The 130,133-nt window shown below is 41.2% G+C and overlaps 8 protein-coding genes across 10 annotated transcripts; 5 read left to right on the top strand and 3 right to left on the bottom strand.

Moving 5' to 3' along the window:
- The first annotated feature begins 3,801 nt into the window (after positions 1 to 3,801).
- On the top strand, positions 3,802 to 11,312 carry zfand5a (zinc finger, AN1-type domain 5a). Its single transcript, XM_022202665.2, has 6 exons — positions 3,802 to 4,059; positions 7,454 to 7,615; positions 8,291 to 8,393; positions 8,502 to 8,587; positions 9,057 to 9,185; positions 9,313 to 11,312. Exons 2-6 carry the CDS (start codon positions 7,456 to 7,458, stop codon positions 9,459 to 9,461), a joined length of 627 nt encoding a protein of 208 aa, XP_022058357.1. The 5' UTR covers positions 3,802 to 4,059; positions 7,454 to 7,455; the 3' UTR covers positions 9,462 to 11,312.
- Positions 11,313 to 17,468: 6,156 nt separating this feature from the next.
- Positions 17,469 to 34,334, top strand: snrnp200 (small nuclear ribonucleoprotein 200 (U5)). Its single transcript, XM_022202663.2, has 44 exons — positions 17,469 to 17,767; positions 17,981 to 18,144; positions 19,513 to 19,684; positions 19,793 to 19,985; positions 20,091 to 20,146; positions 20,288 to 20,386; positions 20,503 to 20,655; positions 20,739 to 20,838; positions 20,931 to 21,067; positions 21,162 to 21,239; positions 21,393 to 21,566; positions 21,684 to 21,821; positions 21,904 to 22,059; positions 22,147 to 22,317; positions 22,413 to 22,606; positions 22,709 to 22,832; positions 22,962 to 23,111; positions 23,204 to 23,446; positions 23,540 to 23,728; positions 23,815 to 24,012; positions 25,021 to 25,173; positions 25,277 to 25,357; positions 25,545 to 25,628; positions 26,194 to 26,300; positions 26,386 to 26,504; positions 26,581 to 26,735; positions 26,817 to 27,006; positions 27,099 to 27,272; positions 27,402 to 27,562; positions 27,690 to 27,917; positions 28,039 to 28,230; positions 28,370 to 28,548; positions 28,655 to 28,806; positions 28,896 to 29,004; positions 29,096 to 29,204; positions 29,317 to 29,506; positions 29,603 to 29,767; positions 29,878 to 29,999; positions 30,114 to 30,257; positions 31,252 to 31,428; positions 31,514 to 31,674; positions 33,298 to 33,379; positions 33,481 to 33,573; positions 33,668 to 34,334. Exons 1-44 carry the CDS (start codon positions 17,723 to 17,725, stop codon positions 33,815 to 33,817), a joined length of 6,411 nt encoding a protein of 2,136 aa, XP_022058355.1. The 5' UTR covers positions 17,469 to 17,722; the 3' UTR covers positions 33,818 to 34,334.
- ciao1 (cytosolic iron-sulfur assembly component 1) lies at positions 34,328 to 38,078 on the bottom strand. Its single transcript, XM_022202664.2, has 7 exons — positions 37,629 to 38,078; positions 36,552 to 36,700; positions 36,345 to 36,456; positions 36,163 to 36,251; positions 35,883 to 36,084; positions 35,725 to 35,794; positions 34,328 to 34,781 (listed from the first exon to the last, which is right to left on the bottom strand). The coding sequence occupies exons 1-7, from the start codon at positions 37,765 to 37,767 to the stop codon at positions 34,547 to 34,549; spliced, it is 996 nt and encodes a 331-aa protein (XP_022058356.1). The 5' UTR covers positions 37,768 to 38,078; the 3' UTR covers positions 34,328 to 34,546.
- Positions 38,079 to 49,304: 11,226 nt separating this feature from the next.
- tmem127 (transmembrane protein 127) lies at positions 49,305 to 52,315 on the top strand. Of its 2 annotated transcripts, XM_051950944.1 has the most exons (4): positions 49,305 to 49,385; positions 49,648 to 50,102; positions 50,194 to 50,358; positions 50,873 to 52,315. In XM_051950944.1, the coding sequence occupies exons 2-4, from the start codon at positions 49,865 to 49,867 to the stop codon at positions 51,181 to 51,183; spliced, it is 714 nt and encodes a 237-aa protein (XP_051806904.1). In that variant the 5' UTR covers positions 49,305 to 49,385; positions 49,648 to 49,864; the 3' UTR covers positions 51,184 to 52,315. The 2 variants fall into 2 exon arrangements, with proteins under 2 accessions (XP_051806904.1, XP_051806903.1); XM_051950943.1 differs by having other exon boundaries at positions 49,338 to 50,102.
- Positions 52,316 to 52,764: 449 nt separating this feature from the next.
- Positions 52,765 to 59,400, top strand: gatd3l (glutamine amidotransferase class 1 domain containing 3, like). The gene is made up of 7 exons (XM_022202668.2): positions 52,765 to 53,165; positions 53,253 to 53,305; positions 53,402 to 53,515; positions 53,594 to 53,725; positions 53,824 to 53,916; positions 58,869 to 59,034; positions 59,126 to 59,400. Exons 1-7 carry the CDS (start codon positions 53,049 to 53,051, stop codon positions 59,258 to 59,260), a joined length of 810 nt encoding a protein of 269 aa, XP_022058360.1. The 5' UTR covers positions 52,765 to 53,048; the 3' UTR covers positions 59,261 to 59,400.
- Positions 59,401 to 66,260: 6,860 nt separating this feature from the next.
- On the bottom strand, positions 66,261 to 94,233 carry igsf9b (immunoglobulin superfamily, member 9b). Of its 2 annotated transcripts, XM_022204237.2 has the most exons (22): positions 93,616 to 94,233; positions 87,292 to 87,387; positions 85,291 to 85,497; positions 78,286 to 78,432; positions 76,943 to 77,094; positions 76,626 to 76,743; positions 76,097 to 76,238; positions 75,601 to 75,746; positions 75,341 to 75,483; positions 75,089 to 75,229; positions 74,898 to 75,014; positions 74,654 to 74,804; positions 74,426 to 74,537; positions 74,144 to 74,319; positions 73,815 to 74,053; positions 73,565 to 73,649; positions 73,292 to 73,462; positions 72,460 to 72,496; positions 68,698 to 72,054; positions 68,392 to 68,561; positions 68,000 to 68,202; positions 66,261 to 67,793 (listed from the first exon to the last, which is right to left on the bottom strand). In XM_022204237.2, the coding sequence occupies exons 2-21, from the start codon at positions 87,350 to 87,352 to the stop codon at positions 68,012 to 68,014; spliced, it is 6,063 nt and encodes a 2,020-aa protein (XP_022059929.2). In that variant the 5' UTR covers positions 87,353 to 87,387; positions 93,616 to 94,233; the 3' UTR covers positions 66,261 to 67,793; positions 68,000 to 68,011. The 2 variants fall into 2 exon arrangements, with proteins under 2 accessions (XP_022059929.2, XP_022059930.2); XM_022204238.2 differs by lacking the exon at positions 68,000 to 68,202 and having other exon boundaries at positions 93,616 to 94,232.
- Positions 94,234 to 100,817: 6,584 nt separating this feature from the next.
- tmem230b (transmembrane protein 230b) lies at positions 100,818 to 104,838 on the bottom strand. Its single transcript, XM_051951159.1, has 3 exons — positions 104,489 to 104,838; positions 102,952 to 103,074; positions 100,818 to 101,215 (listed from the first exon to the last, which is right to left on the bottom strand). Exons 1-3 carry the CDS (start codon positions 104,582 to 104,584, stop codon positions 101,075 to 101,077), a joined length of 360 nt encoding a protein of 119 aa, XP_051807119.1. The 5' UTR covers positions 104,585 to 104,838; the 3' UTR covers positions 100,818 to 101,074.
- Positions 104,839 to 113,709: 8,871 nt separating this feature from the next.
- adra1aa (adrenoceptor alpha 1Aa) lies at positions 113,710 to 129,695 on the top strand. Its single transcript, XM_022204234.2, has 3 exons — positions 113,710 to 115,217; positions 120,749 to 122,221; positions 128,529 to 129,695. Exons 2-3 carry the CDS (start codon positions 121,324 to 121,326, stop codon positions 129,080 to 129,082), a joined length of 1,452 nt encoding a protein of 483 aa, XP_022059926.1. The 5' UTR covers positions 113,710 to 115,217; positions 120,749 to 121,323; the 3' UTR covers positions 129,083 to 129,695.
- The last annotated feature ends 438 nt before the right edge of the window (positions 129,696 to 130,133 follow it).

The raw sequence follows: 130,133 nt of genomic DNA, 5'->3' as shown, positions 1-130,133 counted from the left end.
GTGTGTGTGTGTGTGTGTGTGTGTGTGTGTGTGTGTAGGGTGGGCCAGTATCTGCCTAGTAACTACAGACAGGGTGCTCTAGATTCACATAAGTAATCCTCACAGCCTCCACACACACCAACACACACACACCCACGAACATACTGAAACACAGCAGACAAAAAAAAGATGGCTGTAAATTGTAGGCATCTGTTGTCATGACAACATTACCTCTTCCAGCCTCTCACGTGTATCCATCATGGTTGTGGAAAACAGAAATTGACATACACCTACAACCTACAAATACACAGAAACGGAGCTCTGACAGTGAGGGGGATGGGTAACGATACTCAATACTCAACACCTCCCACTCTCTCCTCAGCTGGCCCCCTCCTCTCACTGAAACCCATGAACCTTCACATACTAAACAGATATACATTTCACACACACATGCTCCTTCTTTTCTGCTCGGGACAGGGCTGCGTTTAGCACAACACACATACAAAGACCTTAGTGTAAAGCACAGACGAGGTTTCCTTGCCTTCTCCCCTCCTCCCTCCCTGTGTTTTCTTTACTCACATATGAAAAGCTTTTGAGCTCATGTCAGTACAATAGAGGAACCGTACTAGCGCTGTGTATAATACAACAAAGACGATCTGCGTAAAAATGCAACATGATTTAGTTTCTACAATTTACATTTGGTCTTGTATATAAAGATCTCCATTATGACTCTTAGGCGTTCAGTCAGTATTCACACATCTGCTGTCATTTGATAACTTTCCCTGGTTTTACAGACTCTGCTCTTCTGCACTTGGTGTAAACCGTAAAGGAAATCAGTATCATCAAAGCTTGACTTGCTGAAATCCCTGAAAGAAAAGATAACATCAGCATCAGGTGACACTGACTAGCATGAAAATAACAAGACAGACAAGTATTGGCATGAATTTTTTCAGGTGTTTATGGTGATTGTAATTCTCTTCTAAATGACTTTTTGTCCAGAAAATAATCCCTGACTCATGCTTTTGATCAATGATCAGTTCTGGGTCAAGCTTTGCAAGTGAAGAGAAAAAATATTTCAGTTTTCTTTTCCCCTGAAAATACACCATACAACACCATAAAATAAAAATAATTTAATGAATTCAGCACAATATGCTAGGGCTAAAAGAAGACATGTTAGTCAGAAAACAAAAGAAGCCACTGTGTAATTCAAACCGTACTTTCAGGCTGTTAACATAAATAGACCCACATCAACAAGTTTGTTCATTTGTGTATATGTTCAACTAACGATGACACCAATGTTGTCAGTGTAAGTAAACCACTGCGTGTGTGTGTGTGTGTGTGTGTGTGTGTGTGTGTGTGTGTGTGTGTGTGTGTGTGTGTGTGCACGAGAGAGAGAGAGAGAGAGAGAGAGAGAGAGAGAGAGAGAAAGAGAGAGAGAGAGAGAGAGAGAGAGGTTTCCCCTCGAAAACTTAGGTGAAGACCCGCAGCAGCAGCACCCACTTTTACTTTCACTTAGCTACACCTATTTCCAGTTTCCCCTGAATTCCGGTTTGAACTGGATCAAACAGACTGAGCAAAACTCGCCTGTGACTTCCAGACTGTCCTGGCCTTCTAGGTTTCCATGAATCCCCTCACTGATACTTGACAACATGTTCCTTCATACGCACGCTCTACTTCGAGTGTTTGTTTTCTGCTCAGCGTGGCCTGTTGGGCCTGTTGATGTGTTACAAGACTCTGACAAAGAGGAGGATTTTATTGAGACTTGTTGAACTTCAGGGCAAACTATACAGTGCACATGACACACTGAAAGCCAGTGCAAAGCACACGTTTTTAAATTTCACAACAATAGAGCCAGTAGATATCTTTTGAAGCTAAACTTCCTAAAGAAAAAAGCTTTGTATCGTGATCTGGGTTTCACAGTAAATATTTTTAACATTAGAGCCATTGTAAAGACTGACTAAATACTGATTTAAATGCTACAAATAAGAATTTTGACTCCGTCTTTTGTCGTTTGTAACCAAAACTGTTATTTAAAACCTCTGATTGTTCAAGATGTTGAAACAATGCTGAGGACTCAACCTAACTGCCCTCAGGAGTGGCTACAACCCTGTTTACCAGCTGAAAATAGTCACAGCGTTGACCAATTTCACAACCATTTTCGAACAGATGTGTTTTCTGAAAATATCTTGATCTCTCGGGGCTACTCAGCTCTTATCTTTTTGTGACCTCCCACAAGACATGTTTGCACTCCCTACATCGGCACAAGCATGTTGATGTGTGTTTGCTCTTGTACATCTATCTTTCTGAGGACCATACTGAACTATAGACCCTTGGATTGAGGGCATTTTTCCAGTGTGAAGACATTCTGGCCTCATTTTGATCAGATCTTAAAAGAGCCATAGGAGGATTAAGTTTTTGATTTGGGATTAGAGTCAGAATTATGTTTAGGTTGAGTTTAGGGGAAGGGCTACGTTTTGGACTTGTAGTTATGATGATTAAGGCCTATTATGCAAACAAGGGTCCTCAGTAGAGGCTGGTAGACACACCTAAAGTATTGATACTAACAAATGTAGATTTCAGGATTGATGCAAGCAACACTCCTCTCTTAAAATTTGGAACATTCATTTTGAAAAACTGCTGTAGAAAATACTCATTGTGTCTGAATCTTGTGTTTTCCTTTATATAAATGAAAATATTTTCAAGATAAATTGAAAATGCACAAATTGATACGTGAAATTTTACCAGATAATTAAATGTTTGACCCCTGCTTAATGTGTGTGTCTGATGTTTCTGGGTAGGTAAACAAAAAACAATCACAGAACATCGAGTACTCTACAAAAAACAATACAGCATGTAAAAATCCATTAGTGTGAGATAGTAAACTGAATCAGGAAATGCGATAAATAAAAGGCAGTAACTGATGTTGATACTTTTGTGCTGATTTCAACCAAAGCGCCAGACTGGTTTTGAAAACTACAAAGTCTCTAATGTTTGTGAGGATGGAATTTCAGTTTGTCACAGCTTTAAAATGAGAAAGGAGAGCAAAACCTGTCTTTTTAAGCTGCAGTACCCAAACACCTCTAGGCTCATACAGCAAAACCAAGGTTTGATATATTATTATTATTATTATATGTATCTACAAAACTACGACTGCTGCTATCTGTGATTCTGACTCTGGAATTAGTTGGTGTGACTTTGGAACCAAATTTCGTGGTACCACTTGTTACCTCCTGCAAAACATGTTTACACTCTCTTGTGTCTACTTGTGTGTGTGTGTGTGTGTGTGTGTGTGTGTGTGTGTGTGTGTGTGTGTGAGAGAGAGAGAGAGAGAGAGAGAGAGAGAGATAGAAAGAGAGTGAGTGAGGGTGGGCAGCCTACTGTCACCCAGAGCTCTCCATAACAAACAACCTCTATATTTTTCAAGTTGTAAATCTGCTCTGGTGTTGTTCCCCTGACAGAACTAATCATATGGGTGGCAGGAGGGGCGAGGCTGCTTTATCAACAGAATAGTGCTCTTTCTCTCTCACAAAAGGGGGGCATTTCCTGTTAATCATATGTTTCTCTCTTTTTAAAAAAAATTACTTCAGTCATGTCAGCACCATTATTCATTCATCCTTTCATTTCGCTGGATTACTCAATAAAAAAAGATTCGTGTCCTTGTAGGAGGATGACGAATAGATGTGTAATAACGCAATCCTAACTCAGCGCATGCGCAGCCCCCCCGCCTGCCTGGACTGAGACTGTACACAGCGCTCGGGGGCTCCGCGCGCAGCCAATGGCGACACGTTGTAGAACCCGTGACATCATCCGCCACTCCTCTTACTAAAGAAGGAAACAAACATCCATCCAGAAGGACCGAGAGACGGCGAGAGAGAGGAAGGAAGGCTCGAGGCCGAAGGAAGGGAGCATTAAACCCGTCTAAACCTGTCTGACACGGAGGACGACGACACCCAGGCGCAGGTAGACCGAAAGCAGGACCCCCGGCAGCACCTCGAGCCGCGACATTTTCCTTCAGCCCGCACCAACGGCCACTTTTACCTCCGTCGTCGTCTCGCGAGAAACTTCATCGATTTTTAGCAGGTGATAATCTCGGATTATTGCTTCTTTTTTCTTGTTAACAACGCGGATGAATTTTGAAGTGAGCTCAGCTTGTCGAGGTAAACAACGAAAAGGTGTAAGTGAGGTGATGGTCGGTCATGGCGACCTTTGTCGGTGGACTGAAAGGTCAGGTGGTGTGTGCGTGATGGGTTTGTGTGGTAAACAAGCTGTTTTTCCTTCTCCTTTCGCTGGTTGAAGTTGTCACCAACATGTCCTCCTCCTGACTGGAAATATCACAAGTGCTCGAACGTGACTCTCGCCTGATTCAGGGAAAAAACAAGGGAGGGAGCTAGCTAGTGCTGCTGCTGTTTTTCTGTTTGTCCCGAGCTGGGGGATGGGGAAGTAAAGCCAGCTAATTCGTGTCTAGAAATGGAAAATTCATAAGCCGAATAGGCAAGTAGAGCGAGAGAGTTACTCCTGAATTACTACAGAGCTTTTGCTTAAATATTAAATGAAGTGCCAGCACTGCTTTGCCTGGTAGTTTCTGCTTCGGATAAGCCGAGGTTTGGTCGATGTGGAGAACTATGTGGCACCACCAAGTCGTTTCTAAGTACTTAAGTGTGATTATATAATCGTGGTTGTTCACATTGCTTCGTTGAAAACACGTAGAAAATGGTTATTAGTACAAATGCAGCGATGAAGGCGAGCTACAAACGATGTCTAATCAGGAAGCAGGGAGATTGCAGACAAAGGAAGAAAGAAGAAACAAAGGGAGCAGAGACCACACTGTCTAGACTGTGGGTTATTTCAGAAAACATCACTGCTGTTGCCTTCCTGTCTGCTCCTGGTGCTTATTTCAACACGGTGTCCGCTTTTAAAGGAAATAATTCACTGCTTGTAACAAAACAACAGTGTTTTTTTTTCTCTCTGTTCTGCCCTTCAGTGTGACTCAGGAGTTTTCAGCCAAGCAGGGCCTGAAATATGAGCTAAGCTTGCGGCTGATACAGAAGCACAGTCTTCCCCTTTTGTTTGCCAGAGATTATCTCACATATGTCTATCTATAGAGGCTCAGCTGGCCATAGCATGGAGATCAAGGGGCACTGTTTCATATAAGGTCACATTTTATTGCTGTGAGGGGTAGGATGTTCGTGAAAACAAGTTGTGGTGAATGATCGTGACTGATAAGCTTGCCTATGCTGGAAACCCCCTGACTTGCCCTGTCAGATGTAGCTTACGATGCATAACACGCTTTATAGATGTCATATTTAGGACATTTCAGCTTTGTAGCAATGCCAGGAATAAGATTCAGGCATTTTCTTTTGTTAGTTATTGATTAGTCAAAGAGGTTAGATAATGATGACCTCCAGCTGGTGATATAAACAATTTATCTTTCATAAGAAGCAAGCTTTCTTTTTGTCCTCTTTAAGACCTCCTTTGATTGTAAACATTTAAAATGTGCCAAATGTGCAGTGTAATTATTGCATGTTGCAGTCTGGCCAGGTTAAATGTTTGTAACCTGAGTGTTTTTTACCTTATCTGTGTTAGTAATAGAGCTTGGTAAATATTAGTGAAGCATGCCTGCTGTTTGTATGGCAGCAGGGCCCAAATGTGACAGCTGAACCACACTGTCCATTGTTCCTTTGTGTCACAAAGTTAACAGTCATGGTTGATGTGTTGGCCTCGAGCCTTGCCATGTTCTTTATTCATGTTGCTTTTGTTGTCAGGTGTGATTTAGATCAATGTCCTCCCTGTGAGGACCTCTGTCTAATGCTCAATGCGTACCTCAAATTCTGCAATCCGTGCTGCCTACATGTTAAAATGGTCATGTTGGATTTAAAGAGGATGATACTGATGATCACATGTTAAGAAAAATTCCTTTTGTGCTACACAGTAGTTGCCAGCGGTTTGCTCGGTGTACTTGTCTGGTATTTTTCAGCAGTCAGCAGCTGAACACGTGACACAAACGGGGAGAGAAGGTCTTTGTGGGCTTTTCCAAGGAAACCCTTTGTTGACACAGCGGTGATAGCATGCAGGGGTAGAGAAATGGAGGAAGGAGGGGTGGGAGGTTAGCTCGAGATTTAATGGCACTTGGTTCGTACACCTCAAGCGAACTGACAGGACGTTCTGAAACAACTGCCAGCCTCTCCTAGAACATTAAGCTCGTCTCTCCTGTTTGTGTCCGTGACCAGAATACAGACGAGCTTCACGCCAACGCTAGCAAGCAGCTGCCATGTTGCAGCAGAGAAGGGCCAAAGGTTGTTTACGGGGGAAATATGATGCTGTTACCGTCTACAACGGTAGTCCTGGTGTGGGGGTGTCGGAGGTGATCAGATGATTTGTAAAACGGCCAGGGCAGGACTGACAGGCGGGACGCTTCTTACCTGACTAATCTAGGCCTTCCTGTGTGCCTGTTTGTTCATTCATCGACGTGTTTTTGATCTGCTGCCTCAAAGTCAGTGTCTCAAATTACACAACTTCCTGCTGTATTGTATCACAGCAGAGGCAGCCGACAACGTCATAGGCAGTGTGTTTTGCCAAGTTACGCACATACACACTTGTTTTCTGGGCGTTTGTGTGATGAGAAATGACTCTGGAAGTTTTGAAATGCCTTGTGTGGCAAGATCGACAAGGTGGGAGAATACTTACTGAAAGTGCTGACCTACTTTGTTGATCTTTGTTTATTATCTTGTTTCTGTTAAGTATTGTTTTTCCTGATGAGTTATGTGTGTTCCATTGTGGCTAACATACTGTTAGTGAGTCAGAGCTTTGTTTTTTGTCTTGATGGAAGTGGTGCATTATCATATGAGAGAATATTAATTTTTTGTGAATAGTCACATTGTTCACATTCATTCACACAACACAACTGCATTTTAGTTATGATAAAATGATTAGGAGGAACAGCTGATGAGAAAAATGGAGTGTTTTTTCATACTGATATGAAACTAAAAGACGTGTTAAATGTTGGGAATGGCTAAATCAGCTGTTCTTTGAGATGCCACAAGGGGTGAAGGGATGAAAGAGATGGAGGGTGGGAAGGGGGTTCACAACAGCGCACAAAGCTGTGGGACAGAAAAGAGCCCAGCTTCTGCCAAAGGTACTGAACAGAGCACTGTGAGTGTTGTTTGTTCTCTGTACTTATTGTGGAGCAGCATTCATTACTGTATTCAGGCTAAAGGGCAAGTCAAAGCAGCCTGACGTGTTGTTCTCTGATTTTCATAATATGACTCTCATCTGTCGGCTTTGTTGTTGATACTGCGACCAGTTTCTCTGGAACCAGAGTGGCGGGAGAGCAGCCATCAACTTAAACGTATAGTGGAAAAAACATTTCGGTTCATTTCATGTATGTTTCGCATTGTTCATGCAGAAAAATGTTTTCTTTCTCTGCATGTCTGTCGGTCTAATAAGCATTCTCACTCTCTCTCTCTCATTCTGTTAGCAATGGCTCAAGAGACGAACCAGAGCCCGGTGCCCATGCTTTGTGCCACGGGCTGCGGTTTCTATGGCAACCCAAGAACCAATGGTATGTGCTCTGTATGCTATAAGGAACACCTGACACGGCAGCAGAGCAGCGACCGCATGAGCCCCCTCAGCCCAATGGGTAAGACGGCACACAAAAATTAGATTTCTGCCTGCTTCTTGTAGACGTTAATGCAATTCAGACTGATTACAGCAGCCCTGAGTTTTTGGTGTAAACAAATAAAGTGTACCTCAGCCTATAGAATTACAGCTAATATGATAATAAGGTAAGGAGTGACTCTGGGAATTTTAGGCATTATTTTTGAAATGGAGCCAGTTCTAGGCCAATTGGTATTTAGCCTGTATTTTCCCAGCCCCACCACCCCTCATTTTTTTCCACTCTGGGTAATGAAAGGCAGCTGCTTTCTTCATCACAGTGTTCAAGGTTGGGGGCTGTTCACTCCTTTTAGGCGTTTCTAAGATCTAACATCGAGGTTTCTCTCAGTTCGATATGTTAGAACTTGTTTCTCAAAGAAAAATACATTATAAAAGAGAGGGAACTTTGTCTTGAGTACTTTTGAGAAGCCCTGATTCTTCTACATTTTCAGGAGATTGTAAATTTTTCTTCTGGTGTAGATGGCATAAATTTGTAATTTTTTTAAATTAAGCATTGATATAGTGCAGTGATTGCAAAAATATTTTTTGAATGCATGTTTTTCTCAGAATTCACCTAAAATTGTTTATACATTTCAATTTTTTTAAATTGATCTCAGATGTTTTCTATTTGTCTAATTATATTATCTCTGTTCTTAACCAGGCTCAACTTCTAGTCCTACCTCAGAGGCCTCAGCCATCCAGAGACTAGAAGCCAGTCTAGCAAAGGTTGAAGCCTCCCCTGCCTCTTCACCAGACATGTCTAGGTCAGTATTGGCTGTGATTGACTGTTTTAGATAGCTGGTGAGCTTTCCTTAAATTGGAAAATGTGTGGAACCGTTGACTGACTGCTGTCCCCCAAATTCAATCTGCAGAACCGTTCAAGGATCCCTTCCTGTGACTCAACAAATGACAGAGATGAGCATCTCGAGAGAGGATAAGCCTGAACCCCTAGAGCCTGGTAAAACATACAGAAATAGCTTTTTCGTAGCAGACAGCCTGGTAGACACTTCTCCACACACACAGCTGACGGCTCAAGCACTGACACTTTAAGACAAACATGGCTTTGTAGGAACAGTTTATTTTTGATGCTTAGCTGCATATCTTAAGCTCAACTGTTGGTTTTACTTACGCTCTCCAAGAAAGACAGTGCCTAAAAATAAACCTGTTTAAAAATACTTCTACACCAAAGGGCATTCTGAGATTTGACGCAGCCTGCCAGAGGCTTTCTCAGAGTAGTGCACTATTTTCTGCACAGAACAAGAGAAGCAATTTTGAGATAAGGAACCTACTAATTACTATCATTGAGGACAAAAATACACCATTTTGGAAACCGCTGTGTTGAACAAAGATCATCATTTGCTGCTCTTGTAGATTACAGGGATGATTAAAAGTCATTTTTTTCTCCTGTTTTCTTTCTTTGCATATAGTTGTAAACCAGCCTGCTGCTTCTAGCCCTACTCCTGTAGCTTCTTCCAGCAGTGAAGAAGGCAAAGGTGACACCCCCAAACCCAAGAAGAATAGGTGCTTCATGTGCCGCAAAAGGGTGGGCCTTACAGGTGAGCAGGGGGGCATTAAGGGTCATCTGATGCAACACTTATGTTCTTTTAAGTCATTCAGATTGTCACAATTGTTTTGCTGATCACGGATGTTCAAGCTTTGACCGTTTGACTTTTGTGCTTCCAGGGTTTGACTGTCGCTGTGGCAACCTGTTCTGCGGCATCCACCGGTACTCTGACAAGCACAACTGTCCCTATGATTACAAGGCCGAGGCTGCCGCCAAGATCCGTAAAGAAAACCCCGTGGTGGTGGCTGACAAGATCCAGAGAATATAAATTTGACGGAACAGCAGCAGCAGCAGCAGCGGCAAAAATGAAACACCTTCAACAAAGACTGGAGTATGAGTGTGAACCTTTGAGATGAGCACTGGCATGAGTGGCTAAGTGAGGATCGAAAGGACTTGATTTACAAAATTACAACCTCAAGAAAATAATGGGGAAAAAAGAAGAAAAAAATGTTAAAGATCCTGTCTGAGGGCGATGCATGAATGATCACTTTTCTCCTTTTATTTTTATTTTTGATTAATTCGTTAGTTTGTTTGATCCTATTTTCTGTGGTGTGACTTTGCCACTGTTCAGTCCTTTCTTTTTCTAAGAGTATGTACCGTCTTGTTAAGAGCAGGCCAGGCTAAATGTCCAGGATATGCTGTGCTCCTCTCACCCATACCAGGCGCCATTTTGTGCCAAACAGTAGACCGCCATTTCTATTGGATCCTGTCAAGTGTCAGACACTGGCAGATCCCTCAAAGCATTCGGACTACACAGAAACAGTCCATACAACCTTCCACCTTTGAACTTGTTGTTCTGTGCTCCGTTGGTACTGGAGTCAGCCAGCGTCTCCCACCGTGCACAAGGGGATTTGTTACTTTGTCTTTCCTAGCTTTACCTACCTCACAGCTGCTGTGTTAAGCTACATTGTCTTACCTTTTCCTTTGTTTATCATCAGCTTTGACCCCAGCAGAACAGTGGATCATCATGATAGTCGGCCTCAGTGACCCTCCGATCAGCATGCCAGTGTTGACTTTGATCAGTCCGATTGCGATGAGGCAGTTTCCGTTGTACCTGGAGGTATCTCGCTAGACAGGGACAAACAAATTACTCCACGTTTCACTGAATCTAACCCCTTTCAATGGACATGACGAGTACAGGAGTTCCCCCAACTGGTTCGAGTTCAGATTGTAATCACAGACGCCTGGTGCAGGGCTTTGTGTACCATTGTGTGGCCTGAGAGGAAGGATGGCACCCTTTCCTGGCGGGCCTGCTGGGTGAATTTAGGCTACCATATTGTAGGGGCATGAATGAATGGGATAAATGCATGAGTTACTTTTCATCTGCATTAGTGTTTCAGAAATATCACTCAACTTAGGGTTTCAAACATTTTATTTTGCTGAGAGACAATTATCTGTTATGTTTTATTAGCTTTTTTTTTTTTCTTTTCCGTTGTACTGATGTTAGCGCATGTATTCAGTGCATTTGTGGAATTAGGGTATGTGAATCATGATGTTTTTTGTTTTTCTTTTCTTTTTATGCGCTAACAGAAGATTTATGTGAGCACAGCGTGTGTGTATGTTGGTGTGTGGGTGTGTTATTTCCCCCCCTCAACCCTTTTGACTGTGGAGCTACCCGGTTTATCAGCACATGTTTACAAAACTACAGTAGCATGCCAGAGCTAGATTTATGAAAAATAATAGATACCAAGATTAGATGTAACTTCTCATCTGTCTAACAGCTATCGGTCTGTGTGTCTGCTATAGAGCACCGTAGAGAAGTGTGTGCGTGCGTGTGTGTGTGTGTGTGTGTGTGTGTATATTTGTGTGCGTGCATGAGCACATACCTGTGCAACAGTGTGTTTTCATGGCTGCCTGACACATTGAAACTCATGTATGTTTGTGACTTGTGTTACTCCCCCGCCCTTTTTTCTCCCCCGTAAGGATGTGTTTTTCATTTAAGAGATAACTGTATGTATCCGTTTGAGTTTTTCCTTTCTGATTCTTAGTTATATGCAAATTTGTACAAAAAATGAAAAAACAACAAACTGTGTTGATATTTATGTATTACATATAATCTTGCTATCCAGCATTACGACAGAATAGTATCATGTAAATAAAACTGTACAGAGAGACATTACCAAGTCTTTTTGTGTGTTACTTTGCACAGTTCACTGTTTCAGAGTTTCATTGTGTTTGTTTTCAGTGTTAACATTGTTTTAAGGTTTCTTGTGTGGAAGAAATTGACAGAGAGGCTTAAAAAGGATTCAACTTTCATTTTTTTTTCTACCTGTAAATACAAGCTGGTTATGAGTGAACATGGTCAGACGAATTTCAGTCAGGACAGGAATAGCACAGATGGAAGAAGCTCTTGTAATACCTTACCTCGGCTAACCTGACCTCAGACTGCAGACCTCACTGAAGAGACACTTATTCAAACCTTGTCTGGGTCACACAGGAAGCATTAATCCCTGCACTCTGGAAGAAAGTGATTCCGTTCCACTCTATCTAGGCTAACGCCGTACATGCAGGACGCTCCTCAGACAATGTGTTGTCTTGCGCTCCTGTTGTGGAGCTGTGTGTGCCCGCAGATGCCGTCATGGCAACAACTGCTCGGACAGCTGAGGTGTGCTCATGTGGTGTTCCTGTGACAGAAAGCTACAAAGACTGCATTGTCCGGACGCAAGTGTGAAGTACAATGGACAGATTTCCATTGAGGCACACTGACTAAAAAAGATCCGTTGAGTGTGCAAACTCAGGGTGCTTCCTGAGCTGTCCAAATCAAAATGATACAGCAAATTAATCACCGACCACACCGTCCTCCTTACTGCTGACCACATGTCTGCACGTCCTTTGATCTGGAGGGGACAGAAGAGCACAGTGGCAGATGAGAAGAGGACTCCAAATATGACCTGGAACAACTGCAGGCCTCCTAAATCACTGTTTTAATCAGTGTGCCACATGTGCAAAAGATTTGAGCGCACAGACACTCCAGCGTCAGTAATCTCTCTCTGCCCCCCCATGAACGTTAACCTATAATTTGTTCCACTGATGTGTGCAGCTCATTTATCTGTGTCACCCTCTCCCTGTCTGCCTGTCATTGGGCGTGACCGAGGTTAAAAAGCTGGCTCAGTAGTTTAGTTTGCAAGACATCCGAGGTTCTGACGTGCGGAAAACGACAGATGTTTATGCCAGATGTGCAAAGGGCTTGGAAGTTAGATGAGGCCACAGAGAGTAAATACTAAACACAGACTTCTCTCACAAGAAGACAGTCACACCCACATTAACTGCAGCTTCCTATTCTTGTTTTGATGTGCTCCTGTCTCAGTGTCATGACTTTGTACATTTCATGCTCAGTCAGAAAGAGCTACAGTTGAAACAGTTCTTTCACTTTCACACACAGAATGCACACTTATGTGGAATACTTTTCACATCCATACATGGTGAATATTGACATCCACAGTGAGCAGCATGTCCGTGACTCAGGAGTGATAAGGGGTGTTCAGCTGAACACAGAGTTGATGGTTTGATGGTTACCAGCATATCTATGGTTACCAGCTCCTTCACTCCATGAAGGCCCTGAGTCAGACACTAAACTCTCAATGCTGCCATCTGGGTGTGAAACTGTGAAAGTGCAGCCATTTATATTTACAAAGCAACCATCCATCCATCCATTCTCTATACACAGCGTTATCCTCACTAGGGTCTGGGGGGTGCTGGAGCCTATCTCAGCTGACTCGGGCGAAGGCAGGGGACACCCTGGACAGGTCGCCAGTCTGTCACAGGGCTACAACCAACCATGTCCAAGTGAATCATGGAGCCTTTTGCACATCATACTACGATCATGTATGTACATATTCAGCACAGATGCATACATTAATGGGGAGGGAGGTGTCTATCACTTTCCCTTTTTTTACTGTGAATATATTTTACATCAGATAGTAGGTAGGTCAGATATGCCAGAGAGAACTGCAGAGTGTGAAAAAAAGTGTATTAAGACACAAAGAGAAGCTCCACAAACATGTAGATTCAAATGTATGTAAAATGTGTTTTACAGTATATTTGTTTCTATTTTTTTGAAGAAATTTTAATCAGAATTTGGAAGGTTGCTAACAAAATGTTATGTCATGTGATTTGTTGGGGTTTGTATTTGAAAAGGTGATGTGTTTTGTGTTACTTTTACTTAGTAAAGCATTGTTTTTTGCTTATTTACTTGGCATGGAAAGTAATTTATTACACTGTTTATTCTGCCAAGGAACATGACAGAGTTATGTTGTACACGGAGTGATCAGCTTATGTTTGTCTGGCCGTCTGTTTTTTTGTCTGTGCGAAATGTTACTCAAAAACAGACTAACGGATTAGGATGAAATTTTCAGGGAGGGTCAGAAATGACACTAGAACTAAGTGATTAGATTTTGACAGTGATGCGGCTTATAGTTTGGATACATGGATTTGTTTAAGATTTCTGTATCATTGCGAGATAGCAGCATGGTGTCAGTGTAACCATGACAACAAGCAAACACTACGTCAGCTGCCTGCTGACGATCACATGATTGCGATTGTACTACAAATGGACTGTTGTGAACTTACTGGGACTTATCTGTTGGAAATGATACAAGGACCAACCATAGACTGTATATAAAGATGGACGTAGCATCTGGCTCCAAAAATGAAGCCCACCCGGAAGTGTCAAACACTTGCAATATCACGTCGTCCGCTAGGGTTGGCTCCAAAAAGCTTTTGCTCCATAGACCCCAATTCATCACCCGAAAAAATAAAATTTGATAGACTGATTTTCTACAGCTCAGGATTTTTTCCCGTTAGTTTTCATGGTCAAAATAAGAGATCAGGTGGTCGATCTTAAAATAAATCAATACTGAATTTTAAATAAATCGTTAAAGTTGGCAGAGCCAGGGGGCGTGGCTATACTTGATAGACAGTCTTGTCTGGAATGATTGACTGATCCTTTAGGGCGAGGCTTTCAGCAGTCTGGCTTCAGTCTGGCCCGCCCATAGACTGGTCCTGCCCCAAGTTGCTGTCCGGTCCAGCCTGTTTGATGACGCTTTTTATGTCACTGCCTCCAAAAAATCCAAAATGGCGACCAGGAAATAGCAAAATCCGGGCTTCATTTTCTCAGCGTTGAAACCAACGGGTGACGTCACGGTTAGTTCACGCCTGGGACCAACTGATTAAATTGTGGAGGTGTTTCCGAGTCCCATCAATTCCTGCTTCCCACTACATATTTAGGTCACGCAATTCCATACATAACGTACACATGCATAACACACGCCTGTGCTCAGCGCAAGGTCATTTTGTTTGTGGGTACATCTATATCAAATGGCCACATTCTATGGTGCCGTGATTTCTGATCATCAATAACTAATAAACAAATGCTGCATTTCTGACAATGCCATATGGGGGAATGAACCGCCTTGACGGAGTACTGTGCTCTCTCAGTGCTTTTCTTGTTTTACTTTTGCCTTACTCCACAACATTGCCTGAGATGCATGTCACATAATTCCTAGATAGCACTATAACATTAAACCTTGCCTATGCCCACATATTAGTACAAATCCCTAGCTTAATAATCAGGACATACACAAGATTCTTCTTTTTATGTTCTTGAATGAAGTATTTCTTCAGAACCAACAGCAAAGTCGGTGAAAAGCAGCCCAAAGAATCACAGAAGCGAAGTCACACTGATGATAGGCTAGCCTGCTTCAAAATAAAAGTCAAAGTGATTTGTGACTGCAATGTTATTACTGAATTGAGAAACTGTAAGGCAATGTGTTACAGGTGTGTGTAATGTGATCACAATGTATGCAATGTGTTTCCTCCAACACTGGTTATGTGGGATGATAGTACACTCAGAAGAACCTGTGAGTCAAACCTAAAAAACTGGAAGAACTGAGTATAAAATCATATTTTGTTTTGAGGGGATATGTCATCACAAAGACTGTGGTTGGGATAATCAAACAAACATTCACAGTACAGCTAAATTTAGCTCAATCATTTCCTATCTCAGTCAATCAATCAATCAATCAATCAATCAATCAATCAAGTGCCATGTGACTCAGCGCAGGTGATCATTTCTCTCCATCTAATCTGATCTTTTGCTCTCTGAATTGTGGCTGTTGCTCGTTCCATGTGAGGCCATGATGTCAGTCCATCTATCATTTTCATTCTCTGTCTGCCTTGGCCTCTCTTCATATCAATTTTTCCAGTAGTGACAATATATTCCAGGGTGTCTTTCCAGGATGTGTCAAAAAAAAAATGTTGCTTGCCATTGCCTAATTTTGTTCGGTAGTGTATAATTTGTGTTCAGTTATTAAAAAACATCTTCATTACTTATTCTGTCCATATATGAATCAACTAGAAAGCTGGATTTAGCCAGAAGCATTATATCATCACCAATGGATTAATCATTTACATGTCTTGTACATGCTTTTCCCAACATTGAACTCAAACTCAAACTTTATTTATTTGTGTAGCACTATTCATGCAAGAACATCACAAAGTGCTCCACAAGCAATTAAAAACAAAGAAGACAATAAATAAATACAATTAAAAATAGAAATAAAAATAAAAAATCCTAACTCTCCCACCCTCCCTACATATAGACAGTCATTCACATGCACACACTCACGCAAGCACACACACACACATGCACAGACTCACACACCCACACACGTCCACACCCAAAAAGTATCAACATGACATCATCATGACATTGTCGGGGCTTGTTGACACCCTGGGGTCTCCAAGTGGGTCAAAGTTCCAGGCAAGCCTGCGAAAATCTTCACTCTCCAGAGTGAAGTTACCCTGAAGATGTCAAACTTTATTCCTGAGACCATGTTGTGTTTTGTGCTGGTTTGCATCCTTTGCTGTGCCAAACAAAGAAATCCATAATTGTGACTGGTGCCTCACTGTCCCTGAATAATTCCACCGACTCAAGAAAACATGTGAAGCTTCTGCTGATTTTTGGTATGTAGAGTGCGGTGCCCAAACATGCAGCTCACTGTAAGTATCCAGCATGTCACCTGGCGATGTGAAGTAAAAGGATCTATGTGTTTTTATCCTTCTGTTTTGCACCTTGAAGCTATCTATGATTATCTGTCTTTCTCTCTTTCAGTGAACTTAAAGCTGCTTCCTCAGAAAAGACAAATGCAGAAACCAAGACTTGGCTCTGCAGGCACAAGACGCCCAATTTGGCCAAAATCATTAAGAGAGAAAAAAACTGTGAAAGACACTTTAAAGAGGTGTTTAGTTGGATTTAAACAAGAAATTCAGTTTACATGTAATGAGGAACATTACCAAGTCTGTACAAAATTGTGGTTAAGCAGAAAATATATTAAGAAATGCTTGAAGTTTAAAAGCGGGAACTTTTTACCATGCAAGGATGATATAGAAATGCTGTGCTTTTCAAATATTTTTCAAATACTGAGCTTTCTTTCTTTCATGCAATCATATTTGTTCTTTGTTTAGACAAGTCAGTTTTTAAGGCCAAGCCATTGTTTTTGGCATATGTATTTTTTAAAATACATTTTTCTGCTATATTTTTAATTTTAAGTTATAAAAGGACTCTCTGCATTTTACTTTGTATTCTATATTTACATTGCTATACACTATATAAAATACCTAATCTATGAAATCATCAGGGCTTCGGCAAGTGCCATAATAATAATAACAATAACAACAATAATAACAAATACCAAGTAATATAAATAAAATACAAAATGCCATAGCACGTTAAGGGAAAAAACAAATAGGGATTAAGATAAGAGCAAAAAAAATCGTTAACAGAATAAAATAGAACAAAAGTGTAAAAACAAAGGTAAGATGACAAACAGTAAAAGAGAATAACATGATAAGAATTACGTCATATTGCAAATCTAAAAAATAAATGTTAGTTTTAAGAAGTGACTGAAAAAAATACTCTGCGAGTCTTATCTCCTCAGGTGAATCAGAACAGATTTGAGGTATTTTGATGGCAAGATCACTTAGACTTAAACCTCAATTGTGGAACAATCAGAAAGATCTAAAGCTGCAAACTGACTCATTTTTCTTTCATATAGCTTGGACCCAGACCCTGATGAATCTTAAATATGAGCAGTAAAATCTTAAAATAAATTATATTATGAGCACATAGCCTGTGGAAGGAATTCCCATTCCAACTAAAACTGATAAAATACCCAAAATAAAAAATAAAAACAAGCTACACCAGAAAAATGTGCTGAAACAGCCACAGCCACAGGGGGCGCTGCTTGCTGCTCTTCGGTGTTGCTGTGACCTCTGACACCGGAAGAGGAAGAGTGCGGCAGCAGCGGTTGTTGTGCGCTCGTGCTCGCGGCGCTGTTGTAACGTATGAGAGACGCATTTTATTGAATGAAGCTGGGACATTTTGAGAACTTTCTCATGCTACAAATCTAAACATTGCTCCCATGTTCACAGCGTTTCCGTAAAAAGACAGAGTGTATTGAACTCTGTGGACGTTTTGAGTCCGCAAGCTGCTTCACAAAGTCCGCTGAAACCTGAAAGAAAAGTAGCACCATGGCGGATGTTACTGCCCGTAGCTTGCAGTATGAGTACAAAGCGGTGAGTACGAAGTTTGTTTGGAGACAAACTCACTAAAAGTAGCTTACTAAATGTGATAGTGATTAATATGTTGCAGCGCTATCGAGCTAACTGCTTTTATGATTTTGAGTGATGTTACTCCATGTGTAACTAGCCGTCATGCTAACTAGCCGTTAGCCTAGCTGGAGGAGCTCAGACTGACAGTGACTGATCTCTCCGTCTTTGAATTGTTAGAACTCGAACTTGGTGTTGCAAGCTGATCGCTCTCTGATCGACCGCACACGGAGAGATGAGCCCACCGGAGAGGTGCTGTCCCTGGTGGGGAAGCTGGAGGGGACCAAGATGGGGGACAAGGCTCAGAGGACCAAACCTCAGAAGCTGGAGGAGAGACGAGACAAGTCAGTGCAACAATACACTTTGTTTTCGTTAAGTTATAACAGCATGCTTCATTTTGCACAGTTTGTCGTCTATTTACCACATATGCTATAGTTTGTAGATTAAAAAGTGTTAGTAAGTTTTGTACTTTGCTTCCAATTTATGTCTGTCCAGTGTCAAAATCAACTTTCAGAAATCAGGCATCTTTAGAAATAATCCTCCACAGTTGACTGTTAGTTGTTTGGAGTTATTTATTTTTATTATGTTCATGCAGTGGGAAGTTATGATTAAGCATCTCTGTGTCTTGAGTGTTCAAAACAGACCCTTGTAATTTTAACTTGATTGGTAAACACTTTGCTTGTTGCCCAATCAAACCCAGAAGACAAATATTAGGTAGATTTAATGTTTGCTTTAAAAAGTTTAAGTATAAACAATTACCCCCTTGCTAAACAATGATTTGTCAGCCATATATTAAGTAGTGATTTTGTACTTAGAAAATTTTTAGGATTTCATGATTATGTAAAAGTAATTATATAGGTTTATTTAGATTACTGTTGACCAAAAAAGCTTCAAAAACTGAATATGAAGAAGTTGAAAAACATTAATTATGATGGATTATTTCTCATAAGCATGTTTTTCGTCGATGTAGATTTATTTATACTCTGTATTGATATTAACGACTAGCTGAAAGCAGGTAATGAAGTGCATTGTTTCTACATTGACATCAGAATATGGTTAAATGTCACAATGCAAGATTTTTGCAGGATTGTTTGAGACACAGTTTGTTTACATCGAGGCAGCACACCTAATTTGCTTTCCTATTTAACTCAGCACCAAAAAGCTCTTTATGATGAGGGCAAAGTCAGATCTGAACAGCATCCAAAACTCATTCATGACTCTTGAACTTGTTTTATGGCTCTTATCCAGGTTGTTTTCTCCTGGCACGATCCTTGCTTGTGTTATATCCACTCTCAGGCTAAATGGAATTGTAGAATAGTAAAACAAAAAAAGGTTTTTGGATGTCTCTGCCAGTGTTATGTTATGAGAAAGATACTAAACAATTTGCACTCCAAAAATATCTTCACATCCTTTTTTTTAAAAAAAAAAAAAATTTTCATTGCAGACATATTGTCCTACAAAATCACCCTAATACTTCTAGAATGAAAAATTCTTTTTAAATACAGTTATTTGCATACTTTGAGGAAGATATCAGTATTTTTTTACATCGCAGGAAAACAAAATGTGGCAATGTCAGTTTTGCTTTTTTTTGGCATTTAGGTAGTGAATCCATTCAGTGTATGATTCTTCTTGTCTTACCTTTTAAATTATGTTGTTCCTCTAGTGACACTACCAATAATATTTTTCTATTTTCTCCTATTCTGTTTATACAGGAGGCGAAAGAGAGATGAGGACAGACATGACATCAACAAAATGAAAGGCTTTACCCTTCTGTCTGAAGGCATTGATGAAATGGTGGGCATCGTGTACAAGCCGAAAACCAAAGAAACCAGAGAGACCTATGAGGTGTTGCTTAGCTTCATCCATGCTGCTCTGGGAGATCAGGTCAGTGAACACTGGAGCTACTGCTTTCCTGAAAATGTCAGCTTGTGTTGTTGATGGGTGACCAATAACTAACATGTCATTTTTTCTTGGTTATCGTTGTATCTGCAGCCGCGTGACATTCTCTGTGGAGCAGCTGATGAGGTATTAGCCGTCCTGAAAAATGACAAAATGAGGGACAAAGAAAGGCGCCGTGAAGTCGAGCAGCTTCTTGGACCTGCTGATGACACACGCTACCATGTGTTGGTCAATCTGGGCAAGAAGATCACTGACTATGGAGGAGACAAGGACTTACAGAACATGGGTAAGCACATGCAAAGTAAATACTGAATAATGTATGTTAATGAAAACATACTGTACTGTTTTTGCATCTTATTATATTCGATTTTATTATATTTTTTCTCTGCAGATGACAACATTGATGAAACCTATGGTGTCAATGTCCAGTTTGAATCTGATGAGGAGGTGAGGATTTTTTCTTTTTTTAATTGGGAATTGCAGCACTTAGGTTATCCCAGATTTGTAGCTTAAAAATTTCTAGCTTTAAAAAATTCATAGATTGCAGTGTTTGAGCTATGTAGTCAAAGATTTTTTTTGTCATGATAGGAAGGGGATGAAGACCAGTTTGGTGAGGTGCGAGATGAACACTCTGATGAAGACAGTGAAGGAGAGGAGGCAGCTTTGGGATGCACTCTTTCAGCCAATGTAAGTGCAGCATCTGTGTCAATATCAGTATGGTATATGGCCATTTTTTTAATAGAATCTGTGTAAATTTTTGTATGCTATATTGCATGAACACTAATAGATTGCTTTCCGTTTAGCTTGGTGCCACAGGTGATGTGATGACAGTGAAGAAAAAAGACTTACATCCTCGCGACATCGATGCCTTTTGGCTCCAGCGTCAGCTCAGCCGTTTCTATGACGATGCCATTGTCTCACAAAAGAAAGCTGATGAAGTATTAGAAATCCTCAAGGTATGTTTGTCACCTTGTTTGGAGCGCCTACACGTGTGTTTTTCAGCTCATCTGACATTGCTTGTGTCTCTTTTATCCCACAGACTGCCAGCGATGACAGAGAGTGTGAGAACCAGCTGGTGTTACTGCTGGGCTTCAACACTTTTGATTTCATTAAAATCCTCCGTCAGCATCGTCGCATGAGTAAGTCTGTTTTGTAAAATGACATGACGCCAGATTTTTGTATCACAGGCCGTTTTGAAGTTGCTAATATTATTCTCCCCTCCAACACACAGTTCAGTATTGTACCATGCTGGCAAGTGCTCAGAGTGAAGCAGAAAAGGAACGAATCATCGGAAAGATGGAGTCTGATCAAGAGCTGTCAAAGATCCTATACCAGCTGCAAGAGACTGAGAAGGAGGATATTATTCGTGTAAGAGCTCTTTTTTGTGAAATTAGATGAAGACTTTGCATAAATTGATTTTCCAATGTAGTCCATCACATCTGTTGTTCTTGGGTTTCTTTAGGAGGAGCGATCTCGCAGGGAGAGGGTGAGGAAATCTCGAGTTGATGACTTGGAAGCAATGGACATTGACCATGGAGAGGTAAATAACGTAGCAGTGTTTTTATACATTATTAGCTACACAAGGTGCTTTCAGGTTTATTACCTCGAGTATTATTCACTATTAGATAACGACATTAAGTAGTTATGTATATATGCACTAATGTCGACTTTGTTGATCCTTTTCGTCCTACAGTCAATGGCACCTCGACAGCTTCTAGACCTTGATGACCTGGCCTTCACTCAGGGAAGTCATTTCATGGCCAACAAACGTTGCCAGCTGCCTGACGGCTCTTTCCGTAAACAGCGCAAAGGTTATGAAGAAGTCCATGTCCCTGCTCTGAAACCCAAACCCTTTGCTGAAGATGAGGTTTGTCGGTTTTATGTCTCATTGTGATCATCTTGTCAGTACACAACTTTTCTGCAACTAATGCAAAACTTGCAATAATAAGCAGCATATGAATTCAACTTGTTATTGTTGTATCAGGTGCTTGTTGCCATTGAGAAGCTGCCCAAGTATGCCCAGGCTGGATTTGAAGGATTCAAAACCCTCAATCGCATCCAGAGCAAGCTCTTCAAGACAACCATGGAGACGGATGAGAACCTGCTAGTGTGTGCACCTACGGTAAGCAAACTTTTAAAAAAACAGTCACAGTGTTCTTCAAGGGAATTTTCTCCTATAATATAGTTATTTGTTGCACGTACAGGGAGCTGGTAAAACCAATGTGGCCCTGATGGCAATGCTGAGAGAAATTGGAAAGCACATAAACCTGGATGGAACGATCAATGTGGACGATTTTAAAATCATCTACATCGCACCCATGCGCTCACTAGTACAGGAGATGGTGGGAAGTTTCAGTAAGGTGAGTGTTTTCTCCCTCCTCTAAAGCTTCGTTTGCAACATAAGGTGCACAGATCTACAACTAACAGTTTTCCTTTTCTGATCGCAGCGTTTGGCAAGTTATGGCATCACAGTGTCTGAGCTGACAGGAGACCACCAGCTCTGTAAGGAGGAGATCAACGCCACTCAGATCATCGTCTGCACCCCAGAGAAATGGGACATCATCACTCGTAAAGGTGGAGAGCGTACCTACACCCAGCTAGTGCGCCTCATTATCATTGTAAGTGCTATGGAATTGGTAAAGAAGCATGAAGCAGAATAGAAAATATATTTGACATAGAACTGTCATGTTAACTGCGGGAATTTTTTCTGCAGGATGAAATTCACCTGCTGCACGATGACCGTGGACCTGTGTTGGAATCTCTGGTGGCAAGGACCATCCGCAATGTGGAGCTGACCCAGGAGGATGTGCGTCTGCTGGGCCTCAGCGCCACACTGCCGAACTACGAAGATGTGGCTACCTGCCTGCGTGTCGATCCTGCCAAGGGACTCTTCTACTTCGACAACAGGTGTGTTATTTGTCTAAAAAGTGTCTAAAACGCTAACGCTTATCTAATACTAAGGGTCTCTTCCGTAACGGTCATTTCTTGTTACTGTTGTGTTTTCTGTAGTTTCCGCCCTGTGCCCCTGGAGCAGACTTACGTTGGCATTACAGAGAAAAAGGCCATCAAACGTTTCCAGATCATGAATGAAATTGTCTATGAAAAAATAATGGAGCACGCTGGAAAGAACCAGGTTAGTCACAGTTGACTTATTTTCCAAATGACTTCAACTCTGATTTAATACTTTGCAGCATTGGTCTGTAACAGTGTGTCACATAGCCAATTTTTTCCAAAATTCCTGATTTTCTCTTGTCTCCAATAGGTGCTAGTGTTTGTCCACTCCAGGAAGGAGACAGGAAAGACTGCCAGGGCAATAAGGGACATGTGCTTAGAGAAGGACACTCTGGGTCTTTTCCTTAGAGAGGGTTCTGCATCCACTGAAGTGTTGAGAACGGAGGCAGAGCAGTGCAAGGTGAGCTAACTTTATTAACCTGACACATTCAAAACAAACTGGATAAGTGTTGAACCCTGAACCTGAATGCTCGATTGAACTTTCTCGTCTAGAACCTTGAGCTGAAGGATTTGCTCCCTTACGGCTTCGCTATCCACCACGCTGGTATGACCAGAGTGGACCGTACGCTGGTGGAGGATTTGTTTGCTGACCGACACATCCAGGTTCTGGTGTCTACTGCCACTCTGGCTTGGGGTGTCAACTTGCCAGCACATACTGTCATCATCAAAGGAACCCAAGTGTACAGTCCAGAGAAAGGCAGATGGACTGAACTGGGAGCGCTGGATATTCTCCAGGTCTGTGTGTGCCTGCCTATGAATGAGCTACAGTAAAGTCGGTTTAGTTTGTACTTCCTCTAACAGTAGTGCCTCAAATTTGTTTAATTTCAGATGCTTGGTCGAGCCGGCCGTCCTCAGTACGACACCAAAGGAGAGGGAATCCTGATCACATCCCATGGAGAGCTGCAGTATTATCTGTCCCTGCTCAACCAGCAGCTGCCCATAGAGAGTCAGATGGTGGGCAAGCTGCCTGACATGCTCAATGCAGAGATCGTACTGGGCAATGTGCAGAACGTAAAGGTCAGTGACGGTACATACGTTTATCTAAAGGTATCAGTAGCTGGTGACATTTCAGTTTCTGTAACTTTTCACATTTGTTGTGCTAGGATGCTGTGAACTGGCTCGGCTACACCTACTTGTACGTACGCATGCTCCGCAACCCCACCCTGTATGGTGTTTCTCATGACGACCGGAGCTCAGACCCTCTGCTGGAGCGGCGCAGGATGGACCTGATTCACACAGCAGCCAACGTCCTGGACAAGAACAGCCTCATCAAATATGACAAGAGGACCGGCAGCTTCCAGGTATGCACATCTCTGCAGAGCGTGTTTTCATAATTATTGTGGTTCTAGTGTTGTTAAATTAGTGAAAATGGTACCTGATGCACTGGAAAAAAATGCCCCTCTCAAAACAAGAAAAACAAACTTATGTCAAGGTACAAGTTCCTTGAAATAAGTGAAAAAATTTGCCAATAAAACAAGTTAAAAACTGCTTGGTAAGATTTCTTAAAATAAGATGTGACATTTAGAATATTGAGATCTTAAAATTAGCTGGGAAAACTTATTTTAAGCTATATTTTACCAGGATTGCCAAGTTTAGGTTTCTTAACTCTCCTGTTTTCATTTACGGGCACCAAAAAAATATTGTTTCCTTGTCTGAAAAAATCTGCAAAAAATTCCCTAAATTTATAAAAATTTGCAAAACCTTCAGGAAGAAAATTCCTTACAAGTTTTTTTTACTCTCCAAATTTAGCAAGAAATAAAAATTTTAAAAATGAAAAATTGTAAATATTTAAAAAAAGAACAAAAATCTTTCAAAAAAATCCAAAAAATATCTAAAGTCATTACATATATATATCAGTCAAACTTCTGATATTTTCTTTAAGAACATTCACATAAAAATCAACCGGTTGATTTTTATTTGAATATTCTTAAAGAAAGAACATTTTTAACATTTCTGTTTTTCCACAAGAAAATGTTCAAAATTTTCCCAAAAAATGTTGAAAATGTGGACATCAGAAGTTTTATTGTGAAAAGGTATTTTTCACTTTTTTAAACTTTAAAATGGGTCATTTTGACCTGCAGGATGACACAGAGGTTAAAACAAGGTCATTTCAAGATTGTTTGACTTAGCAAGATATTTAAGATGCATAGTCTTAAAACAAGTCTCTCCATCTTGTTGAAATGTCTCTTGTTAAATGAATTTATCTTCAATCTAGTGGGATGAGACATGACTAAAAATATGGCAAATAAACGTAGTAAGATTTAGAGTTTTTGCAGTGTGATGTTGAACTTCTGCCTTTTAACCTGCAGGTTACAGACCTGGGACGCATTGCCAGTCACTTCTACATCACTCATGACTCGATTCAAACCTACAACCAGCTGCTGAAACCCACTCTCAGTGAGATTGAACTCTTCCGAGTCTTTTCACTTTCCTCAGAGTTCAGGAACATCACCGTTAGAGAGGTATGAGAGCTCCAGACAGACATCATGGTCTGAATATAATGCTCAGCAAAACTTCCTCAAACTCTCTAAATGGATTTAGTAACATGAAGCTTTTGTTTTTTAGGAAGAGAAACTGGAGCTTCAGAAGCTGCTGGAAAGAGTTCCTATTCCTGTGAAGGAAAGCATTGAGGAGCCAAGTGCTAAGGTAACACACATAACTACGTTTATAAGACATTGTTAGTGCAGATGACATAACAGAATGTGACTTACTTCAGATTCTAGATAGACCATTTTTCTTAAAAAGAAAAAATGAGTGAAGCTAATTGTTTTTTAATTGAAATTATTTGTCAAACTGTCACGAATAATAACTAGATTTTGTTTTCTCATTTCAGATCAATGTGCTGCTCCAGGCCTACATCTCTCAGCTCAAACTCGAAGGCTTTGCCCTCATGGCCGACATGGTGTATGTTACACAGGTACAGCAACTTCTGCTTCCATTATTATTTTTGGTGATGTTCCCCCAAGCACTTTCTCTCATTGTTTTGCACAAGGATGTAGTCTCCAGGTCAACTAGTTAATTAGTTGGTCGATGCGCTTCCAGCTGCCATTTGTGTGACAATTGCCGATGTTATTTTCATTAGGAGAAAAGTTCTACATCAACAGCCTTTCAGAATTTTTCTATCATTTTTGGTAATGGGACGAACAGAATACATGTGAACTCCCCCTCCTATTCAATACTTTTAACTCGTCTAATCTAATAAAGACTGAAGATGTAACTTACTTTCTTTAATTCAATACTAATTGACACTATATCAAAGAAGTTGTCGGTGTGGCTGCATTTTTAACATAAATAGCCAAAAAGTGACAGTTCTATTTGTAGAAAACTTAAATATGAGAAGGTGCATGCTGGTCTGCTTTTATTTTGTCATTGTCATATGTACTATATACAAATCCCCTTGTATTTGAGTTTTCTGAAAACGTATAGCAAAGTCGTATTGAATTTTTATTTTTTTTTATTTTAAATGATCTTTCTTTCTTCAGAGTGCTGGACGGTTAATGCGAGCCATCTTTGAGATTGTGCTGAACAGAGGCTGGGCTCAACTCACAGACAAGACCATGAATCTCTGCAAGATGATTGACAAGAGGATGTAAGTTAATGTTCTCTTCAAAGCTCATATATTCTTAGCTGTGTCCAGGCAGGCTGCTGATGTTCTGTATCCTGTTTCTCCACAGGTGGCAGTCGATGTCTCCTCTGCGGCAGTTCAAGAAGCTGCCAGAAGAAGTCATCAAGAAGATCGAGAAGAAAAACTTCCCCTTTGAGCGTCTCTATGACCTGAACCACAATGAGATTGGTGAGTTTTCTTCCTCCATGACATGTTCTTGGATTCAGCACGGAGAGTAATTAGAGGCATGTTTTGTGTTTTTCAGGTGAGCTGATACGAATGCCAAAGATGGGGAAGACCATTCACAAATATGTCCACCAGTTCCCTAAGCTGGACTTGGCTGTCCATCTGCAGCCCATCACTCGTTCTACGCTCAAAGTGGAGCTCACCATCACACCCGACTTCCAGTGGGATGACAAGGTTAGTAGTTAGACCTGTAATGTAGCACATAAACTGTTCCTGTGTCTTAGCCTCATGACTTAGTTTAATTTCTCATCTTAGATTCATGGATCATCTGAGGCTTTCTGGATCCTTGTTGAGGATGTGGACAGTGAGGTCATCCTCCACCATGAGTACTTCCTCCTCAAATCCAAGTACGCTCAGGACGAACACCTGGTGACGTTCTTTGTCCCAGTGTTTGAGCCTCTCCCACCACAGTACTTCATCCGTGTGGTCTCAGACCGATGGCTCTGTAAGTAGCTCGATCAAAACATGTTTAAGAATTCATGTGATGTTTATCTAAGCATTTGAAATAACTGCTTTGTTTCTTCTGTTTTCTCTCAGCCTGTGAGACTCAGCTTCCGGTTTCTTTCCGTCACCTTATCCTGCCAGAGAAGTACCCTCCACCCACTGAGCTGCTGGACCTGCAGCCGCTGCCGGTCACTGCTCTCAGGAACTCTGCCTTTGAGGCTCTCTACCAGAACAAGTTCCCCTTCTTCAACCCCATTCAGACACAAGGTAGAGACAGAGAAAATCTTCAGACTGTACTGCATAATGCATTTCCATCATCATTTAAAAGATAGTTTTCTGTTGGGTGTCTTGGATATAAAGTGTATGTTCTACATTGATATATTTCTGTCCCCCCAGTCTTCAATGCTGTGTACAACAGTGATGATAATGTGTTTGTGGGAGCTCCCACCGGCAGTGGAAAGACCATCTGTGCTGAGTTTGCCATTCTGAGAATGCTGCTCCACAATGCAGAAGGTCGCTGTGTCTACATCACCCCGATGGAAGCGTTGGCTGAACAGGTATGAAGTCATATGCAAGTGCACTGATCAAAAATAGCCTTTCTTATGGTTTTCTTTTAACATACTCAAGTTGCATTGAAAAATTACACAAGCATCTGACAGAAGTATATTAATCCTTGTCCCTCAGGTGTTTGTCGACTGGCACCAGAAGTTCCAGGACATCCTGAACAAGAAGGTGGTGCTGCTGACAGGAGAGACTAGCACAGATCTGAAACTCCTGGGAAAAGGTGACATTATTGTCAGTACCCCTGACAAATGGGACATCCTGTCACGTCGCTGGAAGCAAAGGAAGAATGTCCAGAACGTCAGCCTTTTTGTTGTGGATGAGGCACACCTTATCGGAGGAGAAAACGGAGTAAGAACAACATACAGTCAATAGAACAATGTTGCTTTGGGCTGCGTTTCAGAGAACTTCATGTGATAGAATGAGGTATACTCGTGTGGATGTGTTAATGTGCCTTGTTTCTCTTCAATAGCCTGTGTTGGAGGTCATCTGCTCCAGGATGAGGTACATCTCCTCTCAAATTGAACGTCCCATCCGCATCGTGGCCCTCAGCTCGTCTTTGTCCAACGCCAAAGACGTGGCCCACTGGCTGGGCTGCAGCACCACAGCTACGTTCAACTTCCACCCCAACGTCAGACCTGTGCCTCTGGAGCTCCACATCCAGGTCTGAAAGCAGTCCAAAAATAACAAATTTTTCATTCCTAAAATGCAAGTCCATTGCATGCACAAAGTGGCCAACAGCCAAGAAGGTGTAAATGACTGTTAGGTTTCTGATTTGCTCTTGATTTTTCGTCTTTCTGTAGGGTTTCAATGTGAGCCACACTCAGACTCGCCTGCTGTCCATGGCTAAGCCGGTATATCACGCCATCATGAAGCACTCTCCCTCCAAACCGGCCGTGGTGTTTGTTCCTTCCCGTAGACAGACTCGCCTCACAGCCATCGACATCCTCACTTTCTGTGCTGCTGATGTGGTTCCTCAGAGGTCAGTCGCTACAGTGGGATTCGTGTGTGGATAAGGAGTAGACTGGTTGTGATGTTGGCGTTACATCTGACCCTCTGGTCTAAGAATAAACTTTGTCTTTTTGTAGGTTCTTGCATTGCACTGAGAAAGACCTAGGTCCATTCCTGGATAAAATAAATGACCCAACTCTGAAAGAAACTCTGGCCAACGGTGTGGGATATCTACACGAGGGCCTGTCTGCAACTGAACGCAAAATAGTGGAGCAGCTCTTCAACTCAGGTATGACTCGCTCCAGCTCACACTTTGAGCTCGGTAGTTCGGTAGGTTTAGTTCTAAACTGAGTGCTTTGGATTTTTGTCCTTTTACAGGTGCTGTTCAGGTGGTGGTATCTTCTCGCTCACTCTGCTGGGGCATCAACATCTCCGCTCATCTCGTCATTGTCATGGACACCCAGTACTACAACGGCAAAATCCATGCGTAAGTCTCCCACTAATTTGAGGCTGTCATAGGTTTGAAAAGGTGTGTGCTATAATTAATATTCTGCCTCTGTTTTCTCTCTTGCTCTCAGATATGTGGACTACCCCATATACGATGTCCTCCAGATGGTGGGCAAGGCCAACAGACCGATGCTTGATGACGAGGGACGCTGTGTCATCATGTGTCAGGGCTCGAAGAAGGTAGGAAGTCAACTGTTTATGTCTAGTCCCGTTTTTAATACACTGACCAGAATAAAGCAGCAACTGTACAAAAATAGAAAAGAAGCAAACCGTTTTTGTCTTTTCTTGGTAGGACTTCTTCAAGAAGTTCCTGTACGAGCCGCTGCCAGTGGAGTCTCACTTGGATCACTGCATGCACGACCACTTCAATGCTGAGATCGTCACCAAGACGGTGGAGAACAAGCAGGACGCTGTGGACTATCTGACATGGACGTTCCTCTACCGCCGCATGACACAGAACCCCAACTACTACAACCTGCAAGGTGAGTCGCATCGTTTGAAGGAAGCAACAGACTGTGCTTATTGAGCGACATCCAACAGTTAAATTTTATGTTCTGTGATGTCTCTCCTCCTGTCAGGAATGTCTCATCGTCACTTGTCCGACCACTTGTCTGAGCTGGTGGAGAACACATTACACGACCTGGAGCAGTCCAAATGCATCAGCATAGAGGATGAAATGGATGTAGCGCCGCTCAACTTGGGCATGATTGCTGCCTACTACTACATCAACTACACCACCATCGGTTTGTGCCAGCAGCTGCCTGACTGTCATTTCTGTCGTAGGTCTTTCACATATAGAACTCTGTGTTGAATTCAAACTCATCTGGTATTGTTTTGCTGTTGTGTTGGACAGAGTTGTTCAGCATGTCCCTGAATGCCAAGACGAAGGTGCGCGGGTTGATTGAGATCATCTCTAACGCTGCTGAGTATAAGAACATTCCCATCAGACACCATGAGGATGCACTTCTTCGACAGGTAAACAAACCACACCGACCACTCAAAGTTTACTCACCTTCTTTCAGCAGCAGTAAATCTCAAACAGACCAGTAAGACAAAATAACATTGAGAATACGTGTGTTTGCATTTCAGCTGGCACAGAAAGTGCCCCACAAACTGAACAACCCTAAGTTCAACGACCCCCATGTAAAGACGAACCTGCTTCTCCAAGCTCATCTCTCCAGGATGCAGCTGAGTGCTGAACTGCAGTCAGACACCGAGGAGATCCTCAGCAAGGTTTGAACTTCTCGTGATTTTAACAAAAAACACAAACACAGCCATGTTTCTGGATTTGATTCCAGGATGTTCAGTGTTTCCTCCAGGATTCTCTTCAGCAGCGGCAGCAGCAGGCTTTGTGTGAGCCTTGGGGGCGTAAACAAATTACATTTGACAGCAGATTTTACTTGTACAACCTATTTATTAAATGGCCAGTTGAAAATAGCTTTTTACATCATGTGGATATTAGCTTAATGCTATCAGTTAGTTTACTGATGTTAGCGACACTGAGTTGGTACCGGGTTCAATTAACTGAAGCTACTAGGGGTGTAACGAAATGGTCAACTCACGAAACGATACGAAATATGAAACAGGGCTCACGATACGAAATACTCACGATATGAAATAAAGATTAAAGAAAGTCCCCAACAGTAGGAAGTTATGCAAGAATCTCATTTTCTTTATTTTCTTCCTTATGCAGACAAAAAATAATGCTGCATCAGTACAAAATAAATGCTCTTTGGAAAAAAAAAAAAATTCCTCAACCTCGTCTTCCTCCATTGTGAAGCAAGTGTTTTGCTACGGTAGACGAGGAGGGTCAAAAATCATCAGTGTCAGTGGTGCGTGGCGCCCCGTCGTGTTTTTTATTTCATGCGTCTTTGAATTTTATTTCGTCATTTTTTTTTATTTCGCAAAATTTCGTGGCACAAAATTTCGTTACACCCCTAGAAGCTACCGATATGTTATGTGACGTCAGCTGGCCATCAATATTTTGTGAATCAAAGAGATACTGAGCAATATAGTTATCTGTAGCTTGCCTTAGTACTCGTGAGTACCCGACACAGTGCAGGACTCTGCTGTGAAGGTGGAGACATGCAGCGGAGGTGTATTTGTGACAATAAAAAAAGAAAGAAGTTTGAAGGAGTGGCGTCTAGGATTTAGGAATAGCGGGTTGCTGATGAATGTAGAAGAAACACTGATGTATACCTATTGAGTGTGTTTGTCGTGTTTGTAGGCGATCCGTCTGATTCAGGCCTGTGTCGACGTGCTGTCCAGTAACGGCTGGCTGAGTCCTGCACTGGCTGCTATGGAGCTGGCTCAGATGGTCACCCAGGCCATGTGGTCCAAGGACTCATACCTCAAACAGCTGCCCTTCTTCACATCAGAACACATCAAGCGCTGCACAGACAAGGTACGTGTGCTTCATCAAGTCTGCTTGCAGTACTAGTGAGCATGGATCATGTGCAGATTGAAAGTGACCGTGCTGTTTTCATCAGGGTGTGGAGAGCATCTTTGACATCATGGAAATGGAGGATGAAGACAGAACCGCTCTGCTGCAGCTCTCAGACGGTCAGATGGCCGATGTGGCTCGCTTCTGCAACCGCTACCCCAACATCGAGCTGTCGTATGAAGTGGCAGAAAAAGACAACATCAAGAGGTACGCATGCACCAAGTGGAAACATAAGAATTCTGAAAAGGAAGAAATTATCTTATGTTGAGTATCCTGGTTATGATGGATTTTTTTGTAAGGATCCTGTATTAGTTATTTCCACATTCAACTATTATATGGCAGTTTTAGAAACCTGGATAAGCCCTGTTTATGGTTTTGAGAGATCTCATTATGCTAGCCGTGAGTACTTCAAGAGAATCCGTCAAACTGTAGCATGGTTACACATCATCTTGGTTTCTGGTCTTTGCTGATTACCTGTGCAGCCGTGGCTTCAGTCAAGTGATGTAACTGTCTGGCTGGCTTTTTCTTGGCTTAGCGTTTAAATGAAGGGACATGAAGCTTTGTCCATCATACAGCGACAAGAGATTCATACAAAATTTTTGACTCTACAATTGTGAACCTCAGACTAGTTAGCAACCTAGTGATATTACCTTCTACTACACAGGTGGTACAACACTAAGGCCACTGTCTCCTGTGGTCTCATGAATGGTTCAGCTGTGTCACACAGGAAGTAAATGGATGAACCAGTTTGTTTTATTTTCTCTGCTCTGGGTCATAGAACTCCCATTATAACTTATCCCTCCAGTCAGAGTTGTACATTCTCATTCACTGAGCCTTTGTTCTGCGCTGTGACAGAGGACAGCCTGACACTGGTCACAGTGAAGGACACTCTCACTCCATCTTGTCAACAGTTCGATGGAGAAGCCAAATGCACTATGTGGTGTAGCCCGCTATAATCCAAAGTGGCCACTTTTCAGTAAATGCAGTCAAATTAATTTAGGCGAGACCAAGAGTTACAAGAAATAACCAGCTTGTGTTTTCAACATCACAGGGACCTGCACTATCGGCATATTATACAGGGGATCCTCCACTTATGTCAGAGTTCTGTACCGCCAGCGAAAATGTAAACAAAGCTGTTACATGCATCACAGTGGTGATCAGTTCTTCGGAAAAGTCATGAATACCAAGACATTTACCAAGAAGATAACAGAATATGTAGCACTGTTATTATATTGTAGCAACTGTCTGTTATAAATGAGTGACACTTTATCTTGTTCTCTGGTTGTTTATTAAACCTTCGCACAGGCTACTGTGGGCCGTAGCTAACGCCAAAATAACTACAAAAAATATATAACTTAGCTCCAGAAATAGCCGCCGTTCTCAGCTCTCTCTCACTCGACACACACACTACTGCTGACTCTCAGCCAATCAGAGGTGAGCTAACTAAATATGGCACGTTCACTGACATGAGGTAAATCTCAAACTGAACAATAAACATTGAAACATCAACAACAATATCGGTCCGTTACAATATCTGTTTTCACTTCCATGGAGATGGCTTTCCTTTTCTTTTTTGACAGTGGGAGCCATAATGAAGGGCAAAAAGTTAGCAAATGTAGCACAATCCAAGGTACAACTGGAGAATGTAAACAAAGTCATGTTATGGCACCATGTGACGGCGTATTTGTCCGCCCCGCTCAGCAACTTCCACATAACCAGTTTCGACGTAACGACAAAACGCCATAGGTCGAGGACGTCATAAACTGAGGACTTTCTGTATACAGGAATATGAAACAAGTTTCACATAATCACTTCCATGTTTGTTCACAGTGGCAGTCCGGTTCTGGTTCAGGTTCAGCTGGAGAGAGAGGAGGAGGTTACTGGGCCTGTCATTGCTCCACTCTTCCCCCAGGTAAGATCGACTGTATTTTGCATCTACCAGAGTGTCCGTAAGATTTTTAGTCCTTGGCTTATACTGACTGACTCATGTGTAAATATTCTTCATTTTTGCAGAAACGTGAGGAGGGCTGGTGGGTGGTGATCGGTGACCCCAAGTCTAACAGCCTCATCTCTATCAAGAGGCTCACTCTCCAGCAGAAAGCAAAGGTCAGTCAGTCATTTACTGCAAATATTCTGAGGCCAGAATCGCTCTTTAAACCTCCACAGGCCTCACTGTATTGATTGTCTCCATCCTCTGCAGGTCAAGCTGGACTTTGTTGCACCAGCGATGGGCATTCACAACTACACCCTGTACTTCATGAGCGACGCGTACATGGGTTGTGACCAGGAATACAAGTTCAGCGTGGACGTGAAAGAGGCCGACAGCGATGGAGACAGCGACTCAGACTAACCAGCAGCTTGATTACTGCAACCTCCAGCATTTGTTTGATAAAGAGGGATCAGCAGGTTTTTTTTTCTGTAGATATTCAATATGATTTATGTTCCTTGACTTTAACTATACATGTCAGTGTCATCTCTGCTCTTGTGGAATTAGAAAAATAGTTGTTTCTCAGTGTAAATCACCTGAATGATGAACATCAGTCCAGAATTAGTGTACAGGATCTGTTTAACATTCATTTATTCACACATACATGGCAAACTCAGCTCATTGTTGGATTTAACAACAGCTACCAAAGCTCCAATCTGGGATTTAAGTGGACTTAATGTGATCTAATGTCAGTTTTGAGGTCTGACCTGAATTTGTTAAACTAATGGGGTTAAAAAATGCTTCTGAAGCTGGTCATCTTATTCCAGGTTGGGTGTTAAATGCTAAAGACTGTCCAGTTATATTTTGGATTTAAATTGTTTTTAGTATGATGTACTGTCTGAAATGTGTTTTGCAATAAAGAGAAGCCACATGTTTTTAATTTTCTTTCATATTTATTTGTATAAACTTATATGTAATATCCAGAAATTCTCAATTGAGCTGTTACAAAGGGAAATGAACTGAAGCATTAACATGAGCACAGAAACATGTAACATTAGGCAGGATCCTTCTGAGCTATCAAATAAGCTGTAAAATTGCCAGTGTGACTTGCAATAAGGAAAATGGGCTCAACAGGAGAGCAGTCCTGCTGATTCAGTTCTCTTCTTGGAACCTCCATATGGCGATCTCTCCATCGTCGCTGCAGGAGGCCAGGAGTCCTGCCTCCTTTGGGTTCCAGGCGACACAGTTAACATCCTGGCTGTGAGCTTTGGTCACCTGAGCAGCCAGCGAGAACACCGGCTCATCTGGACTGGCCGTCTCATCCTCTTTAAACACTCGCACTCCGTCGTCACCGCAGGCAGTTACCAGAGCACCGGTCAGACGACACCTAAACAAAGAGAGATGTGAGTTAGTGATCATTTCACATGAATTAAGTTGTCACATAATTATTGTTTGCACACTGAGAGCAACAGAAAACTCCATTAAAATGAGGGATCAAAGGATATGATTTTTTCCCAGGGTTGATAACTAATTTAAGAAAATAAGGACACTGATGTGATCACAGTTACACGTTTGCAGTTAAAACTAAAATCGCCAAATTCAGCATAATACAAACTCTGGCATAAAACTTGATTGAAATGCCATTTGTTACTTATGTTTAATTAAAAGAGAACTTTAAAATGTTTCTCCTTCAGTGTTAAGAGGCTATCACTTCAGTCAGATAGTCCTGTGGGTGATAACTACAGATAGACAGAAGCAGGGCCTAAACAGTGCATTTTTTAGATAAGACTAGAGAAGGAAAACGAATCTTGGGCTCGAAGCCACTGCATCACACAGCAACATCATAATGTAACCAAAAATCTCAATTCTACAACAACTCATTCAAAAAAGGACCTAATTTCAAGTGGCCCTAGAACTGATGAGCTCAAAAGAGAGTAGCTGTAAATAATAATAAAAACAACTATCAGTCATTTTGTAGAAGTAATGAATACATTTTTTATTTGGAAATTAGTTTTTAAAATTAGTCAGAAAAATGCTGAACACTGAATCCAATAATCAGCCTCCTATAAAACAGTTCAGTAAGTTTTGACCTGAGTCAGTTTAACCCTCGCACCGACACTAAGAGCAACTGTTTACATTATACTTTTTTAAAACAGATTCAGTCTAATCTAATGGAAACACAAAATGGGATTTTCATGACATGCAGATGACTTCAGAAACAGTTACAATATATAACCCTTACTGATCCACAAATGTCACCAAATCAAGAGTACAAACAGAAGGAACAAAGCACTGAACCACAGCTGATATGGAAATGAGATGGTTCTTACCAGGCAATGTCATACACTGTTCGTCCATGGAAGCCAGACAGAGTGCAAACACACTTCCACGATAAGTCTCCTATAAACAAGCAGAGCAGAAAAAGAAAACATTCTGTTAACTAACTTGACTTGGAACACACTAAACCCGCCTCCTGCTAAAAACTCACCCTGTCCACTTTCGTTCGGATACTCTTTCCAAATCTTCACGGTGCGATCATCGCTGCAGGAGGCCAGCCTCTGCCCCGTCGCATCGAAACACAAACTCCAGACCGTGGATGTGTGTCCGTGCAAAGTGGCGCGGCACTCCCAGTCATCATCCTCTTCCTTGTAGATACAGATGTTGTTGTCGTAGCTGGCTGAAGCCAAGAGCTGCGAAAAAACCACAGCAAGATAAGAGTACAGCAGACTGAGAAATCCTTGAGGTGCACAGACCAAAGTGTGACCTACCTCCTGGTTTGGGTGCCACACAACATGCTTGACATCTTGTGTGTGAGAGTTCACCACTGTAACACATTCATACTCGTCTTCTTCGTCCACTGTGACACAAAGTGACAGAGATCATGTTCATGCACAAACTGAGAGGCACAGTTCAATGCATTTAGTGATTTGCAACACTAAATTAAATGTACCTTCCCAGACCCAGACACTCTTGTCTCGGCTACATGTGGCTAACAGATTCCCTGAGGGGGCCCATGCCACACATTTGACCTCATTTTCATGTCCTTCCAACACAGTCAAGCTCTAGAAAACAAGAAGAGAGCCTGTATAAAATCTACAAAAGTAGCATTTCCAAAGTGCGCTAAGTCACAGATGAAATATGAAACATGTCATCTGACCTCAAAGTCGTCGTTCTTCTTTTTCCAGATGCATGTGGTTGCATCAAAGCTGGCAGAGGCCAGGTAGTTCCCACAGGGAGACCACGCCACTTTCCTCACGGTGCGCTGGTGTCCATCCTGAAGCACATTCTTACAGATCCAGGAGTCACCTGAAAAAAGATGGTCAGGAAGGCTGTCAACCATCAGGGATTTTCCAGAACTATTTACACTGAGATAATATTAAATTCATTCATCAACTTTTACTTTAGCTTAATAAACACTGAGGGTTTTACAAATCGTTGCAAAAGCCTGCGTTAGTATGGCAACATGGACTTGAACAGGAGTGAAATAACAGGTGGAGCCATGCCGTTCATTCCCAAAGAGAAGTCATTTTGCGTCTTGGAATATGCTCATACAGTTACCCAAGAATGTGCAGTGTGCCTTCAATGCAAAATTTGGAAAAACTTCACCAACTGCCAAACAAATTTGGACTTGGTAATAAAAAATTAAAGAGGAAAGCTGCTGATGCAGGGATAAAGGATCTGGTAGACCATCATCAACATCAGTATATTCCAAGACACAAAATGACTTCTCTTTGGGAGAGAACGGCATGGCTCAACCTGAAAACAGAACAAAACAAACGTTACATATAAAATCTTGATCTGTTCCTATACATTCTGTGAAAATTTGAGGTTATTTCAACAAGAATTGCCAAAATTATTGGCCTGCAAAATGATGCCAAATTTTTTGGGACACCCTGTATATTTGTCAGTACACACAGTCGACCCCAATCAAACACGATTACATTTGTGCTTTTTCCTTCTCACACCACGTCCTGATCAGGACCGAACTGCATCTCAATAATATGCATAATTACAGAACAGAAAACAATGATATAAACCCATCCATGAGTGAGAGAAAACAGCACCGATGAGATATGATATAAAGTACAGCTATGGGGTGTGTGGTTCGGGTGAAACTCTGACAGTTTTGCGCTATATTATAATGTTATTGTGATATTAGTTCACATAGAAGCCGCTCTAACTATCATCTCAGTGTCTCATTAGTTGTACTTCAGTTCATTTTTTGACAGCTCACCTTCTCTCCCCCATATCCGGACGGCCTTGTCGCCCCCACATGAAGCCAGCAGCGTCCCGTTTGGGCTCCAGCTGACGAACCAGCACCGAGAGTCCGGATGAGCGCTGAGCCTCTGGACCAGCGACAGAGACTCCTTCATATCGGAACCAGAGGAATATCTAGCGTCTCCGATCCTCCGTCAGTTGAGCCTCCTCTCCGTTACCGCAGATAGCTAGCTGACAGGAAACACTGCGGTGAACAACGACAGCCAACGACACGAACAAGCAAGACGAGCTGCTGTTCTAAGTTGCAGACGTCTGTCAACACGAAGGCACGTTTAAAGGAGCAGGAATGTGTTTGCGCCAAAAGAACAAAGTACAAAAGTTCAGGAAAATAGTCGTGTGAAGAGCGCCGCCATCTTTGCCTGTCAGGTGCTGCTGGGCGCGCTGCATTGTGGGTGTTCTCCCTGTTTTTGTTTTGTGTTTGTTTTTCTTTTGTTTGTTTGTTTTTATTTTTCACAGATATGACTATAAGTGTAACATTACGCACACGATAGACATTTTCAGTTTTTTTTGTTTTGTCTTACATTTAAAAATTAAGGTTATCAGAAATGTTACAGGAAATCGAGCACAATACAGGGGTCCAGCGCAAAACTACATTCTTGTCTCAAATATGGTTTATTAATTTCTTATAAATGTTTGAGCTGCATAGTTACATAGTTACATAATTTTTCTAAGTCTGCAGTGTTTTTCCGTTATAGTTTGTAGCAACTTAGCCTACACTTCTTTTTTGTTTGTTTTTTTGTTTTTCCTTTTGCCCGAGACAACAGTCAAATCTGTAAATAAATAAATAAATAAATAACTACACAATACACACATTCCAAATAGCATCTGCATTTCTTTCCTTGGACTATTTAAATGGCTGGCCACCCAAATTAGGCGACTATTAAAACAATTGTTATTAAAAATTGAAATGAGCATTAATTAAAATTAATGTCAGATATACCAATGCCATTCCAGACGGTTGTTAAACGTTGGCATTCTTGGTCTAGCTTAGTTCTAAAATATTTTGTCATAAGACACACCTTTACATATGATTATAGCTGTGCAAGGAATCATAAATAAGACCAAATCCAAAGCACAAAACTAAATTAACTACTGATGTATGCATCAGGGGCGGAGCTAGACCATTTTCAGGGGTGCTTGAGCACCCCTTAATTTTTTTAAGCACCCCTAGAATTATTGGGCGTTATTTATTTATGTTTATAATAAATGCTGAAATAATTATTAACAGTGTTATTTATTTTACCGTTTCAAACCAAATGTAAAATCTGGCAAAGTTCTCCCTAATTTGCCCCCCCCTTTGAATAATGGTTTGATCCATTAAGAGAGCGCAAGTTCCCCTCTACTCTGCCGCTGCCCTGAATGCAAGTGATTCTCAAAGGAGCCATTGAAAAAGAACCAGAGCCTCTGACAAAGAGTCAGAAATTCGAAGACTAAAAATTTGCATAATTTTGTAAAAACTTGCAAAGAAAAGCTGCTGGGCTTCTGGCGGGCTTCAGAGATATCAGCACAGTGTCAGATGATCTTTAAGTTTTTGCTGCTTGTGTTTAAAGCTTTTAATGGGCTGTCTGCATCTTGGTTTTTGAACTCCAAGGTCCTCTGAAATAGACCTCCTAGCTGTTCAGGTCTGTTGCTATAGGGAGATCTGGTGTTTAAGGTCACAGCTTCTAGATTATAGAACATCCTCTCACAGCATATCAGGTCTGCTTGTCTGTTTTTTGATTTGTCCATATTGTTTTATTTTTGCCATTTATTATTTTAGTATGCAGTTGTTTGAATCTCAAAATGAAGGATGTAAATGAGCTCTTAGCGATTAGCATTAACCACTTCAGTACACAGCATTTCTATATTTAGTGAATGCACTATCCTTTGTATTCATTCTCTTGTATATTCAAATACTGTACAGTTTCAGGCTGGGGTCACAGACATTTTTGTTAGTATCCAGTGATTTTATTGTGCTCCTATGTTTTGACTTTGTAGCAAAAAATAATTTGTGGCCATAAAACATGGTTCTTAAACGTATAAGATCAAAGGAAGGGGTCATAACATAAAACTTTAAAAGAAACACAGACTTTTTATTTTAAGTTCTCTCTTTTTGGTATAGTTTCATCAGAACCCAACAAATCCACAGTTTTCTTTGGATTCCCTTTGAGCAAGCACTAGGCGACAGCGGGGAGGAAAAAAACTCCCTTATAGCAGGGAGGGAAAAACCTCCGGCAGAACCAGGCTCAGAGAGGGCGGCCATCTGCCTCGACCGGTTGGGGTGAAGGAAGCACAACAGAGATCCTGCTGTTTTGTGCTGAGCTGAAACACAAAAGCAAATTAACACATAAACACAGAAATGGTGCCGCAGAGTGTTTAAATTCATCTTTTCATTCCAAGGAATATAACTCAAGGTATCAGGATGTCACTGAGTTTACAGCTGTAACAGTGTCTGTAGAGACATATTCATTTAGAATGGTTACCTATGGAGTTAACCAGAGCTGCTGTTCTTTCTTTTCCTGGGTCTCACTCTTCTGTTTGGGGCTTTACGTCAACTCATCTCGGACTGATCCTTCCACGTTTGATCATCCTGGGGCTTCTCTCACTGGTTCTTTGTCCTACAAAAGTTTGAAATCGTTCCTCTTCCTTATCGTCTCTGGGTCTCGGGGTTCACTTATGGTGGCTTCTGTCCCTCGTCGTCACACTGGGGCCCTCTTTCCAGTCCTGGAGTCATTCAACATCCCTCCTGAAAGAAAACAAAGAAAACAACACGGCAGAATCTCCATCCATCCATTCTCTATACACCTCTTTATCCTCACGAGGGTCGTGGGGGGTGCTGGAGCCTATCCCAGCTGACTCGGGCGAAGGCAGGGGACACCCTGGACAGGTCGCCAGTCTGTCGCAGGGCTACATATACAGACAAACAATCACATACACATTCATACCTACGGGCAATTTAGAGTTATCAGTTAACCTCAGCATATTTTTGGACTGTGGGAGGAAGCCGGAGAACCCGGAGAAAACCCGCGCATGCACAGAGAGAACATGCAAACTCCATGCAGAAAGATCCCAGGCCTGGATTTGAACCAGGGATCTTCTTGCTGCAAGGCAAAAGTGCTAACCACTACACCACTGTGCAGCCCACGGCAGAATTTGATCTAGTTTTTTTTTTAAAGACAATATTTTTGGGAGCTTGTTTGACTGCTGACATCTTAAAAATATCAATCAGACAGCCAACAGCACGAAGAGTGTTAAATCAGCATGAAACTCACCTTTTTGAGAAGCAGCAAGCTGGGAATCTATGTGGCATACAACTCCTCTGGCAGTGAGGATACCACAACACCAATACTTACCTCTCTCCAGCCACCAGTTTTAGCCCCCCAGAAATCTTGCCCAAGTCCCCGGAGCTTGGAGGGCAGCTAAAAGCAGCTAGAAGCGCAGAGGTGGAGGACTCATGGGTAGCAGTGACACAGGACAGTGTGTAGCTGCAAGTCTGTGAGCTGACAACCACTGAACTGTGACATACCGATATGCATCCAGGCGGGCCTGGGCCAGTCTGGGTACAAACCAGTGAGCAGTCACCCTCCGAGCCTCCACCTCAGAGCTTCCACCCACCAAGCCTGCGAGCCGGCGAGCTAAGCGTCTCCGAAGAGTTCGCTCAGTGTCGACAAGCAGCAGAGCCGCAAACCTACGAGCTGCCAACCAGACGAGTCTGATCCAGCGAGCCGCAAGCTGGGGATCCGCATTCCGGGGAGGTTGGCGCAAGAGAGTCACGACGCTGTAAGCTGCAGCCCGGAGAGCTGCAACCCTACGAGCGCGGCGACTGCGGACTGGGGGCCTGGTAGCTGGAGCCCGGCGAGCCGGGGGGGCCTCAGGCGGGCGGCGCGGACGGCTCTGATAACAGAAACAAGACAACATTTCAACATTTGCTTCATGAACTCACATCAAATCATCATGAATTTACTGGTCATCAAATAATTAACTTTATATGAGAACAACTCATCAAAACGGTGTTCAAAGCCAGAGGATGGAACTATGGGCTATCACATGCACAGTGTGTTGTTGGAGCTGACATGGACACTGTGCTTCTGTTAACTTCACCACACACCTCAAATGAAAGAGCACCACAGATAAAGACTGAATGAAAACAATGTAGCAAAAAATACACACATCTGTGCCATGAGGCTATGTGAAGCAAAACTGATTAAAAGCAACTGAGATTTCAACCATTGATTTGTACTGACAGCTCTATGAAATTAACGGGTAAAGTTCATGACTGCTGCCAGCATCTGTATCACCACTGAGATGGAGAAGGAGCAGTCAGGTTAGAAAAAAGTCAACAAATATAAACTTTTTCTCATATTCAATTCATTTTCAGTGGATCGGAAAGCAACATATGACTGAAGTGAGTCGTATTTGTATGTTTTGAAAGGTTTTGTAGTTCTCAGTCACTGAAAAATCACACGAATTGTCTCCTGCAAAGTCTGCCTCACATTAATATTACATCTGATGGTGACAGACATCATTACTGTTAGCCTGAACACACCCCAAACTCTGATGTAACATCAGAGCATCAGTAAATTCTCAGACCTCTCAAACTCTCAAATGCACAATTCAACAACATTACATTTTCCATCCTCCATGGTGAAAAAGCTTTAATCGATGATAGTCCCTCTGTCATTTTGACCAAAATTTATTTGGGGGATTAAAAAAAGAAAATTTGTAGTTTTCTGTTTATATCACTAATTACTGAAGTCTGTAAAATTACACATACATCCGATTTGACTTTTTAGGTCTGTCAGATTTTTTTGAAGCATTTGATCTCGAATTTTCCAGAAAAAAACAGCAAAATAACAGTAGTTATTCACAAACTTTAGAATTCATTCTCATACTCACTGCAATAAAACAGCGATAGTCAACCAGATGCAGCACACACAACCACATGCGTAATTACGCACGTTGAACCCTATTCAGTCATGCTTAACTAACAACAGCCCGTCTCCGAAATAAACACACAAATGTGTTCAGTGTCTTATTATTCTACAGGTTACAAACAGGGAAATCAGTAGAACGGCTCTATGTTTGACTCGGACCTAAAACACATGGTGATAAAATAGCAACGTGGAGTTTCAGGTTCCTCGATGACAAATGACAGATTCAACACAACAGCTGTTTTTCCGCTATCGGACACTGAATTGAGTTCAGCTCTGAGCTCAGAACAACACAAATCTGACTGTGTTTTAAACAGCATCTCAACATAAGTTCGCGTACAGGATCCTCACAACTTGATGCACTTGTTTATATTTGCACGTTCTGACGCCCTGACGTTTCCCCCTCACGGTTCTCCTAGCAGTTCCTTCTCCATGGTTACCAAATCTGTATTTTTGAAAAATGGCCCAGTCACCATCTTGTTTCACTAATTTCTAACCCAAATTTCAACAAAATTATTCACCTTAAACAATCAAAATAAGTTATTTTTGTACCCCTCAAGCCTCTGCAACTTTGTTAATACATCCCTCACATCTCCAGGACTTTTCATAAAAGAAAACTCAGAATTAACAATTTTACACCACGTGAATGTCAGTATTACTCAAATTAGGTTATTTCAAAGAGTCAACAAATACTCCATTTCATCATTCATGATCAAAATCATCAAACATTCACTTAACAAATTCTATATTTATCTCATTATTTTTTTTATTTTGTTAACTGGAGTAAATAAGTGAATTAGGCCCCTGAACCCTAACCCTAACCCATGAAAAGGAGGAATGAAATTTCCTTACCGGCATGCTGATTCTTGGGTCTGCTGGCCTCCAAATAGCAGGTGATCCTCTCTGACTGTCAGGTGATCTCTCCTAAAGGATGGGTCCCTTCTTCTTCTTTTTCTTTTGTTCTTCTTGTCTTCTTCTTCTTTTCTCCTTAAAGGTTGGTTGTTCAGATGCTTTCCAGCGTTAGCTCTCCAAAGATCGCAGCTTTCCAGCGGTCAGGTTATTTTGCAAAAGTCCTCAGAGTCCAAGTGCAAAAAGAGACAGAACTAAGGTCTGCAGGCCTTTTATAGGCTTCTGATGACTTTCAAACAATGAACATAGAAGTGTTGCTATGGAGCTGAATGGATGATCTATACTGATCATTTATCTGTTCCATAGCTGATTTTTTTCTCCCCCATGTACGTTTCTATTGATCACACTGATCTCTGCTTGGAAGAACTGGCATTTTTTTTCATTTATTTTTATCTTTTAGGTCGAGTGTGCGTTTTCCTTGCTAGTCATTGATATTTTCCAAACTGGCATAATGTAAGGCAATTTTAAAACGATTTTAGGCATTTTTGAACTCTGTTCCCCCAGTAGTTCTGTAAACTAAAATGTAGCTTGCCTTCACTTTGAGAGACCTACATTTTTCTGGGTAATTTTCTCAAGTATTGTTTTACAGTTTAATATCTTTCATCATTTGCATCTACCTTTCATATTACCTCACTCACCATTTTCTGCATTTGTCATTCTGAAAAATAGAGTGTCTCCAGGGTTTACTTTCCCTTGTAGGACAAATGCACATCCCATACAGTAGTTCCTATCAGAAATCAAAACCTGTAATTTGAAAGTTAAATAATGATTACTTTGTGCGCAATGGAGCTCCTAAAAAAGAAAAGAGAGAAGAAGCAGGCATATTGCCATAAAATGAGTTCATGAAACTCTGCGGTCTAACAACTTTTACTTCTTTAATTTCTCCTTTCAGTTACTACAGAGATGCAACCCAGTGAATATCTCACAATATTGGGTATATTGTTTGGAAAAAAAACACCATTATCTGAACATATGAAATAACACAACACACTGTTGAGGAAACCTCTGTTGTAACCTTTTGATTACAGGCAGACTCTAATTAAATATAACTACCAGGTTATATCAACATATATCACACTAATTCAGGTTAGACATTGTGATGTTCTGGACCCTTGCTTTAATACATTTTCTCTGACTGGACCTCTCTGAATTTTAGCTGAATGCCCCTGGCTTAGAAGAAGAGTCAATAACCTCTAATGATCCAACACCAGTCAGTGGAGAAAAAATAAGAAAAAGAAAGCAAAGCCAAATGAAAATATTTCAGTGTTTTAATAAGCCTGTTGCTTGTCCTGTGAATACTGCCGCTTTAGGAAACACTAAAGCTGGAGCTAAGGTTAACGTTTGGAAAGGGAGCCTGATGAAGAGAGAACATCATCTCTACCTGATGAAGAGGAAACATCAGCTCTACCTGATGGCAGGAGGAGGAGCTGCTGACGCTATAATGTTTATAAGTATCTAATTGGTAGTTTGAAATAAAGGAGCTTCTGCTGCTGTGTGTGTGAGTGTGTGTGAGCGCGTGTGCACGTGCACATATATGAGAACCTTATGAGGCTGGAGTATACCCACTAGAAAAAACTAGACTACACCACTGGATATTTGTATTGTTATATGTTTGTGATTTTGAATGAGATTTTCCTCCTGAACAGAACTCAGAAGTTCTGGTTTCACTTCATATTCCTGCACTGACACGCACAGAACCATAACAGCTACACTACTTAAAGCAACACTGTTTAACTTTTGCCAAGCAGAAACGACACTGTCCTCTGTGGGAGCAAGTACCATAGTAATTACAATAATTAAGTGTCGGACAATTACCACTTTTCGCGTCTTTACTACTGCCACCATAGTCTGTTTCATCAGATGTAGACTGTGGCTATTAGCTTGCCATTGGCCATGCATTTCATGCAGCTTTCTCCTCATCTTGTGTTAATTCCCTTTGCTATGAGAAATGGCTACTACATCCCAAACTAAAAATTTAAACTTTTGCTGAGGATTTTGATTGTGCAGGAAGACAGCTCTGCATTCGTAACGCCCCTGTTGTGGCTGCTCTACAGTGGGACAGACCTTTAAAACCGGATGTAGTTGCAAGTCATGCAGGAACAGGAGCTGTCCTGTTCAACAAACATCACCTTAATCACTCTGTAATTTAAAAGGAAACACTAGCTTTGCTTATGGCTTTCCAGCACTTCATTTAGCACAGGACCTATGGTGGTCTGTACAGAGCTTAACCACTTAACCTTTCCCAGTTTCTTGCAGTCTCCCAACCAGAAATTGGTCTCTGGTCCTTATTTCTCCAGTCTTGCTGCCTGGACATCCCACACATCAACGGGCAAGACAAAGTTCTGGCTGATGCAATGTCTCTGTCTTGTTAATTAGGTATGTATGTGTTTTTTAACTGGGACCAGCCGTCTATAGTCATCAGTATTCCCTCGCACTGTTTTATGCGCTTGAAGACACATCCTGAGCAAAACATCATCGGTCAGGCTGAGCATTTCCTCTTTTAAACCACAGCGTACCAATGACACAGACTCAGACCTCCAGCATTTCATACAAAACAAACCTAAGGAACCATCCTGCCAGCTTGCAGGTTTAGATTTGTATCATTACATGGTTGACTTTGTTTCAGTATTACAACTTTCCAACAGCTTTTTGTGTCCCTTAGAGTAGCTTTATAGTGTTTGGCAGGAGTCAAAAGTGAGCTGGTGTGCTTAAGCTGCAGTGAGTGTGGAGGGGTAGAGAGAAACAATTCTAAGGGGTTATTTTTCATGGACAAAACTCGTAAATCTGTACCTTTAACAGATAGAGATGAGCTTTTCAGGGTTAAACCAAGAGCTGGAGAATAGTTTAATACATTTTCATCAAATTGGACCCAAAAAATCCTTTAATTGAGCTAATATTGTTTTTCCTCTTGTAATACAATCGTAATACTCTATGTGGTGTCTTTTTAAAGTATGTTCTCTTCGCACATGGTCTTTTTTTTTGTCTTTGTTGTGCCATTTGAAGTGTGTAAAATTTGTCCGTCTTTGGCTGCAGTTCACTTTGAGACCAGTATGAAAAGCCACATTAATTTCCAGCAAAAAGTGTAAAGATCTTTCCTCTACATGTGGTTTAGTCAACGTCTGCCAGACAACTTTGTGTGCTTTATTAACCAGCCTAGAGACAGAAGAGCAGACTTTCCTCTCCGGGACTCACAGATAAGGTCAGTCAGGAGGGTCATGTCACTGGCAAAGAGGATTGCACAGGGTCAGCAAAGTTTCCAGAGAACAGAACAGAGAACAGCTGAACTTAAATGCATCAATCGCAAAAAAAATAAAATAAAAATGGAGGTACACGTCACAGAACTGATGACTGTGTTCCCCTTGTGTTTCTGCTGAGGAAATAAAAGAAAAACTGATTAGAAAACCCTCTTGGAATGTATTAATGCATCATATTCTGACAGCGACTTTGACTGATCATCGTTACACACAGAGAGGTTTTCCCTCAGAGGTAAATATTGCTGCTCACCACAGTTTTCTTTGTCTCATCAGAAATAAGTACCAAAAGGATCAATCAGTCAAAGACAAATGATCCTGTCCAGTTTGTGAAGAACAGACAGAGCACAGAAAAGCAGGAATATGTTTCTGGGCCTAATTTTCGCTCCTCCCATTGTGGTTTCCTCAAACTCCTGAAAATGCTGGTTTAGGTAAACAGGATTCGGTGTACAGAAGAGTTATAAGACAAAACTGTTGTTTTTTAAGGATCTGGAAATTAGTTGTATTGCTAGAAAAATGTTAAGAGTGAATTATTGTAAATACAGATTTCAGCTCCTTCCGCTTTAAGTGTTTTGCTGGCACCTTGAAGTGAAAGATCTGTCTGTCTGTCAGCAGGACATCTGCTCTGCTCTGGTTTGAAATCATTTGAATTGTATTTCTAACAAATCAATGAGAAAGTCAAGTTTATATGTAGATCAGATCTTAGAAGTGAGACAACCTTGAGAATAGATAAAATACAAAGTTAAGACTTGAATTCAATGAGACAAAATTCATGATGTTGTTGAGAGTTACTCTCGTTACTGTTACCTCAAGAGAAGATTATTTCAGACACATAAAGGTCAGAGCAGTGAGAGAAAAGAGGACAATTTTCAGGACTTAAATTACGATCGGACTGACACTTGCGGCAAGCTGTTTTGCAGGAGCTGGATTTGAGAGGTGAGATAAAACAGTTAAAATCTCATATTGATGTTAAATTGAGCTCAGTTACATCTGGGTAATGAAAGGCAAGTTCATTTGTGTAGCATGTGTGACACACAGAGGAAGCAGAAATAATATTTATAAAGTATGAAATATTAAGAAAAGAAAAACATGTTTAAAATGAAAGAAAATGACAAAAAACATTTGTCTTAAAATAATTCAAAGTTTTAAGAAAAATGAAAAAGATTATAGATATAGCATAAAATAAATACAAGTACAGCAGAGGCACAGACCAGTTTCAGTCAGTATTTCTGACATAAGTAAAAGCAGCACCTAATTTAAAAGCAAATATGAACAGTCTTAAACTTTGAGATGGCTACAGTTGGAGCATGTTCTCAGGGTCGGTGAGCCCAGCAGAGGGCAGCCTAATGGCTAAAATCATTTCACCACGGTTTGTTAGAAGTCTGGGCATGACTAACTGAACAGACCTGAGAGACCTGCCCAGGAGCATTGAACAAAGTTCTCTAAGTTACTGATGAGGACAAAGTTGTGCTAGTTTGGGGTCACCCAGGCTATTTCATGTTTTCTGTGAAGACTCACACTTTTATTCATGTTCTAACATAATTGCTCAAGGGTTTTCTAATCATCAGTTAGCCTTTCAACACCATTAGCTAACACAATGTAGCATTAGAACACAGGAGTGATGGTTGCTGGAAATGTTCCTCTGTACCCCTGTGGAGATATTCCATTAAAATCAGCCATTTCCAGCTAGAATAGTCATTTACCACACTAACAATATCTAGAGTGTATTTCTGATTAATTTAATGTCATCTTCATTGAAAAAAACTGCTTTTCTTTCAAAAATAAGGACATTTCTAAGTGACCCCAAACTTTTCAATGATGGATGCTTGGGCTCAACAACAACAAAAAAGAAAAACTGAGCCCAAATGTTTACAATTTGAATGTACGTCACTGCTGTAAGACTTTTGTATGTCTCAGCTCAACAGGAGAGGAGTGTCTCCATGTTTGTTCACAGCTGAAACAGAGAGCAGAGCCCTGTGTTTCAAGTCTCTGCATTTAAAAAATGATCAGGGTTCAAAGACGTTTGGAAAGGTAGCTGCATGTTCATTGAAACTGACAGCCACAAAATGCTTCTACAGCTAATGAGTCTTATCTTAAATGCAGAAATATTTTCTTGTCAATAACATCTTCCATCAACACTAAATACTGTGATAATGCATTTTTGTGATTTGCAGAATGCAAACTTTACTTTTCTACAGAGGTTAGGACAGAGAAACTTGTGCCTATACAAGAGCTGCATCTAGTCTATGAGGAGCTGTTCAAGAACCACGATGAGAGATTATCAGGACTGTATTTCTCATGTACATGGTAAACCAGGTATGCCCAGATCAAAACTAGCATCAGGTAATCAGCATTAAAAGATTGTTTTGCCCATAAAATGTTGAAAATGGGCAGAAGCAAAACTAAGTTAACCCCCTCCACCTTTATTTATGTGGTTTAAAAACTAGCAATATAGCTATTGTATAATGGTATCACATAATAATAATAACGTCATGGTGTTAACGTATTTTAACATTTCTCCTCGTCTGTGGTTTAAGTGTGTCTGATGAGTCTCCACTAGGTGGCGTGCTGCTCACCGCTCCAACAGAAGCCACGAAGAAGAATGATGTGAACGAGGAAGTCAATGTTTTAGGGGAAGCCAGCGTAAGCTGTCTTTTGTTTTGTTTTGTCTTTGTTTTTCTGTACCAAATTGATAGTAATTTATATTACTCTGGCAAAATAGATTAGTTAATAAGTTAATGTTATCTAATTTATTTCTATTAAGTTTATTTTTTTCGAAGATTCGGCGACATTTGACGTTTAGTTTCACTTAGCTTCTCCCGCTAACAACAGAGCTAGCAGGCCTGAAGGCCATCTGTCTATTGTGTTCCCGTCAGTCATTGCTCATCCTGTTTTTATCAAGCAGCTACTTTTAAGGCCGGACGGCGTTGGGAAACATTGGATACCACTGTGAACAAAGCGTCAGGACCGCTGTCATCCGTTCACCACCCAGGTAACGTCCGCTGTACCGGCTAAAGATTGTTATTTTGGTCAGTCAGCTGGCTGATCTTATTACCGGAGTGCTGTCCGACAGACTGACAATAAAGCAACACTGCAACACACAATAAGGACATCGGGTGACCATGTATGCCCCGCCGGGTTCTACTGTTCCTGGAGGCCGGAGGAGGAGAGGGGGCACCTCCCTGCCCAAACAGCCGGAGCGCAGCCTGGTGTCGGCTCTGCCCGGAGCTCTGTCCATCACAGCGCTGTGTACGGCTCTGGCTGAACCCGCCTGGCTCCGTGTCCATGGAGGCACCTGTCCGAGGCAAGAGCTGGGGGTGGCACACGTCCTGGGGTACATTGACCCTAAGCTTCTGGATGGTGAGGACCAGCACAAATCCATTAAAACCCCCAGCAGAGATTACTCCAGTAGCTGACTTGTAATACTTTGTGATGTCTCTGTCTCCACCAGATTACTGTGTGAACCCGCAGACCATCTTGCTGCTGAGGGTAATCGCTGCCTTCTGTTTCCTGGGCATCCTCTGCAGTCTGACTGCTTTCCTCTTGGATGTGTTTGGACCCAAGCACCCAGCCCTCAAGATCACACGCAGATATGCTTTTGCACATATTCTTACAGGTATTAGCCTTTTTTCAAATGCTTTTTGTGGCGAAAATTCCATTGTTTACTAGTTTTCTGCTTTCTCTGTTGTTCTTTGTCATATTTCATGCATTCACTGTGTGCTCAGTGATGTGGAGGTTTGTCTCTCATCAATTCTTGTTTGCACCAGGAGGCCAACACGACCTTTAGGCCTTATCTTGTCACTTCAAGGCTCATGCAGATAATCTTTGGAAGCCTTGGAGCACCTAGTGAGTGGGACAGTTAGACAAAACATTTTAGAAAAGGCTGAACCGTACCTCTATCCCTTTTGCTGAGATGGGTATTATAGGCAAACTTTTACTCTAAGGTTTAGTGAGACTGTATACCTTTGGCTCTTGCCTTTGGAAGGCATTTGTCACATAAGCATGCCTACATAAGGCTTATATAAAATAGCTGTAGTGGACACTTGCTTTATGTGAATTTAATTTTTGTATAATTTCCATAAGACTTTTGTTTTTGCCTACTAACCGTTCTGATCTCTGTCTTCCATCAGTGTTGCAGTGTGCCACAGTCATAGGGTTTTGCTACTGGGCCTCGGAGCTGATCCTGTCTCTACAGCAGCAACACAAAAAGTACCATGGGTCCCTCATATATGTCACGTTTGCCATCAGCTTCTACCTGGTGGCTGGCGCGGGCGGAGCGTCTATCCTCGCCACGGCTGCAAACCTCTTGCGCCATTACCCCACTGAGGAGGAGGAGCAGGCCCTAGAGCTGCTCTCGGAGATGGAGGACAGCAGTGAAACTTTTCCTGCCGATTATGACATTGCAAATCAGTTTCAGCCACCGCCTGCCTACACGCCCTAATGCCGCCAGACTGGCCTTGCTAACACGTTTCTCTCTCTCTCAGCACAGCTATTAGCTTGATGAGCAAAACCCCTCTCTTTATCAAACGGATATCTTTGCAAATACTCTTCGCGACGAACACGGCGCGTGCACAGTTCGTGCGCAGATTCCTTGAATGACAGTGCTTGGGTGCATGAAAGCTTTCTTTGGTGGTGACAGAAATTTAGGAGATAATTCTTACTTTCGCCACTGAAGTGGTTAGTGATTTGCATGTAAATGGCTTTTAGGATTTGGTCCTTACATGTAAAGAAAACTAAACTGCAAGGAGTGCTCAACACGGCTCATCACAAGCAGTTTGTGAGGCAGCCACAGCCTGATCGATGCCCATTATTGAAGCAGGGCTGTCAGCAATTGTGTTGCGCTTGATTGGACGTGGATGTAGCTTTGTTAAGCAGCGATTCGATTTAATTTGACGTGCTTGCCATGTGTATGATTTTCTTTTACTGATACACCATAGATGCAGAAATACACTGACAAGATTGTTTTAGACATTTATTTTATATATACAAAGCATCAAATGGACCTTATTTATTGTCTTTGCTGTTCTTTTTGTGTTCCTTTTGCTTCGTTACCCATCTATCACTGGTATAGTCTTTGTTCACTTGAAATAACAAGAGAATTGTCGTAAGCGTGGCACAGGTCTTTGTGGTTTTAAAAGGATTGTGGCATTTGTTGTGAGTTGAGTGCGAGCGCCCGGGTTGTCGATGGAGAAACACGTTTGTATGTTTCACAGTAAGAGTGACATTTAATAACGGACTTCACGTTTCTTGTATTTGAGTTCCTAAAGAAGCATTATTTGTACTTTGAGATTCCCATTGTGTGACGGTTTCAGTATGTTTTTCCCTATGCATGAGTTCTTTTGTGTGCAGATGTTAAACCTTGAGTCAGGCTCTTATGAGAACATTTCACATAAGGCGCCATCCGAGGCTTGAAATTGTGACTGATGTGATTTCTAGTCGGCTGTATATTGTTCTGTTCTGTTGTTCCATTTTTTTCTGCAATTTGTTCCTCGAGCTGTCACTTTCATCACCAGTATGTAAATATTGATCGTTTATACATAAAAAAAAGTGGTCATAATAAAGTAAATGCCATATTTTGCCTGCTGTTTGTCATCTCTAACTTGACGTTGAATCGCAGATTTTTCACCAATCCTGAAATAACTGTTAGAGCTGTGATTCTGATTCTGCAGTACATTGAGTTTGACGTTTCCTTCGTGGGCTGGGTATTTGAGGGTTTTACTGTCTGGAGATCGTAGACACAACATGGCATTACAGACAGTAAGAGCCTTACAACCTAATGGACTTTAAAGGGCGTACAGTATACCTTGCGCTGAGTAAATGTGTTGCATATACTGCTACCTGATTAAAAAAATAAAGTAAGAAGCATTACTTAAAGCTGTGCGCAGATGCAGAATGTTGTGCAAAAGTAACAAATCAATCAACCGCCGTTGTAACATATAAAACTATTATTTCTGCAAGTTTTCTTCATCTCTGCACCACACAAAGGGTTAAGTTCTAAAAAGGTTAGGATATTCTATGGGTCAGAGCACTACTTGTTTAGATTCCTCTCCAAAGCTGTGGTCTCCCTCTTCAGCCAACTGACTTAAGTTAATCAGATGAATAAACAAGGTATTAATAGGGAAGAGTGTTCAAGAGGGGAATAGGTTAGTCAATCTTCTCAGAAAGCACAGTTTACGCTGCAACGTCACTTGGCTGCACTCTGGCCGTATAAATAGGGACAGCCTCAGAGAGATCACCACCTGAAGTCATTACAGGCTCTGCTGCTCACATATTTTACTCCTGAAACAGTGAGATTGAAGCTAAATCATGCTGGCTACCAGGACTCTGCTGTCAAAACAAACGCTGGCCGTTCTGTTTCGCCCGCCCGCCTGCTTTGTTCACCACGGTGACCATGGCAACTGGGGGAACACCAATGTTGCAGTGGTAAGTGAGACACATCAATACGGGATGGGGGATAGTGGTACAAATGAGCGTGGGGATGACTGGGATTTGTGAATCGATGCATTCCAGGTTTTCTCAGGATGCGGATGGTGGGACGGCACTGATGTCCACGAGGGGGTTTAGTGAGTATCAGTAGACCTGCTGAGGTCAGGAATTTCACATCACTGCACTGACGTATCACCATGAGCTTGTGAGGTAATTCACGACTCTGCCCTCAGCACCATGTACCACCTGAGCCGCAACGGCGCTCGCTTCCAGATGTTTGCTCCCAACCAGCAACAGATGCATGTGATGGAGCACATGAGAAAGCAACCTGCCACCGGGGAGAACAGGTGGGCTTGTTAGGAAACACTGTACCACGAGCAGTATCCGCAAGCTGGTATTTGTGATGATTTCTGACCGCTTCACAGGAACATGATGATGGAGGCGGCTCGCTTCAGTCACGGCCAGGGAATGACACAAATGCAGGACCTGTCCAAGCTGGACGTCAACACCTTTGATGCCGTCATCTTCCCTGGAGGTCACGGAGTCACCAAGAACCTGTGAGGAATAATGAAGCATGAAGTGACAGCTGAGGTGAATTTCAGTTCAGGCTGCTGTGGCAAAAATGGAGCAGTAATATGAGCTTATAACTCCGCAGGTCCTCGTTTTTGAAGGATGGCAAAGACTGCAAGCTGCACAATGACGTGGAGAGGGTGCTTAAGGACTTCCATCGTTCACGCAAACCTATTGGGTATGTATGATTTATTCAACTTTCATTCTGTTAATATAAAAGTACTCTATAATTATGTACAACTGAACAATCACTTCAAATCCACTTTTTAAATCCGCACATGAGGCCAAATTGCAGATTTTCGCTGCTTTTTACTGCACTTATTACATTGATTAAACTAGATAAAGACACAATTATTAATCAACATTGTAGTAGCTGTAAAAATTCAGGTATTTTAAAATATTTTGCTGTTTTTTGATGCAGCTAAATAGAAATGAAATATTTCTTTGTCTATTGATTGATATGTTGCAGACATCGTTAGTATTTAGTTAGCTGTGGTGGAGGACGTATTCCGATTCTTTGCTTAAATAAAAGTAGTAATGCCACAATGTAAAAATACTCTGCTACAAGTAAAAGTCCTACATTTACAATGTTACTTAAGTAAAAGTATATATGCATAATCAGTGAAATGTATTTAAAGTGTTAAAAGTCTTCAATGCAGAAAAATGACCCGTCTTACATCAAGTAGATTATTGTTGCTTTTGACTTTACTGATGTAGATGGTTGAGGTGGAGCTAATTTTCAGCTGTTTTTTCATAATGTATTGTTCTGTTGATTGTTTTGCCCGTTAATCAGTCAGTGTTTTTTTTAAAATAGATAGATAAATGTCAAAATTATTTTAAAAATACATTAAAATCATTAAAAGAAATAACAGCAAATCTTTACATTTGAAGATGAAGCCATGAGATGTTTTCACGGGTAAACTTTTTAAAGAGTTGGGAAATGGTTTTCTGAATAACTGATTAAGATACTAATTGTTTCATTTAGACTTGTTTAAACAGTTTGACAGTCTAATTTATAACAAAACATCATATTTGACAAGTTCTTTATGTTTTGTGTGCATAAATACTTGAAGTAACAGCAGCAGTCAAATGAATGTAGTGAGACAGTACAATATTTGACCTCAGATGTCATAGAGAAGAGGTGAAAAATGTGTCATGACAAAAATAGAGCCTCAAGTAAAGTTTGGGTCATTCAAATTTGAACTTTAGTGCAATATTTGAATAAATGTACTTAGTTACATTCCAGCACTGGTAGTTAGTAGCAGTATGATATCATTTTTATTTGCTTCCATATAGTTAGCATAGTGTTGAATGTTTTCAACCTGTAGTTTATTCCTGTGAACAAAGTCTAAATTTTCTCAGCATCCTTTTGGTAACATGTGGGAATTTGATTTATATTCTACAACAACAGCATTATATGAAACAGGCAGTCACATATGTTAAAACGTCATACTACACTTCAGTCTGTTCACAGAAATATTCAAAAAGTCGAATTAAATAAAGTTAAAGTGCTTTATGAGCGGTTTGAGAAAAAAAAACCCTTTCTTGATTTAAGACGCTGTCTGGTGAAAGTCTCCACACTGGCTCTGACTGATCACAGCAGACAGCAGGTGCAGCAAAAACAGTGTTAAGCTTTCAAGTGGCAGCTTGAAGCCGTCCAGGACATTTAAATCCTGAAGCAAAAGGACAGAATGAACGCTTTAACACGGAGGCTGATAGGAGGTTTCTGAACCTCTGGTTACTATAGCAGTCTGTGTTTGCACAGGCTGAGGTGCTGAACAGCAGCTGTGCCGACAGATGTTGGGGTCAGGTGAGGACACCTGGTGGACAGGTGCAGGATGGCAGGATTGAGGTGACACAGGTGCAGGATTTCAGGAATTAAAGAGTGGACTTGGAAAGTGAGTAGGAGGAGGAAGAGGATGAAGCATGTCACCGTGGCAACGCAGCGTTTTACGCATGTTGACTTTTGGCTTCAATCCAAGAGAGAGTAATCCTCTCCTTTTGTCACTAATTCCTGTTTATACTTTAAGTCATTGAATCTGTTTTTATTTGAAAAATGAAAACAGTTTTATTTTGAATTCAAAGGCTTTTGTGTGCAGGACAAGGCAATTAGAAGGGATGGCTTTAACAAACGTTGAATACTTCTGTTGTGCAGCTAATATTCATACTATATTATTTTGAAAAACCCAGTAATATAAACAAAAAACATTCTGTCTGAATCCTGAAGACCCGTCTTATAAAATGTCTTCTCTACCTGCTCTCCTGACATGTCCGCTACCTGTGGAACTATCTTCATATAATATTAACCCAATACTTGAAAATTCCCTCAGAATCTGGAAACACTTTAGGAAAGAAACTCAATGAACAGCGTTAACTCAAAACCATTCTTTCCCTCTGTCACTGCAGCGCTTTAAAATCTGGGAGACAAAAGGTGTTAAATCTGCTAAACATCTATGGAACTTTCACTTCTGTCACCCAGTTGAAACAGAAATATAATGTCACAACCTTTCTTGATTTATTTTTTTGATCTTCGTAGGTTAGAAGCTTTACATGAACTAATTTGGCCCGTTTCCCTCATCTACCAAGTACAACAATGTTAGACAACATCCTGGCCGTAAATCCACTTGGAAAGGATGTGGTTACTCACATTTTCTCGTCTGAAATGCCTGTCTTTATCTGTAATTAAAGGCTTCTGGGAAGAGGATCTTAGCTTGAAACTGCATGAGGAAACATGGGATTCAGATCTAAATAGGATCCAAACCTCATTTATTTCCCTTGACGTGGATTCCTAAAGCTTCATTATACTAAAGACAACTATCCAAGAGTTATTCTAATGTGAATCTCATGTGTAGTTCATGCAAAAAGAATCAAACAGAGACTCTTATACACACATTGTGGACTTGATACTTGCTTACTGTCTAAGTTCTGGGGAGACGCATCCCAAACCCTATCAAAGGTTTTTGAGATCCCTTCAATCACTCACTTGTTACAGCAGTATGTAGAGCTGCTGCTGATGAAGACAACATCGCAAAACATAAATCAAATTCTGTTTCCTGTGTATCTCTGATTGTTAGAAAAATTAATTCTCCTTAAGTGAAAGGATGAAACACTGCCCTCTTGTACTCACTGGATTAGTGATCAAAAGCAGTGTTTGGAACTAGAGAAAGTTAGATCCACGCTGAGTGGATCTACTCATACATTTCATGAGGTCTGTCAACACACACATCAAGAATTTCAAACTGGATTTAGCATCCTGAGGATATTTGTTTCAAATGCTGCTGAAGTGAGCAGCAAGTTTGATAGTTTTGCAGTTGACACTGGCAGAAAGTATACTGTGTGTCTCAAACATTTATTCCCTTCTTTTTTTCCCAGTTGTTTATATTTGATCAAATTACTCACTTGTTGTCTGTTTTGGGAGGAACAATAATTAAAATTCTTGTTTTGCTAGCCTAGTTGACATGTTCACACCAAAACATGGTGTCAAAACTTTTTATGAAAAAAACACTTCACAATCAAGTGTTCAAAAAAAAAAATAAAGCTATAAAAATGGTTAGAATCTTACCTGCTACCAGTAATAACAAAGGGCATAATAAAGATGAGTAAACTGGGCTTTTCTGTGTGATTTAGAAGTCTCAGTGATCACATGTTACTGTTGCAGACTGAAGCCTCGCTGTGTTCAGATACACCCTCTTCATTGTGTTGTGTTGTCGGAGCTGCAATTGATGTCTTGAAATTTGAAATTGATCTGCCTAAAAATGATTAATGTATAAATTTAGAATCAGCCCCTGATGGCAAGATGATCACTTCACTTCTCTGCATCTCCTCAACAGTTCAAACCTTCCAGCTGCAGCTGAGTGTAAAAGACAAAATGCAAATCAACTGGATGCACCTTAACCTCAAAATAAAAGCTTCTAAAATTTGATTCTTTAATGTTTTTATCTACTGGCTTCACATTGTTGACTTTTCCTGAAATCATTTTTATGGAGTTGAAAAGGCCTAATTTAAGATCCACTGCAACATCAAGGTGTGTTGGCTAACAGACGGGATCACTGTGTGTCTGTGTGATGTTGGAAAGGTGTTGGTGAAAACAGAAATAGGATTTTTTTTCTGAAACATGCTCAGTGAAGAGACTTGATTTGAAATGCAGCACATTTTTTTCATGAGAAGTCATTGAACTGAGCTTACTACATGTCTGCATGTTTTGGACACAGATCTACTGTCTAGCATTAGTGGACTGTTTCGTGTGAAATATAAGGGAGACTTGTTACTGGAATATGAACTGCAGTAGAGTGTTTAATGGGCAATATTTACCACCCAGATTTGTTGCATTTATAGAACACACAGCTGACTGTTTGGTGATGATTTTTTATCCACTGGGTTTGATTCCTGATAATTTTCTGCATGTCATTCCTCTGCTCTCTCTCCCACATTTCCTGTTATTAAAGTAATCTGTATTATCCCTGTGGGGCAATTTGTCCTAAAGTCATCAGTACACCACAGTGGTACACAATTACACCACACTATAAAACCACACAACAGACAACAAAACAAAAAAGACTATAGAATGGACGTCAATGCGCAGTGAGCTATGGAATGAAGTATTTCTTTCTCTTAATCTTGAAGTTATGAGCAGCGCAATTGAAAATTCTCCATAAATTAATATCTGTTTTCTGTCTCTGGTTTGTTTTGAAGCGTTTGTTGCATCACGTTCACTTTGCCAACTCCTTGACTATGTTGTCCTGCAGAAACAGAAGTCACGTCATGTTTTCAGGAACTTGCGTGTTACTAAGGAGTTATCCGATTCCAGTTCACCACAGATGGAGTCAGAGCTCCCACTAGAATCCCCTTGAGGTATATTGTTAGCAGGAATTTACATTTTATCCTCTTCCAGGAAGCTGTCTGAACCTGCTATGTTCAAGAGATTTTTGAATACTGATGTACTGTTTCTCAGAATGAAAGAGATCTTGTCCTACCAAAGAACCGATGGCATGCTCCTCTGGGGGTTTACTGTGATGACAAATCATCATAGACACTTGTCAGTCAGTATGGAACCACTGCTGGATGCTGGGAGATCAGTCTCTCAGTCTTAGTCTAATAAAAGCTTCCCCTGACTGCCTGCTCCTGTTTCAGATTGGCTAGCATGGCTCCCCTGTTGGCCTGCCGTGTGCTGCCCAACATCGAGGTGACTATGGGCTATGAGCGGGACGAAAGCACTCGCTGGGGCAACTGGCCACACACAAGCCTGGTCCAGGCTGTGAAGAGCATGGGTGCTCGCCACCATGGCCGCGAGCCATATATATCCTTTCAGAGGCTTCTGTTCACGATATCTGTGTATTTTGTCATTATTCAGAAATAACTCCTGTTTTGTACTTAACTCTGTTTTTTACGAAGCCTATGTGGACGAGAAGAACAAAGTGGTGAGCACTCCGTCCTTCATGTGGGAGACAGACTATCACTACCACTATATATTTGATGGCATTGGAAACATGGTCAAACATGTCATGCGCATGTCGACCAAGTGAGAGGAAACTTTAAGGATGGAAAAGTAAGACAGAAAGTTGGTACTGTTATACAACATACACCTCTGTATTAAGATAAATACCTGTTAAAAGTAATAAGTATATGCTAATAAATAAAATATATGGTTTAGTTAAACAGCAAACGGCTTCTTGTGTGAATTTGATCGTTCATGGTGACATGACAGTGGCGTGCACAGATAGACACCAGGTGGTGCTAGAGCACCTGTCCATTGCCCTCAGGATCGAGCAGGTGCCCTCTGCATCTCAACATTTTTTTTTAAATTAAACGTTAAACTCACACACAGATGCACACACACACGACCCGTGCCATGCCCCATCTCGTAACGTGAACAGGAGGAGCAGACACACGTGGAAGCAGCTGCACAGTCCACAAGCATCTCCACACTGACTATAGACACCAACCAGGTAACAGGTAAATTAATCAAGTGTAAATTAATCAAGTGTATTGTTCATAAGCCTCAGTTGCCACACGATGCATTTATTTGTCTCTGTTTTGAAGTAGCCTGTCATGCAGCACTTAACAACCGTGCCTAAATTAGCCAACTGCCCGTGTTAGAAAGCCCTCATATTTCGGCTGGAATATTGTCTGGGTTGTGTTATATATGTGCATATAGTTCAATATATCATCCAAAATGTGGGGGGAAAAAATCATAGTTTAGCATAAATCAAATAACCACTTGTTTTTTGTTTTTTTTCCAATACCCCTTTCTGAACGGAAAAGTCTTGATGTTGTCGATCTCTTTTAATTTACCAATGGCAGCATTTCCAGAAGGGGAAGGATCAAGAGAGACAAAGAAAGGGAGCTACATGTCATTTACAATGTTACGGTACAATGTTTTATTGACCGATGTTAAAATAAATGTCATTACAGAAAACATGTTCCTGATTTTTTTTTCAAATCTTACACTGTTATATTAAGGCAGCCAGTGGTTTTACATGCTGCACAAGGTGCCCTTTTTTCCCCACTGAGCACCTGCCCCTCCAGAATGTCTGTGCACACCACTGGTGACATGTATAGTAGATGAGTCATATAAACAGTAAGTCCAGTGAGTAGATCTGCACATCTCAGAAGCTGATGGATCTTTTCTTGGCTACATTTACTTTTCAACAGAAGATATATTTTCCTAAACATGACAAGCAGCAAAATATTCATGATGCTTCCTTAAAGTGACCAGAACATTGATGAAAACCCAACAACTGATGGCAACTGCGGCAGATTTTTTGCTACAGTTTTGCTGATGTTCTTCCGCTTAGGCTTCACAAAAAACAATCCAAAGAAACAGTTAATTGCACCGACATCATCTGCTAATGAAAGAGGACGAATCAGTTCGGCTCTACATCTTCTATGTAGACATGATGTTTCATTCTGTGACTCACATTTCTTAGGGAAATATCGGGATTGGAAAATCGTTCAAATAAACCAACATGCTCCACTGGAGATGCTGTGCAACACCTACTGATGCCTGATGTAAGACTGTGACTCACCTTTTTCCATGGAGACAGACTAACTCACGATATACAGTATGTTCTAGGACAGGGGTCGGCAATTAAGTTTGGCCTCGGGCCAGATTTTTTGCAAGCCATTACATGGCGAGCCACAACCAAAACAATGGTTAATTTATTGAATTAATAGGGGAGGATGAAAATGATAGGTGCTCGTGAAATGACACAACAGACATACTGAGACATTCAAGCAGGCTGATGTAGGTTAAATTTGCTGACTGGCCATTGGGGGCACTATTAATTATCTGCACGTTTGTTAAAAAACAACAACAACCACCCCACACACACATTTCCACATGTTGCTATTAGCTTTGGAAAAAATGGCACTATCAAGAAATCTAAAGAGAAAAGTTAGCAGTGAAAACAGGATCTTCTATGACGAATGGACAGAGAACTATGCATTTATCCTGGCCAGTTTTATTAAGGCAAAGTCCACCTGCCTGATCTGTAACAAAGTTGTCTCGGTATGCAAAGTATACAATATTAGACGGCACCACGAAACGAAGCATGCTAACTTCAAGGTTGCGTTCCCTCAGAAGACAGAGGCACGAAAGCGCAAGATCCAAGCCCTGAAAAGTGCTTATGGACACAGCAACAGGATCTTGGTGCTCACATCCCAACAGAAGGTAATTAGCTCATCTCTAAAAGCGTCCTGGGTGCTCGCAAAGCACAACAAGCCATTCACTGACGCAGGGGTCTTCAAGGAGATGATGGTGACAGTTTTGGAGGAACGTGATGCCAACAAGTCCATGGATGGTGTGATCCAGTCAGTGAAACCGATGTCGCTCTCTGCCAGGTCAGCTGCCCGCCGCATAGAAGCGCTGTCTGATGCGGTGCAGGGTGTAATTATTGACGGTGTCAGTCACGCAAACTACTTTTCCTTAGCCATTGATGAGAGCACTGACAACTCGGATGTAGCCCAGTTGTGCATCTATTTGAGATATTTTGATGGGAAGGATTTCAAGTTCCCTTCCACCTACATGTGCGAGTCGTCCTTCTCAGCAATGAATGCAATAAAGACGCACCAGAGAAATAGACTGACTAACCAAAACCTCGAGAACTGCCTGAAGATTAAAGTGACGTCTATTTCACCAGATATCCAGAAAATAGTGACCAGCGGGAAATGCCACTTTTCACACTAGATGAGTAGTTATTGTGTCTGAAATCTGAACTGTATTTTTTTTTGTCCATTATGTTTATTGGATTTTCTTACAGAAAAAGAAACAAACAAACAAACAAACAAAAAACAACAACAAACAGAAATGACTTAATAAGTCAACAGGTTTACACAGCAACAAATAAATCACAACAGAAAACAGAAACAAAACAGAACAAGCAGCTCAGGTGAAATCAATTAGCTACACAGGTCCAGGCAGCAACAATTATACACTCATACCTGGTCGAGATACAGATTCAAGGGACTCCTTTAACAATAATGGCAGACAGGTCAGGTCCAACGTAATCCAAATAAGGCCGCCAGACTTTATAAAACTGGTCTTTCTTTGCATGTAATACACTTGTAAGGTATTCAAGGGGAACAAGTTCAAAGACAAGTTTGCTCCACCCCTTAACATGAACTGTATTTTCAATGAATGTGGCTGGACATAATTCAGGGCAACTGTAAGCATGTCTGCTCTGTCGTTTCCGGGCCGAGCCCGGCAGCCCACGGTCGAGTGGATTCAGCCTTTTTGCAGCCATGTTGCCTTTTTGCTCTGATTTGCTTGCGACAGTGCAATGCATTGTTATCGGTTTATATTTGTTGTGCCATCACAGTCATATAAAGGCCTAAATAACACGCACGTTATGTTTGAAACTCGTGCTAATTTCTGTTCCTACACCTATGTTTGATGTCTGGCCTGTTTGAAAGAAGTGTTTTAATTTTCATAATAATATGACGCCTATGTCCATTGTTTGAGTGACAACTTGTGTTCTAGAGACTATTGGAATTTCAGCACCATGCGCTGCCCGCTGACATTTTGTTTTTGCATGTTGAGCGTCCACGCACCTCGCTGATGCACTTATTCACCCTCGTATCACAAATAAGAATTTAGATAGATTGAAATGTTTCTGTTCTGAAAAATGAAGTTTCCAAATAAAGAGCTTTTTGAGACTGTCAGTCCGATTTTTAAAAAGTATAATTTATTTAGTTATTTTCATTCTCTAGTTCAAACAATCTCACGGGCCAGATGTTTTTGCTTGCGGGCCACATGTGGCCGCTAATTGCCGACCTATGCTCTACCATAGACTGTATATATAGTGGACGTAGCATCTGGCTCCAGAATTGAAGCCAACCCGGAAGTGTCAAAAACTTGCAATATCACGCCGTCCGCTAGGGTTGGCTCCAAAAAGCTTTTTCTCCATAGATCCCAATTCATTTTTGGAAAAAATTAAATTTGATAGACTGATTTTCTACAGCTCAGGATTTTTTTCCCGTTAGTTTTTATGGTCAAAAGGAGAGATCAGGTGGCCGATCTTAAACTAAATCAATACTGAATTTTAAATAAATCGTTAAAGTTGGCGGAGCAAGGGGGCGTGGCTATACTTGATAGACAGCAACAGAAGCCTCTGTGGTAAATTGTGGGCGGGATAAGAGAGTCCTCAGCCAATCCTGCCCCTAGTTGCTCTCCGGTCCAGTCTGTTTGATGACGCTTTTTACGTCACTGGCTCCAAAAAATCCAAAACAGCGACCAGGTAGTAGCAAAATCCGGGCTTCATTTTTTTTTTTTTTTAAGCTTCGAGTTTTTCTCTTTGATTACTTTTTTTTTTTAATTGTTATTACCTCAAATACAGAGCATATATACAGTATATATACATACAGAGAAACAAACATCCACAATCACCCCCTCCCCCCCAAAAAAACAAAACAAAACAAAACAAACAAACAAACAGAAAAAAGCTGAACAAATCAAAAAAGAAAACCACCAATGTAGGAGCAGAATATTATAACAATTAGTACTACTACCAGGGTTTACCGGTGAGAGTGAAGATATTCAGCTGGGATAAATATTGAAATTTTGAAGCACACGGTTTGTTCTGACAGCTTACTTATTTTTACAGTCTTTAATTGTAGCAACGTATTGCAGCAGTTCCAAAACAAAGAGATCAGCATTTGGTTTGGCATCTGTCCATTTTTTCTTATGAATGTGAAATTTCCCAAGCATCAGGATTAGTTGTACCAAAAAGACTGTATCCTTATCTAAGTTTTCTTCAAAATAAATAACAATGTCCCTTTCTTGCAGAAGAATTACTTGTCCTGTTATTGTCCTTATATAATGCTCTACATCGGTCCAGAATGCTTTTGAAAATTCACATTGATAAAACAAATGATGAATTGTTTCCTCTTCATTCCCACAAAATTTGCATAACACATCAATATCAATATTGAATCTTGCCAGTATTTTTTGTGTTGGATAAATCTTATGTAGTATCTTGAATGAAACTTCTTTGACTTTATTATTTAAACAAAACTTCTCGCCAACCATCCTACGCTTCTAATAAGCTGCAGCACACCCCCTGGTACAGCATCAAACACTACTGCGTATTCTTTTGGTGGGACTGGTAACTGAAATTTATTCAAAAATTCTTGGTATGAAAGTAATTGTCTTTCATCATTAACAAGCTGTTTAACATATAAGATCATAAGATCAAACCACTTCCTGTAAAATAACGACTTATTTTTATAGAGAATATTTTCATTGTTCCAAATGTAGAGATTAGTTGGAGAGAAGCTGTGCTTATAAATCATTTTCCAGGCAAGTAAAGCTTGTTTATGAAAATTTGACAATTTAACCGGTAGTTTTTCTATTTTGTAGTTACATTTCAATAAAAAATGGATTCCACCAACATCATTAAATACAGATTTAGGAAAAATATTCCAAATACTGTCTCTCTCTTTGATCATGTTTGCTAACCACTGCACTTTGAAGGTGTTGTTCAACATTTCAAAACTTAGAACCTCCATGCCTCCTTTACTTTTAGAGTAAATCCGGGCTTCATTTTCTCGGCGTTGAAACCAACGGGTGATGTCACGGTTAGTTTACGCCTGTGCTCTACTGGCTTGTATACAGTGCTTTTTAAAAGGGTGTGGAGACTGTATAGACCGGGACTGCATTGTGCCATTTTTTTTCCCAGTCCACACTTGATATCACTCATGAAATAAAATATATATTTCTAAGTATAAAATAACATATAATATCAACATGTTGCATTAAGGAACAAATGTTTATTACACATCTGACCGACAGTATCATTTTATTTCTATTAAAATCCACAACAATTTGTAAAAATTTTATATATACAGTCTGTTACAAATCTGTGTTTTGAGTTTAACTATGTTACCCATAAATCATTGATCACTTGTGATTGGCTGGGACGTGATGATGGAGTAGGACGTAATCTGGAGGCGCGCGAAACTAGTGTGTGTATCCATATGTATCTAGCTGTTTTGCTCCTTTTGCACTTAACTTTTACCTGCAATAGATAACTTGTCGTTTCATTCGGTGCAGATGGATTTTTAAAAAACCGAACATTTAAAAAATATTCAAAGTTTTGCATTTTATTTTAAGATTTACAGTTACATAAAAAGTTATTTATGAAAAAAAAAGTTGCCAAAATGTTTTTTGAACCGTACTGAATTTATTTGGTTCTGATAGTCAGTTATCGGTTACATTCAGACGCTAATAAAACTAGTAGGTTGATACCCCTGGTATCAGATTCGCATAATTGATGGCTGTGATATTGTTTTACTACTCTAGAGCTAACCACACGTCCTTTGAGGGGCGTCACGACTGACGAAATCTAACCACGAAACCAGAATAAGTCAGAATAAGTTAAATATGTCCTCTATAGATCTATTTTTCCAGTTTGCTTCTTCACGTTTATCTTCAGAAATAACTGAACTTTTTTGTTTACGCTCCTATCGTCTTCATTTACAGGCACCAAAAAATCTTGTTTCCTTGTCTGAAAAAAATCCAAAAATTCAGCAAAACAATTCCCCAAATTTCTGAAAATTTGTAAAACCTTCAGGAAGAAAATCCCAATAATTCCTCAAAAGTTTCCCTTTAAAGTTTTATTTTACAAAAAATCCCCCAAATTTGGCCAGAAAATTTTTGTAAATGTTTTAAAAAAATGAGTAAAAATCTTCCAAAAAAATTCCTAAAAATATCTAATTACATATATACCAGTAAAACGGTCGTTTTTTTGGTGAATGTTCTTAAGAAACATTTTAAAGATTTTTTTCCACAAAAAAATGTTGAAAATGTGGTTTCACTGTAAAAATAATTTAAAAAAATTTTTTTTCAAACTTTAAAATGGGTCAATTTTGACCTGCAAGATGACACGAGGGTTAAGTCGAGCCTGTCACTACATACAAAATCAAATTTTCAGTGTTTTAATTTTGTTACAGGACCTCAGATGTAGATAATTATCTGACTCGATGAAACATGAATTTCCTCATGGATTAGAAAACACTAAACACTCCTTCTCTCAGAATAAAACAATTTATTCATTACAAACATATAAAAATGACATAAACAACCAGGTGGCAAGATATAAAATTTCCAGTTTGTACAAAGCTTCCAAAGCCATTGTCAGAAATGCATACTCACTCCACACGAGGGTTTTCATCTGGGTTATTTAAGTAAGTATAATACAAATGTTGACTCTTTCCAAAGTATAGCTACAAAGATAGTCTTTAAATCTCTGTTTGTCAGGTGACGTACAAAAACAGCTTCTGTCATATTTCAGTAAAAAACAAAACATGTAGGCTAATGGGCACAAAATTCATAACAACAGACTCGTAATTCAAATACAGAATCAGAAGTCGATGAAATATTCACAGTGTTGCCTTCACATCAGCGATGTGAATTGTAAACATTGTTGCATATTGTAACTCGTCTCAATAAATATACAAAAAAAACCTCATCGTGTGAGTAAAGAAAAAGGTACGAGCGTTCAGTCATATTTAATCTTCTGGTCAGTTTTGTTGAATTACAGCTCGTCAGTCGACCCCTCCATTCGTCCTCATGACATTTATAAAAATAAGGCAAAAATAATTTTCCCTGTGTGTCTTATCAAGTTTTACAGTATTTAGTCACAGAGGTAAAGTTTGACAGATTCAGGTGGAGTAAAGTAGCATTTTCTCATCTGATGAAACGATGAAGAGATGATGAATATACAACAGCAGGATTCATTCACATTAAACTATATATAAACATTTGTACACTTTGAACAAATACTGGGAGGCTGATTAATAAAGTCTCAACAGGGGGGTGTTACTGGGACAGACAATATGTGGGAAACGATTTCAGGCAAGCAGCAGGTAAATCACAGCAGCAGGTGAACATGTTGTAAATATGAACATTTGGGTAACATGAACTGCAGGGAGATTTACCGTCGGCTCATCGGAGCTGTGATCTTTAAGTACTGTTATTATTGGAGTATTTCTTTCATTTTGAAAGTCAGATGGTGGTGAAAATGCTTCGGCAGTTTGATTGGCATCACAGGCAACATTACTTGGACTTCCACAGGCAGATGTTGTCTTAAAACAGAACTACATAATTGTCATTAGCGTCTTGGATGTACTACACCTTAATCTGTAACACGACCTTTACTATGTAGCACGCTGCCGCTTTTATAAAGCACATCTTTCTCAAATTTCATACTGTAAATCTTTCTTAGTCTCCATCAACACTTCATAGCTTTGTGCCTGATTGTCAAGGTTTTAAAAAAATCCCAAAATACAGCTGCACGACCTTCTTGGAAAAATAAATAAGTCCTTCTCAGCTTCAATATGCAAAGCACCGTGGAACAAGTACAAGAAAAAGAATAAAACTACAGAGTTTCAGTCACATTTGATGGCATGCAGTAGTGCTGTCTTTTTAACTTTAGTTTGCTGCAACAAACGATGAAAACTTTCGACAATGAATTCTCCAGTCAGATGTGACAGAGTCCAGGACCACAGTGCTGTTTTCTGTTCACTAAAACTGCTATTTGGTTTTGGTCTGAGATGCACCTGTAGAGACAAAGAGCAGCACAGCATTAGAGAACACTCTTACAGAAACAGAGCATTTTGATTTAGATTTAAGGAGCATAGGCTTGGCATGCAGATTTACTCTATATCTACGATATAGTAGCAGGCGAGGAAAGGATGCAAGCAGGCGGGCAATGAGAGGGGGAAAAAGGAGGAAAGAGGTGACAGGGCAGGCAAAATAAACGGACCGATTTAAGCTGCTAGAGCAGCGCTGAGTTGGAGTCAGAGTCTGATTCGTGGCCAGGGCTGAGGCAGGGCTCACGGGACTCCTGAGCCCGCCTGTACTCCTGGTACTCCAGGCGGAGAGCATTGAAACGCGCCTCACTTAGGGAGCGACTGTTCTGGCAGCGAGGCGGGTTGAAAACTGGTGGGCTGACTGAGGGAGACGGGCCTGAGAGGGGCATCAGGGACAGGAAAGGCATGGATGGGCACGTCATGGGACAAGCTCACAATAATCACAGCACAAGTGCACAGGATGAACACATGCTAGAACCATCACATCAAGCATTACACTCACAATGACACATGCAACGTTACAAAAAAGATCTGAACACACTGAGGGTGTAAAAGAAACGCTCACCTTTGTGTCGCTGATCCTGAAGGCCACCAGCTTGATCATATTTCAGTTCCCCCATGCCTCTCCGCAAACCTGCTTGCGACTGATCAAACTTTGTGGCCTCCAGGACCTCCGAGTCCACACAGGCATCAGCAGAGTCCCACTCATAACTTTCATCTACTGATGTGTTCCTTCTAATGAGATACACAAAACGAGTGGTCAAACATCAGCAATCACAAACGAGAAACAAAAACAACCAGATGAATGTTATTTTGGCAAAATAAATTAACCCCTCTCTCATGAGGACTCTCCAGTGTGGCGATGTTTCACCTTTTCGCTCTCCTCTCAGGCAGCTCCATCTCAGCTCTGCGCTGCTCGTTTTCCTCTGTGGTTTCTGGGGAGCTGAGCAGTGTGGGAGTGATGGACAGCGACTGTCGGAAGAGACCAGCGCTGCCTCTACCGCTGCTCTGACTGGCATAACTGGCCCTCCCCCCATCCCTGACCTCTCTGACCTCTCGGACCTCAGTCTCCCCTCCCCTCCCCATCATCCTGTCTGGCTGTCTGTAGCTCTCTCCCTCTCTGGGCGGAAAAGGGGGATAGTAAGGCGAGGGCCAGCTAATGCCCCTGGGCAGGTAGGACCTCGGAGGGCCTCTCCTGTAGTCCATGGGTCTTTCCACTCTGTGTCCTGGCCAGTGCTGGTACTGAGGGACGGGGATGGAGGTGGGCATGGGGACATACTTATGCTGGGCAGACCTCAGAGTGTCTTGATATGAGGGAGACCACCTGGCAGACTCTGGGAAAACAGTGGCTTGTCGTCGTGGATCGCAGGGTTCCAGCATCGGGGAGACCGAGGTTGGTCTGGGTGGGTACATAGAAGGAGTGAGGTAGGAAGGACTCGCTAAAGATCTTTGTGCGTGATGAGGCCTCTCTAAGCTCTCCATGCTGGGGCGCCTGAATGGGACATACTCCCTCCAGGAAGGGCCTGGTCTAGGGAGGGAAGACGGCATGCGACCTAAACTGTAGGACTTCACTCTGACATCGGGGTGTGGGAACTCGTCCCAGTAGCATTTCTCAGAAATATATGCTCTGGGGCTCTCGAAGTGCTCCCACCTCTGCGAGCCTAAGCTAATGGATTTCTTTAGGAAAGGACGAGGCTGACCCATGCCAGAGAGAGTCCTGCAGGGGCCTATGCTGACGGATTTCTTTAAAAATGGCACAGGAGCTTGAGATATTCGGGATGCAATGTTATTAGTCCTGCTGCCCTGAGAAGCTTGTCTTTGGGATAGCTTGGATGAAAACTCAGTATTGTCTACAAAACTGTGTGTGTGTTTTGACACTATGTCTGCCATGCCTTTAGCTGCACTCATCAAGGTGTGAGCTGACCTGGATGCAAGCCGGGACTCAGGTCTGTCTGTGCATATATTACCAGCTCGAATTTTTGTTTTCTCATCATATAGCTGCTTGCTAGTTTTTTCCGGACCGGGTGAAGGTGATCTAATGTCATCAGGAAATCGTACTCTAGGCTCCGTATAGAGGAGACGTCTGTAGCCTTGTTTCTTACTACCATTAAAGGTAGCTTCTGAAGCACCCGCTGAATGAGTTTGTTCAAGGCAAACCTCCTCTTGGTTCGAGTCATTTTCTCGGTTTTCTTGAAAATGAACCTCCCAGTTTTTAGGAACGACGTCTGGCTTAGCTACCATTGGTATTTCTGGCTGTAGTTGTGAACGTTGACCATTAGTGTCTGAGACTTCAGCTTCTTCCACGGGCTCATCCACGCTCATTTCAATGAAACCAGGAAGGCTCAGATATTCAAGAATTGCACTTGTCTGGAGTGGGGACATTTTGGGAGACGGGGCTGCTGGCTTGGCCTTCAAGGAGTCTGATATTCTAGGGACAGAAAACTGAGACTGGTCACTCTCGACTTCTTCTACAAGAGTTAAGGTTGTTATAGGGCTAGGACTATCAGTGAAAAGACATCTGTCGCTTCTCCTGGAGCGTGCTCGGACACCTTCTCTTTCTAAATCAGAGTGAAACCCTGAACTATGTCGGTCATCATGGCCCTGAGTCTCTCTGTCTTTGGCCTTTGCCCCTACTCTATGATGCTCATAGGGTAAAGTAGCATAACTAGAAGGACTGGGATCCCTTGTGGATGTCCAGTCTACTTCTGCAGTTCTCTCAGGTTGATTATACGCTGCAGAAGCTGAACTTTCAGGCCTCTCGCTGATGACTGACGGGCTTTTGGCAGCTGAGTCCCAGGGCTGTGTGCCTGCATAAGCATACGAATGTCTGGACCTTGGAGCGATACCTCCGTTTGGTGTCTTCTCCTTGGACTTCAAGCAGATCTCTGAGTCTCTCGGAGGACTCAGTGATCTGGCTCTGTCTGGTGTTTCTAGACATAGAACAGGAGTTTCAGATGTGACATCAGGGGAGAACATCGGGAGAGAGGTGTTCTGGGTGATGGGAGAACGCGATGAATCAACAGCAAGAGAATCCTCTGTGGTTTCCCTACATGTGCGAGGATGCTGTGACCTGGAATCGCGGGGGGTTTGTACAGGAATGAGGCTGGTGACAGATGTAACGGGGCTAATGTCCCACTGGATGCGAGAAGTAGGGAGCCGATCCATGGGACTGCTGGTGCTGCCAAAGTAGCACGCCCTCCTATAGTCAGAAACACGACTTGTCTGACCTGAAGGCCTGTGTTTATGTCTGATATTAACATCTTGTGGTTTCCAAATATCATCCTCTGGCTTGGGCTCATCCCTCTGAGGGCTTTCTGTCTGGTCTCCTCTAACACGGCTGCGACTTCGTTGTTCGGCTGTGTAGCTCTTAAGCTCCCTCTCCATTTCTTCCCTCTCTTTTGCCAGTTGGACACACTTGTTGATGCTATCCCTCTCCAGATCACAGTCAAGTTGTGAGATCTGGGTGCTGTTGTTGGTCAACTGACTCTCGATAGGCTGGTAGCCTGAATGGAGTGGTCTGTCTCTGTCTCTATCCAGAAGCTTTGTCTTCCTCCCCAAACTGGGGAACAGATCGTCAGCGTGGCCTGGCATGCGATACCTCCTCAGAGAATCACTGGGTTTTTTCTCGCTGTTGTCTGAATAAAAGCTGGCTCTTTCCAAGAGAACCTCCGACCCCTGTTCGTCATCAGAATAAAAACAGCCGTGGCGGGAGAAGTTCCTGGCCATGGCCCGTACTCTTCCAGGGGAGGAAGGAGGCCTGCACAACTCTGGCACATCTACAGTGAGAGGAGCATCCTTCCTCTCATCCTTCTCTGAGCTCAAAATGCTTGACTTTGGAGAGTCTCTGAATGATGTCCTGTTGCTCCCTGAGCCACTTGCCTCACCGTTAATTTGCAGGACTTCTATTTTTCCATTTTTCTTATTGGAGGGACTGGAGCCCTCTGGCAGTGGCTGGACAATGAAGCGTCCATCTGGGCCTCTGGAAATGGACTCCAGAGCAGTTGGTGAGGGCACCTGGGAGCCCAGGTGACTCTCAAAAAGCGTGTAATGAGGTGGTGGAGACGAGTTGGACAAGAGCTGTTTCCGCTGGTCATGATATTCTCCACGGCTGCCTTTATCAAAGGACGACCGATCGGACTGTGATGAGGAAGAGTTTGGAAAAAAGGGAAGCGGTGGACACAGTTTCAGCTTCAGGACACTGTCTGGGCTGCGAGGAGGTGAACGACCTCTGAGAAAGACACAGACAGGAAAAAAACTGCTTAAAACAGGGGCAATTGATCACTTCATTCACGTTATTACTACTTTAAAGATGAAGAATGTTGTAATACCATGTTTACGAAGTAATTTCAATTTATTCTAAGTATGGTGTCAAAATGTCATCAAGGGATTATAGAACGTAAATAACTCCTTGAGTGAAGTTATGTAGTTAGACTCTGGTGGCAGAGCATGAAGAAAGGTCACTTTTAGTGTTTTACGATAGTCTAGTGGTGACAAAAATGATCATACAATAGTAAAAATTTACATTAGAGCCATAATTGAGTAACACTGGTGATACATGGGATGTTACAACTGCAATATAAATGAAGTAACATGTTTAGTAAAAATGTACAGGTGTAAAAGTAAGTGCACTTACTCATGTGATGGGCTTTTCTGGAAGGCAGTTGGCAGATCTAAAAAAATACGCAAAAAGAGTACAAAGTTTCAATAACAGCACAGATGAAATTGTCCATTACCCAATGCCCAACTCAGCTACCAATGATGGCATTTTGCTTACACCGACAAAACATAACCTTCTGAACCCCACGCAGCTTCTTGTACTCACTGTCGGCTCAATGTAATATACATTCCTGCACCTCTATGGAAATAGCACAACCAAGGCTAGAAGTAGAGAGAACTCAAACATGTCTTTACTCTAGTATGATACAGTTGTACTAACACAAATCATATGAAAGAAAAATAGGTATTTTCTTCTATTGGTTACATTTACAAAGTGAAATCAACATATACAATATTTTTCCCAAGTGTACACATGTGATCTATACTGGAAACAACAGTGGCTTTACATGCTGTAGATGTTTCACAGCTTACATTTTTTATTTTGTTCTCATACTTGTCTCTTTGCTCTGTATAAACACAGTTCAGCCGAATACTGTAGCCCCTGATTTTGTCACAGACTGACTGTTAGAATGTGGTTCAGCACACACTGCTTAATTTTGGCAGATTATTAAATGAGAACGTGGAACAAGGTGACTTTAATGAAATATCACAATTTTATAGTTTGAGCAACTTTCCTGATGAAACCCACACACTATTAGTTTAGGGACTGTCAGAAATATTCAATTTATCTTTTATACATTATGTGATTTAGGCAGTTTTTAAAATATAACGTCTTTCAAACCCCATTTAGAGGTTTAAACAATTACATTTTATTGAAAAAAAGTGTCTTTATATCATGTCTTCTTTACCTTGTCTTCTCTTCCTGCGTCTGCGTTGTCTCCTGTGACTCATATAGCACGCTGTCACCAATGAGAGGACGATGGCCACAAACAGAAAGCAAACTCCTCCTACAACACCAGCCAACAGTGGCTCAGGGATGACCTCCAAGAAACTTGGGCGCAGGGGGTACATCTCCATCCCTGAAAAAGACCCGGAGTCAATAATGGATGTTGCTACTTTTGCAAATATCCAGGAAATATCTATTTGATGACGGTAATGGTAATTCATGCAAACCCCCTTACCTGTGGTGGATATGTTGACAGACTCACTCGGTTCACTGAGAATTTTGTCACTGCGAGACATGAGCCTCAGATCGTAAGCAGAGTCCTGAGAGAAACACAGATCAGGTTGTTTGTCAAACATTTCCTTTGCATATCAGTTAGGCCGTGACACAGTAGCTAAATAGCATAATACTGTACACGTAACCAAGCGTGAAAACAAGATAGACGTGGAAAGTGCTGGTGCTTGTAGCGAAATAAAAAATATTCTTACCCTCAGCAGTCCTTGAACAACTAGTTCAGTCTGATTGGCACTGATGATGCTGCTGAGGATGACCCACTGGCCCTGATTCCTGCGAACCTGCAGCACAAAACCTGTCAGTGGAGAGGATGGATCCTCAGGGGGCAACCACTGGAGGAGAACACCTTGCTCTGTCCGGTTGACTGACAGGAATATGGGAGGATCCAGAATTGGAAGAGTGGTGACAGCTGTAGGCGGGTCTGTTGGCACAGCTGGCAAGAAGATCAAATCCAAGTTCATACTGATACATAGTGAAAGCAAAACAGAGAGACTGATCAAAAAATAAGTTTACTTGTACAAACCTAGAGTTCGCACGGTTACAATTTCACTAAAAGGTCCAGAGCCGAGTTTATTCTGAGGTAGGACACTGAACTGATAGCCGGTGCCAGCCAGCAGCCCAGTCACCAGCAGGTAGCTTTTGGATGTTGGCACAGGCAAAGACGCCCATTCGTGCTTCCCCCTGGATGCCTGCTTGTACCTGAGAAAACAGTCCAAACAGCCAAAATAAAGGCAGGGTATAATCGTTGTGATTGTTGTTGGTAGCTGAGAACTGTGTCATACTATATGTATCGCATGATACTGACCATACAGTGAACTTCTGGGTGAATCCACCATCAAAGCCGGGCACCCAGGACACATTGGCCTGGTTCATCTCTGTGGTGACAGACACCGAGGACACAACATGTGGACTGGTGCCTGAGAAACAGAAAAATATTTGTAAATTTGAACTGCTGACAACATATCTGAATGCATTTGACTGAAGAGTCACATGTCGACATCTTTGACTGCAGAAATAAGGACGACCCGCTCACCTAGCACCATGACCACAGTGCCTGCACCAACAGTGGCCACACGATTAGTGGCCAAACACTCCCAGCCCCCATGGTGATCTTTACTGAGAGGCTGCAGCAGGAGGGAGCCGTTCGCCAACACAGTGTACGGGGAGCGAGGAGAAGGGCCAATCTGTGAGGAAGGACAGTAACAAATTTAAATAAGGGATTAAAAAGACATGATTGTGCAGAGTCCTTATCAACCAGAATGGAAAATCTCCTGTACCTTGCTCCATGTTATATTTGGAGCAGGGTCTCCGCTAGCTTCACAGGGGATGATCAACTCTCGGCCCACTTCCTGAAGATACTCAGGCCGTGGAGGTAATCGGAATGATGGCGGGTCCTGAAATAGAAAGAGAGTCTTTGCACATCTGTCCATGTCTGACAGCAGCTAAACCTAAGAGTCAAGAGCCTCACCTGTAAAATGACTTTGGTGGGCTCAGACTGGCCCATGGTGCCGTAACTGTTATAGGCCGTACAGGTGTACATGCCCACAGCATTGTCATTTGCTGTTGTTATAAAAACTGAACCCTCGGAGTTCACCATCCAACCTGGAAACTGGACAGGTGAAAGCAGAAGAAAATATGTAATTAAATTCCAAGCTCCCTGTGCAGTTTTGTGAAAATCTACACTTCAAAACACTTATTATTTCCATGACACATAACTTACATTATCAAGATTCAAATCGTTCCCGTCTTTGGTCCAGTTGACGTACAGCACAGGTGGATCAGCCTGAACAGGGCAGACTATGATGCCCTCCATGCCTGCAGGCAAATATGTTTCCCGGGGCATTCGAGCTACACGTGCAGGATCTAAGTCGAGGGGAAAAAGAACAATTAATCGCAAATTACGGCCTGCTGATAAATGCAGGCACCCTCAGCAAATGGAGATCAGCAGAGTTACAGGAAGTTCACGGATAATAGACTAACGTTTCACTTTCAGATGTGCAGAAGCGGAGGGTGGGGTTAGTATTCCATTAGTTGGGATGCAGGTGTAGTTGCCAGCATCTTCTGGGATGAGATTAGGGATCAGAAGTGTTCCATCCACCAAAATCTTCACTCTGGACTTAAGGGACCTAAAAGGTACAAAAGATGGAGCATTAAAGGATTTAATAAAAATTGACTATGACATAAAAACTCTCTGTTAGAGCAAGGAAAAAAAACATCTTTATAAGGGATATTTGTCTGAGCATATTCTTGGAAGACAGCACCTTAATCTGGGCAACAATCCCCGTTATCTCAGGTTTACAGTGCGCTCATGGTCAAAGGATATAATTGTCTTAAAAATAATCCTACTAGAATTGATTGCATTAGCAAGTTGCTTTGGAAAAATGCCCAACTGATTCCAGTGAATACAGTTATTAGTATTCCATCAAAGTACACGTTTTCAGCATTCGTGGCTATCTTTATCAAGATGTGGACTCACTCAATATGGTAAACATTCTGTCCTTGTTTCAGCCATTCATAGGTGAGGTTTGAAGGGTAGGCATCAGCCTGACACTGCAGAACTGCATCCTGGGACATGTTGAGAGTGGTGTCCTCCGGGGAAATGATGATAATAGGAGGACCTTTTTGGGAAAGTAGGAAAAACATAAGATTCGCTTATGAACATATTAAAGCTGCCTGTGGTGCTGCAGTCAGTAATGACCCGGGCTAGTAGATCAGTGTTGAGTTTAAGTCTTAAGTCACTGCAAAGCACAGAATGGACTGTAGGTGGCAGTATAGACTACAGTATGTAACCATGATCCTCAAACTGTACCGTACTCAATCAAGTGTGTGTTACAGTATCATAGCAAGATTTAATACAAAGAAACTGACAGCGACAGTTTCATGTATCTGAGAAAAATTTGCGTGGTTCATGCTACTTTTCAAAAACAGCAGGGCTGTGTGCTGTTGCCTAACATGAGATAAGCAGAGATTCTGTCCGTGCCTGATGATGGACAGTTTACACTGACCTTTGACCTGGAGCTGTGTGGAGTGGGTCAGGTTCCCCTCTGTGTTGGACACGTGGCATTTGTACACTCCTGAAATATTTCTAGTAACGGAGGCTAGAGACAAGGTACCATTGAGCACCTGAAATAGGGCGAAAGTAAACGAGGGAGACGATCAAAGACAAAGAGAAAAGGTGGAGGAAGATGATGAGGCAGTCACGGCGAGGATAACAAAGCAGTCTGCTTCAAAGAAACATCAAAGCTACGACTCCTGCAGAAAAATGCTAATTATAAAGTATTTAATTAGAATACTGCAAATGCCATCTGTTAATCCTCCTCACTTTTATTTTTTCATGTTTCTCAACTGGGCTCTCATCTTTATGCCACACAACAGTTGGTCGAGGGTTGCCATGGGCGCCACAGCTGAGCGTCAGTGAGTCTCCGAGCAGAACTTCCACAAAAGTTGGTGGTGTCTTGATAAACACAGGTGGAGCTACAACAGATGGAACAATTTTCTTTATTTACATACTCAAATGGGGAAGCAGAACACAAACGAAGCCTCTGTAAAGGGACAACACTGAAGAACTTCACAAAACATCTAAAGGTTTGGTGTTATTTGGCCTGCATTGAAAGCACGTCCTGCAGCACAGACACATTAGCGATCAGTGGCAACTGGTTTGATGAATCGACAATTCAGTTTATCTGTACTGCTAAAAATATTTAAGGGAACACTTCATTCTCATGTCATTTTGTGCTCAATAAATTACACAGTCTACATCAATGATTGAACAGTGGAAAATAGAATTATTAACCCACTGAAGGGGAGTTTCAGAATCACTTACACTTCCTACCTGGACAGATCGATATCCCAGAAGCTTAGTTAAATTAATGATGGTTAAGTTTTCCCTTAAATGTTTTGAGCAGTACAGATAATCCTAACATCTTGTTGTGTATCTCTCTGTGGAGTTGTCACTGAAACGCAATCAGATTTAGAGATTTTCATAAGTAACTGTCAATATGATTAAAAACTGAAACCGTAAATGGAGCACAATGAATGTAAAACCACCAAACCAACGCAGCTCTGACTGAAATTACATTTGGCACTGCCGGGGTTTGTACTGAGACCATCACTGCAAAAAGGATAAGCAATTGCTGAACTGCAGAGAGCTTTGGATAAAATGTGTCACCATTGTCTGCATACAATGCTCTGTATCAAGCTTGGTTTTGGGATTAGTGAACAGATTCTTAAATAACATGTATTCATATGATACATGAATGATGTAATACTGTTATTTACGAGAAAGGTGTCATCTGCAACCTGATGCAGTACATGTAGGACTTTCATTCACTGCAGTACAATCATAACAAATCCCAACTTCACACTCTGGATTGAACTCCTCTAGTGTAACATCACTTATTGAGTGAGAAGTGGGCGGGTTTTGCTTTAGGCATCTAACCATAGGTCACTGCAAGCTAGGACACACAGAGAGAAGATGTGATCACTGTGTGCACAGTACGTCACACAGAACCTCCTAGCACACTGCAATAACACTAAGGAAATTCAGCCAGGACCTTCCGAGTCCCAGCCAAACCCCATGCTGTAGCTGTTCTAAATAAGGACAGTGCCAGTGATGAGAAACCAAAGGAACAGCTCCCAAGTCCCCAAAACCCTGCGGTGCTGCACCTGTGATGGAGAGGAAGGTCCATGTGCCGTTTCGGAAGTCGTCGGTTTTGCTGTCTAGGAGTAGGATGCGACATTCGAACCAGCCCTCGTCCTCCAGGGTCAGCCGCTCTACCAGCAGAGAGGCACCCCGGGTCAGAGACACACGGCCTGTGGGAGGAGGGGTGAGGGTGGGATGGCAAAGAGAGAGGGGTCAGCACACACACAGGCAGACAGGCAGAGTCAGCATATGCAGGAAGAGGGCTTATCATGCAGAGGACACAGGCATCCAGTGTCACAAAGGCCACAGTCAAAGTCATAGACTTTTTGCTAACAGACAAATCCACGCACAGTGTGAAGATCAACTGCAGCTCTACTGTCTGTCGCAAATAACAAACAACATAATTAACATTTATGGAAACAGTGGAGGTGGCAGACAGAATATGAAGCTCAGAGAATGAGAAGTGAGTGGCTCTGAGTTGGAGTGCAAACACATGAATCACCGAAGTGATGATTATAATGATATGCAGGATGACAGATGAAAATGGTGTCCTGTCATTTAGGGTTTGGTTGTTGGAGTGCAGCGCTAAGATGAGCATGCCAGGAATACTTGAATGCAGCTTCATTAAATCACTGAAACAGAGAAGTGTTTGAGATCGTCTTTTTTACTCTATTGATTTAATTTTTCAGCTTTAAAAGGGAAATCTACAGCAATGTGTATGGACATGAGTCATCTGTTTTTCTTCAGTGAAGACGATGGACAGAGGTAAACCACGTGAAACACACTGTGAACTTGTGTGTGAACACCTTCAAACACAGTGGATCCGTGCACGAACACACACACACACACACACACACACACACACACACACACACACATACACACCTCCCTATCACACGCACCCAATGCCCCGCTCCCTCGCCTCCTCTCTGTACTTCTTACAACTCCTTGTCAGGCTTTGAAACTTGATCTGCTGGTTGCCTGGTGACTGCAGCCTGTTTTTCAGGGTACACCCCCTCCTTTTATTCAGTCTCTCAATGAACTCTTTTTTTGCCCTTCAATCTCAGGGCTTTAAACGACAGGAGGATGCGTGCAGGGGGGAAACACACACGTTGCTCATACCAGGCCCTGCCAAAGCAGTTTGAAAGTAAACAGGGAAATGTGGAGATGTTCGAGCATCTCGTCATTCTTGTTAGCTGCGAGTGAGTTGCTGAGATGAAGTGTGCAACATTCTGTGCTCTGTAAAGTATCAAAATTACAACATACTGCAAGAAAGTTCATCCTGTTAGTTTAGTCTTTACAGTAAGCACAGACAGACACATTGTCTCTTACAGCATAGGTGTTGCACATAGCATGAAAGAATTTCTGAATGTCTTTCAACCTTCAAGTAACAATATCACAAGAAACACAATATCCTCACTATTCACACTGCTTTCCCCTCCAGACAGCAGTGTCTGGAGCACAGCCTGAAAGCTATGAGATTCATTTAACTCTGTATATGGCCTGAAGACAGGGTAAAACACACACTGAGTAAAGACAGACAGCAATGGCTAACAATTAACCCTGCATTCCTGACTGGGGCTGTTGCTGTGCTTAATAGTTAGGTTTAATGATTGACTGACCTAAAAGACAGGCAAGCATTTGATGGGCGGTGTGCACTTAGAGGCTCCATAAAATGAATGCTTCTGATTTCAGGTCAGCATGTTTCAAACTACCGGGCAGGGCTCTGAGAGGGGAAATGTGCAGGCAGATGATAACAGGTATGGGGATAATTTTAGGCATTTTCCTCTTATCTCTCCATGAGGGCTCCTCCCTGAGCTGCCCATTTCCTATGCAACCTTTTCTAATCAGACACAGAATTAATCGCCCACTGCAGGCTAAGAGGGAAAACACTACCACGTGCAACATCACACCCTTTAAAATACACCTAATCCTCCAGTGGGTAAATATTATAGATCACTGTGCGGTTAAATGCACCTCCAAAGCGCAGCTGAAGGAAATCCCACTGACTGATCATGTGCGCTGATCTCGTGGGTTCAGAAGCACGTGGGTGTGTATACATGTTGATTTTCAAAATTTAGAGAGTGCCCTGCCCCCTGGGTCTACACAAGGGAGCTCTGGTTTCGCTATCGAACGCTTAACCCTTTCCCGTAGCCTCCCTCTTGTCCATCACTACAAAGAGACGGCAGCCCCCCATTCCTCATTCTCTCGGGTTGCCATAGTGATGAGACCAAGAAAAGCCCGGGCTGTAGGCTTAGATTTGAATTCAGTTGCTGTAGAAACACGGCACAGCCAAACATGGGTAAGGGTGGGTCGATGGTGCAGGGGGTGGGTTTCTACTGTCACAGATTTGAAAAATTACAAGCAGGGGGAAACATGTTTAGATTTTTAAAAAAAACACTCTGGTGTCACATCCAAGAGCAATGACGGGAAAGACGAACAAAATTAATGAGAGGAAAGAAAAGAGCGGACCTTTCTTTTCAGCCTGTGGACAAACAGCGTGGCTGTGTGACAAATGTTGCTTTATTTAAATTTGAATGCTGCATCTTGAGACTTGAACTGAAATCTCAGATGGCACTCGGCAGGTGCTCTGCCTCAAGGATGTCAACCAAAAAAAGGCTGCTTTTCTCTCTGACGGCCTGATGCACAGATAAAATGTAAATATGCTTCAATAACTGAGCACAAGAGTTGAAAATGATAAAGCTCTTGGTGAAAACACACCCTGTTTTAAAATACAAGAGAAGCTGGACGAGGTTACAGAGAGGTTACTCAAATTACGGGCATTGATAATCCACTGACAACCAATAAGAGGTTGACCTTTGTGACCTCCGTGCTGCAGCAGACACATTCATCACTCCCCCTGATCTTACATTAGCACAATGTCCACGAGTCCTCCTCAAGAGACAAACATGATTAGACTCTATGGAAGACAGAAGCACTGCTGAAACAATAGCTGCTGCTCCATCTTTGTCCAGAATCCTCCTCCTCACTGTTTTTCTCCAGCAGCTATCACATGACAGCTCCAGTCTATCTTAAAATGGGCCCTTGTTTCCAACAGGTTGGGCTGCAGTGCAGCCAAGGGTAGAAAATGGAAACGCTAATCCAGCAGTGCTGTTTGAACCTCTAAGACGCACCCTCTTCATATTAGTGAGAGTCAGGTTTTCACCCAGTGGGTGGCAGGTTGGGAACGACTCAGCTTTCAGAGCCTTGCCGCTGGCCAGTAGCTGGCCTTGCCTCACTGATCTCATCTCCTATTTCTTTTTTTTCGACACAAGATTGATGTGGCTTTCTCTGCAAGTGAAACCACTACAATGTACCTGAGGTGGGAATAGCGTACAGCACATATTTTGTACTCTCATGAATCTTATTGATTTTTGGTGGCACTTAAGATATACAACATTTTCTTTACATACATATCATATATTCTCAGTTTTGTGACAAGTACAGCTCTAAGACAAGCCTCCTATTGTCCAAAGAAATAGAATCAACACGTGCTTTGTGCACTGGGGATTCCCAATGACACTTACTGACCAAGTAATACATGGAGTATTGTGAATTTTATGTGATACAATAGCAGGGGTAACTATGGAGGAAGACAGATTATTCTGTTTGGAGAAGCATCAGCACTGCTTTTCTTTGTCCATCCGTATGTGCATAAGGGAGCCGGGCAGAGGTGCATTGTGGGATGTGTTTTGATTTGAATACAATCATAAGTCTGGGACCGGCCCCCTGCCTCTGACAGCTCACCCCTCCCATTCCCCCAAATTTCTCTCTTCAATCCTCCTGTCCCCCTAATCAGTTTAACCCTCTTATGAATAGCTCTTTGTCGTGAGATAGATTACAGTTAACTCTGTCCCTCTCGCTCTGTCCAGCTCTGTTAACCCCCTGAACTAGCAAGCACACACGGCTCACGTGCTGAATTTCACTACAGCGGCAACTCAACTTACTGGTGGCATTAGCTCTTGTACATGATCACAGAGTATTAGTTTTAATATTAAGATCTGTGAAATGAAAATTCAGAGATTACATGAGGTATTTGAACTGTTTTCTAGTGCAGAACATGAGCTTTGTTTTCAGGTCAGGAGGCGATAACACTGATGTGTCACATAATAAGTGTCAGTGGACTGCTTTAGTTGCTGAGTTGTTCATTGTTAGTAAAATAAACTTTTTAAATGTATTAAACTAATATTTCAGCAGCAGATTGCTTGAGCAACTCCTCCAACTGCTCACAGAGGCTAAACATGGTGCTTGGACTATGCATCTACAGCAAAGCAGGATTTAATATGAATCCAGCCAGGGACACACCTAAGGCATGAGGTAACAGAACCTTAGTAATGGTCTGCTGCTCTAAGCTGGTCAACGTGAAATTCCCAAGTTGTAGCCAGCATCTATTCTTCTTTCATTGTGGCATTGTTTACTTCACATCACCCTGGTCCTGTTGTGGCAGAAAAACTGGTTGGAACTGACAAAGTGATCAGTTTCACATTTCAGCCGGGCTAATTTTCTGCTTCTGGAGTTGTCAAACAGACTGATGTTTGCAAAAGCTGAGTTGTTCAATACTAAATTCCACCTAGGTTTACCAAGGGAAAGGTTACAGAGTTCAGGGTTTGTGTGTGTGCACTGGTAAGTATATGAATGTGTACGTGGCTCATGCATGTGTGTGACGAATGCAGGCTTTAACTTCTCCAGTGTTCAGAGGTCACACTGCGAGTGTGATGGAGGCCTGCTGAGATCTGGGGGTTTGCCTATTGTCGTTCTAACCTGAGGTCAGAGTCCTCTGCTCATAGTCTCTACTGATTTGCTTCAGCACACAGGAGACATTTGATCTAACCCTGCAACAGTAAACCATCCTGACACTGCGAGACTCAAACATATTGTTGCAACAAATACAACCCGAACAGACTATAATAGTGTGTCAGTCAGAGTTTATCTGGCCGTTTCCTCTTTGTTGTGAGTTGACTAATGTTCAGCCCTCCAGGCCATGCTTAGCGTGAAACTGAGAGGAAGAGGGAAGAGAGGTATATCTTCCTGATTCCCTTGAAGCAGATGAGAAACTGTCTCAGAGGCTTTCACAGGCTGGTGTCTAACAGGGTCAACAGAAGGACGCTACTGTGTACCGTGACATTCCTCAAATACAGTACAATCTCAAGTACACCTGATATCATATCAAAAAATTGCAACTTTAATGGACTGAAACAGAAATCCAAGATATCACTTGCTCCAATTCTTTCATCTCAGTTGCTAAAAATTGCCAATAGCATCAGTGAGTCTGAGACAAAGCAGCAGACCGGAGATATTACACTGGGGAATGCTTTTTATGGTTTATTTTAACCTACTTCACTGAGTGGCATTTGTAGTGCAATGAATCCACCAAAGGCAAAAGTGTTACACTTTAACACTAAAATACTGATTTAGTATTTACATAGTCTGTCTGACACCTTACGTAGCTTTATTGGAAGCAGCCACTATGCTGTAAATCCTGCTAGCCCCCTAGCATAGGTCTCTGCAATGCCTATAATTCATTTTCTTGATCTTTTAACGGTTTCTTGATCTTAGAAGTCAAAATGAAAATCGTTCCTTTTCCTGTTCTGTTCCTGTTCTTGACAAGCCAAGACAAAGATCAGGAAATGGTTGTTGAATTGAGTGTGTTGTGCTTAAATCTGAAATCCCACAACATTTTAATTTGAGGGTAGAATACATTAGAGCCACAGCACTGACACGCTTCACATGCTACCATCTGCCTCCAGTGGGAGGGGAGATATGAGGATCCGAATGGAGACAGGGGCAAAGCCCACACCAGACAAGTACACACAAGGGATGAATACGCCAAAACATGGTGGCACCCCAAACATTCTTCTACTCTGAGCTACATCTCTGCAGGGTTATTTGCTTCACTGTGGTTGTGTGTGCATCAGATGACTGCTCCTAAACAATGACACGGTTAACGGCCTGCTAGTGGGATAACATGCCAAACACATGTTGTCCAATTGCCTACTGGAGGGAGCCTGGTTGTGGCTTGGCTTTTGTATACCTTCAGAGAGCTTCCTGAGGTGTTGTAGGGCTGAAAACTTGTTTCTCCTCTGTTCCACCTCCTATATGTTTTCCTATATCCAGGGGGATTTTAATAAGAGGTTCCCTGTATATTTCAGTGACCCAGTTGGGACAGTATGGGATTTGGGGTGTCCTAGAAGTCCTGTTGGCTTTGGCAAACCAATAGGAGGTTGTGATACCCCTCTTTGTCTTTTGTACTCTGCTAGACAATGGCAGGATTATAGGGCTCCAGCAAGAAAACTCCCATTATTCCCAATGCTTCATCCATCCTCCTTCTAGCACAACAATCTCCCCTTACTGGGTCACCCCTCAGCATACTAATAAAACACTGTCATCAGACCACCAGGCCCCCACCTACACTCCTAATCCCCCCGTGAGCAGCGTTGCTGGTATCCCCCTTCTTCTTGCTCAGCTACCCCACCCCCCTTAACTGCCTCCATTAAAACACATCCATTCTCGCCCTTCCCCTTTTGCCTGCCACACAAACTGCAGCCTTGAAGCACAGACTGAACACTAGCCATAATTACAGGGACTGTGCTTTGGATGGATTATCTATTTGGGGTACTGTTTCATCCAAACTTCCCCTCCCCAAGTCTTCATAAATACCAGTGTAACCTCTTTATGTCTACCTTTGCCAACACAGGACAGATGAGCTGAGAAAGTTTAGTTGGACACCTCCCATCGGTTTCCAAAAAACTACTGAAGCATGACTAGAGAAATCTGTCAACTGGTGGTCAGAGACTGTCATGATGGTAGCTCCAAGTTCAGCTCTTCCTTTTCTCTACTTAAAGATACTTTTAAAGCTCATTTTGTGGTCTTTGTGTGCAGTCAAATCACATAAAGCCTGGGAAAAACGATTCACTTGATGTGAGGTCTTACAGATCTACTTCAACAGAATGTACAGGCAGCCAAGAAGCAAGTCTTTCATCACTTTTCTGAAAGGACTGCGTGACTGAACACATCTGAATAATGCTTACCTTTATAGTTTGGGTGAACACGAGGAGCGTACACTCCAAATTTGATGAGGATGGGAACGTTGTAACCGAGCCGTACCCACTCCACGACATGTAGTGGAAAGAGGTTTGGGGTGGCGGCTTCTTTGGATGTAGGAGTGAGACTACAGCTTAGCTCTGCAGAGCCCCCCTCTCTGGCACGAACCAAGGTTGCCACACCTTGAGACACACCTGCACAGACAACAACAATACGCAAGTTAAAGCACTGGATTTGGGCATGTGCTTATAGCAATAAACAAAAAGCAATAAACAGAAAAAAAATGTGAATAAACACACAAATCATGTTTTGTTGGGTCGTTTAAAGAGAGCTATGGCTGCCAGATTAATTTCGCTGGAATTCTTTGGTCATGAAAGTTATTTTCATGAGTAAGAGGAGGGTGCATGACCACACAGGCAGCACAAGGTCAAGACACAGGAAAGTTGTCGGGAAACATTTACAAGATTCATAACTGATCCATAAATGCCTTGCTGAACTGGAGTCTGGATCAGCCACTGCATATGACATGCTCACAGTGCTGAAAGCTTGGCCATCAGAGAGCATGTAAAACAATCTTGAGCCATTTGGTGATAAGATCAAATGGCCGCAAAGCCCGCAAACACACAGCAATCCCATTAGTGACACCTGGAGCAGTCTCCCCTGTGTCTCCATCAGTGCCATGTGCTCACGTGGGTGTGTGCGCAACTGGGTGCCAGTGTTTACTCTGCTACTCATCTGGCCCGGCGATTACTCTAATCTCTGAGGGTTGGGGGGGGGGTTGGCGGTGATACTCTGATGCAGGGCAGCAGGACCCTTTCTGCTTGCCCCAGCCTACATCCCACCACCCCCTGGGGTCCACACATGGTCTGCAGACCAGTACAATCAATCCCACCACCAACCCCCCCCTTACAAACCCATGCACGCACACAGAAGCGTGCCTGGGGTTGGGGGTAGTATAAATCCAGGATTGATCTAAATCCACACCCAGAGATATTATTTAAGTTGGATTTTGGCCCCATTCTCTCTCGTCCACTCATGTCTGCGCTGCAACCCCTCCTCTTCACTCTCTCCGACGTACAGTGGTGGGAGCTGTGCCAGATTTATCATCAAACTCTATGTAGGCAGCCAAACGGCAACATATGCCAACTGTTTTGCGATGCTTTATCATAACAAGGGGCGCAGGTCTTGTTGATGTTGCTGAACGATGTAAACTTTGGGTGGAACAACAAACAAATGGCAGAAACAAATGGGGCAAAGCAGCTGGTTGTGTTACAAACTAATGACTAAGGAGTCCCAATGGAAAGTCTTATGAAAAACAAATTTTTTTAAATATATGACATGACATCACAGCACAAAGCAATTTCTATTATTTGAATGTTTTCACTTTCTAAGTTCTCCTATTGTGTCTTCTTTAAGGACCAGCTGTAAGTGTTTATTGTCAAATGTGCAAAAAAACCCAAAAAAATTAACCAGAATATAATTGAAATTAAAAAAGAAACACTCATTCATTGAAAATCCTTCAAACCGAAGGTGACAGGTAATATCATAATGTGGTAAAAGTGATCTTAGTCTTCAAAGATTAAAGACAAACAGTAAACACAGGATCATGTAAATGTGACCCAACAAGGCAGACTTTTATCACTGTTAATCTCTACAAGTCCTATTTACATACGTTTAGCGAATTTTCTGTATCAGTGTTGCATAATTTAACAATTTTCCTCTTCTGCTTTTTATGCTATTAATTTGTTAATCAGTTAACAAAATAAAAGAGTTGTTAGTTTTGTGTCACATTACAATCCTGAACTCGCATGGTCAGTTTTGCAAAATGTCTTCATAGTGTGGATGCATTTTGTGAATTAACAGTTTGAAAAAAAGAAATCCATAATAAATTCATTCAATCTGAGCGTAGCACAACGAGGCAAGAGATGAAACATGGAAATGCATCGCTAATGTATGCGATGGATCCATATTTGCATTAGCATACTCACTTAGCAGACAGATGGCTACAGCAGTGGTGACAGCCTGAAGCCACCGTCTCTCCAGTCCCATGGCCGTCCGTCACACTCCTTCACACATCTCCCGACCTGAAAAGGAAGACCACACATCCCGTTTACACTTGGGCAGAATACTGGTCGACTATTCAGATTCACCGCTGCACAAGGACATCCCTCACATCCCCCCTCAGACAAACGTAATCCCTCGAGTTAACATCAACTCATTATCCAACAACTACACCACATTCCAGATGCTTCTTGGTCAATAAATAACTGTATTCTTTGAAAACACATAATCCTCAGGAAAATTGCATGTCTGTGCTGTGGCTGGATTAAGGTAAATAAGCTACTTCAAGAAGTGCTACAAATACACAGAGATTGCTTGGAGTATGTATCCTGTGGAAGTTTCCCTGCACAGGCCAAAGTGTTTGTGTTTGTGTTTGTGTGTGGCCACAGAGAAGACCTGGACAGGGCTTTAAGTGTACATACAGATTAACCTGGTGCTTGTGATTGGTCCAGCTCATCCAGGAGGTCTTGTCTCACACTAAATAAGCCAACAGCAATTGACAGGTGACACAAGTAATATTGAAAGGTGAGTCTCACAATTCCAGATGTTCTCTTGTTTAAAAAAAAAAGGAACTTAAGTAGCATAAACAGCCTGCCACTAACAATGTGGCTTAACTTGGATTTAATCAATACTATGCTATAGCAGCCAGCAGTATCAGGTGTGACTACTAAATGCACAAACAGTCCATGCAAGTGCACCAACAAAACCCACTGATTTTTATGTCCTAATAAGCCAAAACTGCAGGACTCCACTTGCACAAATTGTGCGACTAATTTACCGTCTGAACCATGAGAACAGCTGCTGCAGCTCATGAGACCCTCCGCCTCAAATTGGATTGGAGAGACAGTTCTAAGTTCTTGTCCTTCAAACATAATAGAAGTCCTCACACCCTGCCCTTAAGTCACCCCATCCAGCACCCCTAATACCAGCCTATTACTTTAAGTTCATTGAGGAAATATAAGAAGGAGGCTATTCTTAGAGAGGAGGTAGGTGTTAGATATTAACTGCTGATACAACCAGAGATGTGCTGCAGACATGCAGGACAAGTGAATCACTTGATGGAGGCTCTTAGCACTGCTTGTGCAAACAAACAGCCCAGAATAGAAGAGCAGAAAGATGCATTTATCTCCTTACACTTGGCCAACACCGGGAATGTTTCTGTTGGGGCTGGCAGAGAGGCACTGTAATAACTTTTGTGTTGCACTTTTCCAAAACAAATACAAAGACAAGACCAAGTGCAGAAGAGAATTAGGATAAAAACACATTAGAGTGGGGTCGGCTGTACAGTAAAAGCTGATAAAAACGAGGGTGGTGATGCACAATTAACAGCTGTGGTCAGAAATGTTTGTATGGCAGAATCAATTCAGTGCAATGTTTGAAATGAGGAGAGGATTAATCCTACTGAGCGAATAATGTTTGCTCAGTAGGGGAGTTGGCATTAAAAGCACTCTTATAATGGATTCAGAAAATAAAGAAATAAATCTGCTCAGTCTAATCATTTGTGTGTCACCTCCAGCAGTCCAAAAAAACGATAGAAGTGATTGCACATCACTGCATCATCCTGCCTGGCATCTTCACATTTTCACAGTCACTGTAGCAACATGACAGCAAAAGTAATGGGCAAATCGTAACACATATCTATAATTCTGGTTCATATTTAGTTCTAAAGGGACTTTGACTACCGCAAGACATAACACATTTTGGCTTTGCCTGCACCTGCTTTGCTGTGCTTCAAAACTGGAGTATATGACTGCTTTGTGGAAAGACACAGACAGGGGAAGCCTGGAGGGGGGTTTGTCTGCAGGTGCAAGAGTAGACGGAGGACAACCAGGTTATTTCCTCAGGCAGCAGAGCACAGCCAGGCTATTTAATTGGCATGTGCACAGAGAGGGCCTCAGCAGGAGCCCAGATGTTAACATCAGAACACTTATTCTGTAGCAAGCCCACAAACACTCAACAGCAGCCTGAAATATGACAACTTACCCTGATGATGTTTGAGCAGTTACGATTTACATATAATGAACTTAAACTGTGGATGACGGCTCCTGTTCAACAGAGAGTCTGCACCACACATACTAGTGCATGTCAGACATTTTAACTCATAGACTCTAATAATCTCCTCACAAGGTTATCTGAGGGAAAGTGGTCATGTGACTTTCAAAGGTAAAAGGTGATGACACCATCAAGCTCACCTTTCAAGTGCTAACTACATGAAAACCCAACATGAAGCCTTCCTGAGTTTAGAAAAGGTTATCCCAGGTAAGTAGTGAAAGAACTAGACTAAAACAGCGAGTCCAGCTTCAGCACAAGACAGTTCACTCTGTAACGTGAATATCGTTCAGTGATTCACTGTTTCACTGGATTTCACTGACACAAATTGCTTTGGATCTGGTCATGACTTAACCTTCTGGACAGTACATTTGTGACACCCACCCTAATCCTGCCCTGCTGCTCTGAGTGTTAATAGTGTAATTGAATTAGAGATCAAATTGGTGAGACAAATCAAGGACACGCTGTCATCTGGATGTGCAGTGATCAATCACCGGTAAATCAAGTCACAGAAGTCTGTCCACTGGGATTCTACAATTTCTGCTGGTGGAGACAACATGAAGGCTTTACTTGATGGAAGGTCAGCAGGTCGTGTTTTCCACATTTTATGGAGGATGCATGTGACACTCCAAAACAGAGTAAATTGGGTCTTTTCTTGGTGTCAGCTACTGGTCTCCATCTGTCTCTGCTATAGAGGTTGGTTTTATCATCTCCACTGTGGCATATATTATTTCATAGCTTTACTAACAATTTTGGTTACAGTATTTGACTGAAAATAAAACCACAGAGACTCATACTTCATGAAATGCACATGTAATAAAACTAGCAAGATATAGGTTCCTAGAATCAGAGTCTTGATTCTGGGCAGATGGATGGATGAACCAACATGTCTTGCATTTAATGCTACCAAGAAGCTGATTCCAACCTGTCAGCTGTAACAGCTGGTAGGCATGACCTCTCCATATGCATTGCCTCTGTGTCACATTATTATATTATTCAGGCTGGTGTAAACTGAATAATTCAAAAGTTAAAATACATTTTGTAATGGGTTGATTTCTAATTCAAAGTCCTTGTAGGCCCATCCCAGCATTCGGCAGCCATTGTGGTAACACTGCATGGCGGTTACTTGAGGCTAACAAGACCAGGCCCCAATCTAAATGAATAGGGAGAGAGCCTTAACTGTAATATCCACAGTCTGACAGGAAACCGCACATATAGAATGACCTGTCAAATCTGATAAAAAGTGTTTAGAAATTTTGGTGATGTTTCCCCAAACCAGGGTTGAGAAAGGGGTTTTCCCCAACAGATTATAAGCACAGTTTGGCAATATTGTGCTTGCATCAATGCAACAAGAAGACTGGCTGGATAATTCCACAGTTCAGCTCTTAAAGAGCAGACCACAACTGTCAGATTTCTAATCAGCGTTCTCAAGTGGCAAGTTGAAGTGTACGAGGGTTACCATAAGTAGTGCTTTAGTCTGTTCATCAGTCTTATACAATTAATGAAGTGACATTTAAATGATCCAATTCTCCACGGTCTTCCCTGACTTTCCAAGAAAACTCAACACAAAAAGTGAACTTTTGACCTAATCTGTGTGAGAGTGTGTGTTATCCCTCAGTACCTAAGCAGATCCGTCAGTGATGCTAGTGACAGACACAGGCCTGATAAGCAGTAGAATTACTCTCTTAGTAATCCCTGTTAATCCTGACAGGCCTCGGTGCAAACCAGCCAATAGCAGGAACTACAAGTGTTACTCAGGGAGAAACTTTGACAGGTGCACAGAAGAAACATCACATAGTCAGCCAGAACAAAGACAACAGATCTGCACAAATACTGCATGAGAACACAGGAATTGGTTGAAAACCATCAATCCGGGGTCGACTGGTTGGACCAGCCTTCACAGTAAAGCAATCAATTCATGGATTACGTCCCTGGCACAGCAACCCAGTTTAGAAACTGTATTGACATTTACTTTAACTAAAGGAAATGAGCTGGGCACACACAGGGCACGGGACCGGAGTCCTAGTCTCTTGGGAAAGCCTACTTAACACGGATTAACACAGTGATCGTTGGTACACTAACACATAGCACAAAAAGGTATAGGAATATTTAATATTTAGCAACTGTTAAACATTTTCATATTAGTCGCACATGCAAACTTCAACAGTATTAACTTTACTGCACATTTTTGCAGAACAATGCTGTAAATTCTGCAAATAAACACTGATTTAATGTTTTTTCCCCCCCAGGATGAGCCACGTTCATGTAGCTCAAACATGCCTAATGAAAGCAGAATTACAAGCATCCAGTGAATGCAAAGCAGACAACATCATTCTTGTAGGCCCTAAGTCTTTGTCCTCCCCTACCCCCAACTCTCGGGAACAGGTCAGCCCCATAAAGCTACTTTCAAGACGAGACAGAGAGAGGAACCCGGGGTCTAAAGCTAAAGGTCACGAACTCAAGAGTCCAGTGTTGAAGCACAGCACTGGATTTATTTGAAAACCAAGACATCAACGACACACAAAGGAGCTCCACAGAATGCAGCTCTAAAGCATTTTATTATCATGGTTCTAATTGCTTTGCTTAGATACCGCCATTAGTGCCCTGATCTAAAGATTTTTGAAACAAAAACCAGTGAGACGCAAAATGAATACAATAGTGTTCATTTATGGTGCACTGCATGGCCCTTAAACTTTATTCAAACCTTTCTCTAATCAACCCCAGCTATTTTTCTCATTTATTTGTGCATTTTCTGTACAGTTTTCAGTATCCAGTGAGCTTCAGTACTTCAGTATCACTCACCATGGAGGACTGCAAACGTGATCTAAACCACTAATAACCCAGTGAAATGGAGTAACCACTGTCAGCTCATGAATAATTTGTTTCTCAGTACAATCAATTTCCTTCAGCCTGTCGATCTGCCTACGGGGGACAGTTGGCCGCACACACCAGCGAAATGTCAAGGTTTTCTGCATGCCGATTAATGTGGAATATTACTTTTTAAAATGACACCTGAGCTGGTATCTGAAGCTGCAGGGCCGGGGTGATACTGCTGAACATTAACTTCAAGGATTTGGGGACAAAAAAAAAAGCAAAACTGCTTCTTAAAATGGCTGTCTCCTAGTAAATAATGCAGAAGCAATCAAAGCTTTTGCCAAGACAACCAGACTGTAATCAAACATTTTTTTTTTACTGGTGTACTATTTTAAGGGAATAACATGTTAAAAAGCAACTAAAACCTTTGACAATCTGCAAGCTGAGTAAGCATAAAGAACACTAGAGTAAAAACAGTGTTATAGTGTACAGTCCTCCTAACACAAGGGACTAAAGGCATCAGCAGTGATGTTTCCCTCGATGCACCTCCCTTCTCACGGATCAGTATTAGCAAGCACAACAAAAACAAAGGATGGGGATCAGGGAGGAGGCACTACATATTATGCAAAAAGCACAACATCACTGCTCTCCTCGGTACACAACACTTAAAAATAGGTTTATTCCAGCACGTCGCACCAAGCAAGAGCAGCAGGCTGATCAAGTGTCTGGTCCATACAGAGCAAAACACCGAGCAACAAGCCCTTTATCTCTGCACCCCTACAGTGAATTTTGATGCACATCCCTTTATGTCACCACCCAGATCTCCTATTAAAAAGAAAACAGGTGTCTCTTTTGTCTGTTTGTTTGAGTCAGGGAGTCTGATGACAGTTGAGCTTGGAGCCCTGAATAAATAATTTAAAAAACACTGACTGATTGGTTTTTCCCTATATATTTAGAGAGAGAGAACAGTGTTGATTTAAGGGCAACATGTTAAGCCCGTTCACAATGGCTTAGCATCACAAAAACACGTTCATTCTTAGATGTCAAGTGGTGGCAGTGATGCCCAAAGGTTGTGCAAAGATAACCAAGTGTGTCAAGCGTTTAATTGCACCATATCTTATCTGTGGAACCAACATTGTTGGCACAGCAAATTATAGGTCGTTGAGATAATATTGTAATTATAAAACAGGACACAAAAGACAGGCATGTAAGCAGCACTCAGAGGGCTCACAGTAAGTAGGTGTAAAAAACACTACAGATAAGTTACAGATTTCAACTCAAGCAGCAGAAATAGTGCTGCTGGTCTATTTCAGACTATACACAAACTACTACAAGGTGTTTTCTGTGCTCAGTGGACGGGCCTGCAGAGGGATGATGGGGCTCCTTACCTTGCTTGAGGCACTTTTCACTTGAAGCTCAAAGTACAATCTCTCAATCCATTGATGCTTCTTTTTTTAGACTCGTCTTGCAGCAGACCGAATTTAACCGTCCACTCCTCTGTCTCTTCGGGGAGATTGAAAAACACGACTTTTGAAAAGAAAAATAAAAAGAAGAAGGAGAAGAAGGCGTTGAAGCAAACGCAGGTGGTCACATTTTTTTGCCAGTCCGGTGCGTGGATCAAAAGAAAATCAAATTAATCCTGGACATCCATGGTTATCAGGCTGATCAAAAAACTTCTCTGCAGCTTCAGGAAAATCCATTAACCCGGGACAATCTCATGAGTCCAACATCAGCCCATTTAAAGTCCACTTAAACTTTCCAACGCACTGGCTTTTTTTATGTGCGCAGTCTTCTTAGTCCAAACTTGCAGAAAGTGGTTTCAACCGGGAGTGAGAGTTTATAGTCGCCTTCATAAATATGCAGAAATGTCTCTCTATCGACGTAGTGCGCATTTGTCATGAAACGGGCGCTGGATTGATCAGAAAGAGAGCCCACTACACGTTTAGTTGGGAGTCCTGCTGTTGATACTCTCCCCGTGCTGTCCCTCCTCCCACCTTCACCACTCCCTCCTCCTCCTCCTACTCACACCGCAGCCGCGTCAATACCCACAGCAAGACCAAAACATTTCCGGTCAGCCCGCTCAAAATAAAACCGAAAAACAATACAAGTACACGGGGAACTACAGGCTGATCGTTACTGGTGTCAGTCTGAATTTCTATCATCAAATAGGTGGAGAATAAGTTGACTACAATTGCTAATCCATGTATAAGTTTTGCCATTTGGGAAGCAATAATACCAGTGAGGTTTTTCCATAGACTGTATATAAAGATGGACGTAGCATCTGGCTCCAAAAATGTAGCCCACCTGGAAGTGTCAAAAACTTGCAATATCACGCCGTCCGCTAAGGTTGGCTCCAAAAAGCTTTTGCTCCACAGACCCCAATTCATCACCGGAAAAAATAAAATCTGATATACTGATTTTCTACAGCTCAGGATTTTTTTCCCGTTAGTTTTCATAGTCAAAATGAGAGATCAGGTGGCGGATCTTAAAATAAATCAATACTGAATTTTAAATAAATCGTAAAAGTTGGCGGAGCCAGGGGGCATGGCTATACTTGATAGACAGTCTTGTCAGGAATGATTGACAGCAACAGAAGCCTCTGCGATAAAATGTGGGCGGGATAAGAGAGTCTTCAGCTCTCAGTCTGGCCCGCCCATAGACTGGTCCTGCCCCGAGTTGCTCTCCGGTCCAGCCTGTTTGACGACGCTTTTAACGTCACTGGCTCCAAAAAATCCAAAATGGCGACCAGGAAGTAGCAAAATCCGGGCTTCATTTTCTCGGCGTTGAAACCAATGGGTGACGTCACGGTTAGTTCATGCCTGGGTTTTTCTCAGTTTTTTTAATGCTTGGATGGACATTTACACTGTTTTTCAATGTGAAAATTTACAAGTTATTTGTAATGTTGTTCACAGAGGACATTTAGAAATGTAAAGTCACAGTTATTTATATGGTACAATTAAAATAATGAACGTGAAGACCCTACAGTGTTATTAACTCTGTAAATATTATTGTTAAGACAACACAGTATTAAATTAACCTTACTAACTTAAATGTTAAAGTGAAGAACATTCAATGTTATACACTCTACCTGACAAACTACCTGCCTACGGTGTAAATAGGTGTAAATACTGAATGACTCCAGGGTCCAGGTATCATGCATACTGTTTCATTGTCACATGGGGCCACCTAAACATAAATTCTGGGGTAGAATTCTCCAGATTTTCTAGGTTTGAGTTTTAAAGTAACAGTTTCTGTGTCTCAAGAGCATATAATACCGTGACTACGGTAAGTAGAACCCAAAATGAAGTGCCATAAATAACGATGAAAGGATTAATTAAATAATGAACGCAGTGCTGCAAAATAAAATAAAAAAAATAAATAAATAAAAAAAAGCACAACCTAACAAGAAATATATACCAGTATGGTAAAGCTTCAAAATTCTAAATAACAGTGGTAATTATCTTAAGTTGCAGTGTTACTTTTTACATTTTTTGTTTTGTCCAAGATTATCCAAAGTAACTCCTCTGACAAAGTAGTAGTAGTACTACTGACTCTTAGTAGTACTGGGATCTGTAGCCTAAAATTGATTAAAAAAAATACTGTATGTGCCAATTATGGAATGGCATTTGTCAAAAAATTAAATGCATAAATAAATACCTAAATCAATTAATACTCATATGAAGTAAATTACTATGGTTTTGAGAATAAATCCCAATGGCCTCATTCATTTGTTTAAGAATTTGCTCAATTAGAATTTTTTTTGGTTTATTCCTAATTCAATATGTGCTCTTCACGTTTTAATTCCAGATCCACAGAGGCATTTTCAAAACCAGATGAAACGCATAAGAGAGAATAAAAAATGTCGGAATTACTAAAAAGTAAACAAAGTGAAATACCTCACTTGAGGGTGTACGTCAGGACACAGCTGCTTTTACTTTGAAGCGTCACTACCGGATGTCCATCAGTGCTGCAGCTGTCTGTGTGTACCTTGACGCTGCTGGTACTTTAGCGCCTCAGACAAAAGCGCCTTTCGGTGGGAAACACTGGTGGTCGTAACAAAAGGCAAACACGCATAAAGCGCACATTTAGCTCGTTTAGTAAAGCCCCATGCAAATATGCAACAAAAAATACGTTCCTTGGAGAACCCTCATATCGTGTGTGAATTTTATTGCTGAATGTAAAATGAAAAATGAAAGATATTCAAAATAATTTGTCAAATTCACTGAGTTTGGTCTTACTAAGCACCACACATACACTGCTAACACCTTCAAATAAAAGCATTTTACAAAAGGATGAACTAATTAAGAATGTCAGTTTAGTGAGAATATCATAGTTGATGTAACGTGTTTATTTCTACATTAATACCATGTTGATTCGTGACTTGACTTTTGTGTCAAGTGTAGAAAAAAGCCTTCTTGAAAACAAAGGTTATTTTTAACCTTAAAATATGTGACATTTTAACAGCCTTCATGCCCGTGAAATGTGTATGTTGGACAGTAAGATGACCCTAAACTGAAAAAAAGAAAAAAGAAAATAGCATCAGAACCGCTCTTAGACACACTGTTGTTCAAGCTATTAGCTAGTTACCGTTAGCTTTCCGTTAGCCAACAAAGCTAGCAATAGCCAGTTATTATTAACTTCTCTAACCAAAAATGTATTATTCAGAAAGGCAATACGTATAAAAATAAATTGTGTAAACATAAATGTGTGAAAATGTTCCACCCTGTGTCTTTTTTATATTTTTTTCACTTAAATTAGAAAACCAGCTAATATGTTAGCATTAGCTATATTGTTTTGCTGACAAATTTAATTTCACCCAATACTGAGCCTGGCCAACTTCTAGGAACTTTACAGTGAAAGATAATCATTGTCTTACCTCTAAACCACTTTTTGTGATGTCCTGGCAAAATGAGCAGGAAGATATTTAAAGATGAGTAAATTTACTATCATATATGAGTGGAGGGGATGTGGTCAGCCTGTTTGTTGGGTCTTATTTACTTTTTAGTTTAAATGAGCCAATCCAGTGCCAGGCATCCTGTGTGTCACCACCATAGACTCTATAATACATTTTTACATATTTATTGTACAGTCTATTGTCACCACAGGGCCTCTTTACAACTAAGAAGGACGAACAGTGCATATTTGCTTTAATAAGGCAGCATAGGCAACATTTAATGGCAGGAAATAACCATTATAATTTGGTTGACAATATCTAGCTTACTTACTGTAAAGAGTTACTGACATGGTGAGCTTTAATATGATCTCAGCTGTGCACATACACAGCAAAATTGAAGATATCTCTCCAAAATACACTTATTTTGTGTTTTGTTAAATGTCAGCTCAAACAGTTTAAACGGTTCTAAACTAGTGCCGCTACATTAAGTTTCAAGGGTTTTTTTAATGTAAAAACAGTAATTTTCCATGGACAGAAGTGCTTGTCTTGAAGTTGTTTTATGTTCCCATGAAAGTAATCCCTTTGTGAATTAAAATGGCTTAGCTGTAACTCTTCACAGAGATGTTTCTTCTAAACTGTGCAGATTTATGAAGTCCCTGCTTCTTCCCCCCCCCCACCCTTTCGTCACTCGCTGTAACTCAGGCACACCAGCTTACCTCTAAAACACTGTGAACCTACTGTACCCTGCACAATCGCACGTTGTAATATTGGAGTATTTCAGTCATACATGTAGAAATCGTAACGTGATTCTAAGGAATGCAACTGCAATGCTCAGCAATTCTTTTACTGCTTATTTCACTCATGATGTGTGTTTCAGCATATAAGAACACCATATGAACACGTTAACAATGTAAAAAATAAATCATTTTCACCTCACGGAAGTTTTAAAAGCACCGAGGTTTATTAGAGAGCACACATCAAAGTAGGAGATAAAGTACAAATAAAGCACAATTACCAGGAACAATGCAGCAAATCTCTATTTTCTCTAAGAGGTTTTATGCGCGACTGCTTTTTGAAAAGATAGGCCGCATTTACAGGGAAAAAAAGTTTCTGAGCTGATTTAAAGTGCATTATCTAATCAGACTAATACCATTTTGTAGTTGCTCGCTGATTGAGTGGACACATTTAGGCAATGAAAGAGAAACAAAGACAGGACAAGGAACTATCTCTTAAATTGTCCACTTAGCAAACAGCAGGTTGCCAGACATCTGAACGGATTATGGAAGTCCAACCTTTACCAGCAGTGTGTTCTAGTACATATGACATTATCCTGCTGAAAATTGGAGTGGCAGCCTTACCTTTAACCAGTACACTTTCAAATTATGCTGAAACTGATTAGAGAGGTAAAGGTTTGTTGGTGCAGATTAACAGAATGTCAGGTCCTAATTGCTTGTGTATTCCTGTTTGGCTGTGTTTACTCTCACAGACCAGGTGCACCATATGGAGATCAAAGGATTGTATTTAATCACACGGAATCCTTCAAGAAAGACCAGCTAGGAAGAGTAAGGAGGCACCGACTGAAGGGTAAGGCAAGCCGTGCCTTACAGTGTATTCATCATATTGTAGAAAACAAACAGCACCTAAAAGACAGACCTCTTGCACCTTCTGAACCACCCTGAAAAAGGTCTTAGCCTTAGATGGAGTTTATTTAGCCTTAGCCTTAGATTGAGTTTACCACCCGCTTTGGGCTACATTCCCAAACTGTTGTTTGTGTTTATGGCCATAAACAGGCGTGCTCCCGCCTACATCTCAGAGCTGCTGGCAATTTACCAACCTGCCAGGACACTACGCTCATCTAGCCACACCTCCTTGGTTGTTCCCAGGGCAAGATATAGAAAGTTTGGTGACCGCTCTTTTGCCGTTCTTGGCCCTAAGCTCTGGAACTCTCTTCTATTGCATTTACAGTCCATTTCTGAACTAAATGTTTTTAAATGTCGTCTGAAAACGCACTTGTTCCGTGTAGCGTTTGACGCTTAGCTCCTTTTAGAACTGTGTGTTTTTAAAAATGCTTTTATATCTTTATTTTATTTTACTGTTAAGCGCCTTGTGCTCCTTTTGGCGGTTGGAAGGCGCTTTATAAATAAAATTTGATTGATTGATTGATTAGCAGAAAGAAAACCTCCTAACGCGGGGGTGTCAAATTTGCGGCCCACAGACCAAAACCGGCTCTCCAGAGGGTCCAATCCGCCCAATGGGACGACTTTGTAAAGTGTAGAAATTACAGAAAAGACAATAACTGTAAATTGTAAATTTATAAAACTAAATTTTAAAATAATTTCTCTATCATGACAAGTTGTTTTCATAAAGTAAAATACTATACTTTTCATTCTTCTTTTGAAATTTTGTCTCATTTTTGTCATATGTTGTCTTTTTTTTGTTTTTGTCAGATTTTTTTTTTGCAAAGACAGGGACTTTGTGAATTCAGTGATATCAAGAATGTCTGTTTACTTGTGCCTGGGAAAACCCCAAGAAGAAAGAGGAAGTGAATGGACTTTAAGGGTTTAGATATCTCCTGGAAAAGGCACACAGTCATATATAATGCCAGTCTACCACTTAATTTATTCTGTACTGCCTGACATCCTTACCCATGTTTGTTATCTGAAATTGATTTAATTTGACACAGTTTTGGCTTCCATTTTCCCTGCCACTGAGATTTCAGGTGGACTATCTCACATTAAACAATACAGTCGATCCTCGCCACATCCCTCGTTCACTTTTCGCAGTTTCACTGTATCCCGGATTTTTAAATTGTATTTAGTATCGCAGACTTTTCGCTATATCGCAGGATTTTGAGATATTTTTTATACATTTATTGTTTTGGTTGTTTTGTGGTAAAATAAGTATGTTGTCGCCTTAAAAAATTTAAAACAATCTAAAAATATATTAAATATAATCATTAAAACATATTAAAAGAATATGTAATCGAAATAAAATGCGTAGCGCACAGTGCTGGGCGCTGATTGTCTCAGCAACCGTAGCATCCTCTCCTCGGTCCTCAGTGTATAGCAGCATTCAGCATCTGGCCTTGCCCATTCTCACTGTGCAGTACATTCATCTCATCGCCATCAGTACTGCATAGCTAGTTCATCTTCATCATTTAAGTTGTAGTGCATTCACTGATGAGTACCCATACGGAATTTTGTATGTTGTTAAAATTACATAGGTTTAAAAGTGCAGAAAGTGTTTAAGAGCATAGGAAGTGTTTATGAGAGTGTGGGAAAGGTTTATAAGAGTCTAGGGAGGGTTTATAAAGCCTTAAAATATATAAAAATAATAAAATTAACATGGTTTCTACTTCGCGGTTTTCCGCCTATCACGGAGGGTCTGGAATGTAACCCCCACGATAGGCAAGGGACCACTGTACACTGAATAAAATGTCAGTTTTATCTGGCATGGACATGATTTGATTCTTTTTGGGGGGGAAAAAGACTGAAATTATTACATTAAAACCTTTAAGCTACCATAGTGGTAACTGTCCTCTACATAAAAGTTAAAATACATTATAGACTTCCCAATAAGAGGCCATGACATGACATTTGAGTTTTAACATTACTTAAACATTTGGTAAATAGCGTCTCTCTGTCTCATTACTGATAATCTAAATGATAATGACAAAAATGGCAAATTACAATTACAAAAAGGAAATATTGGTTTATTACTCATCAAGCTATCAAAACAAATGTACAAATTAAACAATATACTGATCTGGCTTCAGAAGAGCAGCTTAGGATTGCTACGGAGGCATAAAAATCCTCCAGACAAACGCTATAATTAAGAGGAATGATGAGACATCCTTTTCTTTAAAGGTGTCACTACTTTAAATTCAGCACAAGCAACACAGTGTATGATTTCATGTTAGCACAGCAGGACTGAGGCTGACGCTGCACTGTAGCTCAGTCATCAAAGTCTGGGATATCATCATAGGAGTACCCTGGGTAGCCCTTTGATGCATAGTAAGCTATCCGTAGGTGGTAAATTCCAGGCAGGAAGACGAGGATCCCGATGATGAGGACCGGCACAGTTCGGTCTGTGTGCTGAAAGAAAGAAAAACACTTGTTCAGTCAAGATTAGCAAACTGTTTGTTCTGCGTGATGTTGTAAAAAAAGTAGGGATGGTTCCATCCAATCCGCTGGATCGATATCGAGTTCGATCCAGGCCAAAATGACTGGATCGAGCATCGGAGTTTTATATTAGAACTCGTTTGATCCGATCCATAAGCCCAATCTGTCTCATATATCCTCATTTTCACTTTTCACGACATGCCGTAACACAGACGAGCTGTTGCCATGGTTGCCATGTGCCCGTGTTTTCGTCACGTGACCAGAGAGTGAACAGAAGCTCTGAATGCCTGGAGAGCTGTGGTCGTCTCTTCCGTGTGGAATTATTATATGCGAACGGAGGAGAAAAGTAAAATAGCTGAGTGCAACGTTTGCAAAATGAGTGTCTCAAGGGGTGGCAGCAAAACCGGACATTTTAACACAACGAACTTAATAAAGCATCTGCAGAAGCATCATGGAAAGCAGCACGGAGACTTTTAACAGGCGAGTGCAAAACAAAAAGTGAACCGCGGCAACCATCGTTGCAGGAAGCACTACAAAGGAGTACAAAATTCGCTCCAACGCCAAAATATAACAGAGAAAATTGTCGAGTTAATTTTTCTGGATGACCAACCACCTTGTGTGGTGGAAAATGTGGATAGTTGTAGTATTTTCGTGTGAACGCGTGCGCCTTACGTTTCACTCTGTGGCCACTTGACGGCTTTTCTGTTGTACGTTTACTGTTTTTTTGTTGTTCTTTTCTACTGTTTTTCGGGTTAAATGTGATTAAGTAGCGAACTGTGGACATGTTTTCGTGTTAAATGTGATTAGGTGACAGGTCTCTCCTCTTCTCATCCACACGTTGGTGTCTGAATGGCATCAGGGGAGATCCTGCGCTGCTCTCAGCTTCACTCGCATGAGAACGTTAGGACAAGCCAAGGTTTAATAGCCAGATATTATTTATATTCCATCAGTATTGTACACGTGTCAATAAAATTATTGTTCACTGTGTTTTACATGCAGTACAACATCAGCGGCTGCATGCAAAAGAAGAAAGACACTAGATTGCACTGTCACTGTTTACCCTTGTTTTTCAGTTTTTGTTTTGGTGCAGCAAATCAGGTGTATAGCCTAGATTTTTATGGTTTTGATTGTGTGTCTTGAGAATCCATGTGCAACTTACTGAGTACTACCTACATTGTTCTACTGGAGATGTTATTATTTTATGTTAATTCATAAATTATTTATTGCAGCCCTGCAATGCCACTGAGGTGTAATGTGACTTTTCTGTTTATACACTGGGATTATTTAGTTTAATTTAAATATGTGCACCAAGTTGCAGTTTTATTTCAAACCTTTGAATGGTGCAGCTGGGTCTGTTGTGTTTACAAACGCTGTTAAAAGCGATGTGAGCTTTAAGTTTTAATAAAGCCACAGCAGTTACACATAACTTGTTGTCACATGTTTTCCTTCTTTCTTTAGGGGACCAGAACAGCTGTTGTACAATGAACGTGGTGTTTTTAGATGTCAGTGTCAAGCAAATTACATCCATGTATTATTAACAACTTTTAGAATGACAAAAAGAATCATATCGGTATCGGATCAGTATCGGCTGATCCTGAAGGCTGCAGTATCGATATCGGTATCGGATGTGAAAAAGTGGTATCGAGCCATCCCTAAAAAAAAGGTTGGAACAAAAAAAAAAAGAATCTCTGCTTTGAAAAAGTACTCACTTTGACGCCAAAGTAACCGGCCAGGAGAAGGGCTCCGATGATGATCAACAGAGAGCCGATTAAAAAGAGGACAGTGGCGAGAGCGATGGCTTTGTATGGGACTTTGGGTGGGCTCCTTTTGAACTGCAGAGGAGGAGACATTTTTAATTAAACCACTTTTCTCTGACACACGAGGCCCTCTACAGCGCTGTTTGTTTTCCCACTCATTCACTCCATTAATTTGACTCATGAGGTGCCACAAGTTCTCACAAGTCTCTGACTGCTAGACAGAAATTTTCTATCATTGAATCCCTGAAACTGTCACATTATATAATGTACTGAAGCATGCAAATAAGTTGATCTAATTCGTTGACTAAATACTTCAGTAAGTATTTCCCAACTGTCATAACAAATTTACGTGTTTGTTGAGCATCATTCTGCCTATGAAACACACAGACTGTCTCTGTGACTCTGAAGGAGCTCCTTCCACGTATGTAAGGTGATTTTAGCTGGTGACTGGAGATGACCCAAGAAAAAAAACATGAGATTTGAAAGGGTGTTTTAACAGCTTCGCCTCCTTTAGATACTGAAGGAAATCATGTTTCATTCTCTACTCACTTTTTAAAAATCCGTGTCTTATACATTACGTTGAAGTGTAATAAATAATTTGTTGTAATGTGTGGGAATGTCACCAAGTACATTTACCCAAGTGCTTCAATCAGGCACAAGTTTGAGGTACATGTGCTGTACTTGAGTATTTTCATTTCATGCTACTTTCTGCTTCCATTCCACAACATCTCAGTCTATCACTACTTTACAACCTCTGTTAAAATAAGATTAATCCATAATGAAAATAATGAATTGCAGCTATTAGTTCGAAACAAGCTCAATTTAAACCAGTTACATCAGTAAAATTATGCATTTACATGAATGCATTATTAGTAATAATCTAGTGATGACAGATGGATAATATCAGAGTCACACGGGATATTCTTCTGGGGAAAAAAACCTTTAACACTTTCATTTAGGGCTGCATAACATTTGCATTTATTTAGACAAACCATGTGACTGCTATATGTGTAACAATTTTAGTGGAAACTGTATTTTTGGCTTCCTTTTATATGACAGGAAGATATATTACATAAATATTATGCTGTAATTTTTACTAGCATCTGTACCAATCTTGTAAATATTATATATAAGATGGTTTGTTGTGACAAAACCTTATCAAAAACTTGCAGTGTGGATATGGCACTTCCATGCTGCAATTTAAATCACATTTTAATATATAATATTGATTGTTCAGTCCTACTTTCAGTACACTTATGTAATGATACTTTACTTAAACAACATTTTCACTACAAGGATTAACCTCCCACAATATAGTTAACGTTTAGAAGATGATGAACTACAACCTTCAGTCTGTAATTATAGTAAGGCAGTCATTACTGATAAGAACTGCATTACACAAGGCATACATTACACTGTAATGCCTGAGGGGTATTGATTGACTTTCTACCCCCTCACAGTACGATCTAACAATAGTAGCATGTCTTACCTGTAAATCAATGTATCCGTCATCATCAGTGGCTAACCTGGAGTACCTAACTTTGCTGTTAGAAATCCCCTGGGACACAACACTGCGAGCAGGCATCTTCCTGGGCTGCTAGTTAGTTTGCTAACACGTTGTTTTCAGTGTTTTCAATGCGACAGAAGCAGCTCAGCTACAGAAGCATAACCATCATCGCTCACAAGCTGTCAGTACCGAAATAAAGCAAAATATTATACTTAAACTAACGTAAGGCGGCTACAAGTACTTTAAACGCGTTTTGAGACGACTTAACAGCAGGGTGTTGTCTGTTTTGGACCTTTTGCATGTAAGGAGCTTCCGTGTTGTTGATACGCAACTAGACTGCGCATGCGCAAATCGAAGCGTCTTTCGTGATTGGGCGGAATTCTCGGTTGTAAAATGTAAAATATTAATGCTAGTTGTTAAAATTTAGAAAGTGAAATCACTCTGAGGAAAGCACACCGAATAAAAGTGTTAACTTGTTCACTTTTTATTCAAGTGGTGATTTGCACCGCGATGTAGCTGCCACAAGAGGGCGCTGTCGAGTGTTATTTAAATGACCAGGTCACTGTCACTCTGCTGTCAGGATCACAGATACAGTCTGTGGTCAGGATTCATCTCTTCCTGTGGATGTTCATTTCCTGAGGTGTTCTCTCGAGTCAGCTTTTTTAATCACACTGTGAACTCAGATGATGGAGTTTCTGTTTAGCCTGCAGATATCTGATACAGTTCCAAGTGACAGAGAGAGAAGAACACAGGCATTCCCTGAGGGTGCACAATATTTATTTCACATACTTGTATTAAATATTTAACAAATAGAAAATGGAAGCATTCACAGACTCTCTCACACTGTACAATTATTTTGAAAATGATGCACAACATCTGCCGCTTTCACTCACTAATGCATCTTTTTGATTCCCAGTTTTCCCGAAATTTGGTTAAGGCCATGATTTGTAAGAAAAACTGCTGCATCTACTTGTTTAATAGTAAAAGCAGTCTCTTCCTGTGTGAGAGGAGTTGCTTCAGTCACCTGTGTATGCAAAATTATCTCTGCCAGACATCAGCCATCTCTCTGGTCATGCACAGCAATAACCTGCTCCGTGAACGACTGACCATGAAATAGGCAATAGACTCAAAAACAGCATCCTCTGACAACCCCGCTGAAATCAATAATTAAAGATGTTGCGGTAGTCGATTGTACTTTTCCCTGTTTTTTAAAAAAAAATCTGTTTTCACATTCCCTTGCTGGTATGTGGGAAATTGGACTGTCTCATAGACAAATATAGACTCTCCTTTAGGTAGACAGCTGCCTGGCCTTGAAGCTACACACCAGTGGATGATTGTGAGCTTTCTGTTGCAGCTATACGTTCAAGAATAAATATCCACAGACTGTACATAGTCTACAAATGCACAGCTATTTTCAAGAACAGCAGTAATAAGGCCAAAGTATGTTTTGATAAGATGCGCTTGCAGCGTCAATAACACACATTAAAGTAAACACTGGCAGAGTCTGAGTCTTGAGCCATCATTAGAACACTAGGTGACCTTGACTTCATGTTGAATTGTTGTAGTTTAAGGCCGTTCTCTTGATCTCATGGGGAGATATAATATCACTCATTTGTGTTTCATATTCCTGATGTTTTTCACTAAATGCAACATGAATTGTCCTGCACCACTCTATGTTCTTTCTTCTCGTTCAGTTTTTAATGCATTTTTAGAAGCCTCTGCAAGACATAATCTCCATTAATCTGTCCTGCTTTACAATTGGATTTCATCTTTGTTTTTGAGGGATTAAACAAATGTATTTTCTCTTTTGTAGGCCACTTTGAAATGCATCAGTATTCCAATGCACCGTGTAGAAATGAGCCACAAAAGCCCTCCTTGAATATTTGATTTTGTAGATGTTTTATGTTCCCTGCTGCCATCCTTCAGTGCACCAGCTCTTGACAGTAAGAGGTAAACTTTGCCATTTGCTCCATCAATCCGTTTCTTTACTCATATCTTAGTGTGCTTTATGACTGCATGCTGGCTCCACTTATAAGTTATCACCAAGTCTGCATCACTGGTGCATCTTCCTTTGCATCCCATCTTATTTTTGTTCCGTCTCCTCACTTGGATGTTCAGTACTTACAGTCAAGGTCGCTGCACAAGCCGCTTAACCTTCCTCAGTATGAATTTAGAAACACGGCTTTAAATTTATCTGCTGCTCGGCCTTGAAACAATCGACCGGACCAGCTAAATCTGTAATTGTTTTACATTCATAAATTCAAAATGAATGGGCTCAGAGATGGACCGCTGATGGAATAATCTCTCGGCGTTCAGACATTACATCAGCTATTGTCTACATGTCACATCTGTCTGTTTTGCTGAAATGTGTTGGTTTTATGATTTCATGGGGATTTTCTTGTAAGTTATTGATGAAGTGTGTTTCCCAATACAAATTACAACAACCGCTCAATTGACATCTGGAGTTCTGATTAATTAATCAGATGATCGGCAAGACTGTCACCAGTCAGGAGGGGGGCAGAGCGCGGTGTCATGCTAGATAATCCCTGCCACTAGACCACGATGCTTGTACAGAAAAGCATCAGAACAGATGAATGTGCTGAGCCCTCGAGGTGTGTATGTGTGTGTGCATTTATACATATGCATGTTAAGAAGACAGCAGCAGTCGCCCCCTTCTAACCCCTGAGTACGACACTGAACAGTAAGAGAGCAGCATTTAGGCCATAATTAGTGTCCTGCTCCTGGTGGAGTTGTGTCTGCTGAGATAATTAGGTCTCTCTTCATTACAGCAACTGCAGATAGAGCCACGACTGGAGCCCAATAAAAGCCTGAGCCATTATACCACTTGAGCATCGTGCTTTCTCCCCACGGCTCAGCCTTTGCACGCTAAAATCCACCAGGTTTCAGAAGTGATCAAATGTGGCATGTGGGTGGTGCACAGGTGCTACCGAGCAACAGGCTTTTCAAAATTTAAAACAAGCTCGCACTGTCTAATATAATTACTTTATTTTTAGGATCATTGAGCCACGAGCGGAGAGGAGGAGATAAATGATTGAGCTGATTTGTGGGTTTGAGTTTTGTTTGTGTGTGTGTGTGTGTGTGTGTGCGCTCAAATATTGAACGTAGGATGAAAAGTAATGGGGGCACCGTCACCGTGGTCCAGACTGAAATATCTCAACTATTAGATGGATTGCAGTGAAATTTTGCCTAGTCTGCCATGAATCCTTCCACTTCTGATGATTTTCTGGCTTTTCCCTCAGAGGCACCACTTTGCTGATGGATCACGATGAACTAGTGATCCCTTAACTTTTCATCACTTGCTCAATACTTTGACTAATTACTCATACCTGCAAATCTATTAACATTCCCATCAGCCCCATTTGTGTTTAGTTTTAATGAGTTCTTGTATAGTGAACATAATAAATCTTACCCCTGCAAGCTAATATTGTCATTTAACTCAAAATACAGCCTCCCGGAACCTGTATTATTGCTGTGGACTTGTTTTGTTCATATTTTAGTGCTTATTGTGAGAAATGAGTGGCGTACATCTTCCAAAAACATACTGAGGTAAATTAGAACTCTGACAGCCACTTCGTCAGCTCAATTATGAGCGTGCATCTGTGTAATAAAATCACTTTTTAATGACTGCCTTTTTGCTTGATTGAGCAAAAACACTGGCTGAAATTGCCACTGTGAATGCATAACCGTGTCGGATTCGTGTAGCCGATTGAGGATAGTTAAATACGAAAGGATCTGTCTGCTTTGATTGAATCACAGAATATTGTCACTTGGCAGCGAACACCAGGAGCTCATGTAATATTCATACCAAACAGAAATGATGATGTGATGTCTAATGCTTTGGCACTCACACCATCCCAGGTACTGTATGTGAGCACACAGGATGTTTGCAGCGAGACACAGCGATATGTCTCGTAATTCTGCCCGGCTCCTCTGATGAGTCAAGTGTTTTTTTGCTCTTTAATCTGCGTTTCAGGTGTGAGCCTCGGGTTAGATGGTGTGGGGGTGGACAGCTGAATGCTGTAACTCTGCCTGAGGAGCTTCATCAACGCGATGACGGAATTGATCACCTTTATTTCACAATGTCAACTCTGTTTTTTTTTTCCCCCTCCTTCAGCTTATGAGAATAAAAAAATCACTGTTGCTCAATGGCTTCGAGGACATGATGACAACCTGGCACGAAAAGTACAGTTGCAATCAGAAACGTTCAGCCCCCACAAAGAAAGTAGGAAAGTTTAGGACGAAACTTTTATTGGCAGAGTCAGATTTTGCTTTAAATTGAGCTTTTATTAGTCAAATTATACAGCAAATGAACAGAGGAAATGAAAGGCATAGTATTTTATAGTAGCAGGATCATTTGTTAATGCTCCCATGCCACACTTATTCAACCCTTTAATGATATTGCTGAATTTAAAACCTGCTCCTAGTCTGCAGGAACTGAAGTTGGTCAGAAACCCAATGGGAACTTAGCAACCCTTAATTTTCTTCAGCTGTGATGTGTTTACATAATGATGTGATGTGTTTGTATGCAATCAGGGTGAGGACTAAAGAGCTGCCACAAATGCTGGGAGAGGAGATAATTTCACTGCACCAGAGGGGCAATTGGTAAAAGACGGTTTTCTGTTTGTTAATGTGAAACTTCATTTCGATTTCTTAATATGTACAATATACACATCCCACATCGATAAAAAACACAAATGAAGACCCACAATGTGAGCGTAAAATGAGGTGAAGAGGCTCAAACAAAGAAAACAATACAAAACATGCATTTACAAGCATCCTCATATCTAATTAACTTAAATTTTAACTATAAATACACATACACTGATCGGCCACGACATCAAAACCTCTGACGGCTGACGTGAACAGCGGTGATTATCTTGTTACAATGGAATATTTCGAGACGTGGGATATTTTAGGCAGCAGTCATTTCTTGAAGTTGACGTGTTGGAAGTAGGAAAATGTGCAACCATAAATATCTGAGCCACTCTGATACAGACAGACCAATCATTAATGGCTAGACAACTGGGTCAAAAACATGTCTTGTGCAGTGGTTTGTACCTCCCAAAAGTGGTCTAACGAAGGACAAAAACTATACTTCCATAAAAAAGTGACCCAGCAACAGGGTCGTAGGTGCCAAAACTCACCGGTACGGGAGATGACAGCTGACCTTTGTGGTCTGATCCTGCAGAATTTGAAAACCGTCATGCTGGTAATAACAGACAGGTGTCAGGTGCTGTGTGTGGGGCTGTGTAGCTGCAGAACAATCAGAGGGCTCACGCTGACCCCATGCCAGCATCGCAATGGAAGAAGGTGACCCAGTCTAATTAGTCACGTTTTCTCCATGTCGTGTCATGTGGTCAGCTGGCTGCATTTGCATCGTTTGCCTGGGGAAGAGATGGCAGCAGAATGCACTATGTGCTTAAGGGAAGCAGAGACAGTGTGGCACTGGGGACTTTTTTTTTTCCACAGGAAACCCTTGTGTCCTGGAATTCGTGTGATAGTTATTTTGACACCTACATTGTTGCAGAACATGCACACTCCATGGCAACAGTGTTTCCTGATGGCAGCGGCCTCTTTCAGGAGGATAAGGCACTCTGCTACAGTGCAGAAAATATTCAGGTAGGGTTTGAGCATGACAGTTACATTTGTTGACTTGCTCTTTAAATTTCCCAGATCTCAATCCAATCGAGCATCCGGGTTGTACTAAATAACTGGAAGCCCCACCTCACAACTTACAGAACTTTAAGGAAATGTGGCTGATCATGTGCATACAATATATGATATAAATTTAACCTTCGCCAATTGAAACTTCAGTTCCAGCACAGTCCTTTACATAGTTTTTTATTACTCAATTGTTGCATCCCTATTTGCATTTTTCTACCTGTTACAAGACAAACGACAGAAAACTAACAAAATACAACAACCTGAAGCAAAATTTAAATGTAAAAGTCACATTTTCTTATATGCTTGTAATGCCTCCCCTCATATGATTTTAAATTGAGTTTATTTGTTCCTTTTGATGGCTTTTGGCCTTTTAATGTTCAAATAGGGAAACTTTTTTTTTTTTGCTGTACCAGTATAGTGGTATGGAATGGTATGTGGATCTCCAAGGTCTGAGGATGAGTTTCTTTAAAATAATTACAAAAAATAATGATCCTGCTCTGTGGATGCCTCACTACACCCTATAGCTTACCTTGAAATATAATCAGCGAGAGATTAAAATGTAATTCGTTCCCCAGTACCTCTGAAAACCAATAGTTTATATCAAATCATATCTTTCAAATTTTGCTACAGTCACACAATGTGTGGACTGTGTAATTCCACATTTAAAACAATTCTACAATATACTTGTATTATATTTATTGACTTTATCTCCTATACGATGCATCTTTCACATTGTTGCACATTGCTGGACTGAATATGGGAAGATTTGCAAGACACTAAGCATCCCTAGAGACACCGTTGTCATGTCATCAGGACAACGAAGAAAAATTCCCATCATAATGCAAAACCTTTATGTCCTGGAATTCGTGTGACAGTTATTTTGACACCTGCATTGTCGCAGAACATGCACACTTCATGGCAACAGTACTTCCTGTTGCCTCTTTCAGAAGGATAACGTGACCTAATGAAGGCTGGAACAAGTGTGTCAAAACCAACCATAAGCAGATCAGCTAAGGACTTCATGACGCACTCTTGACCAAGAATCAAATGGCGTGTGGACTGGAATACGCCAAAAGAAACTTGGAAGCCTGGAGAGTGAAATCGTGAAACTAGGACTGTTTGGCTATATGTGGATCAGCGGCTCGTCTGACACAAGATCGGAAAAATAGTATGCAGTCACTGTGGGGCAGTGGTTTATGACTGAAACCTCACAGCAAGAAGCTTCTAGATTTGAACCTGTTGGTCTGCTGGATTCTTTCTGTGTGGAGATTACATTTTCTGTCTTGGTCTATGAAGGTTTTCTTCAGATGCACCAGCTTTATCTCATAGTTCAAAGAAATTCATGGTAGGGTCAAAGGTGATAGATTGTCTGTAGGTGGGAATGTGAACATGAAAGGTTGTCCGTCTCTTTCTGTTAGACCTGTCAAGGTGCACCTCACCTCTTGCCCGGCTGGGACAGGCTTCAAAGTAGGTTTAGCTACTGTGTGGATGGACTGACCAACCAATGTATTTTGCCAGTCCTCTTACGTCCTGGTGGGGTGGCATCTCAGTCTCAAGATTTACATCCCAAAGACAATCTTTGAGAAGATTTAATGAAAGCCTTTGCAGCATGTGTAGCACATGCAGAAGCCATCAAACTTCAATGAGCAGGAAGATTGTGCACTAGAAGAACTGGCATCAGAAGATGTGCCCGAGGTTATGAAGGCTAACACCAAATACTGAGGCTGAGGGTGGACCAGTGCTCATGGACATTTACGATACGATACAACAGGATATGACACGACTGGTCAGTGTTTCTCATTTAAACTCACTTGTATGCATCACTAAACACTCTTTGTCTGCGTACTATGACTTTTTCTTCATCTAATTCTATATTTACCATCATAATGCCTTTCAAGGTAACGGTACATGAATATTTCAGACTGCAACCGCAGCTATTTCCAACCTGAATTTGCCTGTGAAATGGAAAGCATTTTGTATGAACTGAGGTGTAACGTTAGCTATCTGTGTTCACCTGCTCGGATGGTTGAAATATTTACCTGTGACTCTTTTCCTTTCCTTTTTTCTCTTTATTTTTTGAAGATTTTGTCAAAGTGAGAAACATAGGAGAGAAAAGCTCTTGATATGCAATTAAGGGGAATGTCACTGTAAATGCCAACATTAGTGTGAATGTTCAGCTCAGGTTTGTTGCTTCTGTGACGGGAAATGTCTCTTCCAGTGCACAGATATTGATTTCAGTGTCTTTCAAACTCAGCAGTCCGCCTCACTGCATGGGCGGCTCAGACAGGTAATTACTTTTCCAACAGATAGCACGATAAATCCCATTAACATGCAAAGACACAGGAATCAACTGGCACGTAAGAAACATGAGCATCACTTCACCGCTTTATTATTTTAATCATGTTATTTAAAGCACGGCTGTTTCCCTGGCTTGTTTTTAATTCATAACTTAATTACACAATTATTGCTGCATTAAATACTTATATAGAAAGAGGTTTGTTTGTGTCAGTGCCAGACACACACGCATGCACAATAATGAAACACAATCTCCTTAAATGTTATGACAATTTGACCCAAATTGGTGTGAAAATTGTTTTCCAATTTTAAAGAAACTCTATCTGTGTCATTTGCTTTTATAACACAATCAATTTACCGTAATATTTATGCCCCTCGGTGCCTTCCGCTGATGTGCCTGCACTTTCAGAGAGTTCAGAGGTTTTGCTTTGTGACACTGCAATGTAGATTTGTCCCCGGGATGTAGCAGCAGATTAAACGACTGTCACTGTAAGAGGAAAGTCTCATCATTGATCGAGCGCAGGAGCTGCACTTTGGGCAGGTCAAGTGTTTTCTTCGCAGACCGGCTCAGCATCTTTCACTGTAAGCAGGGTGCATCCCCAGGTAAAGCATCCATAATGTAAAAAAAAACAACCAACGGGCTAAACCGAGGATTTATCCACAGTAGGAAGAAAAGATCCAGCTCCCAAAAATCAATGCACCTTGTTTATCAATGTGTGGCTGTGGGTTTAAATGCGCCTGTTTCTGTTTCATCTCCTCATCACGGCTTAATTGGAAAAAAAAGAACACATGCATGAGCACAGGCACGATAATGTCCTTGCCAAAGCTACAATGTCAGATAGATTACAAGTGACTCTTATGCCTCTGACATCATTGCCTGATCTGTGAAGCATACAGACCAGAGACTCTTATAGGGGCTCGGTGCTACACAAGGGGCCATGTGTGATGTTTCTATGTGCATATGCTCTTCACTCTATTTACACTTTCTATAAATGTTCATTAGCTTTTAGTTCTGTTGATGAATTAATTAGGTAATGGTTTGGATTACAGCTTGTGGTAATTGCAGTGTTAATTGTTTAGGGGGAATCAATACAAGCAAGGAAAGGGGGCAGAAAGTGTGTGAATAAGGGGGTAATAAAAGTGTCACCAAAAGAGACTTAGAAATAAATCACACTGTAGATAAATGTCCTGTTTAGTAATTATTGACTTGTTTTATTGTTGCTGAAATAGTGACAATTAAATTGAGAATCACCAAGAAAAAATAAAACTTTTCAAAAGTGCTGTTAAAAGTTTTTCTAGTTACATTATTTTTGTTTTGCTCCCAGGAGACAAAAACTCAGCCAGAAGAGAAGTGGATATACCCATACCCATAAAAAAGCAAACAAAGCAGAAGTTTGTATTTGTACGTCAAATCACAAATTAATAACAGAGCCATGATTCGCTCACAAACAAAATGTGTTCATTGTACAATGTAAGGGTGAAGCTGATCACTTCATTTTTGTCGTTACATTCTTCAAGCATGTTTTCCGTTTCTTTAGCAGGAGCTGTCGCCTTTGTGGCATTGTTTTCTGTCACAGTCAAGCCACACTGTGGAATTCATAGAAAGATAGATCAACTTTATTGTCTGCCTGTGTAACCCAAAGGAGGAGATTTGGCAGAAGGAGATTACAGCAACACAGATAAAAACACGGGAGGAAAAAACCCCACTAGAACAGAAGATAATCACTACACCGATAGAAAGCACGAGTGTGGAAAGACATATAAAATGGCAAGTACTAGAAACAGGCTGCTTTGATATGTCTTGGTTACAGATTCAGCTGATTTATTGCAAGTATTTTTTAATGCAGGCAAACCTTCTACCTCAAACCTGAAGGCGAGAGCTCAGTTAGACTAAATGTTCTTTAAAATTAATTCTCCAAGCCCATTTCAAGGAGGAATATTTGCTTCTTGTAGTTAATCTGTGGTTTGATTTGATGCCTGAAATCCTGTTTGATGATGACTCAGTATTATGGTGTTCGTTTTTATGACAGTTTTGTCATTTTAGATTGCAGCCCAGAAATGACAGTGTAAATATCTTACACATAAATTATTCAAAATTACAAACAATGCTTCATGTTGCAGCACATAACCAGCTTTCTTCTACGTTTTAAACACTTGCCTCAATGCTAGTGTACCAACACCTGCTGCAAATGCAAAGGTCATTACCGCAGCTGGAAGCACTGATGCATGCATAATCTTGCAACAAACAAACAAACAAACAAACAAACAACAACAAAAAATAGCAAAACTTTTATTCTGCATTTGGCTCTTTTGCAGTTGTGACAGTCGGTATGACGCTTGTTAATAAAACATTTGTCAATGAAGATTTCGGGCGCACGGTGACTGGCTGCGATGACGCACAGGGAGTGATGCTGAGGTGATGTGAGGATGGCTGGGTGGTGGTGGTGGTGGGGAGCAGCACGGGGGCAGGCGGACAAAGGGAGAGCAGTGAGGAGAGTGAGGGAGTGAGTGAGTTAGAACTCATCATCATGTGAAGAGACTTGGAAGCACCTGGAGCTCAGCCGAGGCGTTTCTCTCCGCAGATGGGAGTGAAGTGACTGAGGGCTCTCCACCGTGAGCGCACCACTTGGCTCCTTCCTCGCTGCCTCCCAGAGCGACTCAGCAGCCACAACCGCGTCCAAATGATCCTCAGCCAACACCGTCGGGATGTGAAAATCAAACTCAAAGTTAGGTGAGTGCCGGAAAATATCATTTCGAGCCTTTAACTCAAGCATTTAGAGTTTTTTTCTTTTTTCTTTTTTGGAAAGCTGCAGATGATTTATTATGCGCGTCTCCATTTGTTATCCGTGCTGGTATGCGGTCGATGCATTTCATTGATTTTGGTGTTTGGATGAAGTCCGACCTCATCAACAACTGTGCAGAAGTTGCTAAATATAACAATGGAGTATTCTTTATTTAAATTCAACTTTAAACCATAGGTGCATTTGTAAAGTAGTTGGTGATTTAGTCAGATAGGTTCCATCTAAATTGTGCTTTTAACCTGCAGGAGTTGCAACAGTGATTTTGATTTATGTGAGGCTGCTTTTGTTTTCCCATCTCCCTTCATTTGTTCTAAACTTAAATCTTGAGGATAATGAGTAATCCACTCAGGGGATTTTGTACATAAACGATTTTAATGACAGATATTTTGAGGCTGTGCAAAGATGTCCATGAGGTCTCTGGTGACTCCAAGCCTCTTGTCTCAGTCATTTTATTAAGGTGGATGTCAGTGTCTGTCAGATGTAATCCTGCACAGCCTCATCTTATAGAGCTGGGAATCACTCTGCACACCAGTGAAGGGGTCGAGATTACATCTGAGCCAGAATGGCTGTTTACTCCTGACCAATTAAAATCAGTGAAGACATAGAGAAGCTGCATGTCAGTGAAGCTGTCCTTCACATTATTGTGGATTCCTGTCCGACCCTAGGCAGCAGCTGCACATCAGCCACGTCAGCACAAAGAACACAAAGCCTGCTTATTGCACGGTAACAAGAAAGGACTTCCAACGTTTAAACTAATCAAAGCAATAGCAAATAGCTCTAATGTCCTTGGTTGCAACACATAGCTAACTTCCAGCCTCGTCTATATGGAGCTGCTCACTGATTTGGGGTCACCCTGCAGCACGCCTGCACTTTCACTTGGCAACCCCCACCAAAAATATGCAGAGCTCTATATTAAAAAGATCAGTGTGGGAAGAGAGCCTAACCAGTGGATCTAGAGGATATCCAATCCAAATGAAATCCCATATTCCTCAGACTAATCCTGCAGTTCAGTGAAATCAACAGGTTTTTTGAACAGAAGCCCAAAGTGAACGTGTCAGCTTTAATTTAACTCAAAATCAGTGATTTTATTCCTCATTTAAAGTTCCTGATTAAACCTTTAAAACTTCATAAAGTTATGTCCATGAAAATATCCCTTCCTGCCTTAAAATGGCGTAGATGTAAATCTACATGGTTGCTTCCTCTAAAATGCTATTGGCTGCAGCTCAAGCACACCAGTAGCCCAGCCGCGCTAGACCCATGTTCTGAAGACACAAGGGTCTAGGCACGCTTGACAGGGAGGGAGGTGGGCTAAAAGGTTGTCTATCAAATCACTCTGCAGGTACACAACCAATCAGCGCAACGAATAGGCTGACGTAGTTCCTAGAGCGAATCTTTAAGGGCTGTGGCCAAAGCCGAGTCGAAAGATAACTGTTTATTGTGCGCCTGTTGTTTCTGTCAGAATCTTCGCGCCTCTGTCGTCACTTAGTTACGCCCGCCTTCTGACTCTACACTTCATGGTGATTCGTCCGGCCAGTTTTAGGAGAATCCAGCCTCGAGCCTTATGGAGGGTAACTAGACCCACCCTGGCAGAGAATTAAATTCGTTGCCGTGGCTTGTCTAGCGCGGCTAGGCAAGCACACCAGCTCTCCACAGACTCTGCTCGAACACTGTAAAACTTTATGCTGCACAGTGACAAGCTGTAAAAGAAAAGTAATTCAGTCGCACATGGTTTAATCAAAAAACGATTCTGAGGAAGAATAAGGACACAAAAAATCCCACTGCAGAAATTGACAGGATTGGCTTGTCAGATTTCTTACGTATGAAACCCTGAATTTGTGTTTTTCGGACCGTCATCAGCACACTGCAGCTTCAAGGTGAACATACTCAGCCATGACACTGACTGCATATATTTTTTTGGTGTATAAAAGCATCATATGGACACCCTAACAAGGTTCAAGAAATCATTGAAAGGGTCTTTAAATCCTGTGATCATAAAGCATAAATTAGATGCATTAATCATGTTTGATTTGGCTCAACATGTGATGTGATACGCCCTCTTACTCTTTATTGTAAATGTAATAAAGCCGCAGAGCAGTCACAAATGATACATCTTTGGCTTTTCACTGGCACTGATATGAACATCTGTCATCATAATCCTTTAATATATACTGACCTGAAACTCCGCCGTTGCTGAGAGAGTGCACAGACACGGAGGGCAAATCATGACTGAACTGATGCAAGTGAAGCAGTCCTACAGTAAATCTATCAAGCTTATTTTCTCAATTGCAACAGCAAGGACACTTAATATTTTAAGCTGAGGTAACTTAATCGTTGCAACAATGCAAAATGATGATGGTGTAATGGGCTCTCGCACTGCTCCTGTGGATAAACATGTAACTCTTACTTTCATAATTACCTTATAGGCATTATTACCCGCCTCCTTCTTTTGCTTGAGTGGGTGGGAGAAGCTCTCAGGTGGTGACTGTTGAATGCAGACTTTGCCGCACCGTGCCGGCAGCGCTGGGGCTAACCTGAGACATAAAAATCAGTGAAACATGCTAAACATCTGAACATCTGCAGTGTAGCAGGGGTTTGTGGGGCGCAGAGGAAAAGGTCAGCCAGCGGTTAATAGTGTGGCGAAGAGCAATGGAGGAGAGGAGGGGGAAAAAGGCTTGAGGGGACCGTGCAATGCCTCCACAAGGATAGATAGATAGATAGATAGATAGATAGATAGATAGATAGATAGATAGATAGATAGATAGATAGATAGATAGATAGACAGAGTGCAGTCGGTAGGAAAGAGGGCAACTCGGATGAACTTTTAATTTAGTCTCAAATAAATCAGCTTAACAAAATCCAAACATCGTCAACATGGCCACACGTCTCATCTAATCTACATGTATTTAATCTGCACAGACAAGATTAATTTCACATCTGTCAAAGTACAGGGGGTTCGTGTGGCATTAAGGCATTGTTTGGAAGACGGAACATTCAAGATGAAATTAATTTACTGCACCAAAGCCAGAGAGAGCAATTCAGGCCAAAATCAACACCGCTGGAGGATCTACACACAACTTAGAAGCGTAACTGGGCAACTGGAGTTCTCGTTTTGCTAGTTGTATATAAATACATAACCACATTTCAAAACATTTTAATTGCCCTCATTCTTTGAGAAAGGTTAAGGGAATAGTTTGACATTTGGGAAAATATGCCAATTATCCTTTTCCTGTGAGACAGAGATTGATGTGAAGGTGGATGCTGTACTCACATCAGTATTTAACACTGTAAAACATGATATATTCATTTAGCCAAATCATCTTATCTTTTCTGGTTTATTTAATATAAATATATATTTTGATGATCTGTAGTCAACTGAATCTAAAATGTTCTTTAAATTATTTTCAAACCTTTAAAAATTAAAAACAAGAGTCCCTATGTTTTGAGTCATTTTGACTTAAAATATTAGTTACATGAATGAAGAGCTTTAAGTTCACTCAACTCATTAAACTGAGTTGATAAGAAAGCAAAACTAGCATATAGGATGTTCTGTCTCCCGAGAGACTCTTGTTTTTTGTGTTTAAAGAAGACACACATTGCGGAAACTTGCTGGTGTCTTAAGTTATGATCGTTTCTGTTCATAATAATCAAATTACTTCAATTACTTCAAAAGATAGTACTGACTTCAGTCCTTAGATCGATCATTTATCTCACTGTAACTGGGAGCAGCTTCAGAGATTAGTGAGGCTGCTCCCAGTTACAGTGAGATAAATGATTGATTAAAAAATAGTAATTTTCTTATTCACTCCCGTTAAAAATTACTTCAACAGCTGAGGCTGCAAGTTCATGTCAAATAAAGAACAAACTCTTTACATTTGGAAAATGTAAATTAAAGTAAGTCTGTAAACACCATCTTTGTAAGTAGTTGATTGAACTTAATATCTTGAGTTTATTGAAGGTAACTTCTCATATTAAGGTCATTTAACTCAGCGAGTTTTACATTTTCATAACTCACAGAATGATTTTGAACTCATTCATCAACTGAAGTGTATCACATTTTTAAAACAGCAGATGAGCTTCTAAGCTGAACAAACTTTACACTTTTCTTTCCACTGTATGGAGCTAATGCTAGCATGCTGCTAGCTGTTAGCAGGATTTAGCAGATCAGAGGGAAAAAAAACTATCTTCAATCGCCCCAAAATCTTCCTAGCAGCTCCTGAAAAGCTTACTAGTAAACTCATAATATTTATTTATTTTATTTAATCTGAAACAAAAGTGTTCATTAAATATGAAAAAAAAAGAACTAGTGAACAATTAGCTTAGCTTTGCATTAGAACTGAAGCAGAGGGAACAGCTGGCCCAAAATAAGCTTTTGGAACGTCCCTCTACCAGAACTTTATTGAGTTTTCATTAAATATAAACAAAACAGTTTTTTCCACTGTTTTGCACTCATTATGCTAACCTTAGCTACAATCTCTTGCCTGCTCCCACTTGATATTTAGCTTTAGGCTATTATGAAAGTGATCAATCTTCATGTTCACCTGAAAAGGACAAAGGATATATATTTCCAGCATGTCAAACGACCAGTTATTTTAACAGCACAGTTCTTCATAGCAACACGGTACCATTTAAAGATATTTGAGTAACATGCCATGTCACATCGTATCAGAACTCATTTTGTGCATTTAGTGTGTTGTTGCAATCATGTAGCCATGACAAATAACACCATCACCCTGACCGTAATCATAGCCTAAACTGTTTCAGCATAGAATAACAAAACACCTAAAAATGTAAATATTGCATGCAAATTGTACATGAAGAAGCATGCTATTCATACGCAATCCAGTGATATCACATTATTTAGACCATTCTGAAACTGTAACTATCCTTGACTATAAATACATCAATCTGTCGATTGTAACTGTATGTATTGCTTTTATGTCCACTTGTTTTGGGGTTACGGTGTATTATAGATTTATTTAAAGGAAGGATTGAGACTGAGGTCAGGTTTATCTTGATGTGCCGTAGGTCAATTCAAGATCATATTAACTCAATGCAACAGAATACCCAATAAGTCTCATGATGGAGGCTGTTGCATTGTTGACACTGCAGCTGTTCTGGGTTGGCTCAATGCTATCCATAAGTTTATTTGTGTGATATTCCCTTGACCACTCAGTGAAACAGGCCACTGGTTAGTCCCAGTGCAAGTGTCTTTATTCCCTCATCCTCAAATTGTGTTTACTCGATAAGCAAGATAAGAGACTGTGGTCAGATTGATTTGACAGCAACCACAGCTCAGACATGATCTCTCACCCACGGTCTTGATAGAGCAGAGCAGTGGTATAGAAAAGGAAAAAAGAATGGAAAAAAACAATGGGCTAAATTACAATGAATGCTTTTGTGATTTACTGTATGCAATGGATGTCAGCGCTCTCAAATCCAATTCTTCTTTCTCTCTTTTCAGAGGCACTGGATGTTGTCACTGCCTGCTGTTACTGCAGCTGAATATCCACCTCTGTTCAACAGGATCGCCTGGATGTTGACTACTGCTCACGTACCAAATCGTCCAGACAAGGCTTGAATTTTGAACTCAAGCTGCACATTAGGATTCAGAGAACATGCAAAGTCTTCCTTGATTGTGCCCGCCCATCTGTCTAACCTCTCTCTAATGCATTTCAAACACTATTCTGTACCAACTGCATAATAACAGTGATAATATCTGTAGCATTTTCAAGATGGATTACCTGATTTCAGCACAGCAGATTTCATCTGCATACATTATATTTCTCTCTCAGTGTTTCTGCATGCATCTTGTCGTTTTATTTTCCTTGATGCATTGTCAGTGTAGTGGCTCATTTGCTCGAGGCGTCATCATTCAAATTATGTTTTGACAAGACAGACTTAATGTGATCATTACTCTAATGGCTTTTATGAGAATGCCCTGATGCCCCTTTTCTGCAGTAAGCTTAAATAGGTCTGTGTTTCAGTATCCCTTTGCTGCTCAGGACAGTGTTAGATATCATTGTAGTATTGGAACTGATGGTTCCTGTGCTGGACAACATGACCCCACCTCCTCTGACACAGAACTGTTCCAACTGCAGCCAAGCGTTAGTCCCAGAGCTCAATGTGGTCAAAGCTGTGGTTCTGGGCCTGGTGCTTGGTATCTTCATCGTGTTTGGAATTGTGGGAAACATCCTGGTAATCCTCTCAGTTGTTTGTCATCGGCACCTGCGGACAGTCACGCATTACTTTATAGTGAATCTGGCAGTGGCAGATTTGATGATTAGCTCCACTGTACTACCCTTCTCTGCCATTTTTGAGATCCTGGATCGTTGGGTGTTTGGACGGGTCTTTTGTAATGTTTGGGCAGCTGTGGACGTGCTCTGCTGCACGGCCTCCATCATGAGCCTCTGTGTGATATCTGTGGACCGCTACATTGGAGTCAGCTATCCTCTGCGTTACCCAGCTATAATGACAAAACGCAGAGCCCTGTTGGCAGTGATGCTGCTGTGGGTGCTGTCTATCATCATATCTATCGGACCTTTGTTTGGATGGAAAGAACCGGCACCAGAGGACGAGTCCATCTGCAAGATCACAGAGGAGCCAGGCTATGCCATCTTCTCTGCAGTAGGCTCTTTCTATCTCCCTCTGGCCATCATACTGGTCATGTACTGTCGGGTATATGTGGTAGCTCACAGAGAGAGTCGAGGCCTGAAAGAGGGCCACAAGACGGAGAAGTCAGACTCAGAGCAGGTGATACTCAGGATGCACCGAGGCAACACGACTGTATCAGAGGATGAAGCCCTTCGCACCCGAACACATTTCGCCCTGCGACTGCTCAAGTTCTCCCGAGAGAAGAAGGCGGCCAAGACCTTGGGCATCGTTGTTGGCTGCTTTGTGTTGTGCTGGCTGCCCTTTTTCCTGGTGCTACCTATTGGTGAGTACTGTTTATCTTGCTCTTGAGTCCTAATTTTGCGAGGCAGAAACGTATTTGTTTGGCAAAACAAGAATTGTGAAAGAAATCATGTCATATCATCATCTCAATGTCATTTGAATAATAAAGATACTTCCAGGTATTAAGAAAACTCCTGAAAACTCACCCCTCTATATCAAAGTTACATATTTAGAGTTTTTTCTGTGAAAAACTTCCCCTCCTACCTTAAAAATTAACTCTGCACCATTGTTTTCTTTGGAACGTGCAGGTCACAGACTGTATATAAAAGATGGACATGGCCTTTGAAAAGTGAAACCTATGCAGAAGCATGTTAAACCTACTTTCTTTCCAACAGTCAACAGGGGGAACTCCTCTGGTTGCTAAAAGGGGTTTGACTGTATAGAAATCTAAGAGAAAACAACCAGACTTCTTCCTCACCTTGCAATCGTATTAAACATTTTTCTTATGAGTTGTTGGTCTAAACTGCTACTTTCATGACTGTTTGAATACAGCATGATGGACAATTTGTTTATTATAGTCAAAGCTAGAGTCAGAAAGACAACAAAGCTGGATATCTTTTAGGGTGTGGCTATCTAGTGATGGACAGATTGATAACACATTACCATGTGTAGTGTCCTTGAGGTTTTCAGTTAGATCCACCTTTCACTCATAATGTCTGGTGTCAGATGGTCAAGATGGTGATAACCAAATGCCAAACTCAAGGCTTCAGAATGGTAGTCCATATACTAAATGGTGATGTCAAGGTCGCTCCATTTATCTTTATATACAGTCTGTGGTGAAAATCTATACAGTCTCCTTGCACAGCCCAATTTGAATGTCTAGCTCACTTACAACTTTGAACAAACATTGTAAAACTACTCTGTGGTACATAATGGCAGATTGTGATATTGGAGTAATTCAGCCTTACATGTCTGAACCGGAACACAATTCTAAAGCGAAGAATAATATGGAACGTCCCACTTTGCAATCTGACATGATTGATTCCTGAGCTAGTTATGTTGGAGTCTCTGGGTATCTAAAGCTCAGCAATGGAGTTGACTGCTTATTTTGTTCATAATGTCTCTTTCTGCATACAAAAACACCACATCGACCTGTTAACAAGGCGAAAAACTGTTTAATCCTTCCAAAACCAAAGAGTAAAGGCAAGCTGTTGATTCATTGGGGTTCTGTGTTGGACTATGTCTTGCCACTGTAACCTTCCAGGGCCCTTAGCTTCAGATTTTGCTACCTTTGGACAGGTCCAGCTGACCTGTTTTCAGTTGGTTTAGTCAGTTAAGTTGAGCTAACAGTGTGCTGGCTCTGACTTTCTATTGAAAAACATATATCACAACGGTCTTTTTCTCGAGCTCTATGTAGCAAAGCAAATTAGAATATTTCCCAGAAGCGCAGGCAGTCGATGACGTGCTTTTTACCATCTTTATTCAATAAGATTATACAAATTAAAAACATTTGATCACCTATATTTACATATGAGACAGACCGCTTTTAGAGCACTATTTAACTTCTGCATTACTTAGTTTTACAGTAGCATTCATCGATTTATTTCTCTACCAGGCTTTTGAAGTGCTGCCAAATTAAAAACTTAGATCATGTTAATTGAATTGCTCCTTTGTGGAATCACACACTGAATATACTAGCATTTGGACGAGCCTTGTGGCCTCTTGAGCAGCGTAGTAAATGCTTTGACTCGGCCAGTAGACGCTCTATAAATAGGCTATATAAATCTTTCAGATGGCAGACATCCTCCAGTGCTCCCTTGTCTGTAAACAAAAGCACTGAATTTTGGACCAACATATATTTCAAACCTCTGAATGAGATGTCAAGTCATCTCTCTGCTCCTGCTTCATCTCTCACTTGTGACTCACTTCATCACAATGCTAGTCCTTTCACGACAGATAAAGCTATCACACTGGTGTCAGACCTTATGTGATGCTACCTTCAAGAGCAGCCGGCTTCAAGACGACAAACCTAATGGGAAGTAATCACAGTTCGCTGCCCTGTGTGCACTATATATGTGCTGCCGTCAATATGGAGGGAATGTGAGGCTGAAATCTGAACCGAGTAGATATGAGATATCACAAAACCCTCACAAATCAACAGGGTTTGTATGTATTCCATGCTCTCATGCTTGTAAATATAGCTTCTACCATTTGACTGAGTACTTTCCTGACTGGGAAATGAGGAAAAGCCTCAGCTTACCAGTGCTCCCTTGCTAATACTGGTGTTGCTGTGTAGACCGCTACTACAGTCTGTGTACAATAATAGCTTCAGCAGTGAATCACGTAACAGAGGTCTAGGTTTGACACGTAGAGATGGATAACTCATGACTGTCTAATTTTGTTTTTTGGAGTAAACACTACTCTGTCATTGGAGAAAAATAAACTGAAGGACATTGATCATGTCAATAATCTAAAAACAAGGTGAATTATCAGGCTCTAGGGTATTTATGGCTTGTCCTCCTCTGTCTTTGACATTTCACAAGTCCTTCACAGGGGCTATAAGGAAGTGTAAATGCTTTACACTTATGTCATAGAGAACCTCTATGGCATAAGATGTCAAGACATTGACCCTGAACTGGGGCTCATTGTTGTATTCGTCTCGTACCAGCACTCTTCCATCAATATCTAGAGTTTCAAACAGGCTGTGGTTTGGTATGTAACAGTGATGTCATGGCAGAAGATGCTGATTGTCTTAGTTGGTGTCCAGGTTCTCTTTAAAGTCGCACAGATAAACATTTTAAATTGGGTCAGATATGTGTAATCGTAAAGATGTTGCTCGTAGTGACAATAGGCTGTATGGATGCAGTCTAAATATATGTGTCTTCGATCTGCATTATTTCTAAAGGCCTGTGGGGGGGCAACTCGTCTGGTTTGCAAAAAGAAGTCTGATTGACTGATGACTCTACTTCCCACTTGATTTGTTACCTCAGTAAAGATTTTTCTTATGAGTTTATGGTGTCAAATAGTTGCCCGAAGTTCCTTTAATAAAGCATGATGTTCATTTTGTAAATTATGCTCCCATTTGGACTAGAATGGACGATAAAGTAGGATATGCTTGAAGGCATGGCTTCCTTGTGCTGACAGGTGATATTCATCTGTCTTGGCATTTCTTGGCAGTCGGTCCAGTTAGTTTTTAATTCAGCTTTGGTTCACTTTTTTTTTAGCACCACAGTCTTTGGAATGACATGTTTTAAAAGGAGCATTTTTGCAGATAATGATCTTTTAATATACATCCAAAAGAGTAAATGTTTTACTTACATTCATCAACTGGACTCAAGCAGAACCCTAAATCAAAAAAATTCACAATTACAACATCATTGTGATATTTGTAGCAAACTTCAAAAGAAACAATAATCAGTGGAATTAATCTTTTTTGTGTTTTGACAAGTGAATATGAAGTTCAGTGAGATGGACAGACAGTCTGTAACCACAACTGCACTGCATCATGTCCCTATGTTAGTTTCAAACAATACTTCTTGGTGCTGAACTATTTATAATATTATTATAAGTGCATTATTAGCGTGATATTAATATTTCAATTTTAGATATCATCACTAATACCGGTGTATCAGAACATACCATTACTTCAAATGCAAATGTGACTCCATGTCTTCAGAATCAGTGGATTAATGTTATCAAATATTGCCACTTTAAAATGAATTAAAGGCTGCTAGGTTTGTATATATTTTAATAATCTATGACACTGGAAGTTGTATTTTATGTTGGTAGCACTAGAATTGGTTCAATGATGTAAATTGTGAAATGGAGGCCTTTCATCTCTGTTCTTTCTTTTTGTCTCTCCCAGAGTTGACATTTTGTTATTGTTTGTCAAAAACCTTGTAACTCAGCAACTATGAAAAGCAGCCTTTGTCACAAACCGACCACATGTTATGCAACAGTTTTTGAAGGGGTTCACAGAATTTTCTCAGGCTAAAATATGCTGTGGTTTAATTGAAGGTAACATTGCGAAAATTGGAACTACACACCCACTGATCCTCGGTTTATTTGAGACAACAAAACATTTATCTAACAGCTGCAATACTCTTCTATTTTTGCTCAAGAAATGAATCTATCAGGGGTACTGGCAATAATAGAATTGTTCTTTTGGCACAGCTGGGGATAAAACGTATGAGCTGTACAGCCAGGCACAAAATCATTTTCCCTCAAACTCTTTCCACTTTTTTTTTATCCTTCTCTGTATCACAGTCTCATTTTTCCAGAGCCCACATTTAACCATCTGCAACAGTGTCCCCAATAAAGCATTTCACAAGACAGCATCTCCCTGTCTACAACTGAAAATGGATGGTAGCTCGATTGATATATTGCATCGCCGCAAGAAGTCAGCCATTTAATTATTTTAATGTTTCACTGGCAGCCGCTGAATATGTGAGGAGTCACTTGCGGTGAACTGGCTTGCATGTAATATTCCCGTTAAGGCATTGTGTTTGCTTCTTCATTAAAAATCCCACCCATAGTCTCTCCCATGAATGGTTTCGCTAATCAAAAGCAGCACCATTTATGAGAGCAATTTTAATAAAATCCTTAACCTTGATAGTAAGTAGGGAACTTAATACGCTGTGGAAACTAGATAAAACATTAGATAAAGTGTCATAAGTAGATATAATAAGTGCAGTGACATGATATAAAAACTGATGGAGCAGACACTAGAACAAGTAATCAGCTCTCTAAAATTTTTATCCTGTAGCCATGCTATCAGCATGGCTCGAGGCAATGTGGGTCAGTTTACCACTTCAGTCAATAACTGGTGGATGGGCTGTCAGAAATTGTACCCAGAGGATGTATCCGGATGATTTTGCGGATGAACAGACTTTTTTCCTCCAGTGTGCCCAACAAGCCGTTCTCTCATTCTTATTAGTGAAATAGCTTCATGTCTGTTTGATGGACTGGCAAAAACATTTATCCAGACTATCATACTTCCCAAAGGATGAATCCCAGTGGTTCTCTGACTTTTATTTAGTGCCGTCTTAAGTGAAATATCTTGACAACTATTGGATGGGCTGTTATGAAATTTGCTGCATATATTCAGTCACCCTTGAGGAAATGTCACAGACGTGTACATAAAGATGGACACACCCTCCCCTACAGCTGCCATGAATAGAAAAAACAGCTATAGAATCCAAAGCATGTTTGTACCAGGCTGTAAATATGTCTATTTCTTCTGTAAAGTTGGTCATTTTACCATGGGGCTTCTTGGGATTGAGTCACTTTTCGAGTCAGCTTCACCATCATTGTCCACCCAAATCTACAACGGTCTGCACAGACTCCTCTGTGGCCTCTGCAAGTGCACCAATTCCACATGCACACACAGGAAAATAAGTAGTGCTCCGAATAAATGTCTGTGTGAAGAGGTTAGCAGTCATCAAAGCCTTTTAAAATAATCAATAAAAGAGTTGTATCCGAAGTAGTTGCTTTGATTTGTACATGCTTTCAATTAGCAAGCAAGTAGTAAGTCATACATTCTGCAGAAATCCCGTGTCAGCTTACTGTGCTCAGAACACCTCAGGAATCATCACACTGAAGCAGTGTTATAGTGCAATCTGCAGCTAGCTGCCATCCTGTCAAACATGTAAGGTCACAGCCAGCCTTGCAGAAACACCCAAGGGAGCACAATGTCTTTTTCTATGTTCAATATGATGGGCAGTGTGACGGGTATCTAGTGTAGCATGAATAGAGCTGCATGCACGGTCGGCTGTATACGGTCCACTTTCAAAGGAGGCATTGATTTTCATCAGATTTTTGTGGCAAACCAGCAGTGAATTTTTGGCTAATTTTGTGGAAAGTTAAGTTCAACCCATTTCCTTTACCCACTGCATTGTTCACAAAGTCACAGTGGGGTTGGAGCCTATACGTTTGCTACAAACAGTAAACATTCCAGCAAAGCTGCCAGAAGTTTTCTACAAAGTTAATCAGAAGTCCACTGCAAACCTGCCACAAAAAATGAAAATATGACCTTGCTGCTAATTTGCAGCAACATTGCCAAAGGTTAACTGCAACTGTCTGCCTGAAGTCATCATTGCCACCAATCTATGGCGAGCATAAAGTGATAGAAAGTGACAAGTTTGCCACTAATGGCAAACTTGTTACCAAAGGCTACTTGAATTGTAGTACCAACACACTGTGGTGGCACGCCACCAGTTAGCATGTTTACCATTAGTCATTGTTGTCATTGTTGCCAGAATGTTGAACACATGGCTGTAGATGCCTTCAGAAACTGTACATATACTGTTTGCTCTTTCTTCTGCTGATATTTGTGTCTAATGTCACTACAGGTTCCATTTTCCCTGCGTACAGACCTTCAGACACCGTGTTCAAGATCTCCTTCTGGCTCGGTTATTTCAACAGCTGCATCAACCCCATCATCTACCCATGCTCCAACCAGGAGTTCAAGAAAGCTTTCCAGAGTTTACTTGGAGTTCACTGTTTGAGAATGACTCCCAGACCACACCATCATCATCTGGGTGCAGGTCAGAGTCAACCGCAGGGTCACAGCCACGGCCTCACTCTGAGCCTGGACAGCAGGGGGGCCCCCAGCCGACTCAGCCCCTCCTCATCTATGGCCCTGTCTAGAACTCCTTCCTCCAGGGACAGCAGGGAATGGAGGGTCTTCTCTGAAGGTCGCACTAGCGGATCTGGACCAGTCGAAACAAGCAGAACTAAAGTGGCCAAATTCTGCAACAAAAGCTTCCACCGGACCTGCTGCTGCATCCTCAGCGCTGGGACTCCCCCACAGGAGTCCAGCTGTGACCAGCCCCCTCCTAGTGGAAACCTTCCCACAATTAAAATCCACCAACTGTCCCTGTCGGAAAAAGGAGAGCCTGTATAACCACAGTAATCCTTCATGCATTTGTTATGACTCCCCTTCCAAGGCCACATGAGAATATATTTCCTTTTGCTCTGTAAACAACACAAAGAATGAGTGGTGATGAAACTGTGTCTGCTTTGAAATTTAAATTTTAAATATCTCAGCTTTGATATCTTTACTTTTCTTGGATATAAGATTGTCAAAATCATAAACACTGTATTTTACCCTTTAAGATGCTTTCTAAACACTGCAGAGTGCAGCTTTGAGGAGATAGAAAAGGGGCAAGGCTCAGATTTGGTAAAAGTGCAGAGATAGGATCGGGAAGCAATTCCCTAAAGTGGACCAAGGTTTCTAAATGTTTACATATTTTATATCACAGAAGAGCAGCTTAAATGTGCTTTACGAGTATGAATATAAAGGTTTTACAGATTGCATGATATCAACAGTCATTTGAAAAATGCCGGTGCTCCTGTTGTTTCTAAAGTTTGCCTACTGCTGTTCCTGTAGTGAAACTGTTGCTTGTGTACTGCTCTGTACACAGTAAAAAAAAAAAAAAACCAAGGGACCTCGCGTATTTCTGTGTCACATACAATAAATTTGTATGACATATTCCTAACAAGGGATTCATTTTGGACCTTTGTTGTTGTTTCTTTGCTTTGTTCCTTTTATTGGGCTGATTTACTAAATATATAGCCCCCTCAAAACTTCTAGTTCATCACATTCCCACAATTGCGTGTACCTCTGAGCGGTGCCAGATGGATGTCTTAATATACTTCTGTGGAATTTTAACTGACCTTGTGGCTGCTGGCCCCAATCCTGACCTGCCCCCAAGCTTCTTAAAAAATCCACCAGATTTAGAGATGTCACGATAAGTCATACACAGTCTGAGACATTCTTCTCTCAGGCCGTAATCTTTGTGTTTTTTGTCTTTTTTCGTTACCATCCACAGAGGAAGCGCACAGTCTCTAACTCTGCTTTTGTAAGTTCTTCAGTGTGAGTGCTGCTTAGTGTATCACGAAGGGGAAGTTTTTAGTGCGAGTTCAAGATCGCAAAGTGTCTCTGTTTACGCGGA

Source organism: Acanthochromis polyacanthus, chromosome 7, assembly GCF_021347895.1.
Source record: "Acanthochromis polyacanthus isolate Apoly-LR-REF ecotype Palm Island chromosome 7, KAUST_Apoly_ChrSc, whole genome shotgun sequence".
NCBI classification, from domain to species: Eukaryota; Metazoa; Chordata; class Actinopteri; family Pomacentridae; genus Acanthochromis; species Acanthochromis polyacanthus.
The sequence above is the reverse complement of the archived record's forward strand: the minus strand, read 5'-3'. Positions and strand labels throughout refer to the sequence as shown.

What these genes read in the sequence shown, in the direction of transcription:
- tmem127 (XM_051950944.1), top strand. Translation starts at nt 49,865, where the DNA reads ATGTATGCCCCGCCGGGTTCTACTGTTCCTGGAGGCCGGAGGAGGAGA. An exon ending in TGACCCTAAGCTTCTGGATG is followed by an intron (nt 50,103 to 50,193) that starts GTGAGGACCAGC and finishes TGTCTCCACCAG; the next exon opens with ATTACTGTGTGAACCCGCAG. An exon ending in TTTTGCACATATTCTTACAG is followed by an intron (nt 50,359 to 50,872) that starts GTATTAGCCTTT and finishes GTCTTCCATCAG; the next exon opens with TGTTGCAGTGTGCCACAGTC.
- adra1aa (XM_022204234.2), top strand. Translation starts at nt 121,324, where the DNA reads ATGGTTCCTGTGCTGGACAACATGACCCCACCTCCTCTGACACAGAAC. An exon ending in TTTCCTGGTGCTACCTATTG is followed by an intron (nt 122,222 to 128,528) that starts GTGAGTACTGTT and finishes ATGTCACTACAG; the next exon opens with GTTCCATTTTCCCTGCGTAC.
- gatd3l (XM_022202668.2), top strand. Translation starts at nt 53,049, where the DNA reads ATGCTGGCTACCAGGACTCTGCTGTCAAAACAAACGCTGGCCGTTCTG. An exon ending in GGAACACCAATGTTGCAGTG is followed by an intron (nt 53,166 to 53,252) that starts GTAAGTGAGACA and finishes GATGCATTCCAG; the next exon opens with GTTTTCTCAGGATGCGGATG. An exon ending in GATGTCCACGAGGGGGTTTA is followed by an intron (nt 53,306 to 53,401) that starts GTGAGTATCAGT and finishes CTCTGCCCTCAG; the next exon opens with CACCATGTACCACCTGAGCC.
- ciao1 (XM_022202664.2), bottom strand. Translation starts at nt 37,767, where the DNA reads ATGAAGGAGTCTCTGTCGCTGGTCCAGAGGCTCAGCGCTCATCCGGAC. An exon ending in CCGGATATGGGGGAGAGAAG is followed by an intron (nt 36,701 to 37,628) that starts GTGAGCTGTCAA and finishes ATCTTTTTTCAG; the next exon opens with GTGACTCCTGGATCTGTAAG. An exon ending in AGAAGAACGACGACTTTGAG is followed by an intron (nt 36,457 to 36,551) that starts GTCAGATGACAT and finishes CTTGTTTTCTAG; the next exon opens with AGCTTGACTGTGTTGGAAGG.
- snrnp200 (XM_022202663.2), top strand. Translation starts at nt 17,723, where the DNA reads ATGGCGGATGTTACTGCCCGTAGCTTGCAGTATGAGTACAAAGCG. An exon ending in TTGAGGAGCCAAGTGCTAAG is followed by an intron (nt 25,358 to 25,544) that starts GTAACACACATA and finishes TTCTCATTTCAG; the next exon opens with ATCAATGTGCTGCTCCAGGC. An exon ending in CAACTACTACAACCTGCAAG is followed by an intron (nt 29,507 to 29,602) that starts GTGAGTCGCATC and finishes TCCTCCTGTCAG; the next exon opens with GAATGTCTCATCGTCACTTG.
- zfand5a (XM_022202665.2), top strand. Translation starts at nt 7,456, where the DNA reads ATGGCTCAAGAGACGAACCAGAGCCCGGTGCCCATGCTTTGTGCCACG. An exon ending in GAGCCCCCTCAGCCCAATGG is followed by an intron (nt 7,616 to 8,290) that starts GTAAGACGGCAC and finishes GTTCTTAACCAG; the next exon opens with GCTCAACTTCTAGTCCTACC. An exon ending in TCTTCACCAGACATGTCTAG is followed by an intron (nt 8,394 to 8,501) that starts GTCAGTATTGGC and finishes TTCAATCTGCAG; the next exon opens with AACCGTTCAAGGATCCCTTC.
- tmem230b (XM_051951159.1), bottom strand. Translation starts at nt 104,584, where the DNA reads ATGCCTGCTCGCAGTGTTGTGTCCCAGGGGATTTCTAACAGCAAAGTT. An exon ending in ACGGATACATTGATTTACAG is followed by an intron (nt 103,075 to 104,488) that starts GTAAGACATGCT and finishes CCTCCTCTGCAG; the next exon opens with TTCAAAAGGAGCCCACCCAA. An exon ending in CCGGTTACTTTGGCGTCAAA is followed by an intron (nt 101,216 to 102,951) that starts GTGAGTACTTTT and finishes TCTTTCTTTCAG; the next exon opens with CACACAGACCGAACTGTGCC.
- igsf9b (XM_022204237.2), bottom strand. Translation starts at nt 87,352, where the DNA reads ATGGGACTGGAGAGACGGTGGCTTCAGGCTGTCACCACTGCTGTAGCC. An exon ending in CACACAGCTCCAGGTCAAAG is followed by an intron (nt 76,239 to 76,625) that starts GTCAGTGTAAAC and finishes TTTCCCAAAAAG; the next exon opens with GTCCTCCTATTATCATCATT. An exon ending in TTGTTCAAGGACTGCTGAGG is followed by an intron (nt 73,650 to 73,814) that starts GTAAGAATATTT and finishes TGTTTCTCTCAG; the next exon opens with GACTCTGCTTACGATCTGAG.